The 135,999-nt window shown below is 41.2% G+C and overlaps 5 protein-coding genes across 18 annotated transcripts in view; 2 read left to right on the forward strand and 3 right to left on the reverse strand.

Annotated features, from left to right (window-relative positions):
• Positions 1–269: 269 nt before the first annotated feature.
• Positions 270–61,022, reverse strand: PTPN22 (protein tyrosine phosphatase non-receptor type 22). Of its 2 annotated transcripts, XM_030326816.1 has the most exons (21): positions 60,801–61,022; positions 47,404–47,512; positions 47,054–47,130; positions 46,800–46,895; positions 46,325–46,363; positions 44,459–44,530; positions 44,283–44,342; positions 43,068–43,210; positions 42,492–42,558; positions 41,382–41,459; positions 38,719–38,805; positions 23,007–23,080; positions 22,063–22,868; positions 19,801–19,884; positions 19,599–19,645; positions 17,252–17,279; positions 13,566–13,649; positions 13,202–13,317; positions 11,974–12,004; positions 7,037–7,114; positions 270–1,101 (listed from the first exon to the last, which is right to left on the reverse strand). In XM_030326816.1, exons 1-21 carry the CDS (start codon positions 60,885–60,887, stop codon positions 1,037–1,039), a joined length of 2,328 nt encoding a protein of 775 aa, XP_030182676.1. In that variant the 5' UTR covers positions 60,888–61,022; the 3' UTR covers positions 270–1,036. The 2 variants fall into 2 exon arrangements, with proteins under 2 accessions (XP_030182676.1, XP_030182677.1); XM_030326817.1 differs by lacking the exon at positions 46,325–46,363.
• Positions 61,023–63,387: 2,365 nt separating this feature from the next.
• Positions 63,388–75,189, reverse strand: BCL2L15 (BCL2 like 15). Of its 5 annotated transcripts, XR_003971097.1 has the most exons (6): positions 74,542–75,189; positions 74,099–74,220; positions 70,800–71,024; positions 70,122–70,195; positions 69,600–69,667; positions 63,388–63,880 (listed from the first exon to the last, which is right to left on the reverse strand). XR_003971097.1 is itself a non-coding variant. In XM_030326822.1 (4 exons), the coding sequence occupies exons 1-4, from the start codon at positions 74,666–74,668 to the stop codon at positions 70,178–70,180; spliced, it is 492 nt and encodes a 163-aa protein (XP_030182682.1). In that variant the 5' UTR covers positions 74,669–75,189; the 3' UTR covers positions 68,284–70,177. The 5 variants fall into 5 exon arrangements, 1 of the variants encoding a protein (XP_030182682.1); XR_003971096.1 differs by lacking the exon at positions 69,600–69,667; XR_003971095.1 differs by having other exon boundaries at positions 69,600–70,195.
• Positions 75,190–80,289: 5,100 nt separating this feature from the next.
• AP4B1 (adaptor related protein complex 4 subunit beta 1) lies at positions 80,290–89,759 on the reverse strand. Of its 3 annotated transcripts, none has more exons than XM_030326819.1 (11): positions 89,569–89,651; positions 88,938–89,124; positions 87,010–87,234; positions 86,414–86,544; positions 85,673–85,820; positions 84,654–85,150; positions 83,570–83,653; positions 82,709–82,812; positions 81,814–82,021; positions 81,310–81,591; positions 80,290–81,047 (listed from the first exon to the last, which is right to left on the reverse strand). In XM_030326819.1, the coding sequence occupies exons 2-11, from the start codon at positions 89,048–89,050 to the stop codon at positions 80,620–80,622; spliced, it is 2,220 nt and encodes a 739-aa protein (XP_030182679.1). In that variant the 5' UTR covers positions 89,051–89,124; positions 89,569–89,651; the 3' UTR covers positions 80,290–80,619. The 3 variants fall into 3 exon arrangements, with proteins under 3 accessions (XP_030182679.1, XP_030182678.1, XP_030182680.1); XM_030326818.2 differs by lacking the exon at positions 89,569–89,651 and adding an exon at positions 89,226–89,431; XM_030326820.1 differs by lacking the exons at positions 88,938–89,124; positions 89,569–89,651 and adding an exon at positions 89,754–89,759 and having other exon boundaries at positions 87,010–87,015.
• On the forward strand, positions 89,727–95,644 carry DCLRE1B (DNA cross-link repair 1B). The gene is made up of 4 exons (XM_030326821.2): positions 89,727–90,134; positions 90,830–90,995; positions 91,569–91,751; positions 93,344–95,644. Exons 1-4 carry the CDS (start codon positions 89,946–89,948, stop codon positions 94,429–94,431), a joined length of 1,626 nt encoding a protein of 541 aa, XP_030182681.1. The 5' UTR covers positions 89,727–89,945; the 3' UTR covers positions 94,432–95,644.
• Positions 95,645–112,863: 17,219 nt separating this feature from the next.
• Positions 112,864–135,999, forward strand: part of HIPK1 (homeodomain interacting protein kinase 1) — a 52,588-nt gene continuing 29,452 nt past the window's right edge. For 6 of the 7 annotated variants that reach the window (XR_003971010.1, XM_030326385.2, XM_030326383.2 and 3 more), the window contains exons 1-2: positions 122,990–124,067; positions 133,281–133,404. Coding sequence is in view for 6 of the 7 variants with exons in the window: in XM_030326385.2 (XP_030182245.1) it covers positions 122,992–124,067; positions 133,281–133,404 (1,200 nt within the window). In the remaining variant the exon portion in view is untranslated. Of the gene's footprint in view, positions 112,994–122,989; positions 124,068–133,280; positions 133,405–135,999 lie in introns of those variants that run through there. The other variant, XM_030326384.2, reaches the window with a different exon arrangement.

Raw genomic sequence — 135,999 nt, forward strand, 5'->3', positions numbered from 1 at the left:
GGCCCTGGATAGCTCAATTGGTTAAGCGTGGGACCCTTGATTTCCTCTCAGGTCCTGATCTCAGTGTTGTGAGACAGAGCCCGGTGACAGTAGGAGCCTACTTAAATATTCTCTCCCTCTCTCTCCCTCTCTCTCCCTCTCTCTGTCTCTCTCTCTCTCTCTCTCTCCCTCCCACCCCTCCCTCTCCGTCTTTCTCCCTGCCCCTCCCTCACCTTCCCCCCCCAATAAAATTTTTTAAACTAGTAGTACCTCTGATTGGTTGGATGTAAGTTGCACATGTTTATACAGGACCTTTGAAATGAAAATGCTACCAAAAGATAACGATTTTGTTGATTATTCTTCTAGATTTGGTCATTGAAGAACTTTGGTTAAAATTTACCAGAAATGTAGTTGAACATCCTGTTGGTATATACAAATACAAAAATTATTTTCATTATTCTTTTATTATTTTCATTATTGAAATGTGATATTATGAAATTATTTTCATTATTATTTATTCTCTTAATTATAACGTTTCCTTTTCTTACTACTCTGGTTTTCCACCTTTGGGAAGATGTGCAAGGTATACTCCATTTAGGCAAAAATAACTCCCAGGGAATAGTCATTGTCACAAGCAGTCATTTTGTATCATTTTGTGCCACAACCACAAATCAGATTTGTGAAACACTTGCTATTGTAAAATCTGGCAATGTAGACATTCAGTTCAGATCCAATTCTTACAAATATTTTGAAGTTTCTACTTAAGTAGAATAAAAATAACTTCCAAAATGAAAAATAAGTCCATTCCAAAACTTTCTCATCCAGCATTCTCTACATAATCCCAAGTGACAAACTTATTTCCAGTTTCCAACCCAATGCAAATGAGATGAAAATGTAAAACTTCTGGCACTTCTTTGAATATGGCTTTTCTAATATTGCTATTAAACATTACAGTGTCTTCATTGTTGAAATTATAAATATGGAACACTTATTTTAGCTAGCAGTATTCCAGTAGTTTTATTTCCAGATGCACTTGCAGCTATATTCCAAAGTTGCGTTAAATATTCCAAGTCGCTGGTGGTTTCCTTGGTCCTTTGGGTTTTGAAAAACGATTTGCAAACCCTGGGAACAAAAATAAAATGGAAAAGTCTTTTAGTATATAGAAATTAATACTTAGATTTTAGAGCATGTTATAATGTATGCAAGTACATGGATTTTTTTTTCAAAACGTTAGGCAGCATCTTTGATCAATTAATAAATTATAAAGGCACAGTAATTAAGTTAGTGCATAAATGATAACAATACTAATAACATTTTAAATTTGTAGAACACTTATAAATTTACTCATGGTAATAATTAGATGAAGAACCCTGGTGATAACAATCTTTAGTAACTCAGCATATACAGTTGACCCTTGAACATTAGCTTACTGTAAGAATACAACATATGATATCTAGATAGATAGATAGATAGATAGATATAAGATAAGCATAAGACTTCAGGTCAACAGTAGGCTATTAGTAGTTAAGTTTTGGGAAATTTTAAGTTTTGCAGATTTCCAACTACATGGGGGTCAGGGGGGCATACCTATTCCCCAAATTGTTCAAGGATCGATTGTAATATCCTTTTCTTCCAAGTTTCTTTTTAATGTGTGTTTATTTTTGAGAGAGAGAGAGAAGAGAGGGCGGAGGAGGGGCAGAGGGGGTGACAGACGATCCAAAGTGGGCTCCACACTGACAGCAGAGAACCCCATGTGGGGCTTAAACCCACAAACCACGAGATCATGACCTGAGCTGAAGTCAGATACTTAACCGACTGAGCCACCAGGCTCCCTTTTTTCCCCCCAGTTTTACTGACATATTATTGACATGTAACATGTTAAATTTAAGGTATACAACATGATAATTTGATACACGTATGTATTATGAAATGATTAGCACATTAAGGCTGGATAAGACCTCCATCTCATATAAGTACCATTTTTTGTGGTGATTACATTTATGATTTACTCTAAACTTTCAAGTATAGAATACAGTACTGTTAAATATATAATTACCATGCTGTATGTTAGACCCCCAGAACTTACTCATCTTACAGCTGGAAGTTTGTACCTTTTGGCCAACATCTCTTCATTTCCCCAGCCCCTGGCAACCACCATTCTACTGTATATTTCTGTGAGTTTAGCTTTTTTAGATTCCACATATAAGTGATACATACAGTATTTGTCTTTCTCTGACTTATCTCATTTCGTGGAATACCCCCAAGTTTCATTCATGTTGTCTCAAACAGCAGGATTTCCTTCTTTTTTATGGCTGAATAATATGTGTGTGTATATATATATATATATATATATATATATATATATATATATATATGAAATGTATATATAACACATGTTCCTTATCCATTCATCTGTCAAGTGGAAACTTAGGTTGTTTCCATGTCTTGTGTATTGTAAATAATGGTGCAGTGAACATGAGGTGCAGATACCTCTTCTGAGATAAGGATTTCACTTATTTTAGATAGATACCCAGAAGTAGGATTACCAGATCATGTAATAGATCTATTTTCAATGTTTTGAGGAACTTCCAAACTGTTTTCCGTAATGGCTACGCCAGTTCACATTCATACAACAATGTATGGGATTCTCCTTTCTCCACAGCCTAGCAAACATTTGTCTGTTGTCTCTTTGATAATGGCCATTCTGACACATGTGAAGAGATATCTCACTATGGTTTTGCTCTGCATTTCCCTGATGATTCGTGATATCTAGCATCTTTGCACACACCTGTTGGCCATTCATCTGTCTTTTTCCAGAAATATGTCTTTTCAAGTCCTTTGCCCATTTTTGAATTGTTTAGTTTTTTTGAGTAATAGCTTATGTCTACATCTTTTCACCTACCACACATAAAAAAAAAAAAAACCTGGGAAATTTCAATTTCAGAAAAATAAGCACTATTGCTTTACAAAATTATTATATTAAACTCACTCATATTTCAGGTACCTTTGTGGCTCAGTCATTAAGCATCTGACTTCGGCTGAGGTCATGATCTCACAGTTCATGAGTTCAAGTCCCACATCTGGTGAGCACGAACCCCCCTTCAGGTGAACACAAGCCCCACTTTTCTCTCTCTCTTTCTCTCTCTCTCTGCCCCTTGTGGGATTCTCTCTCTCTCTGCTCCTCGCTCACTTGTGCCCCCCCCCAAAAAAAAACCAAAAAACAAAAAAACTCAGGTATATTTCTACTTCGGCCCAGAAAGCCCTCAATTTACTAAGATATTGTTTGAAAAGCTTAGGAAAATAAACTAATAAACAATCGTGAAAAGCTAAAGTAATCACTTTTACTTATCTGTCTCCTTCAAACATTTCTCTCTGCCCCCTCTCCTCAAAAGAAGGAGGACAAGGAAATTGTGCAGAACCAATGAAAATTGTTTCTGGATCCTTTCAAAAAGATTTGCAGGTTGATAACATCGGCTCTTTATCACTTTAGCAACATAGGACTTTTCTGTGATGAAAGTATATTTTCAAGGCACTCTGAAAATTAACAACTTTAGGCACTCAAATTGAACAATGAAAGCTTTGAAATGCAAGGGGAGAACAGAACATGGAAAACTAAAAATATTCCTAAACCTTTAATCCCATCATCTTCCAAAATTGTGGGTATTGTACACCTTACAGAACTGATGAAAAGGTCAGATGAGATATTTCTTAAAGCATCCAGCACAATGCATGGCACATAAACACTCAAGTGTTGCTTCAATCAGAACCACAAAAAAAAAAAAAAAAAAAAAAAAAAAAAAACCATACCAGAACTAGAAGAAAAGGTGAGTATGGAAGAGAAGAAAAGAAGATAAAAACAAGAAAACTACTAATATTAAATTTAATAATGGTGATGATAAAAAAAAATTGGGGGAGAGGCACACAGCCAAGTTCATATACATTTTACTCCTCTGAGTGATAAAAAAGAAAATAGAAGGAAGAATATTTCAGGTTAAATAGCTTCACACAAATAGTCACAAACTCATCCATTCAGTCCAGGTAGCTTGACTGCAACCCAAGTAAACTGAGAATAGAAGTAAGAACATAATATGTAAGTACCAAGTATCTGAAACCTGAAAGAAATACCTGCATTCAGTCTTTTTCACTGATCAATTCTGAATAGTTTAGAACAATAGCAAGTTACCTTTTTTTTTTTTTACTGTTGATTTTATTTTTGAGAGACAGAGCATGAGTGGGGGAAGGGCAGAGAGAGAGAGAGAGACACACACACACACAGAATCCCAAGCAGGCTCCAGGCTCTGAGCTGTCAGCACAGAGCCCAACATGGGGCTTGAACTCAGAAATGGTGAGATCATGACCTGAGCCAAAGTTGGACACTTAACCAACTGAGCCACCCAGGTGCCCCAGCAAGCTACCTTTTTTTGCATGTAGGCCAATTCAGAAAAAATAAAAATGTTTATAAACAGAATTTTTATTCAAAATTAAAAACTTTTGTATGTAAATTATTACTACAATTTATATTGCTTCATTAAAAAGAAAAAAGGGGGCGCCTGGGTGGCTTAGTCAGTTAAGTAAGCATCTAACTTCGGCTCAGGTCATGATCTCGCGGTTCGTGGGTTTGAGCCCCGCGTTGCGCTCTGTGCTGACAGCTCAGAGCCTGGAGCCTGCTTTGGATTCTGTGTCTCCTTCTCTCTCTGCCCCTCCCCAACTTGTGCTCTGTCTCTCTATGTCTCTCAAAACAATAAATAAACGTTAAAAAGCACAAAAAAAAGAGCCAGTGAAAGAGTTGTGCTTTTTAAGTAAGTAAATATTCAAATCTAAGCATATTTGAGAAGAAATATATTATGGAGGCAGCTCTTCAATATTTTATCTTCATATTAGATCACAGATTGTTGTAAAGTTAGATGGGTCATGAGTTACTCAAGTGGTATCACTGATGGAGAGAAAGGAAGGAAGGAAGGGAACATTTGTGTTCCAGACAAAGTTTTGTGTGTTTTTTTCATGGGGTATATGATAATCTGTATGAATTTTTTAACTAAATGATTTCATAAGAATAGTAACTTCTTTGGGGCGCCTGGGTGGCTTGGTCAGTTAAGCGTCCGACTTCGCCTCAGGTCATGATCTCACGGTCCGTGAGTTCAAGCCCTGCGTCAGGCTCTGTGCTGACAGCTCAGAGCCTGGAGCCTGTTTCAGATTCTGTGTCTCCCTCTCTCTCTGCCACTCCCCTGTTCATGCTCTGTCTCTCTCTGTCTCAAAAATAAACGTTAAAAAAAAAAAAAGAATAGTAACTTCTTTTTCTCTAACATTTTAAACCTTAGACAATATAATCTAAATAAAGATTTTTAATGTTTATTTTTGAAAGAGAGAGAGGACGCTAGTGGGGGAGGCGGTAGAGAGAGGGAGAGAGAGGATCCCAAGCAGGCTCCAAGCTGTCAGTACAGAATCCGATGTAGGGCTCAAACCTCAAACTGTGAGATCATGACCTGAGCTGAAACCAAGAGTCAAACCAACTGAGCCACCCAGGTGCCCCCAAATAAAATTTTTCAGCCCAAAAAATGTATCCAGAGATTCTAGTTGATATTTTGCCAAGGTGAAATGGAGACCATAATCCAGGTGTGGCCAGGGATTGCTACCTGTCCACCAGAACTTTCCTTGGTTCTTCAGGAATAGAATTGTATTTCAGCAACTGCCCACCCAGTGTTACTACTTTTCCCAGCTACTCTTGCAATTTAGATGTAGCATATGTCCAAATTCTCAAGCTAATGTGAGCTGACGCGATGTTGCCACTTCCAGGCCGATACCTCAAGACCAGAAGAGGAGATCTCACCTCTTACATATTTTTCTCTTATCTTCTTGCTACCTGCAATCTGGATGTGGCAGTAACCCAATTCTGACAATACAAATAAGGACAATACCACACAGCAACAGTTCTCAAGCTCTTGTCCCAGGGTACCATGGAGGGCTCCCAGATCCTTTCCTGGGGCGGGGGGGGGGGGGGAGGTCTGCTTTTTGGGTAATAATTTTTAGTAATTATAGCCTACACTAATTACTACATTCCTTACAAATATTTATAGCATATGTGATACTATCTTACATAGTATGAATTTATGTCATATAGAATAATAGGATGCTTAAAATAATATAAAATTATCATTTTTTCTTTTTTTTTTAATGTTTATTTTTAAGAGACAGAGGAGTGCACGCTGGGGAGGGGCAGAGAGAGAGGGAGACACAGAATCCAAGCAGGCTCCAGGCTCTGAGCTCTCAGCGCAGAGCCTGATGTGGGGCTCAAACCCATGAACCATGAGATCATGACCTGAGCTGAAGTCAGACACTTAACCATCTGAGCCACCCAGGCACCCCATAAAATTATCATTTTAGGTTTATAGTTTATAGTTAGGGACAGTGGGGCAAACAATTCCTTTAAACTGTCAGGATTATACTTCAGCCCCTACTGTAGAACGAGTTCTATAAAATTAGATGGCAAGTGTTGTTCTTATGACCACACATGTATTTTTTATAACTTTGATTAGATATGAACTAGAGTCTCACAGCATCTCAGAATTTCTTCATTTGGCTAGTCACATTCATTTACTACATGGCAACATAGTCATGTGGTTACCTAGCTTTATTTTTTGCTATCCTAGGCAATTCCGTCCTAGGTAAGATGTTAAGAGGTAGCTAAGGTAAAAAGTAAACAGATAAATTGCATGAAAAAATATAGATATAAGGACCTATATATCAACCTTGAATCCTATTTAAAGTTCATACTACAAGATAAACATTTTTTTTTTAAACAATTTTTTTTTCAACGTTTATTTATTTTTGGGACAGAGAGAGACAGAGCATGAACGGGGGGAGGGGCAGAGAGAGAGGGAGACACAGAATCGGAAGCAGGTTCCAGGCTCTGAGCCATCAGCCCAGAGCCCGACGCGGGGCTCGAACTCACGGACCGCGAGATCGTGACCTGGCTGAAGTCGGACGCTTAACCGACTGCGCCACCCAGGTGCCCCTAAACATTTTTTTTTTTAATTATGTTGGAAAATAACACACATACCAAAATTCAGAAAGGAGCTGGAGCGATTTGACTGAACAGAGTCTGCAGGCTTGTTTGCTGGAGAAGAATTAGAGACACCTAGAATCAAAAGAAAAAATGTAAGGGAAAAGATGAAGACAAACTCTGATTACTGTTTATCAGAACACATAACTTGAAATATTTCCTCCAAAGTAATTAAGACTCCCAAATTAACATATTACTATAAAATACCACAAAATACCGATGCTTACTTACAAATGGGTTAACTCTTTTGTGTGTGTGTGTGGGGGGGTATCTTTTCTTTGCAAACAGATTGTATAGTAAAGCCCAACACTAAAGAAAATCACCAGAGTATTCAGGAATAACATCCATTACATTGTGAAACAGCTTTGGGGGGATTCAAATTGTGGCTTTTGATTTCATTTTACTTTGCACTCATCACTCTTAAGACACTTTTAAATCATTTGTTTTCCACATGACTTCATCTATGGTTTTTCTTATAGCATCCTTTACTCCTAGAATATCTTCACTCTCCAGCCTACCTTTTTCCCATTATAGAGGCCCAGAATCTCCCCAAAACATTATTATATCGCTTTGTTTTGCTACGTTAGCTACTAATAGATAGGCTTAAAAATATGTTTCTCGGGGCACCTGGGTGGCTCAGTCAGTTAAGTATCCGACTTTGGCTCAGGTCATGATTTCACGTTTCATGAGTTCGGGCCCGCATTGGGCTCTGTGCTGACAGCTCAGAGCCTGGAGCCTGCTTGGATTCTGTGTCTCCCTCTCTCTCTGCCCCTCCCCTGCTTGTGCTCTCTCTCTCTCTCAAGGATAAATAAAACACTAAAAAATAAAATAAAATAAAAAATGTTTCTCTTCACAGCACCCTAATATATTCATGTATCAATTTCTGCCCAATTTTAAAAACACTCCAGTTTTCACATCGTCCACATTTTGCACGTGCACTATCTAGCAGTGAAAAAAATAATAATTTCAGGTTTGTATAAACTTTCTATAAAACTTTGCATAAAAACAGCATATGATTAGGGAGAAATTATTAAAAAGTCACCCTTTTTTGGTTTTCAACATTTTCAGTATGCAGCGTGAGGACTGCATCTATGTTTGTAAACACATGGCTAATGTTACAATTTGAGAAAAACCTCCCTCTCCGTGGAGGTACTTGAGTATGAAGCCCTGCGGGACGTAATGAATTTTAATCAGATTCTATTAAAATATATATTTATTGAATATCTTTTATGTGCCAAGCATTGGGCTAGGCGCTGAGGAGAGAGACACGCATAAGATGTGCATGAAGGTAAGAAAGTTGAGGACATATCAATCATCACCATAATGCATACGAGCTGAGAGCTGTATACATCCTTCAGAAAGAAAACAATTACACCAAAAGGAGGGAGTATTGTCTTTTTTTATAACAGGAGACGAAAGATTCTGCAAATAAATATATCAAAGGGAATTGCTGCTTTGCATACTGGCTTGCCGCAATTTGGTTTTTTTTGTTTGTTTGCTTTTTGTTTTTGGAAAATGGCATGCCATGTGGTTGAACTTGATATACTTGTAAGTACTTAGTTTTGTTATTAGGCTATTATATAAACAAGACTGATTATCCTATAATTTACTTTTTTCTTTTGTTTTAAATTTTTTTTCATGTTTCTTTATTTTTGAGAGAGAGAGAGAGACAGAGCGTGTGCAGGGGAGGGGCAGAGAGAGAGGGAGACACAGAATGCAAAGCAAGCTCCAGCCTCTGAGCTGTCAGCACAGAGCCCGACGCGGGGCTGGAACTCACGAACCGTGAGATCATGACCTTAGCTGAAGTCAGACGCTCAGCGGACTGAGCCACCCAGGTGCCCCAATTTACTTTTTTCATTTAATGAAATATCTTGGTTTTTTCCTATGGCAGCTTCAGTAGAATTGTATCATGTCACAGATATATTTATGCTGGCCTGCCCAGCGTTAATTCTTCCTTCTTCTGATAACAGAGCTTGAGTTTTTCTTTAGGAAACCACCCCAGCCCAATTTTCAGCTTCCATACTTCTGGTGAAGTTGATTCTACCATTAGATCAAGGAACTGACCTATGACTAGGGCTAATTTTCAGTTGGTACATTGCCGTGATCATAGCAGTTAGGTCTGACCTCATTCCTTACTGGTCAGTGTCCATTCTGATTCTGCTTAATCAGAATCTACTGGCAATAATTGGTTCAAGGTTGGACAAATGAACCAAACTAACACAGTCAGGCCCAATCAGCAGCACTAGTCATCGGACTATTGCTTGAGCAACCAGGAAACAGCTCATTTTTTCCATCATAAGCCTGAAACCACATGGTAAAAGCCTGCCTATGAATGAGCTAACACAGAGTAAAACAAAGGTGGAGATATGGAATGAGATTGGGTCCTGATTATATCATTTGAGCTCTTGGTTACAGGCCAACGAATTCCCCTCTTCTGCTTCAGCTGGCTTAAGTTGGGTTTTCTATCACTTGCAACTGAAGGGTATCTGAGTAATTAAAAGTTTCCCACCAAAAGTAGGCATCAGGCATCATGGTTGATAGCTTTAATTCTTGTCACCCTATGATTCACTCTCCACACAGCAGCCAGAAAGATCTTTTTAAAAAACAGATCATGTGGGGCCCCCCCGGGTGGCTCAGTCGGTTGGGGGTGGGAGTCTTGATCTCGGCTCAGGTCATGATCTCACAGTTGGTGGGTTTGACCTCCGCAATGGTGGCACCAAGCCTGCTTGGGATTCTGTTTCTCCCCCGATCTCTCTGCCCTTCCCCTACTTGTGCTCGCCCGTGCATACACACGCCTGTGCTCTCTCTCTCTCTCTCTCTCTCAAAATAAATAAGCTTTATAAAAAAGAGAAAAAAAACGCTCATGTAACATCTCCGCTTAAAGCTCTTCAACCATTGCACTTACAATAAACTCTAAACTACTTAACATGACCCATAAGGGTTTAACTACCTTCTCCCCCACCACCACCATCTTGTCAGTCACCACACTTTATTGCTCTCTCCTCATAATACCCTGCAGCCACGATGGCTTCCTCTCAGTTCCTACAACACACCAAACCCACGCTCGAGAGCTTCTACGTTTGCTACTCCCTCTATCTGGAGGGGTCCTCTCCCCACCTTTCTCCTGGCTGGCTGGCTGCTCCTTCATGTCTCAGGTTTAATCATTACTTAGAAAGGGCCTCCTGGACCACTCGTTCTAAAATAGATCCCCTTTGTTATTCTCTCTCATAATTACCCTCTTGGTTTCCTGCACAGCATCTATCACCATTGCATTATTATGCATGTATCTGTGAATTTACTTGTTTAATGTCTGAATCCCTAACTGGACTTAAGTTCCACAGAGGGATAGCCCAATACCTATATACTATCATATACCCAGTGCCTTACAGAATGCCTAGCACTTAATAGGCACTCAATGAATATTCAGCGAATGCATGGATACTATGTTTAAATGCTGGCTTAAAACAACAGGTGAAGAATCCTTACTTTATCAAAATTAGGACCAGCTTTAACTACAGACCAGTTGGAGATCCAGGCTAAAGGGAGAACATCTGGAATTCAAGAGTCATAAACCATCTGGAAGGGGAAGACGACATTTTTCCCAAGTACAGGCAGATACATCCCAAGCTTCAGGATCAGTTTTAAGGGTCAGATATTTTAAGGGCCAGTTCTTCATTTAAGGACAAAAGACCAGAGGATAAAGGCAGCTGAGAAATTGAAATTAGCCTAGACCTAGAGAATGATCTAGGAGGTTTTACTCAGAAATAATACTCAGAGTCTCTGAGTATCTCACCACATACTGAATCTATGCCAACCTAAATTTACCTGAAGTGTCTGTGTCTTTGTTTGATATCCATCCCCAAGATAGGGTTGGAGCTATATAAAGAGTTTCTTTTCTTTTTTTTTTTTTTTTTAAGAAAGAAAATTGGGTGTTTCATAAGCTAAGCTCTTCAAACCAAACTGGCTAGCTATTCAAGTCCGTCACTTCTTTGCTTTGGGCTATTTTATTTCCCCTGTTTTATACTACAATTTCCTCCGAAATGTTTAAATTCTCTTTTGACTCACATTAGAGGAAAGAGTATATTTCCCAATCATATTTTAGCCATCGTAGGTGAGAAATCTGTTCACTTCCAAGATCAGGTGTGGTGTCAATGAAAGCAGGTGAGCACAAGTCTATTGACAGGGAAGTAGAGTAAAAACTCAGAAGAAATAGGTTAGATTCAGCTGTAAGCCTTCTTATATAGGCGATACCATAAATCATGTTTTCTCAGTGCTCTTTGTCCCTCCCTCTAACACCAGTATAATACCAAATAGCTGTTGGGTCCTTGATGATTGACCAAGTGGATCAAATTTATAAAAAGTATATCACAATGCTTTATATGCTTTTAGTTGTAAATAAGGATTTCTAAGATAATCAGTTTCCCACAGTTTCAGGAGTTTTTCAGTTTTGTTTTCATTACAATATAGCAAAAAAAAAAAAAAAGCAACAGACTTTTATTGCTAATAATACTTGGCAAAAATGGTAATGTGTCAATACTTTGCTTGTTTCGTTAAATCAACACATTTGTTTCACAATATGCTTTGCTGTGACTATTTTCAAAGAAAATACATCTGAGGTTAGACTGCTAGGAATTTTAAATAACACACTTGCATGACAGCATCTTAGGATGGGTAGAAAGTGCCAAATATCGTATTATTATTCCTGTCTGTTAAACAGAAACCCCTCCCCCCTCCTTACTCCCTTCCAATATTACCATTGTAGAGCCTAGCACAGTACAAGGCCTAGAGGTGATTGGTCTGATACGCAGGGCCCCAGCAAGGCCCTGTATAGGAACAATAATGTTAATTTTTTCCCAGAGTGGTTATATAAGGGGAAACTACACAATTGTGGAAGCGGTGTATGTATTCTAAAAAACAAGTATAAAGAAACTTACTCTTTTTCATGTTTCTCAAAATTTTCAAGCTCTACAAAAATGAAAAGGGAAACGTTAGTCTTCTCTTGTTTTCCTGTGAAATCCAAAATACTTTAATCAAGTAGAAATACAGACGGCAGTCAAAAGGATTAATTTCCTTAAAAATAGCCTTCAAAACACACAAAATTATTTTTCCACCTTGTTATTTGAATTCAGTGCAAAGCCTCCACTTGATTTTGTCTTGCCATTTTTCCCACCTCCATAAGAATCCCCCTATGTATTTCGAAAGAATGTTCTCAAAATATCAGAGGAAAAAGATGGGAGTTTCCACTTCTCTTCTTTATTAGGACCGTTCCAGAATCCTCAATGGCTTCTGAAGATAGCTGTGATACACAGCCATTCCCATTCTAGCCGAGAACTTTTGCTAAACGTATCCCCAACTAAATTTACTAAGGTCCACTCCATACTGTTACCATACCACTTCCTTCTCCCTCCACTCAGAAAACCCACTCAGCCTCCTTGAGGGTGAAGTCTCTAACTTATCTATTCCAGGAACCTGCCCAGATTTCTTCTTTTCTTCACATTGCCTCAGCATGCTTATTTTAATCTGTTCCATGGTATTTTGTTCTTTTTATATTTTCATGTTGTTTCTCAGATAGGAGATTACCTGTAGATTACCTGTAGTCTTTTCAATGGCAGGTAGATATCCTTTATGATATTTCTGTTTTCCTAATACATAATGAAACTGTATTCTTCTATATAATACATATTTAATACATTATTTTTTGGACAATTTCTGTTTAAATTTTTGAAAATAAGTCATTCATTTATGATTCAAAATATGGTAGTAAAAAATGCTCCCATCTTTGTTCTCCATCCACCCAGTTTCTAACACTCCCCCCACAGATAAACATTATTGTTAGTTCCTTATGTATCTTTCCAGAGTCTCTTATGAACACATATTACAAATATAGACCATATTTTCTACCTTTTAAAGAAAAGTTAATAAATTAGAGTCCTCATTCTTTTTTTTAGCTATATAGTATTTCATTATATGCATATACTTTGATTTATGATTTATTTAATCAGTTCCCCTAATGATTATCAGTCTTGTCTTTCCAAATCAGCTGCTCTTATAAATAATCTAGTTTCCCTCTTGATTCTGGCAGCAGGGGAAAGGTGGAGGGTATGAACACCGTCAGAAATGGAAAGCCTTTGGCATGTTTCTTAAAACTCCCATCTTCTTTACCTTAGTCCTTGTGAAACTTTTTCCAGGAGTCTTCAATGTCTGCTTTGAAGATGTTGAATTTTCCATGGTGTTAGGACAGCTAGTAGAATAGGTCCGTATAGACTGAGCCTGCATACCTTAAAAAAAATGTTTTGTTACATAGCTTTTTAAGCCTTTGGGCTATGTACAGGTATATATTCGGTAATTCTTAGCTTTGCTTTTTTATGCATTATTTTTACAATACATTTTGGGTTTTTTTTTAATGTATTATTTTTCTCTTGTTTAACCATTCTTTATGCCTTTTCAATTTAGGTCCTATTTTATTGTTAATCTGTTAGAAGTCTCATTTTTATAGCTTTTTTGAGAGGAATGTACTTCCACTTACAATCTTCGTCAGCAAGAAGGAAGGACTCCAGGGTTCTTTCAGGGAGTGGAGGTGGGGGAGGAGAAGACCGATCTTGATGTAGATCTGTGATAAGAGAATGCAAACAAAACAAAACAAATCCATCAATCAAAAGTTATAAGTCAAAATCCCTTTTTGGTGTTGTATAACTTTTCCAACTTTTCAATATTAACCCACAACAAGCAAATAAAAAATGACCAAACAATAACTGGAACCTCAAGAATTTTGTTCTTCTAGTTTTTTAGCCAAGGAGACTATGATTCATGGAAAACTTTTAGCTCACGTAGAAAAGTATTTTTCCAGGGGCACCTGGGTGGTTCAACTGGTTAAGCATCCAACTTAGGCTTAGGTCATGATCTCATGGTTCATGAGTTTGAGCCATGCATCAGGTTCTCTGCTGTCAGCACAGAGCCCTCTTCAGATACTCTGTCCCCCCCCCCACCTTCCCCTCCCTCCACCTTCTGCCCTCCCCCTTTCCCTTTCCCTCCCCCCTCTTTCTTCCCCTCCCCCATACTGTCTCTCTCTCTCTCAAAAATAAACATTTTTTAAAAAGGGGGGGGAGAGAACAGTATTCTTCCAAAGAAATTGAACTTAAAATTAATCAAGCTTCTAGTTCTAACTACCATTTTACATAGAATCCTGGGGATAGAGTAGCATGCTATATAAAACCATGAGAATACAAACAGGGAAATCTGGAATATCTGCAGTCTTTGACAAATGACCCATGCTCTTCTACAAATAAATGGCATGAGAAAATATAAAAAGGAAGGAAAACTGTTACAGATTTTAAAAGACTTAACAAATCTATAAACCAAATGCAGTGTGTAGTCTTTGAATCCATATTCAAATGAACCAACTGTAAAAAAACATTTTTGAGACAATTTGAGAAAATTGAATAAAATCTGGATATTAGATTAATATTAAGGAATTATTGTTCATTCCATTGGTGTGATAATGCTATTATGGTATGTTTAAAATGTGTTTGAAATTTTCCATGATGTAAAGAATTTTAAATAATAGAGCTATTTTCCCACAAAGTGAGGCTTAAAGATACAAATAGTGTATAATATCATACAGTACTGAGTATAATTATAGTAGTGTCTTTTTTTTTTTAATTTTTTTAACGTTTATTTATTTTTGAGACAGAGAGAGACAGAGCATGAACGGGTGAGGGTCAGAGAGAGAGAGGGAGACACAGAATCTGAAACAGGCTCCTGGCTCTGAGCAGTCAGCACAGAGCCCAACATGGGGCTCGAACTCACAGACCGCGAGATCATGACCTGAGCCAAAATCGGCCACTTAACCGACTGAGCCACCCAGGTGCCCCGTATAGTAGTGTCTTTCGAAAATGAAAATGTGGTTCAAGGCTAGAGTTTTACCTGTCTCTAGTCTGTGGGTTCTTTAGCCTTAGGATTTGTCTCTAAATCAAGTTCTCTTGTTTATTTTTATACGCTGGATGATATGCAAAATAAAGTACACTGCTTATTTCCAGCTCCTAGTGCAATCCCTGGCATATAGTAGGCACTTAATAAATATTTGATAACTACCCTGAAGTCGCTTATCATCTTCCAGCTTGCCATTAGGGAACACACTGAGAACTAAAACGAACTTTCAGTGAATGATATCCTGCCAAATATCTTCCTAAAATACCATTTTCATCTTTTTTCTACCCTGATGAAGAACCTACAATGCTTATTACTTGTCGCATTAAACTGAAATTCTTCTGCCTAGCTCTATGTGTGTATGATAGAATACACATAACAAAATTTGCCATTAATGACAGTGCATTTACAGTGCTATGCAATCATTACCACGACCTATTTCCAGACCACTTTCATCACCCTAAAAAGAAACTCTGTACCCATTTAGCAGTCACTCCCCATTCTTCCTGGATTAGATTGGCTACCATGAATCGGCTTTCCCTCTGTAAAGGTTTCCTTGACTTGGATATTTCATCAACTTTAAAATCCTTAAAAACTGGGGGATGCCTGGGTGGCTCAGTCGGTTAAACATCCGACTTCGGCTCAGGTCATGATCTCACAGTTTGTGGGTTCGAGCCCTACGTCAGGCTCTGTGCCGACAGCTCAGAGCCTGGAGCCTATTTCAGATTCTGTGTCTCCCTCTCTCTCTGACCCTCCCCTGTCCATGCTCTATCTCTCTCTGTCTTAAAAATAAATAAACATTTAAAAAAATCCTTCAGAATTGGAGCGCCTGGGTGGCTCAGTCGGTTGAGCAGCTGACTGTGGCTAAGGTCATGATCTCAAGGCTGGTGAGCCCACATCAGGCTCTGTGCAGACAGCTCAGAGCCTGGAGCCTGCTTCGGATTCTGTGTGTTCCTCTCTCTCTGCCCCTCCCCTGCTCGCACTCTGTCTCTCTCTCTTTCTCTCTCAAAAATAAACATTAAAAAAAATTAATAAAAAAAATCCTTCAGAATTAAATAAACAAAATCCTTTACAATCTTTCCACATTTTATCCATCCAAATTTATTTCCATATTTCCCAAATAGATCCTCTAGTGCAATTAAATTAACCTACTCACCATTTCTCTATGCTCATAATGCTTATTGCCACCTTTGAAATCAATGTTATCCCAATCCCTGCTCCTGGAATGTTACCCTGATCCCCTCCTTTTTCCTCTAACTATATTCTTAAGTTTCTTTTTTCTACTCAGTGAAGCCTTTCCTAACCACTCCAGTGATACCTCCCCTTTTTCCAGACTCCTGGTGATTATAATCAGTGCCACACAGATTATCAGTTAATGGTTCCAAGTATCAATTTTGTCTACCCAATTTGCATATAAACATTAAACAGTACCCTTTCTTATATATCCTGCCTATTCTAACACTGTATAAAGCATACTGAACTTACTTAGGAATTGCTCATTTAGTAATTATCTAATAAAAATGATAATAGGTAACATTTAACGAGAGCTTACTATTTGACAACCACTGTTAAAAGCTCTTTCTGCATTATCTCACTTAACTCTTACAAAAATCCTCTAAGAAATGAGTCCTTTTATCCTCATTTTATACATGAGAAAAATCAATAAAGAAGTATATAATTTAACCAAGGTTATGCATCTTGATAACTACTGGTAGGCTAAGGATTTGAACTAAAGCCTCTCCGACTCCAAAGCCTGTGCTCATTAATCTCAATGTTAAACAACCTATGCATATTTAAATAATATGTTCATATGAATAAATATGTTAAGGGCAACTACCACATCTTATAATGTATATAAACTACCTATCAATGCCCAGTAAATGTTAGCTGTGGATGTTGTTATTCGATGTATGAAACAAGCGAAGCTCAAGAAAGTACTGGAAAAGCACAGCAAGTTAAAGATCTAAAGAATCACATTTCTAACAATGGTAAAACCTATAAAACAGAAATGCTTCAAAGCTTTAAGAGATTCTATCTGAAAGAGGTATTTTTTTTTTCTGAGGAATATATATGAAGGAACAGAATTCTAAAACCCTGTGTTTACCTTGCCCTTGACAAAACAAAACTCCTAGCCTGGGAAAATCAGAAATAAATCAATAAATAGTGGTAGCTATTATGGGAACTATGTCATCTCCTGAGGTGAATTACCCTAAACTTAATGAGTCATTTCTATAGTATAAATTCTTAGGGCTAAATGTCATCTAAAGCCAAGGGAAATTTTTTTACCTGACTGGGGACTCCGCAGTTTTACACTCTAAAAAAAAGAAAGAAAGGAAAAGTGAAAGAAGGATAGGTACACAAATTTACAAATTCAAAGCCATAAAAGACATTTTTGAAATCATATTTCATATACCTCCAGAGACAGTTACGAAATGATCCTATTTTACAAATTTATAAATGCACTCACTGAATTATGAAAAGGCATCCTTAACTCTTACAGTGCTCTATTTTCTTTTTGTAAATTTCTTTGTTCTTTTTCTTTTTTTTCAAAGCCAGCTTATGAATTTTTTAAAAATGTTTTATTATTTTTTAAACCTCAGGTATAATTGACATACAGAGTTATAGTAGTCTCAGGTGCACAATATAATGATTCAACAGTTTACTCATTACTCAGTGCTCATCAAGATAAGTATACTCTTAATTCCCTTCACTGATTTCACCCATCTCCCCACTTTCCTCCCCTCTGGCAACCACCAGTTTGTTCTCCATAGTTATGAGTCTGTTTTTCTGTTTGTCTCTTTTTTCCTTGTTTGTTTTGCTTCTTAAAGTCCACATATAAGTGAAATCATATGTCTTTCTCTGTCTTATTTCACTGAGCATAATACCCTCTTTTTTGTCACAAATGGCAAGATCTCATTCTTTTTTATAGCTAAATAATATTCCTGTGTGTGTGTGTGTGTGTGTGTGTGTGTGTGTGTGTATCATATCTTCTTTATCCATTCATCTATGGGTGGACACTTGGGTTGTTTCCATATCTTGGCTATTGTAAATAATGCTGCAGTAAACATATGGGTGCATATATCGTTTTGAATTAGCATTTTCATATTCTTTGGGTAAATACCCAGTAGTGGAATTACTAGATCATATGGAAATTCTATTTTTAACTTTTTGAGGAGCCTCCATATTGTCTTCCACAGTGGCTGCACCAGTTTGCATTTCCACCAGCAGTGCACGAGGGTTCCTTTTTTTCTATATGCTAATACTTGTTTCTTGTGTTTTTTATTTTAGCCAGTCTGACTAGTGTGAGGTGATAGCTCATTGCGATTTTGATTTGCATTTCCCTGCTGGTTAGTGATGTTGGGCATCTTTTCATGTGTCTGTTGGCCATCTCTATGTTTCTTTGGGAAAATGTCTATTCATGTCTTCTGCCCATTTTTAAATTAGATTATTTGAGTTTTTTTTGGTGTTGAGTTGTGTAAGTTTTTTATATATTTTGGATATTAACCCCTGATCGAATATATCGTTTGCAAGTATCCCCTTCCAAACCTTACAGTGATTTTTATATGTCACAGTAATTGGTCTTAAATTGATCGTTTTTTTAAATTTATTTCCTTCCTATTCAGCACATTTCCCAGGAAATTTAACGGGAGGTAAATTGTTGAAATTGAAACTACTTCATGACATTAGAAAAGGAGTGATTGTTTTGGCTCTAGGAGTTGTTAAGATAAAGACTATTACATGTGGACAGATTATTAACAATAATAATTACTAATAAATTCAAAGTGTAATTAAAAAGATAGAGAATATTTGCCTGCCAGCATTGCAGTTGTAGGCACTTTGAAATGTTTGTTTAGTTAATTACTTCTCTGATCTCTGAAATTTTAAGGTAGTTGGTTCATAGAATATATAAATGCACAACAGATTACTGAAGTGTAGGTTTTTCTTCCAGAAGTGGGGAGCATTATTCCAAAAACTTTATCTTAAGTAATATGGACGTGTCACTCAAAAAATTATTCTCTACCCTATGATATCACAGCTAACATAATACAGCCTACCAAATGACTACTAGGAACAAGCTACCTACTTACGAAACATTTATTTTTGCTTTAACTGTCCTTCGGGAACCAGCTCAAATATTTCCTCTTTCACTAAGTCATCCTTAGTCACTTCCAACCTGTAAGTTTCTTAAGGGCAATAATTGTGTCTTTGTTTTAATGCTAATTTATTTATTTGTGGGGGTGGGCAGAGACAGAGGGAGAGAGAATCCCAAATAGGCTCCGTGCTGTCAGCATGGATCCCAACATGGGGCTCGAACTAACCCGTGAGATCATGGCTTGAGCCGAAATCAAGAGTTGGACACTTAACTGAGCCACCCAGGCGCCCCAATAATTGTGTCTCATACATCTTTTTATTCCCACATCCTCTAGCACGTTGCTTTACAAGTAGTACCTGCTTAGTGCTTACTGAGTGGATAGGTGCTAAAAATACAGGAAGTAGGACTACAGTCTGTTGAATCCAAATGAGTAGGGAAAAAAAAAAAGTTATCGACCTTAGTTGGTCTAAGTCTCACAGAGTCATCAGATTTCTTTGACTCAGATGTTCCACTGCATTCTAATGATGTTCCAATTATTACCTTCACAGCTGAAGATAAGGATTTGGGAACAGTCCGTGGAAATTCTCCTGAAAGAAAGTAAATATGGTCCAATTCTTAGGAGTGTTGTCATTCTTTTAGAAAGCAAATGTTACTTAGCAATAGCACACAGACCATCAACAGGACCTGAGAGGTAATCTAGTTAATCCACACTTTATTTTACACTTAACTCAACCGTACTCACCGGCTTCCTCCACCACAATAAAAGATTCAGGTGTCCGTTCCGGAAGTGGAGGGGGAATGTCATCATCTATCCTTGGAGAAGTTGCTATCCAAAATGTCAGAAATATAATCATAATTTTTAATTAGAAAAATCCAAAGGAAATTCTTACGTTCTAATCGCAATGTAAATTCCATCAAACATCGCTACAACAGTTGAGCTGGTATGTGTTTACTCAAGGAGATAGCAAGATAAATTCTCCCATTTTATTTAAGTTGCAAACCCAGGAGGTTTTGCTGTTGCTTCAAAATTTACACTTTTTTTAAAAGCCCAAAAATATTTTGATTGAGTCACTGAGTACCAGTCAAGAAAATATAAAACGTTATATTGATTCAGGAAGTTTTGAATTGTTTTCTATACAACCCTTTTGTTTTACATAGAATATACAATAAAGGATGATATAGCACTTTGAAACATGCCAAGGATTCAGTGACAGAGTAGGTAGAGTTATAAATGTGTTAGTATCCGTTCTTTATTCTACAGTAAAGAATAAGTATTTTTTTTCCTTTTTACAAAACGATGGTGTAACAGCGTTTTCTATTTTTCTGTAGAAAAATTCAGAATTTGTATAGAAAAATTCAAATGCTATTACAAGAAACTGCCGCCAGGTGGCACACATGTCAATGCCACTACAATCCCTAAAGCTAAGATTTGTTTTTACTGATGGTACTCAGAGAAGTCTAAGATACTGTGGGTATCTCAAAACAAAACAAAACAAAACAAAACAAAATCCTTTAAATTATAAAACAAGATCAAAGTATATAAAATAATCAGAGAAGGAACTAAATCCAGATAAAACATTTTTGTTACAAAGCTACATATACCATATACACACATCTATTAAAAAACTATATAATAAATAACGTTATAGGAAAAAAAGCTTTCTCTACTTCCTATTCACATAAAATGTTATTTATAAATTTCTGATAATATACCTGTAGAGTCACACTTGCTCTTGTCTTCACATTCTTTCATATCAAGCTATTCTAGTCATCTCTAACAGGATATTTACTTCTACTTTCAAACCACTCAATAAAACAAAAATAATACGAATTTGCAAAAATCTAGAATTAAAAAAGTGAGAAAGTATGAACGTAAAGGTGTATATAAGATTAAAGGCCTACACAGGATACTAACTACACATTCTCATCTACTAAGTTATTACACAAGAACAACAAGAAATCAGGTCCTCCTCTTCCAACTCCTACATAAGAGAATTCAGTTCTTAGCTATCTGTTTAACTCAGTGTAGCCACATGATTGTGCAATAAATATCCCAAGTGGGGGCATCTGGCTGGCTCAGTCAGTGGAACATGAGACTCTTGAACTTGGGGTTGTGCGTTCAAGCCCCATGTTGGGTGTAGAGATTACTTAAAAAAAATAAAATCTTTTTTAAAAAAATGAAAACGTTTGGGGTGCATGGGTGTCCAATTCTTGGTTTCAGCTCAGATCATGACCTCACAGTTTGTGAGTTGGAGCCCCACAATAGAGTCCACGCTGTCAGTGCCGAACCTGCTTGGGATTCTCTGTCTCTCTCTCTCTCTCTTTGCCCCACCCAACTTTCACTCTCTCTCAAAACAAATAAATATATTTAAAAAAAAAAAAAAAAAGAGGGGCGCCTGGGTGGCTCAGTTGGTTAAGTGACCGACTTCGGCTCAGGTCATGATCTTGCAGTTTGTGAGTTCGAGCCCCACGTCGGGCTCTGTGCTGACAGCTCAGAACCTGGAGCCTGCTTCAGATTCTATGTCTCCCCCTCTCTCTGCGCCTCACCTGCTCACGCTCTGTGTCTGTCTCAAAATTTTTTTTTAAAAAGAAAGACAGAAAAAGTGTAATAAGAATCCCCAGTGACCACGTGGTGCTGTTGATCAAATCCTTTCTGCTGTTCCTTTGGAAGTTGTTTCTGCATATTAAGGGTAAATTGTGGACCTCTCACACACATATCAAGAAATAAGGATTGCCTTCTTTACAGGCACTCTGACTGGCATAGATCTGACTGCCTCCTCTGCTGCCTGTTTCATCAACCATTACATGTTTGTTATTGCCTTTTTTTAACTTACCGCATCATTAAAACCCTTCTGGAACTTACTTCTTTGAGGAGGAGAAGGAAGAAGGAGAAAGAAGCAGAGAAAGACGAGGGGAGGGGTGTGCAGGGATGAGAAGAAACCAAATCTTCTATAGAAACAAAGTGAAATCTAAAATGTTATACACACTTTCAGAAATACTTTACCGACTACTGCTGTCTCTTGGTCCAGGGGTGGAGGGTGACCAGTTGGAGAACTCAGTGCTAAAGAATCATGTGAATTGTAGCAAGAGAAGAGGGTTGTGGAGGACGCGGGCAGTGGAGAACGAGGTAAAGCGGTTCCATCTGGCCTCTCAGGTAAATCAAGAGACATCTTAGAACCAGTGCTACTTGGTGACAATGATGAAAAAAAAGGATCTTCCAAGGACATGTAAGAATGCACCTGAACAGCACTAGAGTCCTGCTGCTTTGCATTAGAGGCATTGCCCGTTTGGCGCCGAGAGTCAGATGGCAGTGAATAATTAAGTTCTGCTGAAGAAACGTGCATCGCTTTTTGAGCCCGCCCAAGAGGAGAGTTGTGCGGTTGAGGTTCCAAACACAAAACATTCTCCTTGATATCCAGCTCCTTGGTGTCTCTTTGCTGCATCAGTTCAAAGGAAGTTGATTTGGTCCGCGTTATCGGCCCCTTTGAGTTGAAATATCCCCCTGCTACATTTGCAGGTTTGGAATTAAACAAAACGGGGCTCCAGTCTAGACTCTGATGTTTCTGAAGAGGCTCCCCAACTATTGGAAATGCCTTTGGCTCCCATTTCACGGTTGTGTCAGCATTTTTGTTACAACCACAATTTAGCTCCAAAATGTCAAACGAACTGCTCTGTTCAGCAGGGTGTAAAACTAACCCTTCCTTTTCACTTATTTCAGGAGTCCTGGGGCCAAAGGAAGAAGCGTCTGCACTTTTCAGCCTTATCTTTTGTTTATTCTGTTGCTTCACCATTTTTGCTTCTTTTATGCCACTGAAACAAAAAGAAAGCAATGATGGTACCGCAGCACCCCAAAGAGGCCTCTTCCCAGCATCACGATGAGTTCTATGCATGAGATTTGCACTCCCCCAAACAATTAGATAACGCTGAGGTGTGTAAAATTGTACTCACCTTTTTGGTAAATTAGAATAAGACTCTGCTTCTAGGGTGGGATTTTGCTCAAGAACTGAATACTTTGCTTGAATCTTCAAGAAAAATAAGACATTGGTTGTTGGTGAAGAAATGGCAATAAGATATTTTATTTTTTTAAAGTTTTATTTATTTTTGAGAGAGTGAGCATGCGAGTGGGGGAGGGGCACACAGAGAGGGGGACCGAGGATCCGAAGAGGGCTCTGCACTGACAGCAGTGAGCCCTATATGGGGTTCAAACTCACCAACCCATCAGGCTCAAATTCATGAACCGCCAAGATCATGACCTGAGCCGAAGACGGACGTTTAACTGACAGAGCCACCCAGGCACCTCAGCAATGAGGTATTTTAAATTCATAAAGTTGAGAAGTTAGTTTTCAGAAAGCATAAAGTATTTAAATAATTCACATAAGAGATTTCCAAAATATTGAGTTTCTAAAATATTGAACCTAACAAGAACTTGTTCACATACTGAGGTCAAAGGGATCCAAAAAAAGGGAATAATAGTGTTATAGAAACTAGAAAGGGTTTCTTATAGCATCAAATATGGGAGTTTTAAAATGTCTTTGGGAGTAACTTCACTCTCAAGAACACCCTATCTTCAGAAATTACATCTTCTTAACTCTTAATGTTAATAAGTGCTCATTAGGCCCTCAGACTTATTTTTACCTCTTTCTTCCTTACTATTCTCCAGCTATACTGGTTTTCTTGCCATTCTTTAAGTGTACCAAACTTGTTTCCAATTCAAGGCTTTTCCACTTACTTTTCCCTCTAATTGAAATACTCTTGGCTCCAGATTTTGCATGTCTGGCTCTTTCTAAGTAATGATTCTCTACTTAAATGTCACCTGCATAAGAAAGTCTTCTCTGACCACTCAACTCCAAATCATACTCCCACACACTTGTCATCCTCTCTCGATCTTTTTTTCTTCATAGCCACTATCACATTATGAAATGTGTCACACAGAATCTTAGATACCATCAATTTGTGAAATATATCCTGATTTTAGAGATGTTTAAATATATTTTTACATGTCATTGGCAATCATCAGATTCCACCTGTTATGGGCTTAATTATGACTCCCAAAAAGAGATGTTGAAGTCCAACCCCTGACATCTGTGAATGTGACCTTATTTGGAAATAGAGTCTTTGCAGATATTATTAGTCAAGATGGATTAGGGTGAGCCCTATCATAATGACTTGTGCCCTTATAAAAACATATAGCAGAGACTCAGAGACATACAGGGAGAATGTCATGTGATGATGGAGACAGAGACTGGAGCAATGTACCCACAAGCCAATGGATGCCAAAGATTGCTGGCAAACTCCAGAAACTAAAAAGAAACAAGGAAGGCTCTCTAGAGCTATGAGAGAAAGCAGGGCCTTGCTGACACCTTGATTTTGGACTTCCTCCTCCAGAACCATGAGAAAATAAATTTGTTTTAAGCCCTCCTCAGTTTGTGATACTTGTTACAGCAAGCCTAGTAAACTGATTAGAGACATTAATACCCCACTTTCAGTAATGGATACATCAGACAGAGGATCAATAAGGAAATAGAGGGCAGATGTGAATAACACCATAAGTCAATTAGATCTAACAGCACATATATAACAGTCCACCTAACAACATACATATTCTTCCCAAATTTATATGGAACACTGTCCAGGATATACCATATGGTAGGCCACAAAACAAGTCTTAATACGTTTTAAAAGATTGCCATCATACAAAGTACCTTTTCCAATTATAATGGATTGAAACTAGAAATTAATAGCAGAAGGAAAACTGGAAAATTCACAAATGTCTAAAATTAAACAACTAATGGGTCAAAGAAGAAATTACAACAGAAATTAGAAAATGCTTAGAAATGAATGAAAACACAGCATACCAAAATGTATGAGATACAGTGAAAGTGATATTCAGAGGGAATTTACAGCTATAGACACCCATTCTTAAAAAGAAGAAAGATCTTGAGGTACTTGGGTGGCTCAGTCAGTTAAGTGTCTGACTCTTGATTTCTGCTCAGGTCATGTAGGATTTCACAGTTGTGAAATCGAGCCCCACATTGGGCTCTGTGCTGGGTGTGGATCCTACTTGAGATTCTCTCTCTCCCTCTGCCCTTCCCTCTTTCAAAAAAGGAGAAGAATGGGGCGCCTGGGTGGCGCAGTCGGTTAAGCGTCCGACTTCAGCCAGGTCACGATCTCGCAGTCAGGGAGTTCGAGCCCCGCGTCGGGCTCTGGGCTGATGGCTCGGAGCCTGGAGCCTGTTTCCGATTCTGTGTCTCCCTCTCTCTCTGCCCCTCCCCCGTTCATGCTCTGTCTCTCTGTGTCCCAAAAAAAAATAAATAAACGTTGAAAAAAAAATTAAAAAAAAAAAAAAAAAAAGGAGAAGAAGGAGAAGGAGGAGGAGGGGGAGGAGAAAGACCTCAAATCAATAACTTCATACCTAAGGAACTAGAAAAAAAACAAACTAAACCCAAAGAAAGCAGAAGGAAAGAAATATTAAAGATTAGAGCAGAGATAAATGAAATAGAGACTAAGAAAACAGTGGATACGATCAACAAAACCAAAAATTGATCCTTTGAAAAGATCAATAAGAGGGACAAACCTTAGTTAGACTAAGGAAAAAAAGAGGGAAGACTCAAATTACTAAAATCTCAAATTACAGAAATATAACTAGATACATTCTACCAATTTTACAGAAATAAAAAATATCACAAGACAATAGTATGAACAATTGTACACTGACAAATTGTATAACCTGGATGAAATGGACAAATTCCTCGAAACACATGATCAACCAAAACTGACTCCAGAAGAAATAGAGACATCTAAATAGACCTACAACTGGTAAATAGATAGAATCAGTAATCAATCAAAAGACCTTCTGACAAAGAAAAGTCCAAGACCAGATGGTTTCATTATTGAATTCCACCAAACATTTAATGAAGAATTAATGCAAACTCCTCCAAAAAACTGAACAGGTGAGAACACTTGCTAAGTCATTCTATGAGGCTAGCATTTACCTAGCCTTTGGCTAATACCAAAGCCACACAAAGATACTACAAGAAAAAGAAAACTACAGATCAATATCTTTTATGATTATTGATGCAAAGTCCTCAACCAAATACTAGCAAGCTGAATTCAGCATCATATTAAAAGGATTATATAGCATGACCAAGTGGGATTTAGTCCCAGAATGCAAGGATTGTTCAACATACAAAAATCAACCCAGATAATACACCAAATTAATAAAATAAAGGGGAAAACCCCCATCTGATCACGTCAGTTGATGCAGAAGAAAAGCATTTGACAAAATTCATGATAAAAACACTCAACAATCTAGGAATAATAGAGAGTGTCCTCAACATGATAAAGACCATATATGAAAAACCCACAGCTAACATTATATTCAACGGTGAAAAACTAAAAGCTTTTCCCTAAGATGAGGAATAAGACAAGGATGCCAATTTTTACCACTTCTATTCAACTTAGTACTTAAAATTCTAGCCAGAACAATTAGGCAAGAGAAAAACAAAAGGTGCCAAAACTGGAAAGGAGGAAGTAACGTTATTTTCATTTGCAGATGATATGATCTCATATGTTGAAAGATGCCACACATGCACACAGAAACCTAGAAATAATAAACAAATTCAGTAAGGTTGAATCATCACACCCAAACCACTTGCCTTTCTATACACTAGTAATAAACAATCTGAAAAGAAAATTCAGAACACAGTTCTGATTATATTAGCATCATAAAAGGCTTAGGAATAAATTTAATCAAGGAGATGAAAGACTTGTATACTAAAAACTATAAAACATTGCTGACAGAAACTACATAAGACATAAATGAAAGACATCCCTTGTTCATAGGAAGACATAATATTGCTACAATAATAATATTACCCAAGGTGAGCTACAGATTCCATTAGATTCCTATAAAAATCCCAATGGTGTTTTGCAAAAAATAGAAAAATCCAGGCGAAAATTCATATGGAATCTCAAGGGACCCTGAATCGCCAAACCAATCTTGAAAAGGAAGAGCAAATTCGGAGGACGCCTATTTCCTGATTTCAGAATATACTACAGGAGCACCTGGCTGGCTCAGTCAGTAGAGTATGTAACTCTTCATCTTGGGGTCATGAGTTCAAGCCCCACGTTGAGCATTGAGCTTACTTTTTTTAAATGTACTATAAAGACGGGCGCCTGGGTGGCTCAGTATACCCGACTTCAGCTCAGGTCATGATCTCATGGTTTGTGGGTTCGAGCTCCCCATCGAGCTCAGTGTTGATAGCTCAGAACCTGGAGCCTGCTTTGGATTCTGTGTCTCCCTCTCTATCTGCCCCTCCCCACTTGCACTGTCTCTCTCTGTCTCAAAGATAAATAAAAATGTTTAAAATATTTTTTTAATATACTACAAAGGTACAGTAATAAAACAGCATGGTACTGGCATAGAACAGTCATAAAGACCAATGGAATAAAATAGAAAGCATAGCAATAAATTCACATATGTGGGAAACTGGTTTTTGGTGAGGGTGCCAAGACCATTCAATGGAGAAAAGACTCTTTTCAACAAATGGCTCCGGGACAATTGGATATCCACATGCAAAAGAATGAAGTTTTTAAACATTTTTTAATTAATTTTTTCATGTTTATTTTTGAGAGAGAGAGAAAGAGAGACAGAGCGTGAGTGGGGGAGGGGTGGAGAGAGATGGAAACACAGAATTTGAAGCAAGCTCCAGGTCAGAGCTGTTAACACAGAGCCCAACGCAGGGCTCAAATCCACAAACCATGAGATCATGACCTGAGCTGAAGTCGATGCTTAACTGAATGAGCCACCCAGGCACCCCTAAACATTTTTTTAACATTTATTTATTTTTGAGAGATAGATTGTGAGTAGGGGAGGGACAGAAAGAGAGGGAGACACAGAATCCAAAGCAGGCTCCAGGCTCTGAGCTGTCAGCGCAGATCCCAATGTGGGGCTCAAATCCATGAACCGTGAGATCATGATCTGAGCCCAAGTCGGACACTTAACTGACTGAGCCACCCAAGTGCCCCCAAAAGAATGAAGTTTGACTCTTACCTTACAACATATATAAAAATTAACTCAGAATGGATCAAATACTTGAGCATAAGAACTAAAACTATAAAACTCTTAGAAGAAAACACAGAAAGCTTCGTGACATTGGATTTGGTAATGATTTCTGGACATGACACCAAAGGTACTAGCAGTAATAATAAATAGAAAGATTGGATTTTATGAAAAGATTAAGAACATTTATGCATCAAAGTACATAATCAATGGTGTAAAAGGGCAGCCCACAGAATGAGAGACAATATTTGCAAGTCACATATCTGGCATGAGATTAATATCCAGAATATATAGAGAACTCCTAAAACTCAACAGCGACAAAAACCCAATTCAAAAGTTGGCAAAGGACTTGACAGACATTTTTCCAAAGACAGTATACAAATGGCCAGTGAGCACATGAAGCAATATTCAGCATCGCTAATCAGGAAAATTCAAACCAGAACAACAAGAGATATTACTTTATACCCATTAGAATGGCTACCATAAACAAAATAACAAGTATTGGTGAGGATGTGGAGAAATTAGAACCCTTGGACATTGCTGGTGGGAATGTAAAATGGTGCACTGCTGTAAAAATTAGTATGGCAAAAAATTAAACTAGAATTATATGAAAAAAATTAAATTAGAATTATATGATCCAGCATTTCCATTTCTGCATATATACCCCAAAGAACTGAAAACAGGGCACAAAATGATCTGTATACACTCATACTTTTAGCAGTATTATTTACAATAGTCAAAAGGTGGAAGTAAACCACCTGTTCACCAATGGATGAATGGAGAAACAAAACGTGGCATACAATGGAATATTATTCAGCCTTAAAAAGGCAGGAAATTCTGACACGTTATGATAGTGATGAACCTCGAGGACATTATGCTAAGTGAAATAAGCCAAACCCAAAGGGCGAATATCGTGTGATCTCACTGATGAGCGGTACCTAGTGGTAAAATTCACAGATATGGTAGAATAGTGGTTACTAAGGGCAGTGGAGAGGGTAGGGGGGAGGAAGGAATGGAGAGCTATTATTTAATAGGTATAAAGTTTCAGTTTTTCAAGATAAAAAGAGTTCGGGGAAGAGATGATGGTCATAACTGCACAACAAAATGAATGTTCATAGTATCACTCAATTATACACCTAGAATGAGTTCACGTGGTGAATTTATGTGTATTTTACCATAATTTGAAAATTTTGAAAAAAAAAAAGTAGGCAAAGGATTTGGATATACATTTGTACAAAAAAGATATACCAATGACCAATAAGAACACAAGATGATGCTCAACATCACTAGTCATGAGGGAAATGCAAATCAAACCATAAGATACTATTTCACATCCATTAGGATGGTATCTAAACAAAACAAAACAAAACAAAACAGAAAATACCAAGTGTTGGCAAAGATGTAGAGAAATTGGGACTCTTGTGCATTGCTAGTGGGGATATAAAATTTGCAACCAGGGGCGCCTGGGTGGCGCAGTCGTTAAGCGTCCGACTTCAGCCAGGTCACGATCTCGCGGTCAGGGAGTTCGAGCCCCGCGTCAGGCTCTGGGCTGATGGCTCAGAGCCTGGAGCTTGTTTCCGATTCTGTGTCTCCCTCTCTCTCTGCCCCTCCCCCGTTCATGCTCTGTCTCTCTCTGTCCCAAAAATAAATAAATGTTGAAAAAAAAAATTAAAAAAAAAAATTTGCAACCACTGTAAAAAATTAGTTTGGTAGTACTTTTAAAAATAAAACCTAAAATTATTGTAGAATCCAGCAATTCCTGGATTCTTCTGGGTATATACCCCAAATAATTTAAATTAGGGACTTCAACACATATTGGCACATCAATTTTTATAGCAGCATTATTCCCAGTAGCCAAAAGGGGGAAACAATCCAAATGTCAATTGGTGGATGAACGAATAAGCAAAATGTGGAATGTACACACAATTGAATATTGTAAACCCATAAAAAGGAATGAAAGTCTGATGCATGCTAAAAAAAATAGATGAACCTTAAGAACATGCCACATGAAATAAGCCAGATATAAAAGAATAAATACACAATTCCACTTATCTGATGTACCTAGAATAAGCAAGTTTATAGAAACAAAAAGTAGAATAGAAGTTGCTAGGGGTTGGGGTAGGGACCGTGGAGAGTTTCTGTTTAGGATGATGAAAAACTTCTGGCAATAAATAGGAGTGATGGTCACACACATAGGGAGGATACTTAAAGCCACTGCATTGTACGCTTAAAAATGGTTAAAATGGGGGCGCCTGGGTGGCGCAGTCGTTAAGCGTCCGACTTCAGCCAGGTCACGATCTCGCGGTCAGGGAGTTCGAGCCCCGCGTCAGGCTCTGGGCTGATGGCTCAGAGCCTGGAGCTTGTTTCCGATTCTGTGTCTCCCTCTCTCTCTGCCCCTCCCCCGTTCATGCTCTGTCTCTCTCTGTCCCAAAAATAAATACACGTTAAAAAAATTTAAAAAAAAAATGGTTAAAATGGTAATTTTTTCCATAGTGATAAAATGATATATCTTACCACCATAGAAAATATGAATGGGGAAAGTGTTTCCTTCTCTTCTATTTTCTGGTACAGATTGTTTAAAATTGGTGGTAATTCTTCCCTAAACATTTGGTAGAATACTCAAGTGAAATTATGTGGGCCTGGAGATTTCTTTTTTGGGAGTTTTAAAATTATGACTTCAGGTTCCTTAACTGTGATGGGGCTATTCAAATGATCTATTTCATGTTGAGTAGGCTGATAGTTTGGTTTTTCTTTTTGAGGAAGTAATCCATTTTGTCTAAGTGGTCAGGTTCATTTGTATTTATTATCCTTTATTATCCTTCTGATGTCTGCAGAGCCTGTAGGCCTATCCCATTTCACTCCTGATATTGGTTATTTTTATTTTCTTCTTAAAAAAAAAATCAGCCATCATAGAGGTTTGTCAATTTTATTGATCATTTCAGCTCTTTTCTCCACTATTTTTCTGTTTTCACTTCATCAATTTCCAATCATTCTTTCTTTCCTTCTGTTTTCTTTGGGTTTTTTTTTTTTTTTTTACTCTTCCCGCCCCCCCCCCCCTTTAGATTCTTAAAGTGGGAAGTCAGATTATTGATTTGAGACTTTTACTGTCTTCAAATGTTTGTATTCAGAGTGCTATAAGCTTCCCTCTTAATACTGCTGTAGCTCTGTCCCACAAATTTCAATATGTTGTATTTTCATTTTTATTCAGTTCAATGTGTTTTTTTTTTTAATTTCCCCTGAAACTTCCTCTTTCACTCAATGGATAATTTAGAAAAATGTAGTTTAGTTTATAAGTGTTTGAATCTTCTCCTGTTATCTTTCTGTTAATTGACTTCTAGTTTGATTCCACTGTGGACAGAGAATACATTCTGTATGATTTCAATTCTTTTAAATGCTTGAGCTTGTTTTATGGCCCATAATATGATTGATCTTGGTATATGTTCCATCAGCACTTGAAAAAAGTGTGTATTCTTGTGTTGTTGGTTCGAGTGCTCTATCAATATCAATTTGATCCTGTTGACTGATGGCGTTGTTAAGTTATCCTGTATTCTTGCTGATTTTCTATTGAGTTTTTCTATCAATTCTTAAGAGAAGGGTACTGTAGTCTTCTACTGTTGTCAGACTTGTCTATTTCTCCTTTCAGTTCTGTCAATTTTTGCTTCACAAATTTTGTAGCTCTGTTTGGTCCATACACACTTAGGATTGCTATGTATGTATGACTTATTGGTGGATTGATTTTTTTACCATTATATATTGTCCCTTCCTGCCTGTGATAATTTTCTTGCTCTGAAGTCTACTTTATCTGGTATTAATATAGTTACTCTACTGATTTCCTTCATTCCTGTTTATATGAATACATGATGTATCTTTTTTTTCCAGTCTTTAAACCAACCTGTATATTTGCAGCATGTTTCTTATAGACACATATAGTCGTTATGTTTTCAATACACTCTGCCAATCTGTCTCTCTCTCCTTTTTTTTTTTTTTAAAGAGAGAGAGTGCACAAGCAGGGAAGAGGGGCACAGGGGGAAGGGGGGAGAGAGAGAAAGAGAGAGAGAGAGAGAGAGAGAGAGAGAGAGAGAGAGAGAGAGAGAAGAGAGAGAATCCTAAGCAGGCTCCATGCTCAGCACGGAGTCCGACACCAGGCTTGATCCCATGACCCTGGGATCATGACCCGAGCTGAAATCAAGAGTCGGATGCTTAATCAACTGAGCCACCCAGGCACCCCCCAATCTTTCTGTTAATTGGTATACTTATACCATTTACATTTAGCATAATTATTGACATGTTAGGGCTTAAGTCCGCCATTTTATTTCTTGTTTTCTGTTCTGTTTTTCATTTCTCTTTTCTTTTTCCTGCATTTTTTAGAATTTCGTTTTGATTTACCTATAGTGTTTTTTAAGGTATGTCTTTGTATAGCTTCTGTAGTGGTGGCTCTAGTTATTACATTATATACACATAACCTATCACAGACTACAGGTGTTATCATTTCACTAGTTCAAGTACAGAAACCTCACCTCCCTTTATGTCCGTAACCTTTCCCCGTTTATATTGGCTTAAATACTTCCTCTAATACATTTGGAACCACATAAGACTGTATAATTTTTGCATCAATCATCTAACAATTTAGAAAGCTCAAGAAGAGAAATAAAACCTATTACATCTACTCATGATTTTGCATATCATGTCCTTCCTTCTTTCATCATTTCCTTTCTGTTTAGAAAACTTCCTTTGCCATTTTTTTTTTTTTATATGCAAGGTCTCCCAGACAAATTCTCTTAGTTTTTTGGTAGTTGTTGTTTGTTTGTTTATTTTTCCATCTGAGAATGTCTTGATTTCTTCTTCATTCCTGAGGGGTATTTTCACTGGGTGTGAGTTTCTGAGTTGCCAATTATTTTCTTTCTGCACTGGAGAAATATATGTCGCTTCCATCTGGCCTCTATGGTTTCTGATGACAAATTTGCTATCATTATAATTGTTTTCCCCCTATAGTGAAGACCATTTTTCTCTGGCTGCTTCATAGAAGTTTTCTTTTTAGCTTTCAGCAGCTTCATTATGATGCATCTTTTGTTGTTGTTGTTGTTTTGATAGGGAGAGAGAGTATGAGCAGGGGAGAGGGGCAGAGGGAGAGAAAGAGAGAATCCCAAGCAGGCTCTGTACTCAGTGCAGAGCCCAGCACGGGACTTGATCCCATGACACTTGGGATCATGACCTGAGCTGAAATCAAGAGTCAGACGCTCAACCAACTGAGCCACCCAGGCAGCCCAAATGTGATGAGTCTTTAAGTTCTTTTTTTGCCTTGACTTTTTTCCCCTCTCCTTCTTGAACTCTGCTGACACAAGTGCTAGTTTTTTTGTTATAGTCCCTTAATTCCCTAAGGCTCTGTTTTTTCTCTTTTCCAGTCTATTTTATTTCTGATGTTGAGACTGGGAAATTCCTATTGTTCTATTTTCTAGTTCATTAGTTCTTTTTTTCTGTAGGTACCCTGAATTCTGCTTTTGAGCCTATCTACTAAGCTATTTTGTTTCAGTTACTACCTTTTTCAGTTCTAAAATTCCCACTTGGTTCCTCTTTATATCTTCTGTTTCTTTGCTGAACCCTTTTATTAATTCTTTGCTGAGACTTTCCTTTTTTTTTTCAAAAATTTGTAATGTTTATTATTTTTTTTTAATGTTTGTTTTTGAGAGAGAGAGAGCAAACAGGGGAGGGACAGAGAGAGGGAGACACAGAATCTGAAGCAGGCTCCAGGCTCCTTGCTGTCAGCACAGAGCCCAATGTGGGGCTTGACCACACAGTGAGATCATGACCTGAGTCAAAGTCAGACGCTTAACTGAAAGGTCACCGAGGCGCCCCAAGATTTTCCATTTTTAAAATCTTTTCAAGCATGTTTGTAATTGCTCATTGAAGCATTTTTACAGTGGCTGCTCTAAAATCTTTGTCAGATAATTCTAACATCTCTATCATCTCAGTATTGTCATCTATTGATTGTCTTTCATTCATTTGGTTTGAGGTCTTCCTAGATTCTTGGTATGACATGTAATTTTCAATCGAACCCTAGACATTTCTGTATCATTATGAGGCTCTGGATCTTAGTTAAGCCTCTTTTAACTGGGTTCTTCTATTTTTAACTCCATTCTGACAGGGGAAAGGAAAGGTGCTGCCTCATTACTGCCTTGTTATTGCCACATAGAACCGACCTCCCCTAGTCTGCTCGCTGAGCCTCTGTTGACACCCAAGCAGAGACACATCAGGAGAGGCTCCCCATGTGGTCTCCACTGACACTGCAGGAAGCTCTCATGGAGGCCAATGGGGATGAAAGTCTTCGCTCTTTACCTGATCTTCTCTGACACCACTTCAGCACTTTACTACGGTTTTAGGAAGGTGAGAATCTAGGGGGCGCCTGGGTGGCTTAGTCGGTTAAGCATCTGACTCTTGATCTCAGCTCGGGTCACCATCTCATGGTTCCTGAGTTCAAGCCCCGCATGGCGCTCTGCGCTGACAGTGTGGAGCCTCCTTGGGATTCTGTCTCTCCTTCTCTCTGCCCCTCACCTGCTTGTGCTTGCTCTCTTTCTCAAAATAAATATACAAACCTGGAAGGAAGGAAGGAAGGAAGGAAGGAAGGAAGGAAGGAAGGAAGAAAGATGGGAATCTAGTACCCCACTCAGCCTTTGCTGACATGGGTGGGGTTAGGGGCCATTATTTTCTGTGGTGTTGACTAAAGGAGAGTAATGATTATCTAAAAGTTTTCTATCTTGCTGGACTGCCCCTTTACGGATCCTTTGCCTAGACAGAGCAGGCTTTTGTTGTTGTTTTGTTGTTGTTTTGTTTTGTTTTGTTTTGTTTGTCTGTACCATTGGCATTTCCAGGTTGTTGACTTTCAGTTCCAAGTCTGCAAAAATGAGGCAAAAGAAAACCCAAGGAACTTATCATCATGTCTTTCCTCAGGTCCCAAAGTCCCTAGCTAGTCTGACTTCTTTCTATCTTTCAGAACCTTCTTAGAGTTGTTTTATTTATAATGTCAGTTGTTTCCAGTTGCACTTAGTGGGAGGAATAGGGGGGAAAAAGTATGTCCACTTGATCTTCCCAGAAACAGAAATCCTCTTTAGTGAACTTTAACCAATTCCCTCTATGGGAGTTTGAGCTGTGTTCCTATGTTCCCATCTACTGACTAAAGGCCCACTTCAGGCAACTCACCTGGAGCCATGACACTGCTACTGGGCTAAATTTGAGTATTGTCATTTTCTGGAACCTAAATAAAATATTAGTCCACATACTCTAGCAACACATTAAAAGAATATCTTTTGTTCAAGAAGGGTCAATTCTAAGAGTACAGGGATGGTTTGATACCACCAAATCCAATGATATGACTGTACTAATAGGTTAAAGGAGAAAATCCATGTGATCATTCCATGAGTGCAAAAATATGCAATTGAGAGACTTCAACATTCTTTCTCTAAAAATTTCCTAGTAAAATAGAAATTAATAAATACTCTCTTTAAACAATTAAAAAACAACAGTCAAATGTATAATTGCACCAAAAAAGGATAAAATGCCTAGGAATAAATTTAACCAACGAGGTAAAAGACCTATACCTATAAGACATTAGTTAAAGGAATTGAAGATGTCAACAACAAATGGAAAGATATACCATGCTCATGAATTGGAAGAGTTTATACTGTTAACACTTGGGTTCATACAACCCAAAACAATACAGATTCAATGCAGCCCCTGTCAAAATACCAGTAGCAATTGGTAGAACTAGAACAAATAATCCTAAAATTTGTATGGAACTACAAAAGACCTCAAATAGTCAAAGCCAACCTTGAGAAAGAAGAAAAAAGCTAGAGGTGTCACAATCCCAGATTTTAAGATATATTACAAACTATATTCATCAAAACAGTATGGTACTGACACAAAAATAGATGCATAGATCAATGGAACAGACAGAGATCCCAAAAACAGACCCACACTTATATAGTCAACTAATCCATGACAAAGGTGAAAAGAATATACAATGGGGAATGACAGTCTTTGCAGTAAATGGTGTTGGGAAAACTGGACAGCTACATGCAAAAGAATTAAACCGGACCACTCTCTTATACCATATAAGAAAATAAAGTAAAAATGGATTAAAGACCTAAATGCGAGTCTTGAAATCATAAAACTCCTAAAAGAAAACATAGGTAATCTCTTACAGTAATCTCTTGGACATTGGCCTTAGCAAAATATTTATGGATATGTCTCCTCAGGCAAGGGAAACAAAAGTAAAAATAAAACTACTGGGACTACACTACAATGAAAAGCTTTTGCACAGCAAAGGAAATCATCAACAAAATAAAAAGTCAACCTACTGAATGGGAAAAGATATTTGTAAATTATATATCCATAAGGGGTTAATATCCAAAATATATAAAGAATTTATACACTCAATACCAAAAAAAAATCAGATTAGAAAATGGGCAGAGGACGTGAATACACATTTTCCCAAAGAAGACATGCAGATGGTCAACAGGCACGTGAAAGATGCTCAACATCACTAATCATCAGGGAGATGCAAATCAAAACCACAATGAGATGTCACCTCACACCTGTCAGAATGGCTACTATCAAAAACACAAGAAACAACATGTGTTGGAGAGGTTGTGGCAAAAAGGGAACCCTTGTGCATTGTTGGTGGGAATATAAATTGGTGTGGCCACTATGGAAAACAGTATGAAGGTTCCTTAAAAAATTAAAAATAGAACTACCATTTGATCGCGTAATCACACTACTGGGTATTTACCCAAAGAATATAAAAACGCTAATTCGAAGGGATATATGCATGCCTATGTTTATGGCAGCTTTATTTACAATAGCCAAATTATGGAAGCAGCCCAAGTGTCCATCCATAGCTGAATAAAGAAGTGAGATACATGTATATATATATATATGTGTGTGTGTGTGTGTGTGTGTGTGTGTGAGTGTGTGTGTAAACTGGACAGCTACAGGCAATAATACATATATTACTATATATATATATATATATATATATATATATATATAATGGAATATTAGCCACAAAAAAGAATGAAATCTTGCCATTTGAAACAACATGGACGGATCTAGAGAGTATTATGCTAAGTGAAATAATTCATACAGAGAAAGACAAATACCTTATGCTTTCACTGATATGGGGAATCTAAAAGGCAAAATAAACAAGCAAAAAACAGACTCTTAACTATAGAGAAGAAACTGGTGGTTGCCAGAAGGGAGGCTTGTGGCAGAAAGGGTGAAATAGATTAAGAGGTATAAACAAACAAACAAATGTCTCCAAGTCAGCATCACACTTTATAGTGAAACATGAGAATCTTTTCCATTAAAATTCGGTTGTCCATAATCGCCTCTATCATTTAACCTGGGAATACTAGCCAATGAAGTAGACATAAACAGGATACAAGTAGCAATTTCTAACAAAACTATATTCTTATTTCCATGTCCTTCTACCACATTGTTTTTCCTTGAAGTTGACACTAACAATAGGATTACCTAGTCCATTTCAAGCCTCAACAGTTTTTCTGGCTTTCTTTCCTTTCCCCATCATGATTCAGCATTCAACTGACAGGAGTTACCATCAGAATCATGTCTTACATACTTTGTATTCTTAATACTGTGATAACAGTAGGTCCTCAGTGAATATTTTCAGATTAAGAATCCAGGGGTGTCTGGGTGGTTCAATTGGTTAAGCTTCCAACTTTGGCTCAAGTCATGATCTCACGGTTCGTGGGTTTGAGCCCCACATCAGGCTGTATGCAAACAGCTCAGAGCCTGGAGCTGGCTTCAGATTCTGTGTCTCCTTCTCTCTGTGTCCCTCCCCCACTTGTGTGTACACGTGCTCTCTCTCTCTCTCTCTCAAAAATAAATAAATGTTGAAAAAAATTTTTAATATTAAAAATTAAGTTAATATGTATATGTAACTAAATATACCCTTGCAAGGTAAAATAGTAATTTTGTCTTCCTAAAGTTTGTTCAGAACCTAATACTTTGTGACTATATAGAACAAGTACTTGACTTCTCAATTTTCATCATGAGATCAAAATAGCATATCCTAGAATGCTCAATATTTCTTAACTGGAATTTGGTTAAATCATAATTGTTTTTATACCTAAGACCTTCAGTTGAAAATCCTCCACATGCTCTAAAATATTGACAAAATTTGATGAGGCATACACAATCAAAACGCAGCTAGAAGAACCTGAAAATTCACATCAGTACTCAACTCTGAATTCACTTTAGGGTTGTCACTCTCACTTTTAACTGGCCACACAGCTATTTACGTGGAAAGAGAATATACATTTGCCCTCTCACTCACTCCTATGGTTTCTAAATTTCGCTGAAAATCGTATACCATAGGTGAACCAAGGGATTCATTTTCTACATTGGAGTACTTCAATTAATTTGTCCTTCTCCACAGGAGATCGGCAGCGTAGCCCCAATGCACCCCATGTCCCATTTACTTGTGACAATGGATCATTAGGTAAGTTCGACAACTGATCTGAGATCCCTTGACCAAAATCAAATATGAAAAAGAAAGAGAGACAAAATATCAAGTTTAATGTTTACCTCTGTTCCTGACTTTTTACCCCTGATGACATCCATCTGTCTCTTAAATAGTTCTAATACAGCCTTGTAGACCAGTTCATACTGTTCCTGCAGAGCATCACAAACCGGAACAAGGGAAAACAAACAAAAAACTTGGTGAAATACAGAACCAGAGTTTGGGAGTATGCACATCAGTCAAATCTTAGTGTAGCAGATCTGAAGATCATCAACAGTAGTTTAATTGTAGTGCCCTTATGTTTGTGTGGCCCATTTCGGATTGCAAAGCACTTTTAGGCTGCTAAATGCAGCTAAATATTTGATCGTCTACCTCTAAATATACAAGGAAGGGCCTTCCAGCATGTTTTATGTTCTACTCCACCTTCTCACTTATCTTTCTCTCCACCATCATCCCTCCAGTTCTATTTTCCTTGCTTACATTTTAAAAGTTGTATTGGATCCTGGATGCATTTTTTTTTTGTCAGTTACCTTCATCTTTTCCAGAAAAAGTTAGATAGAATTGTGGTTGATGGGTAGATAGATGGCTTCAATATGTATTCTCAAACTTGACCCTCACAATTGATCTGTAAAGTAGGTAGCCTGTTATTCCTGTTCACACTGTGCAAGGTCATTCAGAAGTAAGGTCCAGACTTGAATTAGAACTTGAATCTTCTGACTCTTAGTTTAGTGCACTTGGATCAAGCTGCTGAAACAGGCTCCTAGCAGAGATACTGAAGCGACGTAGAGCACTGAAGGGTTTGGAAATTTGTGCTTGTAAAAGGATTTCACCATAGAAAATGAGACCACCACAATTACAAGATTTGTGGGGAGTTTTCTGCCGCCATACTTGATCAAGCACTTGATTTTGTATCTACTTTTCATCTGAAAGAGCCTAAACAGGGTTTCCCCTGACACTTTACACAACTCTATACAAATAAAGCACAACCTTTGCCAATTACAATTTTAGCAGGAGAACAATAGAGTCTATCACCCAACACATCCATTTGTACACTCTTCTATTTTTTTAAGAAGAGAGAAAAATCAGACAGGAAGCACCCAGCTGGTTACAGTGGTTATTTCCTGGTTAGCGTGGTGTCAGAAAAAGCAGCTACAACTGGTAAGGTATTTGTTCAGCTAGTTGCTGATAGTGCCAGCATGGGAAGGCTAACTTAAAATCGTTTCAGCTGTCTTCCAACTCTTACAAGTAGGCCTGAAATGAACTTTCTCTGAAATGGGGTATGGTTGTATTTCTTGATGCAGTTTCACAGTGTGATATTAGACAACTAGGATGCAACCTCCTGGAATCTTTATACATTTACAGGGATCAGCCTTCTTTGAAGTCTGGTAGCACTAAACCAGCCAATGCTTACATTTCACAGAAACTTTTTCCCTTACAAGCTGAATATAGAAACACCTACAGTCAACACATGAAAAAAAAAAGTTTTTTTCCACTAGCTATTAGTGGAAAACCTGTGTGGGCCAAACAGAAGGCTTATATTATAATAGCTCTTCATTTTTTCCCTCCCATTCACAAATGCTAGATGAAAACATCTAAACTGTCGCTGTCAATTATTTTACCTCCAAATCTACGTGCAAGTTCACTTTGTAAGTGCTTTAAACGCTTGAAGGTCTTGCTATTTAAGCAGCAAAAATTAGTTGTAACAAATTGTGTGAAAGTGTCTGTTGCTTAATAAATATCAGTAAACACTTGGCGAATAAGGAATGAGGAATGCCAAACTCCATCTTAAAGATGGAGACCATTTATTTAGAAATGTGGGTAAAACGATTGGTGTGGAAATCTGGGTGAAATTAACATCGTAGAGAGTGAGAGATCTGTGCTGGGAATGTTTCACCGAGGAGGCGGAGCTTGAGTGGGAGAGGAGAGGACAAAACGGAGGAAGAGCATCTGAATGGAATGAAGGGGCATGAGTAATTTGGGGTGGATTAAAATATCGTGATACATATATACATATGTACATACATACATATATATACATATAATGTATTGTGATGCATATAATATTGTGATCATATATATGTGATCCGTATATATGTGATCCGTATATATAATACATGTATATTGTGATACATATATAATCATATGTATAGTATGATTGTAATTATGTTTTTTAAGTTTGCACACAATAAGGATCAGGAGAGACTATAGAACAATAATAATCGTGGCTACCTCTAGGTGATAGGATTATGGTTGATTTTATTTTTATTTTTAATTAAATCAAAAAATGAGTATATAAAATGCATTCTCCAGATTCTGTTACCACTTCCTGAAGTAGAAATTACAAGTCTCTGATTTTCTCTGGTTTCAGAAATGAATCACTACTACAAACCAGCAAGTTAACCTGACCCAGGTATTATATCTTGAGTACGTCAAAGAGCTTGTTGAATTTTTTCAACATCCCTTGTAAGAAACATAAAGTTACTGAGTTTCTTCATATTTTTTGCACAGACAGTAGAATACAAGGAATGAGAGGAATGTGACCCAAGCCAGGGATGTAGGAAAAATATTGATATATTCAGAGTTTGAGGAAATGCAAATGGACTCATGCACTTAGTAGTAAATTGGTGTTATAGCTAAAAATCAGCTATTTGGGGATGCCTTACTATGAAACCGAGAGAGGTAGGAAGACCCAGACACATGTTAGCATCCATTCACAATAGTTGCATACCTGAGTTTGAACAAATGAAGGCCTTTGTGTTCGCATTTCCTGGATCAAACTAAAAATACTGAAGTTCTCAGGAATGATCTATCAAATAAAGAGAAACAATATCTTATTCCTTTGTTCCTAGCTTTGCTAATAAATTATTTCTCACGGTCTTGTTACCCCCATGGCATCTGTTGTCCTAACACAAGATCATATCAGAAAAAGAATGCGTCTTTAAAATGAATGAGATTTCTCTTCACTTGTGTCATGATTTAGAGCCTGGTGTTTTCCCCAGAAAAGACTGAAGAAACTCTTGAGAATGATTTCACATGGGGTGACCAGATGTCTGAAGTTAAACATATAATGAAGGTGGAGCCTGGGTAGGTGAGCAAATATGAGAATTTTATGAAATAAAAGAAGTTGGCAGATAGGTTTAAAGCCCATATTTCACACTTCTCACTTCCTATTATTAGACTTTAAGAAAATGATTTCTAGGGGCACCTAGGTGGCTCAGTCCATTAGGCACTGACTTCAGCTCAGGTCATGATCTCACAGTTTGTGAGTTCGAGCCCCGCATCGGGCTCTGTGCTGACAGGGCCTGGAGCCTGCTTAGGATTCTGTGTCTCCCTCTCTCTGCCCCTCCTCCACGTGTTCTCTCTCTCTCTCTTTCAAAAATAAACAAAACATTTAAAAAAAATTTTTTAAATGATTTATAGATTGGAACACAAGGCTTGATTGGGGTAGATTGAGTCCATCCATTACAGCCATTTGGATAAAGGAAGGGTACCTGTGTAATTTGGGGCTGTGATTCTCAAACGCTTCAGAAGCATCAGAAGCACCTGGAGAGCTTGCTGGGCCCCCACCTCCAGTTTCTGCTTCCGTTCACCCAAGGTAGGGCCCAAGATTTTGCATTTCTAACAAGTTCTCAGGTGATGCTGATGCTGCTTCTCTGGGAACCACACTTCGAGGACCACCAACTTAGGGACTGATTTAATCGTCTGACAAAGTGAGTCTACAAGTGAATATTCTAGAAAATAGGAGTCATGGAAATAGGTGTTTGGAAGAACCAAACAATTCCTAAGTCTGCATGTAACAGGGTAGGCAAACGGGAAGCGCCTGCGGAGAGAAACTCACCCCGTCTTTTAGCAACATCCAGGTATAATCGATAGCGCAGATAACACCAGTCCTCCCACAACCGGCACTGAAAGGAAAGATCACAGTGGCACATACAGTTGCAGAGACTGGATTGTTGACAGTAGCTGGGAAATTTCACCAGCAGATTGAGGAAGAAGTAACCGAGAGGCAACAAAACGTTCTAAACCCCCCATTTTCCAGAGCACGTCTCTTGGTTGCCACATGCACACACTGAGCCTCGGGACAGATCCTCGGCCACTTCTCACCCGCAAGGGTGTCTGGAGCGGCACTGTTCTCGAGTAACTTGTCAGAAAATACTACTTTAATGCTCAGGTTGACTGTATTATGGTCTGTTTCTGCCACCAACCTTTCTCTTCCTGTCACTTTCATGTCTCAGCTTCATTCCTTTCTAATCAACTGGAGAAAGTGAGACTAGTATCAAGAGCCTATATCCTACATGCCTGTACCAGCTTACATTCCAACAAAGTCAGTCTTCCTTCGGTTTCAGCAGGAGTCCTGGCCAGGCTACGACATGTGGTTGGTTTTGGGTAGAAAGTTCAAAGAACAGCATCATACCTGCAATGAATGCACACGGGAACATGGTCATCCTCTTGGTAAGAACGCATATCCCAGATGAGCTCAAGAATAGGGTCTATGGATGAAGGCACATCATGGTCTGGCCAATTCCTGTAATGAAACTGGTAGAGAGTTCGAGTTTCCTATAAAAAAAAAAAATAGCCAGAATAAAAGGAGGGTTCAGCGTTAGGACCCCACCTCATTCTAGCACAAGATTACTCTGACCTCCTAAGTAGCATCTCTGTCCTGTTGGCAATTTATGCTGCTTCCTTCCCTATAAGCCTCTGGTGCCCACATGCCTTCTGAGAACAATTAAAAGTGATTTCAGGTCACTGACTATTGGTCTGTCCCTATCTGCCCCACTCACACAAAAGAGGAGATAGATATTACGACTGGTGTACTTCAGGTGGGTCACAGGCATGCTGATATATTAAACCCCTTTGCCTTAGAGAGACTGGTCAGCGTGAGCTCTCAATTCCCAGTCTCTACTCACTGCACAGCCTCTATTCATCCTACAGATATTATCATTTTACATGTGTGCCATCGTGTGTAATAGATTGGGGAGCAGAGATTACACCAAAGGTCTCTTTTGCATATACATCAAAGGCCCAACTACTCCCCATTGTCTTATGCTCAGCCTGAGACACATACGTATGTATTTATTTATTTATTTATTTATTTATTTATTTATTTAATTTATTTATTTAAATGTTTATTTTATTTTTGAGAGAGACAGACAGAACATGAGCAGGAGAGGGGCAGAAAGAGAGGGAGACACAGAATCCAAAGCAGGCTCCAGGCTCCGAGCTGTCAGCACAGAGCCCGATGTGGGGCTTGAACCCATGAACCATGAGATCATGACCCTGGCCGAAGTCGGATGCTCAACCGACTAAGCCACCCAGGCACCCCTCGTATGTTTTTTTTTAATTTATTTATTATTTTTTTTAGTGATTATTTATTTTTGAGAGATAGAGAGAGACAGAGCATGAGCAGGGGAAGGGCAGAGAGAGGGGGGACACAGAATCCAAAGCAGGCTCCAGGCTCTGAGCTGTCAGCACAGAGACCCATTTGGGGCTTGAATACACCAGCTGTGAGATCATGACCTGAGGCAAAGTCAGATGCTTAACCCACTGAGCCACCCCAAGCACCCCACATACATGTTTTTACCTCTGTCTCTGTAGGCTCTTGAGTTTACCACTCCTGTTCTATACTTACACTATTGAACTTGGCTTTTAGAGTCCTGATTATGTAATCAGATTTTCTATTTTCAGCTTCCTAAGAAGTAAATTAAAATAGTAGTTACTTCAAAGACTAATATTCAAAAACTAGTCTCTATAAAGTAGATCCTGGAGCATTTGCTCAGCCACAATGGAAGCAGCCATCATACTTACACAGGATATGGAGAAAGGACCAACTTGCAGTTGTAGCTCTCCTGGCTCAGTCCAGTAGCGCTCACACTTTTTCTGTTACACAAAACAGAATGTAATGATTTCCTTCCATATATTCTAGTCTCTCCTAGGTAACAAAACCCACTCTCAATGAGAGAGACACAGGTTCTGTGTCCTTCACCTTACATTAGCAATGTCCTACCCCCTTGGGCTTCGCCCCCAACATCATGGTGGTCTGGAATCTCCAAGGACGGGGAAAACACTAAAGGATATATAAATTACAGACTTCCTAGAAGTCTGAAAAAGTAGAAATAGGGATCTGGCATTTTCAGCACAGTAGTCCCCCCCCTCGTTCACAGCTTTGCTTTCCATGGTTACAGTTACCAGTTTCAGCCTTTCGGGTACCTACCATCTGGGACGTATTGTTGGCAATACTAAGTATTGTAGTAGCCTAACCCTACATCACAAACACCTACGTCATTTCCTTTGTGTCAGCATCTGATCGTCTCACGTCATCATCAGAAGAAGGGTGAGTACAGTACAATAAGATATTTTGAGAAAGAGACCACATTCACCCAACTTATAGTATATTGCTTCAATTGTCCTATTTTATTACTGTTGTTGTTAATCTCCTAACATGCCTAGTTTACAAGTTAAACTTCACCATAGGTATGTACGTATAGGCAAAAATATGGTGCGTGTACAGTTCGTTACTGTTGTTGGTGTCAGGCATTCACTGGGGGTCTTGGAGCATATCCCACGCGAAAGGAGGGGACTGCTCTATTTTGAAAAGATTAACAGAAATCACCTCTACTAAAACAAAGCGGCACGAGCGAAGTGAAACCCCAAATTCCTTGGTTTTAACGGAACTGTGAATGTCAACAGTAGGTAAGATAGGTGCTCTCCAATGGAAACAAGATGTAAGCTACACACTCAATTTTAAGTTTTCTAATACCCACGTTCAAAAGTCAAAAATGAAATTGATTTTAATAATATATCTTAGCCCGATCAAAACACATGTAATCCGGATAAAACAGATATTAGATATTTGACATTTCTTATCTCAGTCTTCAGACCCCGGTGTGCATTTTATATTTACAGTACATCTCAATTAATCCACTAAATTTTCATCGGAACATTTAATTTCCATTTAGAGTTCATAAAATTTATAGGTGAAAAAGATTCACGTACCTAAGTTGTTCAAATCATGCTTAAAGTTCTCCAATCACTGAATTGGAAAACTGAGTTTTTAAATTTAAACTCATTAAAATAATAAAATAAAGTTAAATTAAATTAAATAGTTCCTTGGGTACGTTAGCTATGTTTCAACTGCTTGATAGCCACATGCAGCTAGTGGATGTCATGTTGTTGGACAGCACAGGGTTAGAAGTGCTGACTGCCATTTAAGATGCTTGATTAATAAAAATGGGAAGATGAATTGTTACTTTAAAAGCATACCTTCTTTTTACTTAAAAATATAGAGCCTGGGCAAATGGACAAAAGGAGCTCTTAGAGGTAAATAAAAAATACTTGAGAGTCATTTGGCATTCCCAAACTGAAAGCTAGCAAGATGAGAATAATTTTTTTTTAATGTTTATTTATTTTTGAGAGAGAGAGACAGAGTGCAAGTGGGGGAGGGACGGAGAGAGAGGGAGACACAGAATCTGAAGCAGGCTCCAGGCTCTGAGCTGTCAGCACAGAGCCTGACTCAGGGCTCAAACTCACGGACCGTGAGATCATGACCTGAGCCAAAGTCGGACACTTAACTGACTGAGCCACGCAGGCTCTGAGCCCAGAAAAATTTTTACGTAGGCACACTTAAGGCAAGTTCTGCAACCAAGTTTCCCCCTTCTCTTTCCTTTAACTCACCTTCCCCATCTCAAACTCCATGCACGCCATAACAATGATCTGAGGGGATGAAATAAATAGAAACCTGAGCATTGATACAGTTAGAAAAAGCAGTTAACACACGGGTCCCAGAGTCATTGTTCTTTCTGTTTTTTTTTTTTTTTTCTTGTTATTGAACAAAAAAGAAAACAGAAATCTTGATAAATTTTAAAATATTGCTCCTACCCTTCTTTCTGTCCTTACTTCCCTTTTCTCTATTCAAATCGGTAAATTCTTGTTAACAAATGAGCTTGTCAAGATGAGAACTTTCATTTCCTTGAGTAAAGGTGACTTTGTGATTTTGACAAAAATGTGCCTGAACACTGAAATTCTAGCGACTGACCCAAAAAGGCACTGATTTTAATACAAAGGAAACCTCAGTCACATACCCTGATACCCTCCTCCCTCCATCTCTAAAAACTAGAGAATATAGTAACAAAAGCATTTCTGCCCTTACCAGGACACTGTATTCCCAAATCATCCTCCAGAAGTCCAGGAGAGTTGTAGACAAAGGTCCCTGGGTGGCTATATAAGCTTTGGGTCCATAAACTCCCTAAAGGGGAACAGAAATTATATGGGATGACTACAGATAATATCCTTTTCTTCTTGTTTAGAATCCCCTCCACCTCTTTCTTAGGTACCTAAAGAAATATGGTCTAGTATCCCGACCCCTTTTAAGGTACCTAGAAAACTATAGAATATGGGGTGTACCTTAATGAAGTTGGCATTGATGTAGTTGGAATCTTCATCTGAGGTTATCAGAGACAGCTCTACTAAGCTATGATCATCTATAATACAAAAGATGGACATATTAGAACTAAAAGGACTTAGTCAGAGGACTTACCGTAAGTCAGAAACTAGCATGTGAATAGTGGCTGTGCAAAAGTGTTTGATGAGTGAGTGAGTGAGTGAGTGAGTGAATGTTCTTTTGTGGTTGTATATAGTACAAACTCATTTGTCAAAGCATTGTACCAGGATTGGGAACAGCAGGCAATGGGTAAAAATAGGAATGACTGGATTTGGGAGAAGGTACAAATTTATAGGGAGAAACAAAAACTTACAGGGCAAGATATCCTTGTATCTGTTTTTCTTGATATTCTTGGGTCTCTCAGCCACAGTTGTAGGATAGGTTTTGTCTGCCTTGTACTTAGTGGATTGTCTTTTCAGCCACTGTAATAAAATTCCAAAAATTAAATCTTCCTAGAGAAAAGAGGTAAGAAGCTCTCTCTGTAGAGACCTTTCCTTCTCTTTTGCCCAAACAGTCCGCTTTTGCCCTTGTAGCATCTTCTAGAACTACCTCCAATTCAGGACAGAGCCCCTGAGCATAAGGTCAGCAGACTTCAGTTTGGAGAAGTGAAAAGATCACACTTAACTGCAGCTGAGCCACAAATAGCTAAAACCTAGAGGTGAAACTAGTGAATATTTTAAAAGCCAATGTCTTTTTGAAAACAAACTATATGCTCCACACAAACGTCAAATATTAAAAGTTTACCTTCTCTACGGCTACTACAGGGCTATTTTAAGTAGAAATGGAGCTTAAGCCAAATAAAATCTCTCTCTATATAGCAAAATTTCAAAAGTTTCAGTCCCAGAAGCAGTCTTTTTTTTTTTTATATGACCCAAACTGTAAGCTGACCCCTCAAATAAACAACAATCTTACAACAACTGTGAGATCATGAGCTGAGCTGAAATCAAGAGTCCGATGCTTAACTGACTGAGCCACCCAGGCACCCTGAGTGGAAATCTTTTATAGTCTCCCATGTGCCTGTGGCATGTCCTTAGTTAAATTCACAGTCATGAGATCAAGCCCTGCAGAGCCCTCCACACCCATCGGGGAGCCTGCTTAAGATTCTCTCCCTCTCCTTCTGCCCCTCCACCCCACACGTGCAGGCTCTCAAAAAAAAAAAAATTTTTTTTTTTTAATTTCCACTCAAGTTACACCAACTTTTTCAGCTGTCTCTGCTCTTATCCACTAAAGAATGCTCACTTTCGGGGCGCCTGGGTGGGGCAGTCGGTTGAGCGTCCGTCTTCAGCTCAGGTCTCGATCTTGCGCTCCGTGAGTTCGAGCCCCGCGTCAGGCTCTGGGCTGATGGCTCAGAGCCTGGAGCCTGCTTCCGATTCTGTGTCTCCTTCTCTCTCTGCCCCTCCCCCCTTCGTGCTCTGTCTCTCTCTGTCTCAAAAATAAATAAACGTTAAAAAAAATTGTTTTTAAAAAAAAGAATGCTCACTTTCAGGCTGCCACTGATTCCAGAGCTGCTGAAAAGATGTCAAGTCCCAGAACTGCTCCTTTTCGAAATCTCCAGAACTGAGCCTGTGCATCCACAGGGCCTGTTACACTGTTTCTACTTGTTTGTTTTGTTTTGCCTGTTTGTGGAAGGTTTTCTAGGGAGCATGCTATAAGCAAAAAGCCCTTCTCTTGGTAAGATGCGCCTCTGTTAATTTGGTGAAATGTCACAGATAAAGATTGTGTGTGTGAGACATTGTGTATTTGCGTGCACACATGCGCACGTGCGTTCATCAGCCTGTGCTAGTTTCGCTCCTTTGAGTGCCGCCTTCAACAATGGAACAGGATGACTTTTTCTTCCCACTCGTTCCTGCTCCAGCGGTCATCCTGCTGGATGACTTAAGGAGACCATGCTCTTTTAGCAAAACATCACATAGGAAATGCCTATGGAATGGCTAATTTGGTAAGTGTGAAAGTTGGGGTTTGTCGTTGTTGTTTTTTGTTTGTTTTTTGTTTTGTTTTGTTTTTAGATATCTTACCTTGAGCTCAGACCACTGTGAAGGCCTTTTTTAATTCCCCTACTCTCCCTACCAGACCCAGGGGCTGGAAACCCCCAACAGAGAACAAAACAGAGCGGAAGTAGGATGCAAGAACTGATCCACCTCACCAGAAAAGGAGGAGCCTTGAGAGTAGACAGCAAAAGGGTATAAAAGAGAAAGTATGGCCATGGGGGTGGGTTGGAGTTGAGGGAGAAAGGGTTGGTCAAAGGCAGAAGGCATTTCTCTGCCAACCGCAACGCTGGGATATGCATTCACAGTAACAAGAGAAATCGGGGGAAAGTTGCTGAGAGAACAAGAAACAGGGCCAGCATCCCTCCTGGGCCCTGATTGGTTGAAACACATGACCAACCAGATTCTGTGTAAGCTTGATAAGCTTATAGTAAGTGCATTTGGTTTATGGTCTATACTATCCTTTTCCTTTCAAGACAGGAAAACTGAGGTCCTGGCCATAAAAGTAGAAATCAGGACAGAGCCATTTTCAGGTACTTCTCATTGAATAGTAAGTTAATTACTAATAAATGGATTAGGGTCACTCCCAAAAGAGAACAGAAAGAAAAAGAAAAAGAAAGCACAAGACCAGAATATCTTTGCCTTGGAGGACTTCCTCATGGTATAGAAGACATAGCATAAGTTACATTTCAGAGCCGGATAAATCAAATCTGCCCCCCCCCACCCCCCGCTGTGCTAGATGAGAGAGGGGGAATCAGGTTGGGCTGTCTCTCAAGGTAGTTCCCCAATGCCTACAACTACAAGTCAGTATGATCTATTCCAAGCCTCCAATCCGCTCCAATTCGCCAGCCAAACATGTGGGGATTTGGCTGCTGTCCAATAGTCAGGTAAGTGAGCAGGTAGATAAGCAATAGCCAAAGTGGGGTGAGTAAACCAAGGAGATCAACTTTAGATACTTAAAATGTGAGGCTATGACAAAAAGTGTGATTTAAAAAAAATCCTGGGAATAACTGAAAATGTGGAGTGAGAGGCTGGGTATAGAGTTGAGAGAAATTAGAAGTGATGCGATATATTTATTCTGGTGGTAGTGATGTGGGAAACAAAGACAGAAGGAAATGGTGAATAAAATTAAATTTCCTTATTACCAGCAGCCCATGGACAAATACTTGAGGCGGGCACAGTGGAACATTTCTCTAGAAGCCTCCTACCGTCTTAATGTGCATGCTTTGCTAGAGGGAGAAACAATCTTAACCTGACAATAGCAAGGCCTCCGGGATCCTAGCAGATGAAAATACCTTTGGAAACTTCCCCTTGCCTTTACCTCCCCCAACTCCCAAGTATATAATCAGTCACTCCTCACAATCCCAGGGTAGCTCTTTCTGTCCACGGGCCCTGTCCCCATGCTTTAATAAAATCACTTTTTTGCACCAAAGACATCTCAAGAATTCTTTGTTGGTCATCGGCTCTGGACCCCTACCACCACTCCAAAACCACATCAGTAGTAGCAAAAAAAAAATTCAACTTAATGTGCACAAAAGTGAAAAAATGCTGATAAGTGTGTTCAAGGGATAGGCTGTTTCACATAAATGAATCATTTTGATGAGGGAGCAGGGGGCGGGCTGAGGACAAAGTGCAAGCTAGTGCACCCCCCCCCCCCAGGTGGAACATGTGTGATATTCCTCAGGCACTCCTGGCTGCCCAAGGACAAAGGAGAGGAAAGACAAATGGCCAACTGATAGAGGTCCCAGTCATACAGGACATGGGTCTCCACCAGTTTACAAATATCTTAGTAAATTACAAGAAAAAAGCAATCTTGTCAATAGCTTAATCTCCAGAAGACCGTAGACTGTTTCCCGGAGCCCCAACATCACCCTCCCCTCCATAGTGATGTGGGGAACGAAGGCAAGAAGGAAACGGCAGGTAAAATTCAGTGTCCTTATAACCTGCAGCCCATTGGCAAATACTTGAGGCAAATACAGAGTAGAACTTTTCTGCAGGAACCCCTACCGTCCTAATGTTAATGCCTTAGTGGAGGGAAAACAACCTTAGCGTGACAATAGCAAGGCCTCAGGTATCTTAGGAAAGTCCTTCTTTAGCTTATGAGAGTCCTTCTGGAGGCTTCCCTTGTGACTTCACCTCCCCCAGCTCTATAGTGTAAAACCAGTCATTCTTCACAGCCCCAGCACAGCTCTTTCTGCCCACGGATCCTGTCCCCATGCTTTAATAAAATCACCTTTTTGCCCCAAAGACATCTCAAGAATTCTTTCTTGACTTCGGCTCCAGACCCCAAGAACCCCCCATCACCCCAAAACCTCATCAATTTCAATTCAACACATGTTTGTGCACTGGCTCCTACAGGAGGAACTATGTTCATGAGTGTATTTATTTATATACAAGTAAATATAGAAGTAGGATATATTCAGTTCTAATGTATCCACGCCTTCTCTGGTCTATGATCAGTCTCCAGAAGTTGCTACTATATCAGTCTGACTTCTAGTGTATTCCAAACCAACATTGTCGTGGCCTTTAGAACTGGGTATGTTCTTTCTGTTAGGACTCATTGAATCCTTCATATTTAATAAATACGTCTTTGTATTTGATGAATATAGTATTTACCTTTTCTGCAAATATACCTTATCCCTAAGAGACATAAAATTCACCCCCCCCTTTTTTTCTTTTTATGTTTCAAATGGAATCAAACACTAAAGCAAAATTTTAAATACAGATTTCTTAAATAAAAAAGTAATGGCAGGGGCGCCTGGGTGGCGCAGTCGGTTAAGTGTCCGACTTCAGCCAGGTCACGATCTCGCGGTCCGTGAGTTCGAGCCCCGCGTCGGGCTCTGGGCTGATGGCTCAGAGCCTGGAGCCTGCTTCCGCTTCTGTGTCTCCCTCTCTCTCTGCCCCTCCCCTGTTCATGCTCTGTCTCTCTCTGTCCCAAAAATAAAAATAAAACGTTGAAAAAAAAAAAAAATTTAGAAGCATGTTGCATACTTTAAAAAAAAAAAAAAAAAGTAATGGCATATTCATTGAAGAAATTTTAGAATACAGAGAAGTAAAAAAAAATTCTAAAAATCACCTAATATCCCGCTCTACCCAGACTTAATCATTCTTAAGATTTTATATTACATTCCAATGTTTTATCTACCTGTGTAATAAAGATGGGATCACACTGTATATGGGGGTTTTCAACTTGCTCTTTTTACTTATGAATTTGTGTTATATGTTTTATTTATTTATTTATTATTATTTTTTTTAATAATTTTTTTTAAGTTTATTTATTTTTGAGACAGAGAGAGACAGAGCATGAACGGGGGAGGGGAAGAGAGAGAGGGAGACACAGAAGCGGAAGCAGGCTCCAGGCTCTGAGCCATCAGCCCAGAGCCCGACGCGGGGCTCGAACTCACAACCGCGAGATCGTGACCTGAGCTGAAGTCGGACGCTTAACCGACTGAGCCACCCAGGCGCCCCTGTGTTATATGTTTTAAATGATGGCAGAGTATTCCATACTATGGAGTGTAATATAAATTACTTAACCTGTTCCTTTATATTATTGCACCTTTAAGTTGCTTCCGATCTTCCTAAACCATCGTTCTAAACAATATTTTTATAGGTAGCCAAAACCTATAAAAATATCTTTCCTTATTTCCTTCAGATGAATTCTCAGGAGTGGTCAGAATTTTCCCACTTAAAATTTTTTTTAATGTTTAATTATTTTTGAGAGACAAGAGTGCAAGTGGGAGGGGGGGCAGAGTGAGAAGGAGACACAGAATCCGAAGCAGGCTCCAGGCTCCAAGCTGTCAGCACAGAGCCTGACGTGGGGCTTGAACCCACGAACTGCAAGATCATGACCTGAGCTGAAGCTGGATGCTTAGCCGACTGAGCCACCCAGGTGCACCCAGAATTTGCCCACTTTAAAGGCTTTTGATCCATATTATCAAATACATACGAGATATGGTATACAAATTTTGCCTCCAGAAAGGTTACAACACCAATGCATATTTCTGAACTCTGACCAACATTAGGACTATAATGTTTTAAGTATAGATCCATCTGATAGGTTAAATGTTATTGGTTGTATTTTTTTAATGTTTATTTATTTATTTTTGAGAGAGAGAAAGAGGGGTGAGGAGAGACAGAGAGGGAGACAGAATCCCAAGCAGGCTCCACGCTATCAGCACAGAGCCCGATGTGGGGCTTAAACGCACCAACTGTGAGATCATGACCTGAACCAAAATCAAGAGCCAGACATCAACCGACTGAGCCACCCAGATGCCCCTTTACACATGCTTTCTAAATGAAGATGCTTCAACTACCTCCAATGTAGTAAAGGAAAGGTACACCAAAGGAGTTTTAAACAAAGACATGCAGCAAATTGACCAGCATGTGATATATATAACCAAGCCTTGACCCATATTTAATACAATGGCTGGAGTGTACATATCATAAAACCACAATCAGTTGCAGTAACTGGCCAAAGGAAATGCCTATTAACTGTAATCTATCTGATAAAGAATGGTCTAATGGAAGTGGATGGTCCTCATTAAGCCTAAAAGACCAGTAAGATGCCCAACTCTGTCACTGTTGTCCCTAGAATTGTCCAGGAAAGAGTGGTGGCCACTCCTGCAGGTTCAGACAAGGAGGTGGAGACCACACCATCGCAGCTGAGGCCACCAAAATCATTCTGCTCGGCAGGCAACTTTCTGATTATGGTTGGCTTCTCATATCAGTTTTTCTCCAAACTATAGGATATGCTGTCAGTCAATGCAAACTTCTATTCTCACAGTGATTTGTCTCCTTGAAAAATTAATACATTGGCAATCTTGTTTCTCTGGTGGATTTCTTATGTATGCCTAATCCTGATGATCAACTCTGGGCATAGTAACAAAATTGAATTTTTAGACTTGCAAAACTAAAGCCAAGACACTAGATGGTGGTGATCCAAGGCAGTTCTTAAGTGAGTACGTGACCTCGCTCAATGCACTCTGTGATCCCAACAGTTTGGTAATTGCATTTATTCGACCTTGATGGAATTCATAAGAAGTACTAGAAAAAAAAAAAATCAAGACCTGGCTACATCCAACAAAATGGATGGATTTTATAAATGTAATGTAGAGTGAAAGAAAAAAGGCCTTTAAAAAAGCCAAATACAGGGGCGCCTGGGTGGCGCAGTCGGTTAAGCGTCCGACTTCAGCCAGGTCACGATCTCGCGGTCCGTGAGTTCGAGCCCCGCGTCAGGCTCTGGGCTGATGGCTCGGAGCCTGGAGCCTGTTTCCGATTCTGTGTCTCCCTCTCTCTCTGCCCCTCCCCCGTTCATGCTCTGTCTCTCTCTGTCCCAAAAATAAAATAAAAACGTTGAAAAAAAAAATTAAAAAAAAAAAGCCAAATACATATAACATGATTTCATTAAATAGAGTTCCAGGGGCGCCTGGGTGGCGCAGTCGGTTAAGTGTCCGACTTCAGCCAGGTCATGATCTCGCGGTCTGTGAGTTCGAGCCCCGCGTCGGGCTCTGGGCTGATGGCTCAGAGCCTGGAGCCTGTTTCCGATGCTGTGTCTCCCTCTCTCTCTGCCCCTCCCCCGTTCATGCTCTGTCTCTCTTTGTCCCAAAAATAAATAAACGTTGGAAAAAAAAAATTAAAAAAAAAAAATAGAGTTCCAAAACAGGTAAAATTAATCCCTACTGTTTAAGATATATATATATATATCTTAAAGCTACTCAGAAAAACAAAGAAAATAATTCCACAGAGAAAGGCAAATATGATTTCACTTAGATGTGGAATCTTAAAAGACAAAACAACAAACAGCAACGAAAAGAGAAACAGACTCGTAAATATAAAGAGAAACTCGTGGTTGCCAGAGGGGAGGGGAGGAGGGGGATAGGCGAAATAGGTGAAGGGGATAAAAAATAAATAAAAATCATCACCATTTCAGGGCAACACCTACCTCCACTCTGGCAGGGGTTGGCAGTGGGGGGTGAGGGAGATGTGGTCCAGGACACCCAAGGGATTTCTGAGGTATAGGCAATGTTCTGTTTCTCTATTTGAGTGGAGCTTGTATGGATGCCTGCTTTATCACTAGTTGTTAAATTGCATATGTGTGTTTAAAGTACTTTTCTGTGCATATGTGATAGTCTATCATTTTTTTAAGACTAATGCACAAATTGGGGGCACTAGAGTCAGGGATCGGAGGAAGGGCTACTAGCACAGGCTCAACAGTTAGATAGCTTTATTTCAAATCCAAGTTCCACCACTTAATGCAGGGCATGACCTGAGGCAAGTTGTTTAACCTCTCTGTTCCTCAGGGTCTACTACTTGCCAAACGTGTGCCAGTGCCGGTCACTGAGGACACCAAGACAAGCGGAACCAAATGTGAGCCTCGCCTTTGTAGAGCTTCAGTCTTATGGGAGAGCAGACATTAATCGAATAAACACACTAATAGATGTCAAATTGAACTATGAAAAATGCTGTGAGGCTGGGGGCAAAAAAAGGAACTTAAAAAAATGACGGTGCTAATGAGAACGTGTTATGTATTTGATCTATTGGGAAGGTCAAGAGAGTCTTCTCTGAGGAAATGGTTTGCCAAATTGAGATCTGAAAAATTATGAAGTGTTAATTAACTAGGTAAAGAGGAATATGGGGGAATATTTAAGGAGAGGCAACGGCATGTGTGCAAAGGCCCTGTGGCAGAAGAAGCATGACAAGGACAAGAAACTCAATAGGCTGTAAGAACTGGAGAAGCACTTGAGGGCTGGTCCATGCAGGACTTTGTTAGCCATTGTAAAGGATTCTTCGGGAAGTAAATGAGGTTTTGTTTGTGAAACACATCAGCACAGAAGCTGGAACACAGTTCCGTGTGTTAGCTATTGTTGAAAGTGGATGAACAGAAAAGTTGTATGAGAAAATGCAGGTTGAAAATAACTGTGGAGTATGGAGCTGTGGAATCAGTACATTGTTCACCTAAAACTAATGTAACACCATGTGTTCGCAATACTTCAATTAAAAAGAAAGAAAGAAAATGAAAAGAATGCTGAATATTTTTGAGGCTCTGAAAATTAACCTAACAAAGTCTTATTTTACACTAATTAAATCGGAAGAAAAAAAAGCATGCTATGATGCAGTGTACAGGTTAAGAGGTTTTGGAATCACACGAGTTTCAATCCTGGCCTTGCCATTTTATGGGTTAAATGAAGACAATATTTTCCTCTTGGGGTTGTTGTAGTGATTAAGATCATACATGGTAAACCACTTATTGCCTAACATACAGTAGGCAGTCAAAAAGATTTATTTATTTTCTTTTATAGTTACTAAGACTAGGAAGGTGGTAGAGAAGATGATAAGTTCAGACTTTGCAAATTAGAAGAGCTCTTTGAAAAATACATTTGGCTATACTTAGCCAATTAGATGCTAATACTCTTTGACCCAGTAATACCTTTGTGGATCTAGCCCAGGATATAAACCAAAAGAAGGGGAAAATCACACGGACAAACATACTTGTTGCATGTTATGTCAATAATTATGACAAATTAGGGGCGCCTGGGTGGCTCAGTCAGCTGAAGCGTCCGACTTCAGCTCAGGTCATGATCTCGCGGCTCGTGAGTTCGAGCCCCGCGTCGGGCTCTGTGCTGACAGCTCAGAGCCTGGAGCCTGTTTCAGATTCTGTGTCTCCCTCTCTCTCTCTGATCCTCCCCCGTTCATGCTCTGTCTCTCTCTGTCTCAAAAGTAAATAAACATTAAAAAAATAATAATAATTATGACAAATTAGAAATAATCTAAATGTCCAGTGTATGAAAAAATTAAATTACTTGGGTGCCTACTACATGTCAGGCATTTCATATATTTTCTCCATTTTCTTCACAGCAATTCTGCAATGTGACTATTTATTTGTTCCCACTTTTTAACGACTTTGTTCAAGGTCACACAGCTAACGATAGAACCTGAATTCAAACTAAGGTGTGTATGATTCCACAGTTGTTACAAATATAGATGGTGGAGCAGGCCACTTGAACTTGAATCTCTGTTCTACCACTTACTAGCTACCTGGCCCTCAGCAAGTCAGTTGACCTCTCTGTCTCAGTTTCCTCCTCTATGAAATGGAAATAATAACAGTACCTTCCTCAATGGTTTAAATGAGGTGATACATAAAAGTGTTTACAACAGTTTCTTTAAGAGCTACAGAAGTATTAGCTATTATTCAGAGTATTATGCTTCCATTACACCATGCTGCATCAGAAGCTGTAAATATAGGTTTTAATCAACATGATAGTTTTTCTGTAACGTTAAGTGAAAAATATGAGAATACAAAATTGTATCTATGCTATAATTACAACAATGTAAAAGGCAGTATATAAATGGACAAGAACTAGGATTTCTACACCAAAAAGACTGTATTTGTTGGGATATTGGTACTATGGTGAATTTATTTTCTTTTAACTTGAAATAATATTGTTTCATAAGAGTAACAACAGTAAGGTGTTTTTTTTTTAATTATGCTTAAGAAATTTTTTAGGGGCGCACACGTGGGTCAGTTGTTTAAGCGTCTGACTCTTGATTTTGGCTCAGGTCATGATCTCACAGTTCACGGAATCAAGCCTTGCGTCCAGCTCTCCGCTAACAGTGCCAGAGCCTGCTTGGGATTCTCTCTGTCCCTCGCTCTCTGCCCCTCCCCCACTCACACACAGCTGGCCCCCTCTCTCTTTCTCTCTCTCTCTCTCATTCTCTCCTCTCGAAATAAATAAACATTTACAAATATAGAGGAATTATTAAGAATTAAAAAAAAAAGAAATTTTCAGTAGTGTGGCTGCATACTTCTGTCTCTGCTGTGTAGAAACTCTAGTAACTGGGGACTTACCCTCAGGCTAGACCCTTTGAGGGGTTCGGTGTTATTGGCTGAAGCAAGACACTTATTGTGCAAGGATTAATTTCCCAGTCTCTGAAATGATAGATCTGGATTCAGTTTCATGTCTATGGCTGAACAGCTGAGTGAGCTTAGGCCAATCACTTAACCTCTCAGAGCCTCAGTTTCCTCCTCTGAGAGGACATTCCTCATCATAGAGAACATAACTATGTCATGGGTTATGTTTTCTTTTTAATGAGTAGTAAATATGATAATGAATATGATGCTTCCTTGACACCCCACCAAGATTATCACAATTAAATATTTCCTAGAGTAATCAGCTGTTTAATGTTTGCCTCTCTAAGACATCCTCTGATGTCTTAGGAGATAAACCCCACCAAAGCATGGAGCACTGCATTGCATAGTGCAGCATCTAGCATAATGCTTTGCACATAGTAAGCGCTCAGTAAACACGTGGATGAATGCATGAAAACCTTATAGGAATGGTCTTGGCAGTTTCCACTATAGAAATGTGATCAGATTTAGTGTTGGCTCAGGAAAAGACTCACACAGCATGGTGTTGGCTTCAGCTGTCATAGCAAGGCTATGTGCTCTGCCCAGAGATACACAGCCAAGGCGGAAGTGTGGACTGAAATCCGAGCCACTGACCTGGCAGGGGGCAGGGGGCACAGATTGTCTACCTGGAACCAGAGATGACTTTCGATAATTCGCACAAAGGAACCACCATTTAGGCTAGCAGTGGCCTTGGGTCACAGAATCAGGGATCCAACCTCAAAAACATCCAATCCTGGGAAAATACATTAAGGGGCTTAAGGTAGGAAGGGGGAAATGACCAGATGGAAAGCCCTTCAATTTAAAGACAGTATTTACCTTGTCCAAGCAAGCAAATAACCCATTCACCACTACCCAACTCCCCCAAAAATGAATGTCTCTGGTATCTCAGCTGAACCTTTAGGTGGGGCTGAGGGCAAGACTCTGTTTTTCCACTGGAGGACATGAGTCAGTGAACAGTGAGGTTCTACTTAATCACCACCCAAAAACAAGGTCCTTAAAACCAAGAGCTAGAAAAGCAAGGAAGTGATTAATATAAAAGTCAGGATAGTGATTATTCCTTGGTCAGGGCAGGGTGGGGGTGGGGGTGGGGGTGGGGGTAAGGAACCTCATGGAGAAGCCATATATAGAGGTTTTCCGGGGTCCGAAAATGTTCCATTCCTTGACCTCTGCGGTGGTTGCTTCATAATTATACTGACACACGCTCTATGTAATTTTCTAAATGTGTCTTATATTTTACAATTTCAAACAGCTGGAAAAAAATACAAACTATACAGTGTTTTTAAGCAGGGAAAAATGACCAGATTTGTATTATTAGAAGATCACTTGGCTGTTGAATGGAACATTGATTGAAGGTGGGGCAAGGCTAGAGACAGAGAAAACAGGAGGTGAGGTGCCTGCTATAACTTGGTGGGAGATTATAAAGACAGGCCAGGACCTCCCCCTTAACCTCCCTCCCTGGTGGCTCCACTTAGAGGGACTCACACTGCCTGGCCAGTGGCACCGAGAGCACATTTTTCACAATGCCACAATATTATCCAAGTTGAGTTGACACAGGGGCTTCTGTCATAACATAGAATCACTGTCATGATATCTAATCACTCCAAACTTTACAGAGTGTTTTCACATCTGCCCTCCAGAACCAGAATGTTAGCTGCATGAGCACAGAGGCTTTGTCTTGTTCACGGCTATACCCTCAGTGCCTAGAACTGAACTTGATACACGGTGGGTGCTCACTACATATTACGGAATGAAGGAGCGCATTTAATTATCATTGATATTTAATCATCACGACAACCTGTGAGGACAGGTAGGCCACGAATGATCATCCCCATTTTGGAAGTTAGGAAACAAAGACTTGGGGAAACGAAGGAACAGATCAAAGAGCTGATAATTTGGTGGACAAGAGATTCGTGATTTGATTTCAGGTTTTCTGCTTCAACTCCCTTGTTCTTCCTGCTCCTTCACAGCTGAAGAGCCAAGCCTTCAAGTTCTTAAAGCCCTGAAACACCAGCTGGAAGGAAGTATTCCAAAATACATAATGCTATCAGATATCCTATGTCATCGGACGTGCTGGGTACAGGATGAGCGAGGCCTGCCCAGGGCTCAACACCCATCACCACAGTCCCCTCAGAGGAGATGCAGGGTTCCCCTGGCAGATCAGATCCAGTCGGCCCTAGGCCAGCTGGCACCTGTATTTCCCCACATCCCTGACTTGTCTCTGCTCCTCATCCCATTCTACCCCTCCACGCAAGAGAAGCTTCCAAAGACCCTGTTATTTAACAGCAAAAACACGCGTTCTCATTTTTCTCCTTAGAAGAAAAGGAAAAGAAACAATAAAGAAATATGGCAGCAGGCAGTTTCAGTGCTCCTCAAGAGCCTTTGTCACCCGAGTGGGATTCCGTGGGGAGGCTAAAAACATAATGCTCCATGAGAAGTTAATCTTGGTTTCTTTCCTCTTAATGTTAACTAAAAGTAGTCATTTGAAGCAAAAACCACAACTCGGATACCTAGGGACTCCAGATGTTCAATTAATAGGAATGTTTATACACCTGGAATTATGTATGTCCTCCGTGGGAATCTTAGTCAAACTCCAAGAACCAGCAAACACAGTATTTAAAACAGGGTTTTGGGCAGAATACTTGAAACACACAAACCGCTCAAAAAAGTCAAACTTTTAGGTCACCTTCCTCCCTTCTTCCCCTGCTGCAAGGCCTGATACTCACTTTATCCCAAGAGCAGTGTGGTCTAGGAGAGTTGGACCATCCTAGTCAGTTAAACAGTCTGTGTAACCACCCTGAGAGTGTCACACGTAGGACTCACCAGAAATTCATTGGCAAACTCCTCTTTGTTAGATTTCTTGTTTTGGGCCTCATCCAGGAACTTCTGCAGAATTTCTCTTTGGTCCATGCTGCAGGGCAAGAGAAACTGTCTACCAGTGGGTTAAGAGAGGGCATGTCAAGTGGATGTCATGGCCGAGATACCACCAAGAAGCCACTGCTGCCTCCAGAGCAGAGCATGTTGAAGGCTGTGGTTAACTGACTTCATCACAAGCCCTAGAGGAAATTAGTACGCAACCAGCCTCTGTGGTCACACAACAAAGCCATCATCACTCCAGGGCCCTAGCGCCTTCCTTCTCGAGGAAGGAACCTGGTTACAGTTCAAGTGCTAACAAACAAGAGGCTAACCAGAGCATAACACATGGCCTGCTTAGCTCTGACACCGTTCCACTCCATCATCTTTAAGTCAAATTCACCCTTTTTCTTGCTTCCTAGAGAAAAGGCAGAATTACAGGTCTTAGGAATGGGGTCTGCCTCTCCCCATTTCCTCAATGAACACAAAGGCCCTGTTGATCCTTTCTGTTTCCTCCTGTCCCAAATGAACTCAGCCAAGTTCAGTTAGGGTCCGAAAGGGAGACAGACACCGTTTGGAATTAAGACACCTTCTGCCTGCACTATTCTCCCCCAAAGTTTCTTGTCCATGCGATCTGTGGAAAATTACTGTTCATCAGAGAAGGCTTTTTTATTCAGCAATCTTATGTCTGCCATATACACCTCAAACTCTCTTTTGGATGAAGCAAAGTCAGCTGCTTCTGACAGTCTGTGTCTCTCCGTGGGCTGGAGAAGTGCTGACCTCCACTAAGGGAAGTGCTGTTGATTTCAGGACTGAGTATTGGTCTGTATAAGATCCAGGAGGACAGTGGCCCCCATGAGGAGCACCTGACCAGGAAGTTGGCACAATATCCCCTGTAGGCAATGCTAGTAAACTATAAGGAACAGAAAAAGAGTAAAATCAGCCACCTTGCTGGCAGCAGTATAACTTTCAGGGCTGAAAGGCTGAAGAACCATTTCTAGAGAAGGCATTCTACTATCCAACTAGTGCCTTGGAAAAGGCCATTGCTTCAGGAAGCCACGCTGTGCGTGTGGCATTTTGTCCCTGACAGACAAGCTGTTCGAGAGAAAGCTTCCACATCTCAGCTTGCGTAAATCCTCTCCTCAGTGGGTACAAACCTACCTAAGACTGTCTCATGCGGAGTGAGAGCAACTCAAAATCAGTAGATCATCTCTGTTTGAAGACAGAAGTTCCATAAAAAATTGTTAACAAAATTAGTCTGAAATAATCCTGAAGAAAACCGGGAAATGTGCCATTAGAACTTCCTCTATTAGCAATCTTTTCTGTTTTGGATTATTTAAACTCCCTTTAGGAAATTCGAGGCGCTACTAAGCTACATCCATTTTATTGAGCCTCGCAACAGGAAAAGAAAGGTCTTTGAGGGATTCTGCATGTGAAACAGTAGTTGTTGAGAACAGGATAGTATTCCTCAGTCCCCATCTAGCATTAAAGGAGACTTTTTTGTTGTACTAAATAATGCAATGTTTTATTTGGCTATCTTAAGACTTACAGGGGAAAAACTTTAAAAGTATAAAATCGAAAATTCACAATAACTAAAACCATGTGAAAGTACGTACATGATTAAATGAAGACTAAATGGCACCGAAAAGAATGAACTGTGTGAGTGCTAGAATTAAGGATTTTTTTTTTTTTTTAAGTAGGCTTCATGGCCAACGGAGTCCAATGCAGGGCTTGAACTCACAACCCTGATCAAGACCTGAGCTCAGATCAAGAGTCAGACACTTAACTGACTGAGCCACCCAGGTGCCCCTAAGGATGCTTTGTAAAATTCTTTAAACATTATTATACCATTTTTTAAATTAGAAAAAAGCAAAAATCCATTAATTTGTTCAACAAATTTATTGAGTACCCACTAAATGCTAAGTATTATGGTAGGGCTGGATATACGAGAGCAAACAAGCCAGAATAGAGTGAAAAAACACCCTTAAACTGGTTAATAAAGCATCTCAGGACTAAGACATGGCTGTAATTACTCATTAAAATAAAAATGTTCCAAACTAACCGGTTAATTTGCAGAGTAGCAAAGCATAACCCTAAAAGAAAAATGATTTTCTGTATTTTAACAAGTAAAAGAGATAGTTTCACAATCCCTCTGTCCCCTTAGAATGTAATTACTTCCAACAAAACTAGAACTTTACTATTAATAAACAAAAAGATACCTAATAAAATAAGTTTTAAATCTATATTTCTCAAACTCATATTTCAGAATGATCTCTAACTTTATTCTCTTCTTAGGGAGAACTAACATAGTGATGGCTACAAGATAAAGAAAAACTCGCTGAGTTGCCCCTCCTTTCACCCCAAATATAAAAATCTAAAAATAGCGTCTGAGCCGAACTGCAGATTTCTTTTCAAAAGCAAGCAGCAATTCTTAGGAGTCTGTTCCACACTAAAACCAAAAGATACAGAAACATCGTGAAATAACCAAACCTCAAAAACCCACTTCGCTGAAAGACCATTTCCTGAGTCGACCACTCAAGCAAACGACAAACACAACTGAAGGAGAAAACAAAAAAAAAACTTTTATTAACAGTTTTATTTTAACAAATCTAAGCTGCTACTTAATTTTTCACACTTCCTTCTGTCGATACGGGAAGGCGACAGGAGCATCATGCTTTTTGATACAGATTCTGATGACTCATTTATATCTTGTGGGAAGATCAACAACTGGGGAGGGGGAACATGTTCTACAGCAAAGACTGGCAAATACGTAAAAGAATTGACAAATTTATGGTGAAACATTTAAACCGGTCCGGCCTAAGCCCTAAGTGAACACAACAATTCCATGAAGTGAAAGACCCATGAGCACTTTGTCAGGACCCGCCGGGGTGAGTTCTAGTGGAAAGTAAAAGTGAATGAGCACCTGAAGAAGAGCCAGGAAGGAACACCTCACTGCTGCCTCCTGTGGTTCTGCTGTTTATTCAGAAGGTGGATGACAGCATAGAGGAGTGCCCCTCGTAGTCACCTGCACCGGCAAGAGGGGAGCGTGCCTGTATAATGTCCGACATCAGCGTCACGGAGGTTGGAATTCAATGACAAAAAAAAAAAAGAAAAAGAAAAAAAATAAACTTTAACCAAAGAGAATATCAGGGGAGATCATTAGGACAAGTATTATCAGTTAATAGGAAATACACTCAGGTTTCTCACAACATCCTTCTCTGTCTATGGGGAGGCCTGTTTTACCCTGGGGAAGCCACTTAACAATCTTTGCTTTGGTTTCACTAGGGTCATTGATTTGATACGGGCTCTGTGTAGTATCCGTGAAACACGCAGTTCTTTGTGAGCATCCTGGTGGTCACCAAGGCCTGCTTGTCATTTCTCCTCAATGTCTTGTAGATTCAACCAGTCTCTTCCATTCCCATGCTGACCCCCGCCCCTCCTTGTGAATTCCATCAGCAACAGGCTCTGAGTTGTACTCCATGCTCGCGTCTCCTAGGAACCAAGCGTGGGTGAAAGCTCTTAAAACTCCACTTAAATGCTAAAGAACCGAAGTAGTTACCGATGGTCTACTGCACGCACGTCCAGATTCCTCAGCTTGTCACCAAGCCCCTCCTGGGCTTGGGTGGGTCCCCCCCACCCAAACTATCTAGCCACATCAACCACAGGCCTTACTCATTTTACTGCCACCTCTTTTGCTACTTCTCACCTTTCCCCTAATGTTCGCCAAGATGAAAATAAAGCTGTAAAGCTTAGTTACTCTTTTCTTCACAACGCCCGCCCCTAACTCCATCTCAGCACAACTTTCTTAGTCTGCCTCCTTTTGGTCGAAGTCTTTATTTTCAGCTGTGGAAGTTTGCTTTGTTTCTCCACAGGTTTCTTGCCTCCCACAAGTTTATTGGAAAGAGTTTATTCGAAAGAAGACACATAAGCCACCCCGTGTAGTTTTAAATGTATCAAAGGCCACGGTAGCGCCTTCCATATACATTTGCGGGACCCACAGTGCTTAACGTGCTCTTAAGCACACCTAAATTACACCTGTTGTGATCAAGCACACTACGTAATGTGGTTAGGTGTTGGTGAGGGGTCCACCCTGACTTGGTTACTCTCTCTGTCAAGTACTCCAGGTCTCCTGCCTGGCACAGACCATGCCTGTCTCTGGCCAGGCACTTTTCGCTGTGCCAGGAGCAGATGGGCCTTCCCTACAGGGAGGTCCCGGAACTTGGAAAAGAGCATGTACCTGAGAGCTGCTGCCTGAGCAGCCGGGCCACTGTTATGGAAGGAATGATGCTGCCACCACTGAGGCAGAGCCCAGCTCTGTGCTGCTACAATGGCCAGGAAAAAAATGACCCCTTTATCTCCCAGAATAGACCCATTTCCCCTTCTATAAATGGACATAGTAGAGGCTGATAAAACGCCTCTGACGAGGCTTGTTGCACACATCACCCACAGCAGGAAAGTCCCCCATGCATCTCCTGGCCATGATGGCTTCTCATCGCTACAGCTTTCTGAGACCTCATCAGTCTCTTCGGTTCACCCGCTGTGAACTTCATAGTCAGCTTCCAGCCATCCACAGGGAATCATGCTCTGCCTTTGGTTTCGGAAGTACAACCCTCAGGAGGCTAACGACAACTGACAATTTGCAATTGACCCAATTTTCCTTCTATTAAAACAGAGTTGGGACTCTTGGTGAGACCTGGCATCGTGTTCAAAACGTAATCAAACTTGAAATCTTATCTTTCATTTGTTGACTCAGTATTGAGTCTATTCATTTCTTTTTTTTAATTCATTTATTCTTTTAATGAATATTTATGAGATCCATAGGTACGCAAGAGAATGGGGAGGAGGGGTGCTACAGATGTGTACAACAAGTTGTCTTCATTCAAGGATCTTTTTCTAGTAGGGAGGGAAGTACACAAATAACTATAACTTAAGGCCATTTGTGGGAATATGCAAACAGAATGTTGAGAAGGCAAAGATCACCTTGTATTTGGGTTTTCTGGGTAGCCTTCATCGAGGAAGCGACCTTTGAGCTGGGTCTTGAATATGTCGAAGAGCCTGAGGAGAAGCAATATAAAACAGAGAACAGCAGGAGGAGGATGGCTTAGTGAGTGGCTCTCAGTCCGACTGGATGATTGGTCATGTAGAGAAGAGTCTTGATCCACAAGGCTAGAAAGGGCAGTTGGAGACAGACCCTGAGGGAATTTGAATGCCAGGCTAAAAAGTCAGGCTTTATTTGATGGGCGATGGAAAACTGGGGAAGGTTTTATATTTTTTTTAATAACAACTTTATTGAGGGGGTGCCTGAGTGGCTCAGTCGGTTAAGCATCCGACTTCGGCTCAGGTCATGATCTCATGGTCTGTGGGTTTGAGCCCTGTGTGGGGCTTTGTGCTGACAGCTCAGAGCCTGGAGCCTGCTTTGGATTCTGTGTCTCCCTCCCTCTCTGCCCCTCCTCCACTCGCGCTCTGTCTCCCTCTCTCTCAAAAATAATTAATAAACATTAAAAAAAATTAAAAATATAACGACTTTACTGAGGTAGTACTGACATACAACAAACTACACACTTCAGAGTGTGTGGCTTGAGAAGTTTGAAATGTATATACACCCAAGAAGCCATCAGTACAATCAAAACAATGAACATATCCAATCACCTTCAAAAGTTCCGCTGGAAGATCTTAAGAAAATGGCAATCAAAGCAATGTTTCTTTCCTTTCTTTCTTTCTTTTTTTTTTTTGAAGAAATGGCCCCTCTGATAAATTTTTTTAAAAGTCTTATAATCTACTTCAGTAGTATGTAAAATTTCAAAATGATTATATCTGAAAATGACTCAGAAGACTAGACAAGGAAACCACAGCTTTGGTCAATCTGGTGGCCGTATTAGGACAGATGGGAATGGGCAAGCCTGGAACAGGACAATCAGTTAATAGCCTAAGAGACTTTACCAAAAGTCCAGGCATGGGGTAACAAACTCTCATAGAAAGAATCCGGACAAAAAGCAAGGAATAAGTGAGAAAGACTAGGTGAGTAGGGCTGGAGGCAGGGAAAAGGGGAAACATGACTGAGGTTTTGAGCTAGCTGGACAGCAATCTGAGGCAGTATAGGGATAAAAAAGGTATATAGATACAAAGAATTGGAGCTCGTGGATATGGATTTAGGAAGAAGGGAAATAAGTCCGTCAGACTTAGGAATCTTAGGAATCACACTGAGGCGAGAGGTAAAGCCAGAAGATTGGCTTAAGCCAAAACTTTATGAACTGTGACAGCAGCCCCAAACTGTTCATGGTGCAGTGTTTAAAATAGTCCAGGGGTGCCTGGGTGGCTCAGTCGGTTAAGCGTCCGACTTCGGCTCAGGTCATGATCTCACAGTCCATGAGTTCGAGCCCCGCGTCGGGCTTGGTGCTGACAGCTCGGAGCCCGCAGCCTGCTCCGCATTCTGTGTCTCCCTCTCTCTCTGCCCCTCCCCTGCTCATGCTCTGTCTCTCTATCTCTCAAAAATAAATGTTTTAAAAAAATTTATATAAAAAAAAGGTGTGGAAACAAAGGCTCAGGGGAATTTGGATTACTTGCCCAATGTCACATGATTAGTCTTGGTGAAACTACATTGTGAACATCAGAGAACCTGAATGTATTCTTCATCTCTGGGCTACAGTGCCTTCTCCCTGCCACCCAAACACTTCAGCTCTCCCAGGAGAGGGTGCCTAGGAACGAACACAACACCTAAGCCAGAGCTGCTTCATCCATTTACTTGGTATAATCCCCAGGAGCACTGTATCCTCAGTCTCCAGATACTGCTGTATACTTGGCAACAGATTCCTATTCGGATGTCTTGCTGACAGTATAGGATAAAATGGGGAGCTAGCGAAGCTAAGAGGGAAGAGAAAAGACAAAGAGGAGGCTGCTGGCCTCTGACCTTTATCGTGTATTTTTCAGCTTTACTGAGAGAGAATTGACATTGTAACATTGTATACATTTAAGGTGTACAGGGCAATGATTTGATACATGTGTGTATTTCAAAATGATTACCACAGTAAGGTTAGTTAACACATCTGTCATCTCACCTAGTTAAACAATGTGTGTTTTGGGGCACCTGGCTGGCTCAGTTAGTGGAACATACAACTCTCAGTCTCAGGGTTGTGAGTTCAAGCCCCATGCTGGGTGTAGAAAAAAAAATTTTTTTTAAATAAATACATAAACATAGGACAGATAAATAAAGTGTTTTGTGTGTATGGGTGTGGTAAGAACTTTAAAAATCTACTCTTTAGCAACTTCTAAATACAGGATATGGTATTGTTAACTATAGTCACCATGATGTACATTATTCTCCCAGACCTTTCTCATCTTATAACTGGAAATTTATACCCTTTGACCACCTTCACCCATTTCCCCCACCTCCCACCCCCTGCCCAGGGCAACCCCCAATCTGTTTCTGTATCAATTAAATTGGATTTGCTGAGAATTAGTTCAAATACATAGACACAATTTTATTTCATGAACAAAACAGCATTGGTCAATGTGAAAATAGTGATTTCACCTAAGAAGTAAAATACCACAAAACCCACCCTGTTGAATTTACAGTAATGTAAGGGACAAAGAAGTACATCAAGTGTCTTCAATTGGTAGCAAAAAAAAGCTAATTGCTACTTAAAAGAAACATGAAATCTCATTTGGGATTACAAACCTATTGTGATTTCTCCAAGAATTGAGGAAATCACACAACTTGAAAAAGTCAAGATATAGTCCCAGCGCTACATCTTTAATTCTATGCATTGAGGGGAAACAGATAGCTGGCTGGCTGAAAGGAGGGGATGTGGTTACACTTTAGCCAAACTGTAACCAAACCATTAATGCCTCTCTTCAAAATAGATATAGCAAAAAAAAAAAAAAAAAACAAACCCAAAAAACAAAATAGATACAGCAATGCTTTTCTTCTTGACAGTCAGGTAAGTAGTCTGGTTTTGGGACTTAAGGACTCTTGATGATTGCCTATGAATCTATGAGATTATTAAGGACTATTTCAAGATATTCATAACATGGATACTATACGCCTCATTTCCAATCACTTCCAATCACTTATGGTAGGGCCAGAGAAAATATATACCCTCTACTGACTGACTACTCAGGAGTCACAGAGCTTTCTGATTTGCTAAAGTTCTCAAGAAAGTGTGGACTATGCCAGAACCAACAGAACACTCGAAAATCTAAAAAACAGAGTAATCCTATGTACAATTGTGTTTGGCAAAAATTATCAGGATTGCCACAGAGTTTAAATTATTCAAGGAGAGATGTTCATTTAGCTTTAAAGCAAGGGTCTACACACTTTTCTGTCAAGAGCCAGATAGTAAATATATTTTACAGCCCATATGGTATCTGCTGTAACTTCTCAACTCTGACGTTGTGGTACTAAAACAGTCATAGACAATATGTAAACAAGTGAGTGTAGCTGCAATCCAATAAAAGAATTTACAGAAAAAGGAGCAGGCAGGATATGGCCAATCCTTGCTCTAAAATGATGGGTCTCAATTCTGTATGTACATAAGAATCCCCTGTGGAACTGGTAGCATCCTAGGTCCCAGCCCACCCCTACAGAATCAGAATCTCTAGGGATGGGGCCTGGAAATCAGCAATTTATAAGGTCCACAGGGGTATGTAGGCCCCTTTTTGGTTTGAAAAACACTGTGGTATGCAGCTAGTTTCATCTAAGCTGGGATGGCCCCTCTGTCCTAGATGTGGGCCAGCACTTCCTGCATCCTGTGGCAGTAAAAATGCACTCACTGTTTTATCTTTTGTCGGCCTTTCTGGTAGGAGGGCAGATGCAGAAACTGCTATTTTTTGCTTTCAACCTAAAAATGCATAAAATAATTCTGCTTTAGTGAAATTAACACAAGACTCAGGTTATGAATTCAAAAGAAATTCTCAACTTAAAGAATTGAAATCTCCCTGAAGTCCTTTAGGTTGCAAAATGAGCAGACAAGATCCTTCCCAAAGGACAAGAGGAAATCTGAAGGAAGTTTACTGTGTGCTCCCTTTCCCAAAAGATCTCCAGCCAAGCCCGGCTCTGATGCTTCCAATTCCGCTCCTAACAAGTTGTTACTTTGTGTCTAGAGGTCTTTGCTTAAATGGTACCTCATTAAAACTCACATAAAAACACAAAGCACAAAATCTCTGTAGACCTCCAAGGGCTTCTCCCAACTGTAGCAATCAGTAGAAAAGAAATTATTCAGCTAAATTAGGTTCTGTTCAAAAGAAAGCAGTTTTGGATATGGTTGTCTGCTTTAACTGCCAGAAATCAATCACCTGAGCAGTCACAGGGGCAGTGATGTTCAGGCTGGCAAACAGCTCCCACCTCTTCTTCAGCTCTCCAGATTCTCCTAGGAAGAACAATGGATAGCCTACAGTCAAAGGCATGGTTTTCAGGAGCTTCCCAAAGAAACCACGAATAATCTGCAGATACCCTCAAGAAATGCGGCTCTCACTAAGGCTTCTGCTGATGCTGGAAATGAAGAGGAGTGCTCTATGAGAGCAGATGGTCTAATGATTCCTAAGACATGACCTTAGAATGCCTCCTCTAGACATCGTTTTTGTTAGACAATAGGGGGATGGTTCTGAATTTCTTCAACATACATCCAAAGATGTTAGGGAGAGGAGACCCAGAAATTCACCAGGGAGCAGAGTGAAGCCAGGCTGAGATTAGCATTCTATCACCAGTATACTTGCTAGGCAGTTATATATAGAAAGTGGGATTTAGCTCTGTAGAGTTAGTAGTCAACATTTTAGGCAAAGTGTCTCTGGAGTCCAACACCCATAGTCCTGAGCTTCTGACTGTTCCCCTTTTTACTGCTCTTTTCAGCAAAGTAGGGAGATCTGTTTTTCTACCTGGTTTCCAACTTACAAAGAATCAGGAATTGAGAGTTCCAGGTATGAGTACAAAAACAATGCAAATGCCTATCAGAGCCAGGGCCCCAACATACTTACCCAACCTCCCTGGCCCTGGACAAACTCCCGGACGGCACTGTTCCCGTTGATCAGGTTTACTATGGGGATAGCCACCTGTCTTGCTATTCCAGGAGCCATGCGGGCCACACATTCAAGAAGCTTCACGGACACTGCCAGAAAGGCTCTCTCATAAACTAAGCTGGAATCCTGAGCACACCAGGCCTGGCTGAGAGATTTTACTGTGTCCTGCAGTATAGGTCCTGCCTGGGGAGAGACATGGGATATCAGCGAAGTATCGAAAAAAAAAGTCTACAGGGAGCTGTAGGTGCAGGAATCCAGTAAAGCAAGTGTTTCCTATAGGAGAGAATAGCAAATGTACCACTGGTTGTATCTAAGATAATCTAAGGAGTAGAAGGCCAAACTTTTCCTATTTTATGATTTTGTTATTTATTGTAATGGGTATAGAGAAAACATAAGTAGCCCATCAAACCCATGATTTCAGGTGTCATTATTTAGGATGAGCAAAATGATTGAAAGAACAACAAAATTATTTGAAAGGACAATATTAAGTACGTGATAGTACTTAATAGCCAAATTGTGAAGGTACTGCTTGAATGACTGAAGTCTGGAAAATTCTGAAGTAAAAAAAAAAAAAAAAGATTTGTTTTTTCTCTCCCTCTTTCCTTCCCCCCCCCAAAATTGATCCAAAAGTCATTAGATGGGATGGGGCGCGTGGGTGGCTTAGTCGGTTAAGCGTCGGACTTCAGCTCAGGTCATGATCTTGTAGTTTGTGAGTTCGAGCCCCATGTCCGGCTCTGTGCTGACAGCTCAGAGCCTGAAGCCTGCTTTGGATTCTGTATCTCCCTCTCTCTCTGCCCCTCTCCAGCTCGTGCTCTGTCTCTCAAAAATAAATAAACGTTACAAAAAAATTAAAAAACAAAAAAACAAAAGTCATTAGATGGGGCCAAGCAAGATGTACTGTGGTGCAGTGTAGGGGGGCCCATGGGAGTCACAGCAGGGTGTCAGAGTCCAAACAAGTTGGGAGGGCCATCCACATGAGTACCTAGATCTTGGTTTCCAAATACCATTCTCCATTAAAACCAACCAGAGCTCCCTGGACAATGGCTGATTTCAGGCTGGGGCCTGGAAATACAAGAGATATGTCAGAAATTAAGGAAGTACTCACAGAGCGACAGGACATGCCAAAAAGACACAGTCCAGATTGAAAGGACTCCCACGGGCCAAAACTAGGACAATTTGAACATCCAAATAAATAATGATGGTAACAGATTACTAGTAACAGATAGGAATTCATGAGTCCATGTTGATATAAAAAATAAACACATGGGGCGCCTGGGTGGCGCAGTCGGTTAAGCGTCCGACTTCAGCCAGGTCACGATCTCGCGGTCCGTGAGTTTGAGCCCCGCGTCAGGCTCTGGGCTGATGGCTCGGAGCCTGGAGCCTGTTTTCGATTCTGTGTCTCCCTCTCTCTCTGCCCCTCCCCCGTTCATGCTCTGTCTCTCTCTGTCCCAAATAAATAAATAAACGTTGAAAAAAAAAATTAAAAAAAAAAATAAATAAACACATGAAAGAGTAAAAAAAAAGAAAAAGAAAAAAAATACATGAATAGATTGAAATGTTGATGAGATACTAGATATTTACATGGTTTCAAAATACCTCCCTATGCAAATTTAACTATATTAACTGCAGTAGCTATAACTGCTGTAGAGAAGCCTTGCAGACACCATCTTAAGTGATTAAGTTAACATCAGTAATGGGATAAAGTGAAATTTGTGCCATTTAATAGGTACGACGAGAAGAACACTGCAACACTTTTGTGATCTTACTGCAAAGGTACATATCCTGAATCTACGCAAGAGGAAACATTGAAAAACCCCAAATTTAGGGACCTTCTACAAAATTACTGACTCATAATCTTCAAGTGTCATGGTCATGAAAAATCACGGAAAGATTGAGGAACTATTTCAGATTAAAGGATACTAAAGAGACATCACAACTAAATGCAATATCTGATTCTGGCCTAGATCTTTTTGTTGTAAGTGACATCATTGGGACAACTGGAACAATTTGAATGGAATCTGAGGATAAGATGAAAATGTGTCAGTACTAGTTTCCTGGTTTTGATGGTTTAGATCATGGTTATATATAAAAGCACAGCCTTGTTTGAAGGAAACATAGAAGTATTAGCGGATGATGGAACATCCTATCAGCCACCTACTCGCAAATGATTCAAGAGGGAAATTCTTTGTACAATATGCACAACTTTCCTATGAGTTTGGGACTGTTACAAAAAACTTTTTTTTAATTAAAAAAAAAAGTAAATTCATCTCTTAGCTACCTTAGGAAAGCTTTAGTGCAAGCAATTAGGAGTAACAAGTCTGGTTCTGCCTGAATAGGTGTACCATCCAAGCTATATTCAGTAAGAAGAATAAAGCATAATGGTGAAGAGTGTGGTTCAAATCCTAACTTCAACACTCACGGAGTAACCTAATTTCTTGTTTCCCTATCTCTCAGTTCCCGTATCTGCTTAAATGGATATCAAGTCAGAAAATACTTATCGGGGATCTCCCGCATACAAGGTGCTATTCTAGGTTGTGTGAATACTGCAGTGAACAAAGAGGTGAGATGTTTGCTCTCACAGCATTACATGCACATGAGGAGAGGTTGCACTTATGGATAATAGTTTCTACACGACCTCATAGAGTGGTATCAGGCTTAAATGAGATAAGTGCAAAGCATTTAGAATACTGTCTGGCACGTGTTAAGTGATGAGTTAATATTACCTGCCATTATTGATATTAATCAGCAACATCTTCCAGAACATTGCCGATGGTCTTTACATCCGATACAGAATCCAAGTGCTATTGCCAATAATCATCATTCTGATGAAAAGCCAGATATGCCCTAGTGGGTTGCTGTAAGTACTTACCCTTCAGTGCAGCATACTTGTCGACTATCATTCCTGTACATAGTTTCGTTGCTGGGCCTTCTGGGGGTGGGGGAGGGGAAGACACCCACTCTCAGCAAAATAAATACTAAAACAAGTATATTAGAGACTAAAGTGCTTTACCAGGGACAAAATGCTACAGATGTGCTCTATGCCACTTAAGCACAGCTCTGATGAAAACAAATGGAAACAATGTCACTACCACTTGGGCTTTGATGAACTCCTAAAGAACTAGCAGCTGGAGAATTCCTGCTGTATCTCCTTGGATGAAGATAAGCCCCCAAATCTTTCACTAGGATATTTCTAGTCACAGTCATGTAAGAGAAGTAAGAAAAGAGCATCTGAAATAGAAAAAAAGCAGCAACTTCACCTGTCCCTGAATGGTTTCTGAAATGATGTTTTTGACAGAATCTTCCATTTCTCCATTGAACTGGTCACCCAACATCCGAAGGCGACCAGCAATGATGGCCACGTCAAAAGAGCTCGACTCTCCTAAGACAGAGGGAACACATTCACATTTGTTACAGAGCTTGAAGGAATGGCAACTCCCAGGAATCTGGGCAGTGGAGAAAGTTCTTGACTTTTAAACAACATTGGGCACTGTTCTCTCCCAAGAGCACCTTCAATATTCTGTCAACACCGAGAATCAGAAAATCTCCCTTCACTGAGAATATCTTTCTCTTCCATTGAGACTACTGATTTTCAGGTATTGCTGAAAGCTTAGTTTGCCTTTTGAAACTTCAGAGGAAATAAGGAAGTCTACCCAGATTCTCTCATTGACCTACAATCACCACCTCAGGCCAGAAGCCTTACCTGAATCTGTTTCATCTGCACAACGTAGGTCCCGGTTAGCAACCTGCACTGTGGGGCTCAAGAAGTCTGTGAGTAAAGAGTCCACAATGCATTGCGTTTGCTCCTCAAAAGTTCGGGGGCTCTTCATTTCAGATGGTTGCTGCAGAGTTTTGCTTCTCCACAAAACAAGCAGTTTTCAGCTCAGCAGTAAGTCAGAAATACTGGTAAGCCAGGTGTGTCCACCTCTTGTAAAGTTTCCTAAGGGGACGTAATCCGAGAGCCTGCCCTACCAATTTCCTTCAAAACTCGCTGCTCAGAAATGTGGGACTCCTCCGGATGGCTCATACAGAACTCAGGAGACTTTTCGAAGGCTTTCAGTTCCTTTTCTCAGAACCACACCCTAGCCAGTATCTAAGATTAATTAATAACTTGTATTGTTAGCCAATTTAGGACTGAAATAGAGTTGAGGAAGAGCTTTCTTGGGCAATTTCATTTAGAAATACTTCCTGTTAGGTTCTGTGTATGGCATAAGTTAAAGAAAGAAGGTTCTGAAGTTATAATAGATAAGCATTCAATGCCTGACATATGGCATTTGTTTGCCATAATCACACATTTAACTGAGTATCTTTTTTTACACGTTTACTTATTTTAAGAGAGAGAGCACACTCTCACACGCACACGATCAGGGGTGGGGCAGAGAGAGAGGGAGACAGAGGATCTGAAGCAGGCTCTGAAAGGGCTCTGCACTGTCAGCAAAGAGCCCGGTGAGGGTCTCGAACTCACAAACCGTGAGAGCACAGCCTGAGCCAAAGTCAGTCGCTTAAACAACTGAGCCACCCAGGCACCCCAAATTGCTGAGTATCTAAGGGTAGGGAACCATACCTAGCACTAGAAATAACAGAAAAATGACAGACATAGTTCCTGTCCTCAAGGAGCTTACACTTTAGCATGTATGACAGATATTACATGACTGATCACATAATTTCTTGTGCTTATTGAGATACGGTGTGTGATTACAATGTGCAATAGGGAATCAAACCTAGGGGGTTAGAAAGACTTCCTTGAAGTAGTAACATCTGAGATGAGCTCTGAGGGACAAGTAGGGATTATGAGGCAAAGAAGAAAAATAAGACCATTCCAGGAGGAAATAGGATACATAAAAACTGAGAAGGTGGAAAAAAAACTTGGGCATTTGAGAAATTATGAATGGAGACGATACAAAGTATTTCACAGAGAAACTATGAGGATTAAATAAGATAATGTTACATGGGATGAACCAGCAGTTTCTGAAATGTAGTAAATGCTAAAGGTCTTCCTGTTAGCCCAAGGCCTAAGGACTAGGGTAAAAGGGATCTGAGATTCACTCTCTAACAGAATTAAGTAGGATTTTCCTAACAGGGTTAGATCCCATCACTGTTTTAGGAGATCTCATGATTAGACACTTACCCACAGTGACCTGCCTTCTTAATGTAGCCACACCTAGTTTTGGGCTGTGGGTGTCAGCACTCAAACCTATCAGCCCTTCAAGGGTATTCTGATTGGTAGACTGATAGGAGATTCAAGCATAAACAGTGAGTCAGTTGTTCAGAATGAAAGTTCTCCTTGCAAAATACTAAGAGCCAGTCATCTGTTTTCTTTTCTTTTCTTTTTAATGTTTATTTATTTATTTTGAGAGGGGGTGGAGCAGAGAGGGAGGTGAGAGAGAGAATCCCAAGCAGGCTCTCGGCTGTCAGCACTGAGCCCTACTTGGGGCTCAAACCCATGAGCCCACGAGATCATGACCTGAGTTGAAATCAAGAGTTGGACACTCAGCCGACAGAGTCACCCAGGAGGCCCTGGACTAGAAACACAAGTTATGTTTTTGTCCTCTATCGCTAGGGCTGAAACTTCAGTTTCTACTAAGTAAGACTGAGACTTCTAAGAAAGTCCTTCAGAGAGAATCCTGAGCCAACCTCCTTTCACACTAGAGCCAGCCACTGAAAATTTAAGGATTCCAACAAATTAATTTGGCATACTTCCAAAATAACATAAAGAAAACAAAAAAAGGGGTTATAAGATACCATCCAGCTGGTGTTAAATAGCTTACCCAAGGTAAGTGGCATCAGTAGGTGGCAGAATAGAAATTTAAAACCAAGTCCTGTCTTACCTCAAATAATAAACCTTTCCCACAGTAATTCATTTCACAACTGATATGCTTGTGGGCAAATACCATCTTTGGAATCTAATCTTTGCATGATCTTATCTATCCTTTGCATTATCTTGCATAATCAATGTCATAAGGCTACAGAAATGGAGAATATCCTCTCCTGGACAAGGGTGTGGTGAAGTTTCCTGCTTTGTGCATTTCTCCTTGAGCCTTTATTGTAGCACCTTCCCAAAGAATCATCCCATCCCTTCTCCCACTGCCCATCTACCCTTGACTGTTGCACTTCAAATACCGTACTCCCAGTTAGTACTGAAAAATGAGGCCAGAAATTTTTCACATCACTTGCTTCTTTTGTGCTCTGGCCACAACATTTTACATCCCTCTCTCAAAAGCCTCATCACCTTTTATCATGGGCTCAAGTCCAGGATCTTGTCATCTGTACCAGGTCTGCGTGTGAATGAGGATCCTTGAGTGCAGCTCCTCTCAACGTGTAAATCTATTAACTGAGAAAATCTGTTATTTGCCTCCCCTCCCCCAAACACCCAATATATGAGAAAGGGATAGAATTATTGTACCAGAACTCCCATTCGAAAAGGGGGTTGGGGGAAATGGGGGCATTTAAGAGCCACTAATCCATGGCAATAAAATTATGGTCAGGAACTACACAAATGATTGCCTCTGCAATGTTCTAAAGCACCATGGTCATCATAGGGCACCCATTCCATGCGTTACATACTACTTCCCAACCAAGGCAGACATCAGACGGCCATTTTTCTAAAAGCACAATATCAACTACCCTCAAGGATTTAAAAAATATGCATCTACTTATGTATCACATCATCACATGTGTCACATATGTCTGCCAAGGCTAGAGAGAGCTCCTAGGGAGAAGAAATATAATTAACTCCATGGTATATTTAAGCTTTAGTCATTTTGCTTGTAAATTAGCAAACCTAGGCTACAGTTAGACATCGTTTCTTCACTGAGATTTTAAAATTACACTTTCTCAAAAACAAGTTTCATCTTCTGTTCTGCCCCACACATTACAGAAAAGCAACCAAGTGGGACTTAACCTTTTATTTATTTTCTAAATTAAATATTTATTTATTTATTGGGGGGGGGGAGAGAGAATGCATGTGTGCACAGCGGAGGAGCAGAGAGAGGGAGAGAGAGAATTCCAAGCAGGCTCTGCACTGAAAGCACAGAGCTCAACGCAGGGCTCAAACTCACGATCCCATGAGATCATGACCTGAGTCCAAGTCAGACACTTAACCAACTGAGCCACCCAGGCACCCCAGGACTTAATTTTTTAAAAGCTCCAATATCTGGGATCGTTTTAGTTAACAATTTACTCAATTGCTGAGCTATACCTACTTTTCTTTAGATCAGTATTTCAATTATAGTCTGTAATTTTTTAAAAAGTCAATTTATCCAATCTCTACATCCTGTTCCCTTGCACTTTAAATGGGCAACACTTTACACTTTGATTTGATTTCTTTTAGTACCCAAAGAACATTCACATTTTATGTATTTTTTTTTAATTTTAGTGTTTTATTGATTAAAAAAAATTTTTTTAATGTTTATTTTTGAGACAGAGGGAGACAGAGTGCGAGTGGGGGAGGGGCAGAGAGAGAGGGAGAAACAGAATCCAAAGCAGGCTCCAGACTCTGAGCTGTCAGCACAGAGCCCAGCACAGGGCTCAAACTCACAAACTGTGAGATCATGACCTGAGCTGAAGTCAGACACCTAACTGACTGAGCCACCCAGGGGCCCCTGTTTATTTATTTATTTTAAAGTTTATTTATTTTGAGAGAGAGTGCACATGAGCTGGGGAGGGGCAGAGTGAGAGAACAGGAGAGAATCCCAAGCAGGCTCTGCACTGTCAGCATGGCAGAGCCTGACACAGGGCTCGAGCCCATAAACCGTGAGATCATGACCTGAGCCAAAGTCAAGAGTCTGACGCTTAACTCACTGAGCCACCCAGGTGCCCCAAACATTCATGTTTTAACCAAACAAGTCAAACTATGGAAAATGCAATTCTGAAGCTGTTCTGATCACTCTACATCTAATCCCTGGGGACCCATGATCCAGATCAGTCATTCTCAATGGGGGGGTGATTTTGTCCCCCCCAGGCACCTTTGGCAATGTCTGCAGATATTTTTGTTACAACTGGGGGTTCTATTGGCATCTAGTGGGTATAGACCAAAGATGCTGCTAACAATCATCCTACAGGACACGGGAAAACCCTCCACAATAAAGAATTATCTGGCCCCAAACGTCAATTTTGAGAAATCCCAGTCTAGATAGACTTCCATTACGATTGTGTTTGATTGATACAATGTAACAAAACACACTTCAAACACCAATCCCAAAATATCATCAGAATCTAATTACTTACAGCCACTCATTCAATAAACATTTATTGAGTAATCACCATGTGGCCAACTATGGAGATAGAAGGAAAGAAAATCACTGTCCTGGGAAATTTTCCAGGGGGGAACAATGCACAAACCCCAGGCCCTTGCCAGAAAATTCAACACTGTCTGTTATATACTCTTCTTATTAAGAGCCTAGTTGAGAGAAGTGAGGGGTGAAAAAAAATTTTTTAAGGTATGCAGTCCATTTATGTATCTAGGTTGAAGAAGTCATTGAATTAAGCTAGATGATATTTGGATCATGTTATCTTACGTCCTTGAAGAAATGCCCTAAGTTCCATGTTAAAGTTACATTCTCTTTCACTGAAGAACACCGTTAAGTCATGACAAACCCATTGCTAACTTCACATAACAATTTTGTACCTACCACTCAGTGCTACCCATGTGAAACTATGTGTAAATTTCTTTTAGAAATTAATATTGGAGGGTTTCTTCTTCTCTGATGACAACTATATAACTACTTCTCTTCAGCCTGACTGCTAAATCACTTACAGAGCTACATTGGAGACTCCTCTCTACCAAGTATGTAGGCCCTCAAGCCTGAACATTTGTGTACCTCCCCATCTCTAACCAAGCTGGGCTTAAGAGGTATTTCTACTTTCCCTGTTGTGGATCCTCTGGTTGTCTATAATTTACTGGTTATTTGTACTTTAAATCATTTTATTACATCTGCTCTTGCCATAAGTTGCCTCGATTAATGTATAAAAATGTGGGTAGGTATGAATAAAATTAAAAGCAAGGAAGAGTGACAGAAAACAGTTACAACAGTAGCAGGGGGACACATGCACTGGAAGCCTTGACAGCTTGAACAGGATCCATAATGAAGGCAGTGAGGGTCACAGAACACTTCCTGAAAGAGCCCATGACTGAGCGGAACACTGACAGACAGACTAGATTTCACTTAAAGAAAGAAGATAGGAGGGTAAGGAAATGTTCTAGCTAAGAAATAAAAGCAAGTACCAAAGCACAGAGGTGAGAGAGCGCCTTGTGCATTCAAGGAATGCAAGTGGTTTGCTTTGGCAAGAACAGCGTCTGGGCAAGCAGTGAGATGTGACACGGCAGAGGTACTCTGGATACTGCACTAAGGACTTTGAACTCTGGCCTTAAAAAGCACGATTAGGAATATGAGGCCAGTGAGGAATTTATTGCAGTAACACGGAAGAAAAGATGACCTCCACGAACAATGACTTCACCAGTTTCCATAGACTTCAGGCATCTTTAATGAGTACGACAATCCCTAAAACGGATTAGAAAAGAATCCAAATCCTTTCCTTAGCCTGTTCCCATCCCCTTACCAACATTAACCTTTTCAACATCACCTGGAAAAATGGGGTCATCCACCAATAGGTATGAGAGGAATAAGCCAACAGTCTTTGGACAAAACCATAAGAATCCTGATTCTGAGATTGCCACTCTCCATTGCATTGGATAGCATCTGGACTTACAGGCAACTCTAATAAGAAAAACTAGGAACTCTGATAGCTGTTCATCTCACTTAGGACAGGCAGCAAGAATCTGTTATGATTTTATGTCTCCAATTGTTCCAAACACAGTTTCTAATACAGAAATAAAACTATTCAGTGTCTCGGTCCTCGGCTCATTTTGTTTCACAGAGATCTGCATTTCCGAGTTCTCGGACTCCAACAGCAGTTCTGTTAGGAACAGACACCCAGTGTCATCCTGAGCACTGAGATAGGCTTTCCACGGGTGAGCCCCAGCCCTGCTCATTGCGATGGTCTGGATGTTCACTACTTGTAGGGCCATCTGGAGAGTGTCAGGATGGACTGCTCCCCGCCAAGGGAACACCTGCTGATGAGCAACTTTCAGGCTAAACCAAGTTTTCTCAAAATACTCAGCAGTAAGCTGGCAATTGGGGACTAGCACGAGGGCTCCAGAATCAGGGAGTTCTTGTACCCTCTCCTTGTTCTCTTCAGGAATCAGGGGACCTAAAAGAGTCAGAAAGCTTCTGTAAGAGATCTTCTTAATCTATAGGAACTATGTTTTCTATCTAGATTTCCAAAAATACACAATGTGACTTTTATCTTTGGATACATCGTTAAAATCACCAACTAGGAACTTCTTTATTGCTCACAAAGACTTCAATTCAGGCAACAGTCTGAGATATAGCTAGGATACCCTACTTTCTACCAGTCATTACAAAAGATAAAGAGTTTTCATGATAAGATCTAAAGTAAGGACTATTTTTACCTGAGGTGGCAAAGGATGCAGTGTCAGGAAGCTCTGGGCCCCGACGCTCTGCCCCCTGGTATTTAGAGATGGTTGCCCAGCGGGCTTTGCCATAGACTGGCACCAGCGTGTTGAAGTCCGAGGCCCAGCTATTCACAGGTCTTTCTGCCTGATCCTCCAAAAGTCCAAGAGAAGGGTCAGATTTAGGGCTACAGAGGATCCGCTTCACTTCATCAATGCCGGCTAAGAGAAGGCGGTAATAGAAGAGACCTCGGTCTCGTACTGCCATATTCTTTTCTTCCTCTGAGGTAAGACAAGAGACTGAGTTAGTTACAAACAAAAACCAAAACACTCTTTCTACCCTGTGCCAACCACAACAGGGAAAACAAAAGGAAGGAGGGAGGAAGCCCCAGAAAATCATTAACATTGTCTTCTTGGGCACCAGACATGACTCACCCAACAGTGTAAGCTGTGAGGGTATTTACCATCTGACACGGCAAGCGCTACTCCCTCGGAAGAGCCTACCTATGCAGTAATGTAACAGGCGCCCCAGCGTGTCCTGGCACTCGGCGGGCCGGGAGAGGAAAAGGCGCAGCAGCGCAGTGAGCAGCTCCATCGTCACAGCTGGAAACGTCTCTGACTTCACATTCTCCACGAAGTCTTCCAACACATAGGGAGCATTGGGAATTCTCTCCCCATGGACACCAAGGAGCCAAATAAGGGCCTGTTTCCCCTAGGGAATGAAGGGGTAAGAGCAGGTGCTCAACATTCGGCTGTCTGAAACACGGTGGCAGGTTCGACTTCCCACCCCCGCCCAATGGCAGCGGAAAAAGCATAATCCTACATTTACTTCAACTCGCACTGCATCGATCCTCCACCCAACACCACTCTTTACAACAAATACGAACAAAATGCTACCACACGAAAGGAGACTCAAGACTCTCATAGCCCGTGTTGGTTAGGTAATAAGGCTTTTTCAGTTAGGGGGCCTCCGCCCCAGTCTAGGGTTTAATGTATCGGTGGAAGCAACTGAAACACTCCTCTAACCCACTTCATGAAAGTGGTAATTGACCTAGAGTGCAAATCAAAGTAGGTAGGCCTGTGGTGAAGCCCAAATATCTGTTAATTCCACAAATGATTCTGATTCTCATTCCAGCTGAAAACTCCATTGTTTAAGCCTCTGACTCAAAACTGTTCAAGAGAACGATGATATTAAAGCATCTGTAATAAAAACCATAGATCAATCTCCTGTTTTTATCTCTTCTACCCTATCTATACCCAAAAGAGAATCTGAGGTGGCAGTCAATTCTAAGGATAGCCACATTCAGACTGGGTAGAAAGAAGAATTAGATTCCATTTCACAGAGCAGGGTCCCAAGCATTCCCCTTCTGCCTGTTAGTAAAGGAGAATTACCATCTACCTCGCTATCTTGAATGTTCTCCTCACAGCCGGGCAGGGCCTGACACACAGCTTCCGTACACTGAGGACACAACCAAACCAGGTCTCGGAAAGTTTGCACCACCACTACAACACAGCTCAGGATACAAGAGCACAGGATTAGAGGCTCCACGCAGGAAGGAATCTTAAGAGAAGTCACATATTCAGACTAGTTTGCTAGATGAAGTTCGGTAAAATGGGTGTTGGAGGGGTGGTCAACGATTATCTGAGAAATGTCTGACACGGGCAGTAACTTCTTACATGAATGCTGCTCCTTTTGGATCGCTAGGAGGCTAAATGAGCTAACATGTGCAAAAGCGCTTGGTAAAATGTAAAGCAAACATGGGGTCATGTTCAATGATATTCTGAAGACGGTGTAAATGGAGCCACCAGTGTTGGAACTAGGGTGAGGCAAACAAGGTGCTGGGGGTGTAAAATTTAAGAAAACATGCAGGGTTAGCACTTGCATGAACCTGAGAGCGAGTGCCTCTTTAAATGTTTGCATCCTGGGTACCTTGCTTGCCTCACCCCAGTCCCAGCCCTGGAAGCCACTGCTGCCATAAAGCAGTAAGAGGGTAAAGCTGGGGAACTAACAAGCACAGCATCCTAGAACCCTTCATTATGTACAGAACAGCCTTGTAGAGTCATGGCAACCTGAAAACCCCCTACCTGTTAGATCTATGGACCCTATGCTTCTCTGATGGCAACAGACGATAACGCAAAGAAAAGTTTAAACCTCTATGTTACTGAACAACAAGCATTTTTGGGGGGCAACTACTACAGGGCAAGCAATTGACAAAAAAAAGCAAAACAAAAAAATGCTCAAAGGGTAGCCAGCCATTACCTGTGGTGATGTGCTCTTGTCGAAGCCCCAGCAACTCTGTTAGAATCTGCACACACTGATCTGTGTAGGTCCTGGCGATACCACCTACAGAGGAACAGAAAGCACAGAAAAGTGGTAAGTCACATACCAGCACCTCGTTCTAAAATAATTTCCCACCAGCCAAACATAAGAGGACCAAAGATACCTTAAAAAAAAAAAAAAAAAAATCACACCTTGCTTGATCTTCCCAAGTTTGGTAAAAATGATTTTTCCATCGAACAACGTTGAAAACTTTCAGTAACAGAGGTATTCACGTGGCAGCCAGACACGAGGCCACGGCTTGGTACAGCACAACTGCACAGGAGTGTCCCTGCTGGGAACCCTCGACAGTAGTCTCCTGACTGCAGGAGTTCTACGCTCTCCTCTTTGTTCCCTCCTCTTGCCCCTAAAAATAACCAATCTTTATTCTCATAGGACGGTTCCTTCTCCTCTTCCGCTTGAAGCCCTCCAACAAAACGTAGCTCCCCAGCTGCTTTCATTTTGTGAGTCATTCTGGCTTTTTGAATTCCACGCAGAGTAGTATGAAAAAGCCTGTGATATTTAGGATTCATTCTGCGCCGCTCTGCACTGAGCACGATACACAGCCCATAGTAGAAGCTCAATAGACAACTGTCAATTGACACAGGACGTTGAGTCTGGAGAGCTGGGTTCCAGTCGCACTTCAGGAACTATGTGACCTTCTGGCAATAACCTTCTTGTGCCTGAGTTTCTTCATTTCTAAAATGAAGCGCTAACCCTTGTCCACTTTTCCTGACTGCCTCCCAAGACCGTGCTAAGATGATATATGGGAAAGCATTCTGGACAGCAGTGTAAATTTTAGGTACTATAGTCTGAGTTACCTGTAGCCTCTATCCTGGCAGATACAGCAACACCAGTGTTGACGAAAACACCTCCCCCCCCCACTCTTTCTGTGGTCACTGACTCCCAGTTCTTTGGTGCATGGTACTTTGTCTCTGCCGCAAGATTCGTTCCTGTTTATTCCCTGTGGTTCCACAGCTTTCGGGCTGGCCTGAGCGCTCAAAAAGGAAAAGCGGCAGACACCTACCTATGGCAAAGATGGCAGCCTGGGCAAAGTCGGCTGACACATCGGTACAGTAGCCCCGGAGCTCCTCTAGCACCTGCTGCACGTTCTCATCGTTCACCAGCTCACACAGCACCTCCACCTTCTGCAGCTTGATGTAGTGCGGCTCCGAGTAAGAGCAAAAAAACTTTTTGTAGTGGCTGCTAAAGTGACCCGGCAGACTATGCAAGATCTGACGCACGTGACAGAGGGCAGCAAAGCAGAGCTCGCGGCTCTCTGAAGAACAGGCGGCCAGCAAAGGTCCCTTGACTTGCACAAGCACGTCGGTTTGTACGTGGGGGAATTTTTTTGCCAAGATCAGAAAGAGTTTCGTGGCTCCCATCACCACACCTGGGCTACTGCTCTTGAGAAAGCTATCCAACAGATTGAGAATGTCAAACAGCTCCTCCTCACTGCGGGGTTCGTAGCGTAGCAGAAAGTTCAATACTTCAGCCTGGCCCCATTGGTCCAGTTTTGGCATTCTGTCCAAAAAAGGAAAGCATTATTTTAGCAACCAAATGAGGACCATCTCCGTGCAACTGTCACCTGTTCATCAAAACAAGGAGAGAATTCTTGAAAACAGATTGTGCCATAACAGAATTATTCTTTTTAGGTACTATTTAAAGTGGACACAAAACAGGCTTTAAATTCCAAGAGGAGTTCACAGTACACATTCTCACTCATCTAAGGCCAAAGACCGTGATTGCTATACCTAGATCCAGATTCTTTAAGACAACACAAATGGCTTAGTTTGGGGGACATAATGATCGTAGAGGAAGACAGAACCTATTTCCACAGGATCTTTCTGCCATCTCTCTATATGACCAAAAGAAACTAAGACAAATAAAAGAATATTCTCTCAATAAAATATGAGGAAACTAATAGCTACTGTTAATTTTACTACTCTATAGAAGTTGTTCAAGACGTTCCCTTAATCCAACATATCAAGACCCCACTAGGATGCACATCTCATCATAACAAAAAGAGGACTGAGGCATCCAAACCGATTTAAGAGATGGTGGGCGATGGGCTTGTTGATGACAACACCTCCTTCCTGTCTCAGAATTTCCTCTAGAGACCTCAGGCAGTTCACAACCACAATTGGATCCTGGTCACGCAGCAAACTGTATAATTCATTTACCAGAGCACCATCTATAAAAGAGCATAAAGATCTCAGATAAAGAACAGTTTCAGAGTCACAGGAATAGAACCAGGACAATAGCTCCAGGCAGATAAAGCTGAACTTCTCCGCTACAAAAATAACAAAGGCAGTAATAAAATGCAAAGCACAAAAAAAAAAAAGCCATCCCCAGACTGTTCTAAGTAGCTAATGCAAAGGATCTCACCTGGGCTCCAAAGAAAAGACTTCTCCAATCTCAGAAAATACCAAGCCAGCCTTTCTACTTAGAGACACATACAGGGGGTGCCTGCGTGGCTCAGTAGGTTAGGCATCTGACTGACTCTTGATCTCGGCTTAGGCCGTGATCCCATGGTTTATGGGATTGAGCCCTGAGTTGGTGCAGAGCCTGCTTAGGATTCTTTCTCCCTCGCTCTCTGCCCCTCCCCCACTCATTCTCCCTCTCTCACTCTCTCACAATAAATAAATAAACCTTAAAGAAAAAAAGAGAAACAAGTACACAGCCACATTACTATTTCCTACCAAAGCCACGTGACCTTTTCCAAAGTCAAACATATAACGGAGACACAAAAAAATATAAATCATGATGGATTACACTGAAACTTACCCACTTCCGAGTCTCTGTGAAGATTATGCATCTTGGCACAACCAAGGACTGCCACCCTCCTGACATATGAAGCCTTATCTCGCAGACCATTGAGAATAGGCTGTTGGATGTATTCCTGCACACCAGGCATCCTAAGCAACACATCCTGGAGTCAGCCAGATCCTAAAACACTAGTTTTGACATAATTCAGGCCCTATGCCCTTAACACAGAAGGTTTGGTAGATGTTTGAATGTACATCTATCATGTCATAAAAAATTAGAGAAAGCCACTGGCCAAACTTAAAAAGTCATACTTGACTTTTCATTTGGAATAACACTGCATGGACAACAAAACTATATGTCTACATAACTGTTTAGAAATCTTTAACCAAAAGCACGAACTATCTCAGCAAGAGTGAGGATGGAAAACTCCCTTTAAGGAAACCATAGGACATAGTTTTTCAAGCCTAAGCAATGGCTGAAAACCTGAGTTCAGGTTACAACTGCATGTTCCCCATGATTAAGAAGCTCAGATAAATTATCATCATTAAAAACCTGCCCCATGATCTCCCGAATACATCAACCACTGATAAACAGTCCTGGAAGAGGGTACTCACCTGAGACTACACATGCTCCGTAATGCCAGCCCCCGCACCATTGGATTGGGATCCGAACAGTCTTTGCACAGCGTATTAATGGCCAAGAGAGCCAGATCTGGTTTCAGGGGGGCATAGGTACACATGTACAGATAAACCAACTTCTTCTGAACAATATCTACGGTGGCACTGGCCTTCACCATTTCCATGAAAACACCAGACATGTCCAAGCCCTGAGTCATGTGCCTAAAACCAACACACATAGCAGGAAGAAGTAAAATACATGATCCCCAGCCTATAACAACAGGTGTTTTACCTATACACATCCCGGTTATCCAACTAGATTATGAGGAAAGCAACCGGGTCTACCTTGTCTATCACATTGCACAATACTTCACACGATAGGCCTACAATAAATTTTCTTCTATTCATTCAAGAAATAGTTATTGAATCCCTGGAACATTCCAATGAAATTCAGCTTCTACATTCCAGGGATATGCTCTGGGGTCATAATTTTGAAAAAAGCATGGTCTCAGATCTCTAGCAACTCAAACCGTATTAAGGAGCAAGACAAAAACACCACTAATTACGATATGATCGGTAAGTATTAAAACAGAAGTAACAGACAAGGTACAGTGGGGGATCAGAGGTCTAATACTGCCAAGAAACCATAAAATGTTTCCACAGAAGTAACACTTTAGTTGAATGAGCTGGAATTTGTCAGGCAGGTGTAGTAGACAGGTAATGATAGATGCTATAAGGCACATGGGCATCAGCAAAAATGCTACATTCTTTTGAGAGTCTGCAAGTAGTTGTGTTAGGGTGTTCTTTGGGTACTGTAAGAAATTTGGACTTTATTCTGTAGATCAGTTTCTCAAACTATGGTTTCCTACAGGAGTCAGATGGGGTGTCTGTTTAAAACGCATATTCCTGGGTTCCATCCCACCCTACTGAAAGCAGCATTACTGGACTGGATGAAAACTTTGATTTTTCTTTTCTTTTTTTTTTTTTTTTAAAGCATTGCAAGGGACTGTTGTGCATACTAAGTTTGTGAACCACAATTGCAGGCCAAGAGTTATATACATTCAAATTCATGTTAGAAAAATTCTACTTGAAATGAGGCAAGGTAACCTATTAGCAAGCTACTGCAATTGCTTTGGTAATAAAACCAGAAGAACAGGACCAATAAAAAAATAAATACACAAAAATTCGTTAAAAAGAGGGTGGATGGGGAGCTTGGGGGGCTCAGTTGATTCAGCTTCGACTTCATCTCAGGTCATGATCTCACGGTTTGAGTTCCAGCTCCAGCTCCGCCTGGGGCTCTGTGCTGACGGCTCAGAGCCAGGAGCCTGCTTCGGATTCTGTGTTTCCCCCTCTCTCTGCCCCTCCCCCGCTCACGCTCTGTTTCTCCCTCTCCCAAAAATAAACACTAATTTTTTTTTTTTTAAATAAAAATAAAAGAGGATGGATATTTAGAACTGTGTATCCATACCATCTGACTTGAGAAGTGAAAATCGGGAGTCATCAAGACTGAGTCCCTCCCTTGGTCAGCTGGATGGTGACATTCATCAACCCAAACATAAGTGGAAGAGCAGGTTTGGGGAGAGGGGAAGGATGTAAGGTGCTATTTTGCAGGTCTTTGAAGAAATGTCCAAGTGGGAATGCCAAGCAGCAGGATATGTGGGTCTGAAGATACAAAGGGGTTTCTGTACTAGATTCTATAGATCTGCGGGGGGGGGGGCAGCAGTGTAAGTTCAAGACATGGGCGTAACCACCCCGCAGAGTAAACGAAGTCAAGGAAGTCCCACAAAGGGAGGCTGCGACGGCCATGCAGAGAAGCAGGAAGCCCAAATCCCAGCCTGCCCTGAGTTCATTCACTCTTTGGGAGCGGCCGGGGGTGGAGGGCCGGGATGGGGGCTGCCACGGGGAGTTCGGGCGGTAGGGGATACCTAATCACTCGCTGGATGACATTCCGGTAGCGCAGCCTATCCGCCTGAATGTGAGGGTTACACAGAGCTTTCTTCAGCTCCTTCACCACGTCCTCGGAGCCAAGGTACGGCATCGTCCACAGTCGCGGGGCAGTCCCCGCACACCCCTAGGTAACTCGCCGGCTCCTCCCAGCCCTGACGTGGGAACCTGGGTAAAGCAAAGGTCAGTCAGCGGCGACGCGAAAGGCGTGATCTCGCCCCAGCCTCGGCTTCCCCGGGGCCGGAGCCCAGGCCCCAGCACACTCTCACCAAGCCTCTCCGCGCCCCGGCGAGCCCCGAACAAGGCTCTGTGGTTCCTGCCCGGGACCTGCAGGCCGGATCGCGGCGCCCCGACACCTCTCCCGCTACCTCGAGGCCCTCAGCCCCATTTCCAGCCGGGCCGCCGACAGTCTGCAGACCCCTCCCTCTCCAGTTCCAGCCCTTCTTGCGCCTCCGCGCGGTTGCCGCCAAGGATAGGCCCAGTCAAGCTTTCTGCGGAAGTCCCGCCTCCTTGAGGCCGACCGCGCACAGCAGCTGCCACTCACCTTCTCGCGGCCAGCGCCTAGCGTCGCCCGGACGCCGACCTTAGGGCGCCCTTCCCCCCACCTCTCACCTCCAGGCGCAGCCGCGCGGCTCCCTCTGGTGGAGGCGCTGCGGGCCGTCGGAAATCGGCTGCTTCGGCCTGTCTCCGCCCAGCAGCGCGCGCTTTGAGCGCCCGGCCTTGGCCCCGGCTCCCGCGCGCGGGTAGGAGTGGCGCTCGGCCGAGAGTCTTTGGCGGTTTGCGATTCCACCCAGGACTCGCAAGAGCACGGCCACTTCCTTTTCCTCCCCACGCTAGGGACTTATTCCTCTACTGGGCTGGCTTCCCGTTAGGGGTTCTGTCCGCGTTCTTGCCCCAGCGTGACTTTCTTCAGGGCGTGGTTGCAGGAGCCTCACGCGGCAGCTCTGTGCCCATGAAGATCTCGCTGGTGACCCTCCAGCCCCGCCACCATGAACGGGACCCTGATCCCCCATACGCCCATCGCGGTGGACTTTTGGAGCCTGCGCCGGGCTGGTTCCGCACGGCTCTTCTTTTTGTCCCACATGCACTCGGACCACACCGTGGGTTTGTCTAGCACCTGGGCCCGGCCCCTCTACTGCTCCCCAATCACTGCTTACCTCGTGCATCGTCACTTACAGGTACGGGGGTGGGGGGGTGCTGGAGTCCTCTGAGAGGTGGGCCGAGCATCTGGGTGGGGATTTCCTATCTGTCACAGCCTCAGACTCGTAGGTTAGGGACCAGGAGGACCGATTTTTACCAGTGCGGGAGTTGTTTGAACCCAGAAATACGTCCTTAAGCCCAGAATGGGGGTGTGGTTTCTTGACTGGCTGACCTGCGATGTTTCAGCTATAAGTTGGGGAGATCTTTTGGTCCAGCCAAGGAAACTGTACCTGTATTTTCATATCAGCTAGGCCAGTGTTTCCTAAACTTGTCTCAGAAGAATCCACCTAATATGCTGGGTGACTATACACATTCTCCAGTACCCCCTTCCCCATTATCCCCCCCCCCCCCCCCCCCCCGTCTGATCCAGTAGATATAGCTGGTGCAGGTCCTGGAAATCTGGTTAGAATTTTAACAGGTGCCCCCAAGAGATTATTATGATCAGATAGTTTGAGAGACGCTGCCTAGAGTGTTTTCTGGACTCTTTCATTTAAACTGTAGAAAGGGCGGGAGGGAAGAGTGGGGGATTTGGGAGAATCTCTATTACAGCTTCTGCTACAGGGTGGTTTAGGATGTGGTCAGCTTTACCTCACTTGGGTAAAGGGGTGATTCCTAACCCAAGACAGTATCGAGGAGAGTTTGTGTTCAGTAGAATGACCAACTTTCCCCCCAGGTATCCAAGAAGTGGATCCGAGCCCTGGAGGTTGGTGAGAGCCATGTCCTGCCTCTAGATGAAATTGGGCGAGAGACCATGACTGTAACCCTCCTGGATGCCAATCACTGCCCTGGCTCTGTCATGTTTCTCTTTGAAGGATACTTTGGAACCATCCTCTACACAGGTGGGCCTCCCAAGGGGTCTCTCCCACCTTCCCAGACTAGATACTACTTTTCTTGAGCAGCCTTAACTCAGAAGTCTGGAGGCCTCCTAGCTTCATCCCATGTGAGCACAGTGACCTTTCTCAACTGATTTTCCACGCTTTATGGGTCCAGACCTTGTAAAGAATAATAAAAACAGAAGCAGAATGGAGACATTTCTAAAAAGAAGCTATACTGTATTAGTGCCAGACTCCCTGACAGTTTTTCCACAGGCTGGTAAGCAAATGTCCATCAGCTGTTGAAAGTGAGAGAGGCTTGGGGCACTTGGGTGGCTCAGTTGGTTAAGTGTCCGACTCTTGGTTTTGGCTCAGGTCATGATCTCACGGTCCGTGGGTTTGAACCCTGTGTTGGGCTTGGTGCTGACAGTGTGGAGCCTGCTTGGGCTTCTCTGTCTTCCTCTCTTTCTGCCCCTCCTCTGCTGCTCTCTCTCCCTCTCTTTCTTTCAAAATAAATAAATAAACATTTTTTTTTAAGTGGGAGGGGCTCGTCTTCTATACTTTTGTCTCTGACTCTCTGCCCCCCATATATTCTTCCAGGTGACTTTCGGTATACACCATCCATGCTAAAGGAGCCAGCCCTGAAACTAGGGAAACAGATCCATACCTTATACCTAGATAACACCAATTGCAACCCAGCCTGGGTTCTTCCCTCCCGACAAGAAGCTGCCCGCCAGATTATCGAGCTAATTCGAAAGCATCCACAGCATAACATAAAGATTGGTGAGTGGTTTCCTTTCCTTTTTCTCTCACCGAAAGCTAGCGAATCTTGGGTTTTCGGAGGGTTTCACGTGTCTTTTAGGTCTTCGTAGATGTCCCCTTCTCCGTGAAACCTACCCTGACCACCTTATTTAAATTGCAATCTTCCAACCATCTCTACTCTCATACTCTCACATGCCCAACTCCTGATCTTCTGTAACCAACTGTTTTATTTTTTCATAGCACTCATCACCTTACTCTTATCCATGCTTCAATCCAAGCTATTACTTATTGTTTGTTCTCTACTTCTCTTGACACACACACACACACACACACACACACTCTCTCTCTCTCACACTCCTTGGGAGCATGGATGGAGGTAGGAAGAAGTCTTGTTTGTGGAACAGAGAGGCAGCAGGCGGTATGGTGGACATGTAGTGGGTGAGGAGGCTGGAAAGGCAGGAGGGGCTGAAGTGCTTGCTTGTAAGCTTCAACTTGATCCTAAATGTAATCCCAAATGTAACTTCATCCAAATGGTTACATTTGGACAAAAAGCTGTTGAAGGTTTTTAAATAGGAGAGGGCCAATATTGCACTCATCACCTTATAATGTATTCCACAATTTACATGCTACTGTATTTGCTTTTTGTCTCCCCCTGCTAGAATTCCACAATGGCAGGGCTCTTTGCTTTCCTTATGGATATATCTCAGATGCTTAGATTAATGCCTGAGGAGGCAATCAATAAACCTTTGTTATCTGAGCAAGTGAAATTTAACAGAACGTAGATATTCAAGTGATTGCCGAGCTTCAAATCAGACACATCGAGAAACCAACTGTGTGTTTGTTCTAGCGATTCCACAACAGCATAAAACATTTTGGGGCCTTCTAACTGGTACTTACGCTTTCAGCATCTCCTCATGCAGGTGATCCAGTAACACTGCTGTCATTTTTTTTCCCTAAAGCCCTCCTCAGATCATAATATTCCTGTGATTAAAATTAGCCATTTTCCTGGTGCAAACTCTTTAATAGCTCTCTTTCACTTACAGAATTAACTTCAAGCTCCTTAGCAATATATACAGGCTCTCTATCATACAAGCCTTGCTTACCTCTCCTGTGTCATTTCCTACCAGTTTCTTGTCTGCACTTTAGTGACACCGAACCACCCCCTTCCCCTGCCAGGTAAACTTACACCTGTCCTTTAGGACCGCTCGGTGGCCATTTTCAGGAAACCTTCCCTGTAATCAACTGGTAGATACTTTCCTATGCTCTCATAATAGTGTGTGCATGCTTCTAACATTGCTCTTGACCACACTGTGTCTGGGTCCCCATGTAGATTACACTCCTTGAGGACTGAGGCTTGTGCTTGTTTTCATAGTGCCTAACACCAGGTAGATGCTGTCCTTTGTTGAACTGAATAAGTGAGTGGATCCTGTGTGAAGCCCTCCTCCATCCTCTATGTATCTCAGCTCAAATGCCACCTCCTCCCTGATACACTCCCTGATTGCCCTGTTAGTTTTGTGTGTTTTTGTTAAACATTTGGTTGATTTATTAGGATTCTCCAGTATCTTCTTTCTCTTTCATCCCTTGCTTTTCCCATTCCCTTTGACATCACTCAGGACTCTATAGCCTGGGAAAAGAGTCGCTGCTGGAGCAGCTGGCCCTGGAGTTTCAGACCTGGGTGGTATTGAGTCCTCGGCGCCTGGAGTTGGTGCAGCTTCTGGGCCTGGCAGACGTGTTCACGGTGGAGGAGAAGGCCGGCCGCATCCATGCCGTGGACCACATGGAGGTCTGCCGTTCTGCCATGCTACATTGGAACCAGACCCACCCTACCATTGCCATCCTTCCCACAAGCCGGAAAACCCACAGCTCCCACCCCGACATCCACATCATCCCTTACTCGGACCACTCCTCCTACTCAGAGCTCCGGGCCTTTGTGGCAGCACTGAAGCCTTGCCAAGTGGTGCCCATTGTCAGTCGGCAGCCCTGCAGGGACTACTTTCAGGACAGCCTGAGCCCCAGGCTCTCTGTGCCCCTGGTCCCGCACTCTGTGCAGCAGTATATGAATTCCTCCTCAAGAAAACCAAGCTTGCTCTGCCTGTTGTTAGAAAGGAGACTAAAGAGGCCGAGAACCCAGGGTGTCATGTTTGACTCCTTTCCGGAAACTGCTGATCAATCTCAAGGTGACATGGACTCGCAGGAGGCCAAGAATGACAACCTTTCTGGGCACCTCGAGAAGCAGGCTTCCCACCGTCCTTTGCAGATCAAAAAACCGTTGCTTCCGGACCTCTGCAGCAAAGAGTGGGATGGGGCAGTCCCTTTCTCAGAGTCCCAGAAGATGGTGACTGTACTGACTGCCCCCTTGAATGTGTCAGTGCACTTACGGTCCACAGATGAGGAATTTATGTCTCTAGAAACTGGGGAGGAAATTGGTGTGTGGCCCCACTCGGTCCCCAGGGGAAACCATGATGGCTTAGCAGCCACAGGGAACCAGAGCACTTGGACGGGCCCGGATTGTCCCCTGACTCACAGCAGCGAGGCAGCCCCTCTCCTGGCTCCTGAGTTCAGGGGCCTGGCACTGAAATACCTTCTGACTCCAGTGAACTTTTTCCAGGCCCAGTTCTCTTCCAGGGGCTTTGACCAGCAAGTGGAAAAATACCATAAACACTTGCTGAGGTACAGGGAGGAGAATGACACCTTCGTTTGATCCAACACCGTGGTTGTAAAGATAGTGACCCATGGCTGCTGGAGAGACTTTGTTTTGGGCCTTACTTTTCTAAAAATATTTTTTTTACATTTATTCATTTTTGAGAGATAGATGGAGCATGAGCGGGGGAGGGACAGAGAGAGCCAGGGAGACAGAATCCGAAACAGGCTCCAGGCTCCGAGCTGTCAGCACAGAGCCCGACGCGGGGCTCGAACTCACAGATCACGAGATCGTGACCTGAGCGGAAGTCAGACGCTTAACCAACTCAGCCACCCAGGCACCCCTAGGCCTTACTTTTCCATCTTCACAGGATCCCTGTGGGCTCACCCTGGAGCAGTAGCTCACAAAGTGTGTTCATTGGAATCCTAGTGCCCATGGAGCCATTAGTTTCATGGTTGGCTACGTTTAAGAAACACTTTTCAGGGCGCCTAGGTGGCTAAGTCGACTGAGCATCTAACTCTATTTCAGCTCAGGTCATAGTCTCACAGTTTCGTGGGCTCCAGCCCCACACGGGGCTCTGTGCTAATGGCATGGAGCCTGCTTGAAAATCTCTCTCTCCCTTCTCTCTGCCCCTCCCCTGTTCACATTCTCTGTCTCTGAAAATAAAACAACACTTTTCAATATACCCTCTGCACAGCATACATGAGCATACTAAAGGTTCTGAGAAGTCTTACAGTAACTTAATCTGTTGAACTCAGTATTTCTGCAACTTTTTTGAACATGCAGTCCTCTGACATGGGTGCAGTAAGAGATGCAGTCTGAATCAGAAAGGACCGGGTCACTCCCATTATTATTTTGTGCACCATGTGCCATTCCCAAGTCTTCTTACCCTTCTCCCCAGATAAAAATTCCATTTTTTAAGTTAGGAACTGTTGGAGGGTAAAGTGGTGATCCAGGCAGCATGATACAATCTCGAATGTCACTAACTTGCTGTGACCCTGTCCAAGTGACTTCCTGTCTTTGCCTCTGGGAGGGAACAGGAAGCAGTGAAGAACCCTGGAATGGTAGAGAAAAACTCGCCCCTGCCTCTATGAGAGTCTGCAGTTAGTGTCACTAGAGACTTCTCTGGAACAGAGCCAGCTGGCGTAGTGGGCACCCTTCACCAAGGCCATACCTGGAACCCAGCACGTAGGGTATGATGGCCTCCCAGCTGCCTGGAGGCCCTGACTATTTAGCCAAAATAAAGTTACAAAAGATCAAATGTGCTGCCAGATATTCCTGATTGTTCACATAGCTGGGATATTTGCTGCTCTCCCCGCCCCCCGCCCCCTTGGGTTGAGTAGGGAGCCAGAGCACACAGCCTGTTTGTTTTAGTATCCAGGGCAGAGACCAAGGAGCCAGCTGGTGGAAGGGCTGGGGGTGTGCAGCTCTGCCCTGTCCTTCTGCTCCCAGCCTGACAACGTGCCAAACCAATAAGCAGGACAGCAGACACCATAGGCTCTGAGACTGGGTACAGGCATGTAGAGCTGGGCACACGAATAAAAACTACTTCAGAACGAAGCCTCGCAATAAAGGTTGTTTCTTGCCCAGGAATAAAAAGGTTTTCTACTTTGGGAAGAAGATATGAAGTGTTTATAAAGTAAAATAAGGCCTTGCTCTTGGGCAAGCTGTACACAGCCCTGTTTTGTCACTATAAGCCTCCGGTGTGCCCACTAGGAGCTGCAGCAGGTGAGGCTTGTGGGGCAGCAGGAAACAAGGCATTGTCCTTGGCTTGAATCCAGGGCACCCCGGGGTAAAAAGAAACCAGGCCTAAATAGTGGAGCCTCAGTTCCTCATCTGTAAAACAAGGACTGAGATGCCTCCCTCTCCTGATGGCTCTGGAGGTTAGATAATTGGCAAAATTCTTTTTTTTTTTTTTTAATGTTTATTCATTTTTGAGAGAGCATGGGAGGTGGGGGGGGCTGGCGAGGGAAGAGAGAGAGAGAGAGAGGGAGACACAGAATCCGAAGCAGGCTCTAGGCTCTGAGCTGTCAGCACAGAGCCTGATGCAGAGCTCGAACCCAAAAATATAAGTGGTAAAATTCTTAGCTCAGTGTCTACCACATATGGGTATTTCAGATGTTGGTTCTCTTAGCCTCTGGTTCTCTAAAGAAATTGTTCCTGTATAAAATGAAATTTTGGAAGTCACTGAAAAACATAAAAAGTCAATTGTAATTCCTCCATGTACATCAATTGTTCTAGTCCTTTTTTGTATGTATAAACATATTAAATATATACTATTTTTCTAAATTGGGGTAACAGTGGATATAGTTTTAATCCCACATTTTACTTTAATCCCACATTTAACTTTCTTAATCTTAAACGTTTCTTTGTATCATTAAGTACTATTCAAAATGTAGTTATGAGTAGTTGTATAATGCCTTACATAGGTAAGTAAACCATTTCCATATTATTCAACATGCTGTGTGCCCTTTTTTCACAATTAGACATATTACAGTGAACATCTTTGCTGTGCATGTATCATGGCATATTTTGTTTATTTCCTTAAATTACTGGCAGTGGGGGGCGCCTGGGTGGCTCAGTCGGTTGAGCGTCTGACTTTGGCTCGGGTCATGATCTCACAGTCTGTGAGTTCGAGCCCCGCATCAGGCTCTGTGCTGACAGCTCAGAGCCTGGAGCCTGCTTTGGATTCTGTGTCTCCCTCTCTCTCTGCTCCTCCCCCGCTTGCGATCTGTCTCTGTCTCAAAAACAAAAACATTAAAAAAAAAAATTTAAAAGAAAAAAAAAATTACTGGCAGTGGGGTTACAATTTTAAGTTCTTAATATAAATTGTGCCCAGTTGCCCACCAGAAAGGTTTCCTTACTATCCTTTCTGCAGAGGAGGAGGGTATTAGAATACCTTGAAGATTCCTTAAGTTCAAATGAATGTAAACATGTACATTCAGGTACATGTAAACACGTGGCAAATCATCTTGTGTTAAGTTCATAAATATTTACTACAGCTGTGTGGGTAAGGCTTAGCTTGAGTTCCTCCAGGAGCTTCTAGCTGCCTCACTTCTCTGCTCCCCAAAGGTGACTGGGAGAGATAAGGTAGTCTTCAGTATCAGGGCCCCCAGATTGGCACTATCTTCTAGCAACAAGGGAGCCAGTCCATTATTGGCGTGTGATGTATCGCACACTTTCCTTGAAATGGAATCTATATGAATTCAGATGGGGGAGTAGAAGCAAGTGGCTTTGAGGAATTTAGATGTTGATGGCATGTTTGTGTTTTAATAACGGGGAAATTCCATACTATTCTCAAGTAAATTTGTCCGGCTTATAATAGAGATTGGCAGTTGCCTTATTCATTCAGTATCTCCATAGTCTCATATAAAAGTGCTGCATTGCATATACCTAGAAGTAGCCAATTTATTTTTAGAATCTAAGGATGACCCCACAGATCTGAGATCTTACAGTTGGGCTTGAAGATACCGGGAGAAAGGAAATTCCCTAGAGATCAATTAGCTGTTTCATGATCTGTGGGAAAACACATACTTTTCCACAAGGAAACTGACGCTAGCTTAAGTCCCTTTGGAGAAAAAAAAATCTGCCTGGCTGGCTTTGAGGGACCATCTCTCACTCCTGATACAGACTCCCCTTTGTGGTTGGAAATGGGAGATAAGTGAGTCTGCTTATTCAAGTAAAGGGATCTGGACTTGGGTTCTCCATGTCAAGACAATTCCCAGGGAGACTGGTTCTCTGTATTCTTGGAGTGCTCCTTAAGCAGGAGAAATTCCATCTGGGGGTCCATGCTACCACTAGTGAAATGCTGTCAGTTTGTTACCTGCCTTCCACCCTTTACCCTCCCCAATCACTACCACAACAGGCTGTTTTGTCTTGAGTTCATGGTGCTTCCCACTTCCTCCTCCATGGAACACCCCACTACATTGATACAGAATAATTCTGCTTGCCATTATAATCTTCTAAATTTACAACTCCCTGTGGAAATTCTCAGAATGGTTAAGCTTATCTTTATTTTTTTAACATTTTATTTTTAAAGTTTGTTTTGAGAGAGAGAGAATGAGAATGATGAGCAGAGGAAGGGTAGACAGAGAGGGAGAGAGGATCCTAAGTAGGGATACCCCTGACTCAGGAATTGAGCCACCGACGCATCCCAAGCTTGTCTTTATTTTGATCACAGTGCTTTCATTCAACTATGCCCTTCCACCTTGACCATCTCATTCCTGGGTGATTTGTCTACTTTGAACACATCCTTAAGCCACTGGATCACAGAAAGCTCCCAGAATCTTGGGCTTGGTTCTTTTCCCGGCCAGATGGCTCGCTGAATCATCTTTCAATCACACAAAACTTCTGGCTAGGCTTGGGTTAGTCTTTCCCTTATAATATTCACTTATTGATTGATTTTAATATTCACATATTTACGACACAATTGTATTATGGCTATTTTACCAATTCTGAATCTTCCCATCAGTTTTCAATAATTTGGGGGAATGGAGAATGAAAAGTTTGTTCCCAGTGCTATAGTCCCATTCTTAACGTGCTTACTATAAAGTGTGCTTTTGGGCAACAAAGAACATTGGGGGAAGCTCACTCACCCTACTAACCAGGCTCCATAGAAACAAAGCATCAGGGAGGGACTAGACTCCTGTACATAGGGAGTCAGGGATAGAAGGTTTGGAGAAAACCTGCTAAAAGGTTCTGAGCACCCAATTCCTAAACTGGGGAGGAGGGGTGCGCCGTCCTCCACCAACCAACAATTCTCTGATACCTGCTGGGTGTCCTGTAATTCAACTCAATTCTGACCCTCTCCATGTGAAAATAGCCTCCAATCCCACAGGTTAAGGGTTCAAGACTACAAGACTGCTCTCCTCCCTCTCAGACACCAATTGCAAGCCCAGGTTGTCACCTGTGCTTCTGGCCACTGGCTGTCAATCGGAGGTTCTGACGACTCCTCCGTGGATTTGGATAATTTGCTGGAGCAGCTTGCAGAACTCAGAAAAACATTTTACTTACCAGATCACTGGTTTGTTATAAAAGACTATAACTTAGATGGGAGAGATGTTTAGGGCAAGGTATGAGGAAAAGGCAGGGAGTGCCCATGCTCTCTGAGCACACCAGTCTCCCCAAATTCCCACGTGTTCACTTTCTCCTTCACAAGTATGTCTTCACTCTGGATGACTTCAACATTCCAGCCTCTCAAGCTCTTTGACCTCCTCATCTCCAAAGACCTTATTTCCTTCTTCCTCACCACCCTGTCATTAACCAGAAATTGTACTACATCTGAAATCTCGATTTTAAACCTGCTTTTCGCCCACGTTATTTGCTCAAGTACCTCCACTGTCAACGCCAGCCCTCTCTCAGCTTCACACCCCACCTTGACCTGACTGTATCCCATGGTCCATCGATACAACTCCCTTTATCTCTCTCCCACCCAGGCAGACTTGCCTTGAAAAACTCCAATTCTGAATAAATTATACTATCTGCTCTTTATCTGCACTAGAGCAGCTAGATTTTGTTGAAGCAAGCCCTCAACCAGGCTGGCTGGTTTCATTTTAAATTTTTTTTTTTCAACGTTTATTTATTTTTGGGACAGAGAGAGACAGAGCATGAACGGGGGAGGGGCAGAGAGAGAGGGAGACACAGAATCGGAAACAGGCTCCAGGCTCTGAGCCATCAGCCCAGAGCCTGACGCGGGGCTCGAACTCACGGACCGCGAGATCGTGACCTGGCTGAAGTCGGACGCTTAACCGACTGCGCCACCCAGGCGCCCCTTAAATTCATGACATCATACATCAAAATGGACTTCCATTCTACTGAGCAATCCTATTGTTTCTTTAGTGGGCTTGGTTTCCTATTTTCCCTTTCTCTTTGCTTTCCCTCCCACCCACACTACCAACAGGATTTACCGTTGGTAAATCCTGTTGACTCTGCCTTGAAACATATCCCAAATCTTTCTTTTCCTCATCTTCACCTCTACCATCTTTGTCCAAGCAGACTTTGTTTCATGTCTGAGTTATTGCAAGAGCCTCTTCAATGTTCTCCTTGCTTCCAACATCTGCCTCTTCCCCTGCAGATACACGGTCTCGTACCCACAGCAGGCCTGATATAAGTCATCCCGTGTCACTTCTCTGTTCAAATCCTCAAATGTCTTTCCAGTTCACTCAGAATAGAAATGGAAGTTCTTACAGGGGTCTCCCTGGTCCACATGACCTGCCACCTTCTCTCCTCTCCTAGGACTCTCTCACCCTTCGCTTACCCTGCTCCAAGCCTGCTGACCTCCTTGCAGTCCCTCCAGTGTACCAGGTAAGCGCTCACCTCACTCGTTTCCTCTCCTTACAGTGTTTTACATCCAGATACCATCCAGATGGTTCCCTTACCTCATTCACGGTCTTGCTCAGCGAGACTATTCTTGGTCATTCTGTTTAAAATTGCAACCACCTGGTCAGCCACTCCCTCTCTCCCTTCCTCGTTTTTTCTCCATAGAGCCCTTACCACTTTCTAACACTCTAACAAATGTTGAGATCTTATTGAGGTCACTGTGTACTGTACTAGAATGTAAACTCCAGGAGTGGTTTTTTGTTTGTTTCTTTTGTTCACTGTTGCATCCATAATGTCTAGAACACACAGCAGGTTCTTCTTTTTTTTTTTTATTTTATTTTGAGAGAGAGAGAGAGAGCATGCACTGTGGGCAGGAAAGAGCAGGGGAGGTACAGGGAGAAAGAGGGAGAGAATTCCAGGCAGGCTCTGTGCTGTGGCTCCATCCCATGAACTGTGAGATCATGACCTGAGCGGAAATCAAGAGTTGGATGCTTCATCAACTGAGCCACCCAGGTGCCCCAGTCTGTTCTTAATAACAAACATTGGTTGAATGAATAAATTAATGAATCCAGTGCGGTTAATGGGGTTTTAGGGTGATGGTGGGGTTCAGAGCCGATGGCCAAGAAAGAATTCTTGAAGATGTCTTTGGTGCAAAAAGGTGATTTTATTAAGGCATGGGAACAGGACCTGTGGGCAGAAAAGAGCTGCATTGGGGTTGTGACTGATAGCTGATTATATACCCTGAGGTTGGGAGACGGTTACAGACAGCCTAAGTCTCTAAGGAATTCTGGAAGCAAGGTTTCCAGGACCTTGAGGGGCTAGGTGTTGTTAGGAAAATGCCATTTATTACCGTTTAGTAAAACCTGTTATGAGACCCTTCAGATGTATATCAGGGGACCATAAGCTTGGAGTATGACTGCAGCATATCTTGGGGGAGTTGAGATAAAGGAAGTTTCCAAAAGAATTTTTATATGTTAAAGTAGACTTACAGGATCTTGAGGGGTCAGGGTAATGTTAAGCCAAGATTCCCTTTTGCCCCCAGCAAAGTGTCATCATCGAGGCAGCTGAGCTCCTAGAGGAAGGTCACTCTGCCTGTTTCAAGGACTTGTCAATGGGCTGTAGGCAGTCAAGGAATTTAATTTTTCATTTGCCTTTGTTTCCCACATCACCACGGCAAGCACTTAAGCCCCCTTTACATCATGATGAGGGTGATATTAGGGCTCCAGGAAACGGAGTCTACAGGTTTCTGGAGATTAGGCTATGGAGAAGATTGCCTTTTTCTTGCAGTTTACTGAGTTATCCATAACTTGAAGGAGACTCCTGTCCTGCATGACTGTGATCTCTATCAGTCAACCATCTGCTTTCTTTCCTTTCCCCTGTTCTGGGCAGCTAGCTGGGAGTGTCCGAGGAATATCACACATATCCCAGCTGGTGGGGGGGGGGGGGGAGGTTGGGTGCTGTTAGCCTGTACTTTGCCCTCATCTTGCCCCCACCCTCCCTCATCAAGGTGAAGACCTGGAGGGTAGCATCAGTGCAAAGACCATGTGATGGGAATGAGTTTTGTGTCTAAGGAACATTAAGAAGAGCGTGGGTCGGGATGCCTGGGTGGCTGAGTCAGTTAAGCATCTGACTCCGGCTCAGGTCATGATCTCGTGGTTCATGAGTTTGAGCCCTGAGTGGGGGCTCTGTGTGCAGAGCCTGCCTGGGATTCTCTCTCTCTCCCTCTCTCTCTCTGCCCCTCCCATGCATGCGCACATGCTCTCTCTCTCTCAAAATAAATACATAAATTAAAAAAAAAAAAAAAGAAGCACGTGTCAGAGGGAGAGAAGAGGAGTTCAGAGAGGAAGGCAGAAGTGGGGTCAGAAGTGACTTATGGGTTAAAGTAAGAAGTTTAGGCTTTAAGTGTAAGCTACTGGAGTGCTTTAAAGTAGGGGGGAGATATTATCTGATATATATTTTTAGAAGCAACAGATGGAAAATGGGGCAAGAATGAAAGCAGGCATGCCAGTTACGAAGGGCTTGCAGCTGTAAGAGATACTGGTGAGCTGAACTGGGGTTTCTGGAAGAAAGGGGATTTGCATTGTGTCTGAACATAAATTTATTAAGGAAACCACTTTAGCACAAGCAGCTACAGAAAGAAAGACATACCTTTGCCTCCACCAAAGCTTTCACAAAGGAGAAGTATATATATAACTATATATATACCAATGAATATATACAGGTATTTGGGGGGAATAAAGAAAGGGAGAAAAAAAATGAGTTTATTTTACAAGTAACTGGAGTATTTTTTGAATCAACACTATTTCCTATAATAGACATGTTTTGTAACTATGTACTTAAGAGAAAGAAACATGTTTTACTTGCTTTGGAGTCAACACAAGCCTTGGGATTAAAGGTTATATTTTCTGAGAGACTAGGGCTCTTCAGTTGAAAAAAAAAATCATTTTGCAGAGAATAGTCACTTTCTAAATTATTTAAATTATTATAAAGCTTAATAAAATTTTATTGGGAATAACATTAGTCCTGATCTTTGAATATCTGCATCTATGAGATCTAGAAGATATAATGGAGGATAGACTATAGTCAAATTTAGTCTGAATTGAACCTTTTTGATTAATTCACCAAGTTGTAATATTCTACATCCTTACAGAGGAGCACCAGAATGAACAGGTAATTTTTGGTTCACGAGACTACATTCTCTCTCTGTAAGGCTCCTAGTCAATATATTCATAACTAAAACCTGCACTCCCTTTTTATCAAGATAGGACTGAAAAATCTGTATTTATTATATTCTATATAATATTTATATTATATAGTCTATATTTCTTTTTTTTTTTTTTTAATTTTTTTTTTCAACGTTTATTTATTTTTGGGACAGAGAGAGACAGAGCATGAACGGGGGAGGGGCAGAGAGAGAGGGAGACACAGAATGGGAAACAGGCTCCAGGCTCTGAGCCATCAGCCCAGAGCCCGACGCGGGGCTCGAACTCACGGACCGCGAGATCGTGACCTGGCTGAAGTCGGACGCTTAACCGACCGCGCCACCCAGGCGCCCCTATATAGTCTATATTTCACTTCTGTCTGTGAGATCAGAAAGTCTGTATCCGTGGAGATGAATAGTAGTGGGTTGGGGATGTTTTTTGAAAGTAACATTGAAGAAACTTTCTGATGGAGGGAATGAGGGAGGTAAGGAGAAGGTGTTTATCATCTCCATTTAAGAACGAGGAGCACCTGGGTGGTTCAGTCAGTTAAGCGTCCGACTTCGGCCCAGGTCATGATCTCGTGGTTCATAAGTTCGAGCCCCGCGTCGGGCTCTGTGCTGACAGCTCAGAGCCTGGATCCTGGTTTCGATTCTGTGTCTCCCTCTCTCTCTGCCCCTGCCCTGCTCACGCTCTGTCTCTCTTGCTCTTAAAAATTAATAAACATTAGAACAGAAAGAGGAAGGTAACCTTTATAAACATGCCTACTATCACACCCTAGTTACTGGGAGACTCTGGATTCCTACTGACATCAAGGCTCCAAAGCCCATGATTTTCTTCTGTACTGGCCATTCTGGGAGCAGTGAGGTTGGTCAGGCAGAAGGCTATTTCATATCAGAGAATTTACCCTTTTGGGTTTTGACAGGGCCCCTCCTCCTGTCCCACCTCCAATGGACAGAACCACTTACTAATCCCTTGATGACAGCTTATAGATTTTATAAAAGTGAGTTTCCCAAAGTAATAATAAAAAAATAAATTCACAGCCAAAGATGAAGATTGTTATTTTGAGATTTCCAAAACTCCATTGTATAGTTAACTGAATTCTGATGCTTTGACACTGTGACTAAACACTCAGTAATTTACTCAGCCAAATAGTTACTGGTACTGACCACATATCAGGAACTGTGTTAGGCAAGGGATACTTCATTGGGGCGTTTTTGATTTCTGAGTCTGTAGGAAGTGCAAAATGACTTAGCACAAATTATATTCAGTGATTGAATTTCAAGTTCCTGTCCTGATTCATAGCCTTCTCCCTTGTGGGTCTCTGTGTCCCTTCCCAGAGCATTTGTTTTGGCTTTGGCTTTGACTTAGAATCGAGAATACAGAAAGAAATATGGAGTGCAGGTGCTAAAAGCTTGTGTAACAGTTGGTCGAAGGTGAGAAGCTACAGAATTTTGGGGGCAGGATAATGAGAAATGACAATGACTCAGGGAAAGCGACAGAAAAGCACTATCCCTTGGTCTTGCCGAATAAAGTGTTGGTATATGGAGAAAGTGAGGGAGTAAGATGGTCATGTATAGATAAAGGGGGAAACAGAAATCATTAGGGGGGAAGGAGGGTCTGAGGAGGAGTAGACACAGTTGTATGAGTATTTAAGGCACGGCTCTTCTCCCAGAAGTCTCTGGATTGACCCTTGAAAATTAGGAAAACGAGGGATCAAGTCTCTTGCTCGTTATCTCTGAATCCTGCAAATCTCCCACCCCCTCCTTTTTTTTTTTGAAGTGAAGGTCATATAACACACAATTAACCATTAAAAAAAATTTTTTTTTTTTTAATTTTAGAGAGAGAGAGTGAGGGCAGGGGGGAAGGGCAGGGGGATAGAGAGCCCTAAGCAGGCTCCATGCTCAGCACGGATCCCGATGCAGGGCTCAATCCCAGGACTCTTGGATCATGACCTAAGCTGAAATCAAGAGCTGGACGCTCAACTGACTGAGCCACCCAGGCGCCCCACAATTAACCATTTGAGAGTGTACAACTCAGTGGCATTTCAGGCATTCACAATGTGGTGTAAGCACTACCTCCCTCTAGTTTCACCTTCCCTTTCTTTCCATTGGTTGTATTGGACTCTTTCTCTTTAATCCCACAGCTATGGCCTTCTTGCAAACTCCCCTTCCACCGAAGCCATCATTTCTGCTGGGACCCAGTCCCCAAAATGTCCTCTTTTGATACAAAAAGAAAACAAGATTAGCAAGACTTACACCTGAGAGCAGGGAAGCCAGGTCCTACCTGCCATTGCATTATTCAGCCCGGCAACCAACCCAGCTTTAGTGGGGGAGACGCTGGGGAAGTTGAGAAGTGTGGGGGGCTGTGAGGGCACCAGGCCTTCTAACAATATAGAGGAGAGACTTTCTCTATAAAAGGAGGGTACTCACCTGATTATCCTAGGCGGATTGCTAACACAGGTGGGTACTTGACTTTTCAGCTTTGTACATGACACTCATCTTCTCTGGTTTTAGTTTCTAACCCCATGGCTCTCAGGCAGCCTAGTAAATACCAATAACTTCTTTCCAAGGAGTACCTGTCATACTTAAGAGCTCGTGCCTCCTGTATGTGATAATATAATGGCATATTTATTCTTCTGTTCACATTTTGCATGAAAAAGGTAGAGAGTTACTAAAAACAAAAAACATCTGGGGCACCTGGGTGGCTCAGTCAGTTGAGCATCTGACTTCATCTCAGGTCATGATCTCATGGTTCATGAGTTGGAGACCCACACCAGGCTCGTAGCTGTCAGTATGGAGCCTGCTTGGGATCTCTCTCTGCTCCTCCCCCACTCACACTCTCTCTCTCAAAAATAAATATTAAAATAATAAATTAAAAAAAACCCAAGTAACAGCTCACTGATGGCCTAACCAAAATAGTGCTGCTATCTTCTTTTAAGTCCCTGCTCAATCAATAGTGATACTTCTAGAAGCTTCTGCAGTGATCTCCAGACAGTTAACTGCTATATTCCTCAGCACTTGTAATGCCACTTTGAGGACCAATCTTGAACTTGTTATAATTGTTCCTAATTTATCTCCTTAATTACGTTGAGGACCCAGAGGTCATGGGATGTGCTTTATGCACCTTTTTATTCTGTCTAGCTCAATGCCTGGTACTTATATGCAGTCAATAAATCCTGGAAGGAAATGTTTTAAAAAGGTCCTGTTTAGTCCCCATCATACATGCTGGATTTGCCTTCTATGAAACCAGTTAAGGGGCCAGAACAACCTTTCCTGGCTCCTTCCTGTGGGGAGTAGCAAAGAGAGCAATGAAAATGATTCAGTTCATGATTTCCCAGATGTAGCCAAAGTAGACAGCATGGACCCAAGCAGCTTCCTTGGATATTAAGAACTGAATATGGGAAGTGACTACAGTAGATTTTATCACCCAGTTGGACCAAACCATCCTTCCTCATTTGTTAGTCACCACTCATATTAGGAAAAATCCCTTGTAGAAATCACATCATTTCTGTCCCCACCATGCCACTAAAATTGCTCTTACCAAGATCAGCAGTGACTTTCTAATTGCAAATCCACTGGCCACTCTTACATCCTTATTCTCCTTTACTTCTCAGATTGGACACCACCAATTAGTTCCTTCTTCTAGAAAATCTCTCCTAGTTCTCTCCTATATTGCTTAAGACTAATTTTTTTTTGACTGCAAAGAATAGAAAACTTGTCTAATAGTGTTGTTGATACACAAGAACATTTATTTACTTAAAAAAAGAAGTCCAGAAGCAGTGGGCAGTTCCAGGTTCATTCAGAAGCTTACCTATGTCATCAAGACCCGTTCTTTCTATCTGTCTCCTTTGCTGTCCTCAGCATGCTGACTGTGTCCATCTTTGTTTGCTATCACATTTATGGTCACAAGATGGCCATGGCAGCTCCAGGCCTGGTGTCTTTGTTCCTTTGTCTCAGCAAAAAGAGAGGCAGGAGCAAAAGAATTTCTTCTGTGAAGTTCCTGTCTTTTTATACAAAAAGAAAAACTTTCCTAGGAGCCTCCCAGTAGGCTTCCCTTCCTATTTTGTTGACCAGAACTGAGTCCTATACCCACCCCTAGATTAGTCATTGGTAAAGAGAAATGGAATTACCAGGACTGGTTTGGTCCACTGTGATTTATCTCCTGATTTGGTGAAAGGAAGCCACCTTTCTTGAAATCAAAGGATCTTCCTTCTATCTGTATAAAACCGGAATTCTATTAATATGGAAGATGTAACATAGGGAATGGCTTTTGGACAAGTGTGACAGAGACTGGCCTAATTTTTCTGAGTCATGTCTCCTTTCCTCTTGGCCACACAGAGAGATTTTGTCATCTCCTAATCTCTCTAGCAGCATCCACGTTCCTGAGTTCCCACCAATGTAATGTGTGCAGAGTAGATCTATGTGTTTGCTACCTGCAGGCCTGGCCTATAAAAACTTCCCACACAAATAATCCATATTTTCTGCCCCCCCCCCCGCCCCCTTTTTTTTCCCGGCCAGATACAAGGCATCCAGTGGAGAAATCCAAGCCTCCCAGAAATGGTGAATCTGCAAGGATCAAGACTAACCCAGAACATCTCACATTCAGACATGCTAAAAAAACCCCACAGTTTGAAAAGGTACCCATTGACTAGATCTGGAAAATTTTAGCACCCAAATAAAGTACATAAGGAATTATAAATTATTGAAAACCATAGTAATCCATGAACCTATGTAGCATTAATAGACAACTAAATTAATTAATTAATGAGAGATAAGGGAGGATTGCTACGAACAAGAATCATCAATAGACGTTAAATCTAGGGGAATCTGTTTAACAAGAAGCAGGATATTTGCATGGTCTAAGATTCTTCCCACAGATTGCTTATTACTAGGAACAAAATAGTATCCTGTGGGGGAATCAGACACCCCAACTACCAAAATTATTATCGCCCAGTGAGGGACAGTGACATCAGCTGACTTTGGGTTTCATATCCTGGGAAGGACACAATATCAATTATGTAGTATTCTGGCCAGGAATGGATAACCGGGATCTAATAATGAATAAATGTGAGACAAACTATAAAAATAACCATTGTAAAATGAGGAACATTCTATTGTCCAAACACAGGGGACAGGCTGTACTCTTCAAAAATATCAAAGACAGAGAAAAGCTAGGGAATGGGTGCAGATTGAAGGAGATTACAGAGACAGGCGATGTATGATCTTAAACTGGATCCTATATGGGAAGGGGAAAATGGTAAGAATGATGTTATTGGATTAAGTGACAAAACTGGGAATATGAATGGTAGATTAAAGTATTATATCAATGTTAAATCTCCTGGAATTGACAACTGTATATATGGTGTATGTAAAAGAATGTACTTATTCTTAGGACATTCAAGTATTAAGGGATAAAGGAGCATGGTGTATGCAATTTACTTTCCTTTTTTTTAAATAATTTTTTTAAAGTTTATTTATTTTTGAGAGATACAGAGAGACAGAGTGCGAGTGGGGGAGGGGCAGAGAGAGGGGGAACCACAGAACTCAAAGCAGGCTCCAGGCTCTAAGCTGTCAGCACAGAGCCCGATGTGGGGCTCAAACTCACAAACTGTGAGATCATGAACTGAGCTGAAGTCGGAGGCTCAACCGACTGAGCCACCCAGGCGCCCCTGCAATGTACTTTCCAATGGTCAGAAAAAAAAAATATGTATGTATATTGTCTATCTGAGACTGCAATTGTTAAAGCGAAAGGGGCAAAATATTAATAAACAAATCCAAGTAAAGAATAAAGGATATAGGAGTACTCTTTTTACTATTCTTTAACTTTTCTGTGTGTTTGGAATTATTCCCAAATAAAAAGCTTTCTGGAGACTAGATTTTAAAAGTCATTGAGGATTCCCTCTCGTTTCAAAGGATTTTTGCATGTTTTGCCCCCCATCCTTTCCTTTGGGGCCTTTACTCTCATATGGTTTTTCCCTGTTTTAGAACTGTTGGCTTCTGCTTGAATTCTCTTTTCTTCCTGGCCCCTTGGGTTCACTACTTGTTCTGATAGTTTGACTAGCTTTTTGATTAAACTTTTCTCATGACACAGCCTTTGGGTCAGCTTCTCCTAGTTGGCCTTAAGCTCTGCAGCTCCTGAGCAAGTGACTTCTTGCCTGCAACACTGAATCTAGGCTCTAGGCCCAAGGGGAATGTTGTTATACCCTAGGTGAGATTTAATGCTTCCAACTGGCATTGGCTCCATCTACTTCTGTGGCTGCACTGATTCTGTCTGGGAGGAAATAGTTCTCAATCTGCCCCCTTTCTCTCCATGTTCTCTGCTTGACCAAACCCTCATCATAGCTTATTTTTATTTTTTATTTTAGAGAGAGCAAGAGAGTGAGCAGGGGAGTCTGGCAGAGGGAGAGAGAGAATCCCAAGCAGAAGTCCAACACAGGGCTCCATCCCACGACCCTGGGATCATGACCTGAGCCAAACTCAAAAGTAAGTAGGACGGACACTCAACCAACTGAGCCACCCAGGCCCCATCATCGTAGCTTTCTAATTAGGATTTCTCTAGTGTTACACATTCTACAAGACCAGTGCTCTAACCCCTGAGCTATGGAGCCTTATCCTTAGTGTTACACATTCTAGTCAGCCATCCTCCAGCCACTAGCTTTCTCTTTAAAGCACAGATTCCTTCATATTACCTGTCTGATTAAACCTCTAATTACCTGTCTGATTAAACCTTCATTGCCTTTAAAACCTGATTCAGGGGGCGCCTGGGTGGCTCAGCAGACTCTTGAGTTCAGCTCAGGTCATGATCTCACGATTTGTGGTTTCAAGCCCTGCGCTGGGCTCTGCGCTGGCAGTGTGGAGCCTGATTGGGCTTCTCTCTCTCTCTCTCTGCCCTTTCCCTCTCTAAATAAATAAACAAACAAACAAACTTAAAAATCTGATTCAGTTGAGGCACCTGGGTGGCTCAGTCAGATTAAGAGTCTTGATTTTGACTCAGGTCACAATCTCACAATTCGTTAGATTGAAACCGCTCCCCTCCCCCAACCCCGGGAGGTGGGGGGAGGCTCTGCTCTTACAGGGAGGAGCCTGCTTGGGATTCTCTCCCTCTCTCTCTCTCAAAATAAATAAATATTAAAACAATAAAATCCAATTCAATCTACCTTACTAATTCCACATCATGCCACTTCTCTGCCAAACTGTAAGCCCTTTCAGAGCACGGACCATGTCTTTCTTTTTTGTATCTTTAATTTCTAATACAGTCCCTGGCACACAGAAGATACTCTATTAATAGATATTTGCTGAATGGACAAATGAACCTTAACTACATTAAACTTTGACATTTCTTTGACCATTTTATGTTTAAATATCTCCTTCTCCAAAGTCTTCCCTGGCTCTGTCATTCAAGTCTCATATATGTCTCCATGCATTTTTTTCCCCCCTCACTAGACTGTAAGCTAAAGGAAAAGTTCATGTCATATCCATTTGGCATCTGACCCAGTATCTAAGAGAGTTCCTGGAGTAAAGCAGGCATACAATTTGTTGGATGGATAAATGAATGATATTAGAGAGGGGAAAAAAGCAGATTTTGAGAAGGTCTCCATGCAGTGAGGCAGGCTGAGGAAATGGCCTGAGAACCATGGAAATAGACAAGAATAAACAAATAAGGCACAAGGAAGTCAATTAAGTAGACAGATGACGATGCAGAATCAAATGATTAGAATAAAGTGGGGGTCAATCAGGAAAGGCTCCTTAAAGCTGAATTTTGAGATGTGTTTGAAAAGAGGAAAGGGACATAACTTGAGCAAACAGGGGCCTAGAAGCAGGTCATGGAGTTTGGTTGAGCCAAGTCATGGTGAGCAATTAGTGTGTGTGTGAAGTCTGACTTTTGAGCACGATCAGTTTCTACACCAGAGCTCAAGTTCTGCCTTTTTCCTGGCTCCCCAAGCGGGCATACTTGCTCACTCTCTCTATTTTGATGTTTCCCAGGTCAGCCCAATGTAGAACTTTATGTTCTCTAAATTCCCTGTGAAAATAAGCAAACAAAACTGCCCTGTGAGACTGAACACTTGCTAACCTTGGTCCCCTAGGGAAGTAAACTTCCGGTTCCCAATATAATAGTATTGCTCCCTGTGTTGTTAAGCCAGAAAAGAAAGCCTAATGTAGGAACTTAGCATTATCACTTCTTCACAAAAGTATGAACACATTTTCACAAAAATTCCTTTTTTTTGTTTTGTTTTTGGTGAGGAGATGGGGATCCAAAGAGGTCAAGAACGTATAAGTGAGATCTGAGAAGTACAGTGTAATAGGAAAATCTTAACGTAGCCACATCTGTCCACCTCTTCAAAGAGTATATGCAGACACCCCTTGTGCTGACCAGTCACTTCGTAAGGCTCAGATCATTGCTGCCTCCAGCACTTGCAGAATAGAAAAAAGTAGATTATATTATTGTCTCTCTAAAAATGGTCCCTACTTTAGGAATAAGAACATTTTACACAGCGGGAGGTACATCTGAAGTCCTACAGTCTCTTGACTCTGGAAGACGGCAACTGTCTTTCTGTAAGGATAACCTAGTTTTCAGTGTCCATTTTTTCAGAATGCTCTGTGCCCAACGCACCTCGTTTCCTGAATACCCAGCCTTACCACCTCCTGGTAGAGGCAAGAACATTACCGTAGCATTTGCTCACAGCTCGTTTTGAGGTGCTGGGTCCAGAGCACAGCTGCTCTTTCTCACCTCCTAATGCAAACCCAGGTTCCTAAGGCGGCAGTGGAAGAGCCTTAGTGAGGGGCTCCTGATGTACGTGGAGGCTTCCAGATCCCGTACATGGAGGCCACTCTGCTAGAACGTCTCTAGACTGCAACGAAACGTTAAAGCCTAAACTGAGGTAATTCCTCACCAGCAGGGTGGCTTCCCGGGTAGGCAGTGCCTCCCTGAGCGCTGCCCAATCTCTGGGGGTGTCACACTAGACTGTGGTGATGTCACACTGTCTGGGATGACATTTTACAGCTGGACCCCCCCCCCCCCACCGCCACCAAGCACCTTTAAATCACCGCGGAGTCTGCCGCGGGGAGGGAGGGGGCGGGGAATCCGGCCCCCGCACTCGATCCACGCTGGCTCCCCATGGAGGTCCTCCCGGTCCCACTCCCATCTGTACTATGTTGTCGTCCTAATCGGCCCGCTCCTCGGCACTTCCGCCTCAGTAGGTGTCATGGCGCGGGGCCGGTGAATGGTTCCCGCGGGGCGGGGCCGCCGGAGGGGGGGGGGGCGGTCGCTCGGCGCTCGACTCGTCGGGTCTGGCGACAACGGCGGCTGCGGAGCCAGGGGCCCGGCGGTGGCCCCGGACGGCAGCAGGAGGCCGAGGCGGGAGCGCGCGGGGCTGAGGCGGCGGCGGCGGCGGCGGCCAGGGGCCGGGCGGCGGAGCGGGCGGGAGGCTGAGGGGGCGCCCCCCGCGGGACAGGCGCGGGGACGGCTCCGGGGGGCGGGGGCCGGGGCCCGGGCCGGCTCGCGCGGGGGGTATGATGACCCGGCGGCGGGGCCCCGGATCTCGTCTCCTCCGCCGCCTCCTCACGGCAGCCCCAGCTCGCGGCTGAGAACCAGACCCACCGGCGGTGAGTCGGGCCGTGCGGGAAGGGGCTTCGGCGGGAAGCGAGCTCCCATCCTCTCCCCGAGGCGAGGCCGGCCGGGCCGCGGGGCTCTTCGGGGCGCCCGGCCTGCGGGGGGCGCCTCCCTGGGCGCGCCCCCACCCGGGACCCGGCGCCCAGTCCTGCGGCCCGGTCGTTCGCGGCCGCGGAGGGGCTTGCGTCCTCGGGAAAGCGCGAAGCTCCGGGTTTGTTTTCGGGGCAACTCCCCCAGCCTGCTGCCACTTCTCTTCGGGGCGTGTTGTTGTCCTTAGATGACAGGGGGCCGCCTTGCGCCTCCTCACCCGGCCGGTTCTCTCCCCCCCCCCCCCCCACTCCCCGGCCGTCGTGGCAGGTTCCCAGCGTGTGACTTGTGCGTGTGCATTTCACAGCTCTGCTTATCACCATGGTTTTGGGTTATTTGTGCTCTTTGCGACCAGAAAGCGGTGCCTGGAAAGGACGGCAGTGGTGGGGTGGGTGTGGAAGCTTTTTCTGTCCTCTCCGCTTCTGTTCTTTAATCGTTAGGTTTGTAATTTGTAATGATGGTGGAGACTACGTGGGACCAGCCCACCTAATGTGTGTCTGTGCAAGGCGGATCTAGAGGTCTGGCTCAGAGGGAAACTTTTGCTGTCGCCGCTTTCCCAAAGCTTTCGTTAAAAAAAAAAAAGAAAGAGAGAGAAGGTGAGGAAACAACCAAAAACTCTTGGGTAAGGCCCGCACTTTCATAGGTCTGTGGGAAAGAGGCCCTTTTTGTGTTTAGCAACCAAGACTTGGGGCTCGGTCTCCAGGAGCGCTGGTCCAACCTCCAGTTTGTTGTGGTGACAAGTCGTGAGCCTTGGCCTGTGTTTATGCTGGGCGCGTTTTCTTTCCTGTTTAGGTGGGGGAAGGGGGGAGGGGCTCGAGAAGGGGAAAAAACAATCCCAAGCTCCAATTGTCTTTCCTCCGCTTAAGCCTCGACCTCAGTTGTCGATGGACTCGTTTTGAGGCCGCCCGAGGTGCTTTTCCTTAGTGACACTTTGGGAATTCTCAGTGATTGCATCAAAGTATTCATTTCAACTGTAAAAATTCTTCTGCCCGCTCTATCCTTTATCTTATTTGTTCCTTAGTAACTGATGAAAACAGCAGCCTGGCTTCCTGCTCTTGATGAAGTGGGGTTAAATTAAGTGGCTGATGCCCTCAGCGAAACCTACAATTTTGTTCTTGTTTGTGTAAAGCTATTTTAGATTCCTGGTCTGGTGTGTGTGTGTGTGTGTGTGTGTGTGTGTGTGTGTGTGTGATTTAGAGATTGTAGAGAATTCAGATCATTACCAGTTTTTATTTATGTAGGTCTAACGCTTTCTGTAAAACATTAAAAAATCTAACAAGTCCTATTACTTAATAATTGTTATTTAGCTGGTGATTTTGGACCTCCCCACGTAATGGGTTCTGGGTTCTGTGTTACAATACTGGTATCCTTCGCTTTAAGATACTGCTCCTTGCTTGAAAGATATTCTGGTAAAGTCACTTGTGGTTGGGACTGAAGGCAGCCAAGCCAGTAAAGCATCTGATGAGTAAAATGGTGATTGAGATCTTGTAAATGTGTCTGCTGGTTCTAGTTGGTAAGTAGGACTTTTGCTGTGATTCTCATAAATAGTTTATACTATTTTTGGATATTATAGGTTTATGGACTGTAGAGTAAGTTGATTGGTAACTCGAGATTGAAAACCAAACCAGAACTCCCTCCTAAAAGAAAAAGAAGATAATCTCAAAATTCACAGTTCTCTGGAAAATCGAATTTCTTCATTCTGTGGTTTTGTTTTCATAAGCACAGCTTAGTCACTGGTTGTGTTGGGAGAAATCAGGGAGCCAGACCTGCCCTGTAAACTTCTTACACTTGGAACTTGTGCAACTTGTTGTTGGTTATATATTGTAACCGGTCCTTTTGTAATTTGAACTAATTTTGCAAACATGAACTTCCTGATCTGTCCTTTTATTTTCATTTTCAAGACTGCATAAAGCAATCCATATTTTTTTAGTTTTTTTTTAAAGTTACAGTTATTAATTTCTCCCTAGTCTCTTCCTTTACATTTCATGCCATTCTGAACACAAGTGATCAAAATCATTTTTCCTTCAAGCACTACCTCAACAGTCACTGATTTGCTTTTTGTTTCCTTTTTTGTTCCTAATTTCCCAGCTCCCTACATGACTTAAGTATTTTTGTAGAGCATAATTTGGCTCTTTAAAAAAACTTACATCCTGTTTTTATATTTCTCTCTCTCTCTCTCTCTCTCTCTCTCTTTTTGGTTATATCATCTGAGCAATATTCTAAGCTCTTTGAAGATAGGGAAATGTGTGTATTTCTTTTGGAATCTTTAAGGGCACCTGGTACAGTGCTTTCCCAGTGTTTAGTGGAAAAGAATCAGAAGACCTGAATTCTTTGCCAGCATTGCTACTCATTAGCTCTGTGTAAAACTTGTCTGCCTTTCTTGGGTCTCCTTTTTCTCATCTTGGAATTAGGGGGTTTTGGAAAGAATCTTGTAAGGTCCATTTTAGCTGTCAGACTCTGTACTTTTTGCTAGTGTCTTCTGCTTCTCAAACAGTTTTTCATTTTTCCACATTCCCTGGCATGCTGGTAAAAGTTATCTCATCTGAAAGAACTTGTTCTACCTTCCATCTGCCAAACTGTTGTTACCTTATTTAAGTCCTGTTTTCCTTAGGCCTTTGCTGACGGATCTAAACAGGGTCATCCCAGCGTTTATGTTCCATATTCATCTACGCTGTTAATTTGACATTTTCCTTGTGCTTGAGACTCTTCGAGGTATAGCTTTCTTCATTCTAAACTTTATGGGACTTGTAGACTGTCCTGTCATACATCAAGATCAAGATTGGTACTTTTTTACAAACACAAAAAAGACGGACTTTTCTTTGGTTCTGTTGCTATAGATTCATCATTTCAAATAAATAACAGAGCTGTTGAAATTTAGGAGAAGATGTCCTGCTTAGAAGGAAAGTACCCATCAGCCAGTTTACCAAGATATTACAAAATATTGATTATATGGCTGTAAATTACATAGAATTGTAGAGTTAGTCTTTCATCAGCTAACACCACTTATTCCACACCCTCTCTTTGCATACTAGTTGGGGAGCTGGCTTGTTGGTTCCTTCTGAAGGAAAGTGCTACAGGAAAGGGGTGGGGAACGTCCATTCAAATGGTGTCCTTAGGGTTTCAAGCTTATTTTTTCCTTTTGTATCACTACACTTAGAAAACTAATCTATATATTCTCTTGTAGGCAAGGGACTATAATTTCTGTCACTTGAACATTGCTCTAATTTAGAATGACACCTGAGATCCCCTTATGTTTACATATGGAGAAGTATGTGATCTCTTTCTAGTCATTCATCCTAGCAAACATTTGACACGTACTATATGCTAACCATTGTGATAGATTCTGGTGAAAGAAAGAAAGAGAGAGAGAGAGAGAGAAAGAAAGAAAAACCTTCTGTGCTACTGAGAATTGTCCTCATGAAACTTGAAGTTTGGATGTCAACTTTGAAATAAATAGTCATACTTAGAATGAAATTTAGGGTGACCTCATAAGTTAATATGTGATCTGGCCCTTGTCTGCCTCTTTGGGCCCTGCTTCTATTATTTTCTTCCCTGTTCTATTCCATCCATACTGGATCTCTTCTTCAAATAGGCCAAGAATGTGTCTTGGCACCAACTGTTCTCTTTCACTGGAGTGGCTCCTTCTTGTCAATTAGGTCTTAGTGTAAGTACTACCACCTTACAAGGCCTTCCCTGACCACCAAATCTAGAGTATGTCTCCCCTTCCCACTGTCTCTATCATATTACTGTGTTTTCATCATAGCATTATCACTAGCTACTATTTTCTTGGGTGTGTGTGTGTGTATTTGTCTTCCCAGCAGAAAGTAAATTCCAAGAGATAAGGGAACTTGTCCATCCGGAACACCACTTGTTATCCCTAGTGTCTAGAAAAGTGCCAGGCAGACATATTAGGTACTCAATACATGTTTGTTAAGTGAATAAATGAAATAAGTAAGTACAAGTGTGGTGAGTGGTAAGAAGTGGTAGAGAATGCTGTGAGAGCCTTTACCAGGAAACGTAAGCTAGTATGAAGTGGTCTGGGCAAGGCTTTCCTGAGTGTATTTGTCAGCGTAAGGCTGACTAAAATGTACATAACCTAGGAAAATAGTTTTTCTCTCATGCAACAGCCTGAAGTAAATGTTCCGGGTTGAACTGAGCATTCGTGGTGGGCAGGCGGCTCTGCTCTGATCATCCAGAGACAGTTCTTTACATCTTACTGCTCTGCCTCGCTTGGACGTGGTCTCATGGTGGAACCTGGGTCTCCACAGGTTCTTGCTGCTGGAAATGGAAAGGAACACCAAGAGCTCACCCACACATCACTTTCTGTTGGTGAGAGGGACTGGTAAACACAGCCATGTGCCTGGGGTGAATGAGAGAGTAGATTTTGATCCAAACCAACATTCTGTACCACACTGAAAGAAGTGAGGCTTAAGCAGAGAGACTAAAAGGATAAGCAGAAGTTAGAAAAAGAGAAGGCTAACAGGCAAAAACAAAGTTCAGAGAGGGAACGTTACGTGTGAAGGAACTAGGATGGGAGAAATTTAGCACTGCTGGAAATTTAGAGATTTTGGACTTTATCGTAAGGTTTTAAGCAGGGGACGGATTGGCGCTTTTTAAAACTTCAGTTGTAAAGAATGAATTGGGAGAAAGGAGCTTAAAAAGGAGGCTTGAGAGTACCATTTGGGGGAGGCAAGTTAGGCTTAGTCCAGGATTGTCAGCAGGAGTGGAGAGAAATGGGTAGAGTGGAGAGAGAGAGGCTATTGCAGTGAAGGAGTTTTCTTCCCAAACCTGCTTGCTTTACTTTTACAGCTTGTGTTTTCTCACTTACCTACTTGAATGATATGAATATTCTTTACATATCAGCGTGCTCGAGAATATGTACATCTGTGTACATGTCAGCCGAGGACAAGTGCCTCAGAGGCAGGCAGTCAACATACAGTATTGATTTTAGGTTATTTTAGGTCACCAATTGTTAAATTGTATCAAAGAAGCAAAGATGATACTAAGTGAAAGCAGTAGGAATTTATTTTTGGTGTGGAAGATGGAAGTTACCTGAAGGGTAAAGACAGAACTCTGACAAATGATTATCTTGGTTGTCATAACCAACTGTTCCATTCATAGTTATAATATTTGAATTCTTTACAGTAAGGGTACCTACCTGTGCTGCCCATAATAAATGTTGCTAAATAGATGGGACCATGTCAGGGAGTGAATGGGGAGGCTGTTAATTTTATTGCTTTTGAAAGCCTTGGGTTCTAGCAAGACTCAATTCTGTTTAGCAATTAATACAAGCATCAATAGCTTTTTGCTTATTAGTTCTAGTTCCCAGATTAATGCAGTGGCCTAATTTGTCATTATATTCAGATGGTTAAATACTTGAAAAGTCAGGTATGAAATGAAAAGACTAGTTTATTATTAGAGTCAAGAGGTAGAACATTTTCAAGAAGTCAGAAATAACTTCTATTGGCAGCTGTTCTCATGTGAATTGAGAATATTTGTAACTTAGCAGAGTCTGATACATAGTAAGTTTTCCACAGATGTTAATCCTGTTCCATATCTTCCTTTGGGAGGTCTCACCCTAGGAAGAAAATTGCTTCCCCACTTTGCAAAGGCAAATTTTATGGAACATAGTATCTTTATCTTATGTCTAAAAATGGCTGCTTGTAGCTGAATTATATAAATAAGAGTGTTGATTTTTCTAGGCAATTTTGATTTTGTATCTTCTCCTCACCTAGTGCTTGTTGAGGTCAGGATGAGTCTCAGCCACACTGGCATGATATTAATTACCATACACACATGCTGTGGGGAAGGCCAGTGAAATTCTGGATTGTTCTTTCCCTGTGGGTAGACATAGAAATTTGTCTTACTGAATAAGACTTATATTCATTTATTTATATACTTAAACTTTCAGAAAAATTTCCTAGAACTTGTGCTTTTTTGCAGTGCTCAATGTGAAGATTTGAAACCACCAGTATCTATTATTTTGTGTATTGGGTGAAAGTTGTCCATAACATTACTCTGGTAAATGTAATATTTTAAAAAATATTTCGTTTTTTTTTAAAATTTTTTTTCAACGTTTATTTATTTTTGGGACAGAGAGAGACAGAGCATGAACGGGGGAGGGGCAGAGAGAGAGGGAGACACAGAATCGGAAACAAGCTCCAGGCTCTGAGCCATCAGCCCAGAGCCCGACGCGGGGCTCGAACTCACGGACCGCGAGATCGTGACCTGGCTGAAGTCGGACGCTCAACCGACTGCGCCACCCAGGCGCCCCAAAAATATTTCGTTATTAATGTACTTTCAAAAATTTGGCATTAAACTTCATGAATTCTATTCAGTATTATTACTTTAGGCTTCCATATTCTTAGACATAGCTACAAACTACAAATTTTGTATTCAAATTCTTTCATTAAATATTTTTAGGTATATAAAATTTGTGCTCCTGTTTTTTTTTTTTAATTTTTTTAACATTTATTTTTGAGAGACAGAGACAGCATGAGTGGGGGAGGGGCAGAGAGAGAGGGAGACCCAGAATTTGAGCAGGCTCCAGGCTCTGAGCTCTCAGCATAGAGCCTGACACAGGGTTCGAACTCAAAAACTGTGAGATCATGACCTGAGCTGCAGGTGGACGCTTAACCGACTGAGCCACCCAGGCACTCCTGTGCTCCTGTTTCTTCATAGATTATTAAAATTAGTAGCTCAACAGATACACAGTGGAAAACAAATTTCAAAAATTTGCTTCCTTTCATTGTTCAAAAATTGGCTCAGTTTTGTGATAAATATTCTTGCATAAATTTTAATAGGTAAATTTTGTAAAGGTCTTACTTTGTTTAACATTTTTCTTCTATTATAATTTGGTATTATGTCAGTGATATAGGCAGAACAAGATGACTTATGAATTCCTAGCTGTGGAGTTAAATTGCACTGACTTTAACTTTTAATTTACACTTTTTTGTCTTCAAGGTTCACGTAAATTATGGAAACTCTTGTTTAAGGTAAATCCAGATCACATTTTAGAAATTGAAGGCTGAGGATTTGTTCTTCATTCCAGCTGTCTAGTCCAGTGCAGATGGTTTTTAGTTACATCCAGTCACAAAGAAATGTACACATTGCTTTTTTATGTCTGTAACATCCTTTGTCACGCTTCCTTCCTTTCTTGTGTGTGTTTATTCTCTTATGACTGGTAAAATTATACTATGTGTTTCGGAGTGGAAACTTCCCCTGTATCTCAGAGACTGCACAGATAAAAGAGAGGGATATTTGAAAAATAAAACCAAGCATTTGAAAATCTTGCAGTTTAATGAGTGGTAGGGCGTAGATTGGAGGTTGGTAGGTAAGGGTCAGAATCATCCAATGAATACTGCCTGTCTGTATATTGCCAGAGTCTGGTAGTTTCTGGTGATGTAAGCAAACATCAAGACAGATATGGCACCTATCATGCAACTATCCTGTAGCTGGGAATGTAAGTAACATTAAATAAATAATTTCAAGTTGTAAGGGAGGAGCAGGATGCTATGGGTGTGCATGGTGGGAAGGATGGTGGTGTATGTGTGTGTGAGAGAGAATGAATGGTTTTCCCAGAAGAAAATCTTCAACATATCAGAGGGCCTTCCAAGAACTGGAAGGAGGGCAGCATGGCCGGAATGGGAGATTTTGGAACACAGGAACCAGATTTTTGTAGAGCTTGTTAAGGCAGATTGAGGATTTTGGATTTTATCCACAAAGCAATGGAAAACTTTGGAGGCAGGAGGAGGAAGGTGGTTAAGAAAGAGAGAGCAGTCATCTGATTTGCATAATTTAAAAACAAAGATCCCCAGAGTGCATTCAAGATTAGTTTGGAGGCTCCTGGCTGTTTGAACTAGAAAGGTCCCAATAGGGGTAGAAAAAAATGGCTGATCTGAAATATACTTAGGTGGTAGAATCGGTAGGATTTGGTTATAGATTAAAGATGAAGTAATAAAGGGAGAAGAATGAATTTCAGACACTAAGAACTTCATATGTATTAAATAATTTAATTCTCAGAATAACCCCATGAAGTACGTATTGCTATCACCAATTTACAGATGAGGAAACTGAGACTCATTTCCTCTCTGATTTTTGGCTTGAGATGTTGTATATATGGTGGTGTCTCATAACTGAGACAGAAGACTGGGGGTGGGGTCGAGGCTCATAAATTTAATTTTGTACATGTTAAATTTGAGGTATATTCAAGATACCCAAATTGCAGTGTGGGATTGTTATTTGGAAATAAGAATTTGAAGTTCAGGAGAGAGAAGTCTGAGTTAGAAATAAAGATTGGAGAATCTTTTGCAGATGACTAACCCTGGGAAGTAGTTACTGAAAACGGGGGAAGTGTGGACAAGAGAGGGAGGACTAATGTAGAGCCTGAAAACATCTGAGTGTTACATGGTCGAGAAGAGAGAAGATAAATACGAAATGGCTTATATGCTATGTCAGTGGTTTGGACTTTATTCTAAAAGTTTTAGCTTTGGGAGTCTTGGGGTTTATTGAGCTTGAGATATTTAAGCTTGAGATGTTCAGGGACAAAAAGCTGGGCTTTTCTCACCCCCTTTCTCCATATTTTTTGTGAGAATTACTTCCTGTGGTTCTTCAGGAGATCCTCTCTATAGGTTTCACATCATTTGATTACTTTTTTCTGATCATTTTATCAGTGGTCCTCTTATATTGTAGTGGGCAGAGCTAAACACTATTAAAATAGTGTATGACTTGAGCAGAGTAGATAGCATTCACTTTGTCCAGCACATTCTGGACACTATTTCTATGAATGTAGCTGAAGATTGAAATAGCTTTTGAGGGGAGGGGAACATTATCACATAATATTTCTCTTACCAACTGAAAGTGTTTTTCGTATACGTATGCTCCCGCTAAGCCTTGTATTTCTTATCCTTGTGCTTTGTGGTAGTCATATTTTTTGGACCTAAGTAGGATTCTGTATTTGTATTAAATTACATCTGCTAGATTTGTGTTGTGGTTTCTACCCTATTGTGATCTTTTTGGACCTGTTCCTTAGCAATATATTGAGTATCCTGCCCAAATTTGGTTCATCTGTAAATTTTATAAGCATGCCATCTATGTCTAAATTTAAAGAATTGATCAAAAAGCTAATCAGGGGGTGCCTGGGTGGCTCAGTTGGTTAAGTGTCCGACTTCAGCTCAGGTCATGATCTCATGGGTTTGTGGGTTTGAGTCCTGTGTTGGGCTCTGTGCTCAGTGCTCGGAGCCTGGAGCCTGCTTCAGATTCTGTGTCTCCTTCTTTCTCTCTGCCCCTCCCCTGCTTATGCACGCACGTTCTCTCTCTCAAGAATAAATAAATAAACATTAAAAAAAAATAGAAAGCTAATCAGGGCAGGAGTGAAGACAGCTGTGGAGTGAGCTCTGGGGCTGTAGAGTCTGGGTTTGAATACCTGTGCTGCCACTTAATGGTTGTGCTGTTTTGGGCAAGTTACTTTAAACACTCTGTGTCTTAGTTTCCTCATCTGTAAAGTGGAAATAGTGTTAGTATATTCTCCATAGGGTGAGAATTAAATAAGTAATGCATGTGAAGTGTTTAGACTACTACTTGACACATAGTAAGGGATCAGTCATCTAAGCTGTTGTTATTATTGTCATGCTCATTATTTTATAAACCATCATAGATGTTCATGCTCTTTTAACAATATGACCTACTATTGCTGAGTCTCAAAGGGTGCTTACGGTTGTGTATTTAGACCAGAAGGTTGAACTTTCTGTGCTAGGAAACATGTTTTAGAAAATGTGTGAGATAAAATCTTAGCCAGATAGTTATATTTTACTTGTGGTTTTTCTAAACTAAAAGTTTTCTTATCTATTAATTGAGGAGTTGTATAAAATTGAGGATCTAATTCTTCCTGTCTCTCGATGTAGGTATGGCATCACAGCTGCAGGTGTTTTCCCCCCCATCAGTGTCGTCGAGTGCCTTCTGCAGTGCGAAGAAACTGAAAATAGAGCCCTCTGGCTGGGATGTTTCTGGACAGAGCAGCAACGACAAATATTATACCCACAGCAAAACCCTCCCAGCCACACAAGGGCAAGCCAGCTCCTCTCACCAGGTAGCAAATTTCAACATCCCTGCTTACGACCAGGGCCTTCTCCTCCCGGCTCCTGCAGCGGAGCGTATCGTCGTGACCGCTGCTGATAGCTCGGCCGGTGCTGCTACGGCAACCTTCCAAAGCAGCCAGACCCTGACTCACAGAAACAACGTTTCTTTGCTTGAGCCATATCAAAAATGTGGATTGAAAAGAAAAAGTGAGGAAGTTGACAGCAACGGTAGCGTGCAAATCATAGAAGAACATCCCCCTCTCATGCTGCAAAACAGGACTGTGGTGGGTGCTGCTGCCACGACCACCACTGTGACCACAAAGAGTAGCAGTTCCAGCGGAGAAGGGGATTACCAGCTGGTCCAGCATGAGATCCTTTGCTCTATGACCAATAGCTACGAAGTGTTGGAGTTCCTAGGCCGGGGAACATTTGGACAGGTGGCTAAGTGCTGGAAGCGGAGCACTAAGGAAATTGTGGCTATTAAAATCTTGAAGAACCACCCCTCCTATGCCAGACAAGGACAGATTGAAGTGAGCATCCTTTCCCGCCTAAGCAGTGAAAATGCCGATGAGTATAATTTTGTTCGTTCTTACGAGTGCTTTCAGCATAAGAATCACACCTGCCTTGTGTTTGAGATGCTGGAGCAGAACTTGTATGATTTTCTAAAGCAGAACAAGTTTAGCCCACTGCCACTCAAGTACATCAGACCAATCTTGCAGCAGGTGGCCACAGCCCTGATGAAGCTCAAGAGCCTTGGTCTGATTCACGCTGACCTTAAGCCTGAAAACATAATGCTGGTCGATCCAGTGCGCCAACCCTACCGAGTGAAGGTCATTGACTTTGGTTCTGCTAGTCACGTTTCCAAAGCTGTGTGCTCAACCTACTTACAGTCACGTTACTACAGGCAAGTGGCAAATGCTAAAAAGCGTATCTTAGACTAGAGATCTGTCTTTATACTTAAAGGTGTTACATAGGGCTACATATAACAATGAATTTATTTACAGGGTCCAAGATAGAATACTATGTTTTACTTCATACCCCTGTGTGGCATTCCTATATGTAACATTATTTTATTTAACACTGGAAAAATTCAGTTTGATTCTGAAGGTTGTTTCTAGTTGAATGAATACTAGCATCTGGTTCTTTTTTAGTAAGTGCCATTATACCCAATTTTCCCATTCTAAAGAGTCTTTAAAAATATAAAGATGTTCACTTATTTGTAATGAATTTGGGCATATGCTGCTACTTTTTCCACATTCCTATCTTGGCAGGTAGGATGCCTTGGGAATAATTCCAGGTTTTTTCATTCTTATACATTTCCTATCTTGTGTAATTTAGAAAATTGAGTTTGTTGATTACCAAGGGCTCTTCCTGTTTTAACATTCTCTGTAATAGTTTGAACTTTTTTGGTTATGAGCTTATTTGGTTATCCTAGAATGTCCTTGACCCAAGTGCCTTATACTTCAGTGATTTATATTTCCAGATTGGTACTTCTAACAAAGCTACCTTATTAATATATAGTAATTATTGGGACAGTACTTAAAGGGTGGTATACACAATGTTGTTTGTGCTGTTAACCAAGGAGAATTACTGAAAGGAAAGGGGGAAGTCTTTTGAAGTGAGCTTTTATTTCTCAGTACCTCATTTATTTGACTAGTTATTAATTTTAAGTAATCTGATAATTTTAGTGATCATTCATTAAATACAGATTTTCCACTCACCCAGTCAAGAAGTGAAACAATAAACAAAAAATAGGTAATCCACAAAACATGTTTATCAGGAGATATGTCCAACATGTCAAATGCCTATATGAAATTTTGAGTAAATAGAAAGTCTGAACTTAGAAGTTTATATTATGTATGAAAGTAATAGAAGGGTGTTTTAACCATACAGGGGCTCAGAAAATATGCCATCTGCATATTTTTTTTTTCTAATGCTGTAAAATCTGCCTAACATGAAGTCTACCATTTTAACCATTTTTAAGTGTACCATTCAGTGTCATTAAGTACATTCACAATGTTGTGTAACCATCACCACTATTTCTAAATTTTTTTCGTCACCCAAAACAGAAATTCTGTAACCATTAAGCAATAACTCCACCTTCCCCCTTCCCCCTGGTAAGCTCTATCTGACTTTCTGTCTCTGTGAATTTGCCTCTTCTAGGTACTGCATGTAAGTGGAATCATGCAATATTTGTCCCTTTGTTTCTGGCTTATTTCACTTAGCATAATGTTTTCAAAGTTAATCCAGACTGTAGCATGTATCGGAATTCCATTCCTTTTCATGACTGAATAATATTCCAGTGCATGAATGTACTACATTTTGTTTATCCATTCCCTCGGGTTTCCACATTTTTGGCTATTGTGAATAATGCTGCAGTGAACATTAGCTCTCAAGTGTTTAAGACCCTGTTTTCAATTCTTTTGGGTATATAGCTAGAAGTAGAACTGCTGGATCATATGATAATTCTGTTTAATTTTTGAGGAATCACCAAACTGTTCTACAGCTACACTATTTTACATTCCCAGTAGCAATGCATGAGGATTCCAATCTCTCCACCTCCTCATCAACACTTGTTTTTGTTTTCTGGGGATGGGAGGGATAATAGCCATCCTTATGTGTGTGAAATGGTATTTGATTTGCATTTCCCTAAAGATTAGTGATCTTGAGCATCTTTTCATTTACTTATTGGACATCTGTGTATCTTCTCTGGAGAGATGTCTGTTCAAGTCCTTTGTCCATTTTTGAGTTGGGTTGTTTTTTTGTTGAGTTGTAAGAGTTCTTTATATATTCTGGGTATTAATCCCTCTGCAGATAGATGATGTGCATATATATTCTCTCATTCCATGGGGTTGCCTTTTCTTTTTTTTTTTTAATTTTTTTTTTTCAACGTTTATTTATTTTTGGGCGGGGGGGTTGCCTTTTCACTTTGTTGATAGTGTTTGCACAAAAGTTTTAAACTTTGATGAAGTCCAGTTTGTGTGTTTTTTTTGTTTGTTTCTCATGCTTTTGGTATTATAGCTAAGAAATCATTGTCAAACCAGTGTCCTAAAATTTTTTCCCTTTTGCTTTCTTCTGAGCGTTCTATAGTTTTTAGCTTTTATAAGAATATAATATAGACATAGATAGCTCTTATATTTTGTTCTTTGATCTATTTTAAGTTAATTTTTGTATACGGTGTAGGGTAAGGGTCCAGTTTCATTCTTTTGCATGTGGATATTCAGTTTTCCTAGCACCATTTGCTCAAAAGACTATTCTTTGTCCAGTGAAAGATCTTGACACTTGTCAAAATTCGTTGACCGCAAACACAAGGGTTTATTTCTGGGCTCTTTTGTCCATTGGTCTGTATGTCTGTCTTTATGCCAGTAGCACATCATTTTGATTACTTGTAGCTTTGTAGTAACTTTTAAATTTTTTTTTTTCAACGTTTATTTATTTTTGGGACAGAGAGAGACAGAGCATGAACGGGGGAGGGGCAGAGAGAGAGGGAGACACAGAATCAGAAACAGGCTCCAGGCTCCGAGCCATCAGCCCAGAGCCCGACGCGGGGCTCGAACTCACGGACCGCGAGATCGTGACCTGGCTGAAGTCGGACGCTTAACCGACTGCGCCACCCAGGCGCCCCTGTAGTAACTTTTAAAATCAGGAGTGTAAGATCTCCAGCTTTATTCTCTTTTAATATTGTTTTGGCTATTTGGGGTCCCTTGAGATTTCCATATAAATTTTAGGATGAATTTTTCTATTTCTACAAAAAACCTCATTGGTTTTTGAAGGGTTGCACCGAATCTGTAAATCACTTTGGGTAGTAATGACATTTTCACATTACATCTTCGAATCCACTCTTCTCTATTTTTATCTTTTCCTTTTATAACTTTGTAAAACTATGGTATTTCTTACTTGAGAGAGATGGAGTAAAGAAATTCCTAGAGCATTGGTTTCTGGTTTCATATTGCTCTAGGCAGTTGGGCTAATTTTGAGAATCTCTCCTCCATTTACTGATTCACTAGTTGGAAGATGTAGGTTCTGATTACTTTTTCTTTTAGTTTGCTCCTTTGAGTAATCCCACCACTACCCACTCGTGTGTATTTGCAGAAACACTCTACAGGTCCACTTACAAGCTCAGTTCTGCATCTTGTTGGGAGCCTTGGGGAATTAGGAGGGAGGGCACCGCTGTGGGGTGGGGGCTGATGGGCTCTTGCTTCTTGATCTCTTCTTCTCTAATCAGGCCTGCAGGTGTTCTTTAACTACTTGCCTTGGCTTGTAATGAAAGCAATTTTAAGATAGAAGAAGAGTGATAGAAATAAGAATTATTTTGTGAAATAATTTTGATGGCATTTTCTCTTGAGGGGCAAAGATTTGAGGGGTACATAGTTCTGGCTGCTTAGCTTTCTCCAATAAGTAATTTGTTTGAATAATTTTCAGTGTTAGGTTGCTGTCTTTGCCCCTTTCCCTGTCCTTTTAAATTCAAGTTGCGATTTGAATAATTTGGTTGTTTTGTTTTTGGAAACAAATAGGATTTTCAAATTTTTAAGTCCACTGGTGATTACTCTTCAACAAATCATCCTGCAAATCCATTGCATTTAATTGCTGAGTATAGGAGTAATTTTAAATGGAGCTAAGTTTACCCCTTAAAAACAGGAGTTCTTTCTGTGTATTACTGAGTAATTAGTGTGCATACTGAAGTCCAATATCCAGGGCTTGACTGCATTTAGGATTTAGCAGTGGGGCAGTGGGACTCTTCTGTTTTTTTTTTTTTTTTTTTTAATTTTTTTTTTTCAATGTTTATTTATTTTTGGGACAGAGAGAGACAGAGCATGAACGGGGGAGGGGCAGAGTGAGAGGGAGACACAGAATCGGAAACAGGCTCCGAGCCATCAGCCCGGAGCCTGACGCGGGGCTCGAACTCACGGACCGCGAGATCGTGACCTGGCTGAAGTCGGACGCTTAACCGACTGCGCCACCCAGGCGCCCCGGGACTCTTCTGTTTTATCGCAGCAATACTTGATTATGAACCCAAAGCCAATGGAATAGCAGCTCAGGCATTCCTTCTTTATCATTAATTTTATCCACAGTGGTATTCTTCATGTTGCTTTTAGAGGCTATTACGTCCTCACCCTGTTATCTTTCAGAAAACCTCTGTGAAATCCCTTTGGCCATTGAAGCATCCTGGCTCCAAAGCCAGCCTTCCCCTTCCCCTCCTTTTTAGTTTACATTGCTTCATCTTGCTGATAACATGCCAAAATATTATCAGTTGACAAACTTTTGCCACCATCCTGTCTCTGTTAGCAGTGGGCATGGCTAAATGCCTTAGGCAGTGGAAATAATATTCTTTATTTCCTGGGCACTTTAAAGGTAAATGTAGACTAATTTCAAGAAAAGTTGCTGTCTTTGGGGCTTGAGTTTCAGGCACAAAGGTTTGCCATGCCTACAAGCTCAGTGCTTTTCCATTCTGAAAAATGGAAAACTGGCCTTTATTGAAAGTTGAGATCGCTGTATTTGTTATATATGGAAGGACAAAGTCTAGAGAAGGAAAGCATATTTTCAGTTATCCTAGACAAATAAACATACTACAGTTTCACTAAGCCACAGATGCAGGAAGTTAAGACTTTATGTAACATATCTGATCTGATAAGTAAGTTTGATGCCTCTGAGATGGGCAGGAAGAAACAAAGAGTGTTCATGAAAATGAGCAGAGAATAATTTCTGCTGTTAAGTGATCCTACCCACAGCTTGCTCTGGGTTCTAGTAAAATAACGCTTTATAACTTTGGAGGAATTTTTTAGTTTAAAGAAGTTTGAAGTTGAGAAATCAAAAGACAGGGATTGCTATTTCTACAACCTGGTTACAGTAATCAGAGCCTGTTTAGTATTTGTTTTTTAAGGATGGGATGTATTTTCAAAGAAAAGACACTCACCATGTCTAAAGTACAATTAATGCCATTTTCCTATAAAAGTGAATATTGTCAGTTTGGATTTTTCCCTCTCTTCCCTGTGCTTCTATAGATAATCTTAAAAATTAAAAAAATTTTTTTTTAACATTTATTCAATTTTGAGAGACAGAGATAGTACAGCGGGGGAAAGACAGAGAGGGAGACACAGAATCCAAAGCAGGCTCCAGGCTCTGAGCTGTTAGCATAGAGCCCAACACAGGGTTTGGACTCACGAACAGAGAGATCATGACCTGAGCCAAAGTCGGACATTTAACCGACTGAGCCAGGCACCCCTAAAAAAATTTTTTTTTAAGTTTATTTATTTAATTTGAGAACGAGAGAGACAGCGTGAAAGGGGGAGGGGTAGAGAGAGAGGGAGAGAGAGAGAGAAAGAATCCCAAGCAGGCTTCACAGCACTGTCACTGCAGAGCCTGACTCGGGCTCGAACTCGTGAAACCGTGAGATCATGACCTGAGACGAAACCAAGAGTTGGACGCTTAACCGACTGAGCCACCCGGGCGCCCCTCTATAGGTAATGTTTTTTACTGATCAGTTGTTAGAATGTCAGAGCTAGAAAGGGACCTAGAGAAGTAATTATCTCAGTATCATTATACAGGTGAAGTAGAACCAGAATTTTACTGTCTAGAGTTCTTACTGAGGGATTGAAAAATAATGGAGGCCAAGGGGAAAGATGATACAGTAGTGAAGATAGTACCAAGAATTATAATCTGAATTCAGAATTTAAAACATTCAGTCTTTAGAGAAGTACCTGCTTTAAATGATGCTGTTCTGTTCAGTAAAAGAAAATAATTTCAATCTTTTTGCTTCTTAGAGTTTAGGTCAGCCAGCATTTCTAGTTTCTAATGGTAGTGAAAAGCTCTCAGTAGACTGAGCAGCCTTATTTTATTTTTTTGCTTTTTTTTTCTTTTGGTACTCATCTTTTTGTATGGTAGATGGGGTAGAATTACTCTTTTAGTGAGTTTTTGGTAAAAATCCTTAGCTGCTTTTGTTACTCCAGAAGCAGAGTGAGACCAAATGGAAAAACTGATTCCAGCCAGTCTTTAGGTTTTTTGTTTTTTGTTTTTTTTTTTTTTTTTTGTCTAATGGGGCTTGGGGGCTGGAATTAGTATTTTTCTTAATTTCTCTGAAACTTTAAGCTTTGGAAGCCTAACAATTACCACATATTATTGCTACTTTTTTAATGAAGTAAGTTATTGGGTAGCCTGCCCCTCCCTGTGACCTACCTTTGGATTTTAAAATGTCTTCCTGTTATAGTGAGAATGGCAGAATCAATCTGCTGCTCTTCAGTTGATGCTTAGGAATGTTCTAAGCCCAGTTTTTATTTTGGCACAAAGCCATTTGCACTTTCCCTGCCAGCTATTTTTGGCACTGTCATGAACTTGGAAATTAACGATTCTGCTCACTGAAAGTAAAAATTTTGTCCCTTTTCAATTTTAGAAAAGCTTTTATGTTTCTGGATAGTCTTACTCTCTAGTTTATTAATGCTGTTAAATTTGTGCCATCTTAAAAACATGCTATACTGGTTGGGGTTTAATTAAACTCTGAAACTCTGTCAGTAATATGTGGCTCTAGCCACCTGCAAAGAGTATCCCCTTTGAAGGTTGTTTCTTTGGTTCGCAGAACCACAGTTCACCTCAAATAGCATAAAAACAGGTGATAGTAGTCGTTCTATCCATAGCTGTCAAATAGTGGAAGTCTCAGCAGGCTCGGATCATCCTTCTGCTGTTTCTGTACAAGGGTCAGGAAAGCCTCTAGACCCTATGGAGTCCTCTACTTTACCTTATTTTCTAAGGGCTACTTACTTAGAAAAGTACTTGGGGAGGATATTCTTATTTTAGGAAATATCTTTATACTCTGCCTGCTCAATCCTCCCTGCTCCAGAGCAACAATAAGCACATATTACTTAAAAGTGAAGTTGGGGAAACCTATACATCCCATGAGGGTTCATAGCCTGTTAGATGGAGAGATCTGCTGAGGGGTCTGGAGCTGGTATTCCCTTACACATTCCAATTCTGTGACTTGTAAGAAGGAAAGGAAATTATTTGGAGATGATGATAAAATGTTTAAGAGCTCAAACCTTACATCCAGACTGCCTGGCCTCCATCGTTTTGTAATTATGTGGCCTTCGGTGAGTTACTTATCTTCTCAATGCCTAGTTTCTTCATCTGTAAAATGGAAATGATACTTTATTACATAGAATCTGATACACCATTGATCAGAAAAAGAAACATTATTTAGGTCCCAATAAGAAAGTAAAAACACTGCCAGTGAACTAAAATACATCATCATTTGCAAGAATCTTCTTGATTTCAGGGATGTTAAAATATGAAAAAAACAGGGATGCCTGGGTGGCTCAGTTGGTGAAGCGTCCGACTCTTGATTTCGGCTCAGGTCATAATGATCTTATGGTTTGTGAGTTCAAGCCCTGCATCGGGCTCCCGTGCTCCACGCGGACAATGTGGATGCTGCTTGGGATTCTCTCTCTCTTCTCTTTCTGCCCCTCCCCCACTCATGGTTGCTTGTGTGCTCATTGTCTCTCTCTCAAATAAATTAAAAAAAAAAAAAGTGAAACAAGCATTCATCTTAGAATTGATGACTTAACATTAGTAATACCTACTTCCATAGGATTTTTGTAAAGGAATAAGTGACCACATTTATGAAGGGCTTGTTAGAACATTTAATGGCACAGAGTAAGCACTATATAAGTGTCATCTATAATTATTATTGATATTAGTGATACATATTATCATCACCCTCCCCTTAAAAACCCATTTATCTCATAATTTTAGTCGTGGTTGGAAAATGCCATGTATACCATCAAGCCAAAGTGAGTTATATAGGTGGGTATGTACTTAACTCTTACTTATTTAGAGACAGTACAATATACTCAGTTCTGGGGCCAGATAGCCACGGTTCAGATTCTAGCTCTGCCACTTATTAACTGTGATTTTGGGCAAATTTTTTTTTGCCTCAGTTTCCTCTATAAATGGGGATAATAATTTTACCTTGAATGTATTCATACATATAAAGCTCTAGGCTTATGGTATTATCTTCGTTTTCTCTTTAAGGTTCCCTAGCGTTAGGTTTTTCACTTGGAGCATTAATGGAAATGAATATTCTATAGTGCTGCCAACCACTATATTTCTGTAGAAGGCATTTCTGTAACCAAGGGGTATTTATTGATCAGGTCATTTAATTGATTTTTCCGTAATTAAAAAGGTGCTAAGAGTAAAAAGAATAAATCTGGGATCCCTTATCTGGGATCCCTTATCTGAAATCTGTGATTTCAAAATCCAGAAAGCTCTCAAAATTAAAAAACTTTTTCTAAGTTTGGTGTATTGGCAAAATCTGACTTGAAACAATGTAAGGCCGGGGCGCCTGGGTGGCTCAGTCGGTTAAGCATCCGACTTTGGCTCGGGTCATGATCCTCGCAGTTTGTGAGTTCGAGTCCCGTGTCGGACTCTGTGCTGACAGCTCAGAGCCTGGACCCTGCTTCCGATTCTGTGTCTTGCTCTCTCTGCCCCTCCCCTGCTCATGCTCTGTCTCTCTCTGTCTCAAAAATAAATAAAACATTAAAAAAAATTAGGGGCGCCTGGGTGGCGCAGTTGGTTAAGCGTCCGACTTCAGCCAGGTCACAATCTCGCGGTCCGTGAGTTCGAGCCCCGCGTCAGGCTCTGGGCTGATGGCTCAGAGCCTGGAGCCTGTTTCCGATTCTGTGTCTCCCTCTCTCTCTGCCCCTCCCCCGTTCATGCTCTGTCTCTCCCTGTCCCAAAAATAAATAAACGTTGAAAAAAAAAAATTAAAAAAAAAAGAAACAACATAAGGCTACTTAAGGTCTTTATTCACCAACATGGTATGACTATTCATTGACTTCGGTACAGAAGTATTAATGTGTTTGATTTGAGGGTGCTTCCCTAAACTCCATTGGGATTATTATGCAATATGTAGTTTATGCATGATAGTACCTTTCTGAAATTAAAAAAAAAAAAAATGTGAATTCCAAAACACAGCTGGCCCCAGAGGTTTCAAATGATGGATTTTATATCAAAGATAGTTTTCAGTTTCTTTAAATCAATGTACCTTTAGCTGATACTAAAACGGGACTTAGTCAACATAATTTCCCCAGATAATGTTTATTTTTTAATTTGCTATTTTTGTTTTTGCTAGAGCCCCTGAAATTATTCTTGGATTACCGTTTTGTGAAGCTATTGATATGTGGTCATTGGGCTGTGTGATAGCTGAGCTGTTCCTGGGATGGCCTCTTTATCCTGGTGCTTCAGAATATGATCAGGTAAGAGTGTATACTTGAATAGAAAGCAAGTATTTACTAATGAAATAGATTTTAGAGGAAGAGAAGTACTTACTAGTGAAGTTTTTAGATATGGAAAGAATAGTCTAATTAGAAAGGATTTTTTAAGGATACAATTTTCTCTACCTGCTTTTTAGTCTGATGTTACATTCGCAATTCAACAGTTAAGAAAGGTTCTTATTTCATATTACTTTGGTACCTTTCCAGATCTGTGATGATTTATTAGAGAGACTGACTTTGGTTAATAAATGTGTCTTGTGAGTTTTTAAGATATGAAAGTAAAGAAGGATGAGGAATAGGAATTTTAAGAGTGACCTTTGGCTCACTCAGAGCTGTTACTTCCTTTTATACATGCCATATGCTGAAGTACTCTCTACAAATTGAAACACATTGGGCCCCAGAAGCTGTGATATATACTGGGTCTCTGCAAAATACGATTTAGGAGGGAAATCATAGGAGTTGAAAAGTATTGGAATAAATGGTCTGTATCTCAAAACAAAGGAGCTTTAGAAAATATGCTGCAATTTCCCAAGGAGCTGGTCCTAAGGGGAAATGAAGGGAAATAAATTGTAAATTCTTATTTCTTGTTCTTTTAATAAAAATGGTTCTAACCACTATGCTGTAAGCTCTTTGAGGGCATAGACTGTTTCATCCCACTAGTATATCCTCAGCTTCTGGTACTGTGTCTGGCACATAGTAAGTACATGAGGTTTTTTAATTTTTTGTTTTTAAATTTTTTTTTTTTTAATTTTTTTTTCAACGTTTTTTATTTATTTTTGGGACAGAGAGAGACAGAGAATGAACGGGGGAGGAGCATAGAGAGAGGGAGACACAGAATCGGAAACAGGCTCCAGGCTCCGAGCCATCAGCCCAGAGCCCGACGCAGGGCTCGAACTCACGGGCCGCGAGATCGTGACCTGGCTGAAGTCGGACGCTTAACCGACTGCGCCACCCAGGCGCCCCTTTAAATTTTTTTTAATGTTTATTTATTTTTGAGAAAAGGAGAGAGAAACCGAGTGCGAGCAGGGGAGGGGCAGAGAGAGAGGGAGACACAGGATCTGAAGCAGGCTCCGGGCTCTGAGCTGTCAGCACAGAGCCTGACGCAGGGCCTGAACCCATGAACCGCGAGATCACGACCTGAGCCGAAGTCTGGTGCTTAACTGACTGAGCCATCCAGGCGCCCTTGTTTATTGTTTTTAAAGAAATAAATGGTTATCTGGAATTATTAAAAGGAAAAAAGAACAAAACAGTGTTTTTCCCTATTCAACCTAGAATTCTGATTCCTTGATCCATTTTAGATTCACCTTCCAAAAATTTGACTCTTTGGGCACGTCTTTGATTGAAATATAAAAAATGAATTACTCATGTGATATGTAACTAGTTATATTGAACTTTGAAATTTAATCTCTCTTGTACCTTGTGAGAAAGAAGCCAGCTTTCTTATTTTACAATAAAAAAGTGTGAAGGAGATTAAGTGAGGCAAAAACACGGTTGAACTAAACTATTGATTCTCCTTTTTGAGAATCCGATGAAGTTAGGGATGTGAGTCTTCTCAGAAAAATTTGCATATGGTATTTTGAGTACAAATTTAGGAGATTCATGGATCCCTAGTTAAGAAATCTTACTCTGAGCAATCACAGTCATGAAAGTGCCATCCCTAGGCCAGCCTTCAACTTTAGTAAACAGATTGGTACTGTAAATTTTCCTGGGAAGTAGAACCAACTAAAATTAGATTTAAAAGCTAAGGTATGCCTGAGGCTTTTTAAAATAAAGAGATGAACTGGTAGTTTTGAGGATTTTTGCCCAGTGTGCATAGATGTGAAACTGTGGGTGGTAGGAGGAAGTCATTTTTCCCATGTTGAATAAATGGGATAAATGTTTTATAGCAGGATTGGGGATAGGTTATCCTGATGCATCTCTGGTTATACAAAAAGATTTCTGTGGCAGGATCTCTGTTCTTCCAGCCAAGTTTCTTTAAAACAACTTTATTGAGATATACTTTGTATACCATGTAAGTCAGTGATTTAAAGTGTATAACTCAGTGATTTTTAGTATGTTCACAGGGTTGTGAACCATCCCCATAACCAGTTTTAGAACATTTTCATCCCTCTGTAATGAAACCCTGCACCTAATTAGCAGTCAATGCCCATTCTCCCCTAACCTGTACCCTCTCCTGCCCCTGGCCACCACTAATCTACTTTCTGTCTCTATAGACTTGCCTATTGTAATTTATCATATTTATTACACACAATGTGTAGTTTTTTTGTGATGGGCTTCTTTATTAACATGTTTTCATCCGTGCTGTAGTGTGTATCAGAATGCCGTTACTTTTTACGGCTGAATAATGTTCCGTTGTATATATGTTCATCACATTTTGTTTATCCATTTATGTTTTGATGGATATTGAGTTATCATCTTTTGGCTATTGTGAATAATGGTGCTATGAACACTGGCATACAGATGTTTAAGTTCCTATTTTCAGTTTTTGGGGGGTATATAGCGAGAAGTGAATTACTGGGTTATCTGGAAATTTTATGATTAAACAAACTGTTTTCCACAGCAGTCATATCATTTTGC

Source organism: Lynx canadensis, chromosome C1 (assembly GCF_007474595.2).
Source record: "Lynx canadensis isolate LIC74 chromosome C1, mLynCan4.pri.v2, whole genome shotgun sequence".
In the NCBI taxonomy this organism is placed as follows: domain Eukaryota; kingdom Metazoa; phylum Chordata; class Mammalia; order Carnivora; family Felidae; genus Lynx; species Lynx canadensis.

Excerpts from the sequence above, each read along its gene's own strand:
- AP4B1 (XM_030326819.1), bottom strand. The coding sequence starts at position 89,050 with ATGCCGTACCTTGGCTCCGAGGACGTGGTGAAGGAGCTGAAGAAAGCT. Across the intron at positions 83,654-84,653 it reads GGCTGCCATCTTTGCCATAG|GTGGTATCGCCAGGACCTAC; the intron begins GTAGGTGTCTGC and ends GTTCCTCTGTAG. Across the intron at positions 82,022-82,708 it reads AGAACATTCAAGATAGCGAG|GGGAAACAGGCCCTTATTTG; the intron begins GTAGATGGTAAT and ends TTCATTCCCTAG.
- BCL2L15 (XM_030326822.1), bottom strand. The coding sequence starts at position 74,668 with ATGAAGAGCCCCCGAACTTTTGAGGAGCAAACGCAATGCATTGTGGAC. Across the intron at positions 74,221-74,541 it reads TGCAGATGAAACAGATTCAG|GAGAGTCGAGCTCTTTTGAC; the intron begins GTAAGGCTTCTG and ends CCTCTGTCTTAG. Across the intron at positions 71,025-74,098 it reads CAGAAACCATTCAGGGACAG|GCAGGACCTATACTGCAGGA; the intron begins GTGAAGTTGCTG and ends GTCTCTCCCCAG.
- DCLRE1B (XM_030326821.2), top strand. The coding sequence starts at position 89,946 with ATGAACGGGACCCTGATCCCCCATACGCCCATCGCGGTGGACTTTTGG. Across the intron at positions 90,135-90,829 it reads TCGTGCATCGTCACTTACAG|GTATCCAAGAAGTGGATCCG; the intron begins GTACGGGGGTGG and ends CTTTCCCCCCAG. Across the intron at positions 90,996-91,568 it reads TGGAACCATCCTCTACACAG|GTGACTTTCGGTATACACCA; the intron begins GTGGGCCTCCCA and ends ATATTCTTCCAG.
- PTPN22 (XM_030326816.1), bottom strand. The coding sequence starts at position 60,887 with ATGGACCAAAGAGAAATTCTGCAGAAGTTCCTGGATGAGGCCCAAAAC. Across the intron at positions 46,364-46,799 it reads TTTGGGAATACAGTGTCCTG|ATCATTGTTATGGCGTGCAT; the intron begins GTAAGGGCAGAA and ends TCATCCCCTCAG. Across the intron at positions 23,081-38,718 it reads GTAAAAAGTCAGGAACAGAG|ATTCAAGCAAAGTATTCAGT; the intron begins GTAAACATTAAA and ends TTTTTCTTGAAG.